This window comes from Crocodylus siamensis, chromosome 5 (genome assembly GCF_052110815.1).
Source record: "Crocodylus siamensis isolate JL-2025a chromosome 5, ASM5211081v1, whole genome shotgun sequence".
Taxonomy (NCBI): Eukaryota; Metazoa; Chordata; order Crocodylia; family Crocodylidae; genus Crocodylus; species Crocodylus siamensis.
The window spans coordinates 136900104-137044282 of record NC_143399.1 but is presented as its reverse complement, the minus strand read 5'-3'; the positions used below and the strand labels follow the sequence as shown (position 1 = coordinate 137044282).

At 40.6% G+C, this 144179-nt stretch overlaps 1 long non-coding RNA gene across 1 annotated transcript; it reads right to left on the bottom strand.

Moving 5' to 3' along the window:
- Nucleotides 1–41031: 41031 nt before the first annotated feature.
- Nucleotides 41032–137890, bottom strand: LOC149864654 (uncharacterized). The gene is made up of 4 exons (XR_016442584.1): nucleotides 137844–137890; nucleotides 134150–134204; nucleotides 86668–86812; nucleotides 41032–42530 (listed from the first exon to the last, which is right to left on the bottom strand). It is a non-coding gene; the product is annotated as an uncharacterized LOC149864654 (long non-coding RNA).
- Between the last annotated feature and the right edge of the window lie 6289 nt (nucleotides 137891–144179).

Below are 144179 nucleotides of genomic sequence, written 5' to 3'. Positions count from 1 at the left end.
TTTCCATACTTCCTTTTTTGTAAGCTGTTTCTGATGTATTTAACTAGAACATGGGTCTTATGGTTACATGAGCGTAAATGAGTGGACAATTTCAGGCACTGTTTTGTTGTCTTTGGAAGAGACAGGTTATAGGTGGACAAGAGCGTATGTTTGGGTTTTCATTGTATGGGGACACCCCGGAAGTCCTTACTGTGTGAATTTTACAAGTAATGATGTCTATTGTTTTCCCCTCTGGGTAGAACTGTCCAAACTAAGGCATATACCAGTGGCAGCAATTGTGTCCTTTGGAGGCACATGCTGCTGAGCACTGAATGGGAGGGGGCAGTGAGAGTGGGAGGACTGGAGTCTTACTTGCTACTGCAGTGTAGTTTGTCCCTGCTCCTCCCTCTCCCTTCCCCCCCACCCCTCCCCCTGGCTCAGGTTATTGCCATGCAATCAGCTGGTGCTATTGCCATGTTGTGGATTCATGGGGGACTACCAATTGGTGGAGGGGGACACCACCCATCCTATGTTATGCTAATTGCATACACTAACTATATGAAGGGTTGTTTCTTTGTACCATCAGTTTAGCAATTTGTTGTGAATTATGGAAAACAGCCAATTTCGTCCATATTAGTTGCAAGTCCAAAAACTGTTTACAGTCCCAGTGTACATAAAGGTGGGCAAGAGAGAAAGAAACCCTCTTGGTTGAGCAGGGAAATCCAGGAGAGTCTGGAGGGGAAAAGAGAGGCCTACAGGCTGTGGAGGCAGGGGGCAGCCACTAGCGAGGAGTATACCTGCTTGGTTCAAGCTTGAGGGGAAGCAGTGAGGAGAGCCAAAGCAGAAATGGAGCTTAGGCTAGCAGCAAAAGTTAAGTGTAACTAAAGTCATTCTTTAAATACATAGGGAGCAAAAAGAAAGTGCAGGGTAACATAGGGCCCCTTCAAGATGGACTAGGGCAACTGGTAATAGATATGGTGGCCAAAGCAGAGCTCCTAAATGATTTCTTTGCATCTGTGTTCCTGGACACGAAAGCAAGCATGCATCCCAATGGGACTTTAGGTAAGCATGAGATAGATACCAACCCACCAACTGTTAGCACTGACCTAGTAAAGGGGCACCTGGAGGGGCTGGATGTATTTAAGTCAACAGGCCCTGATGATGTTCACCCTAGGGTACTTAGGGAATTAGCTGGAGTCATAGCGGATCCATTGGCGCAACTGTTTGAGCACTCGTGGTGCTCATGCCAGGTCCTGGAGGATTGGAAAAGGGCCACTGTAGTCCCTATTTTCAAGAAGGGGAGGAAGGAGGAACCAGGTAACTATAGGTCAGTTAGCCTCAGTTCTATCCTTGGCAAGACCTTTGAAAACATTGTTAAGGATCACATTTGTGGGGGACCAGCAGGTAAAATAATGCTAAGGGGCAACCAGCATGGGTTCATAGCAGGCAGATCCTGCCTGACTAACCTGGTTTCTTTTTACGACGGGGTCACAAAATGCTTGGGTGAAGGAATAGAGAGAGATGTTATTTACTTAGATTTTAAAAATGCCTTTGACACAGTTTTGCACCAAATTCTTATAAATAAACTAAACAGTTGCAATGTAGATTATTACACTGTCTGGTGGGGGGGAAATTGGCTTATGGGATGCACCCAGAGAGTGGTGGTAGATGGGTCAGTTTCTACCTGGAGAAATGTGGGCAGCGGAATCCCCCAAGGCGCTATCCGGGGACTGGTACTGTTCAATATCTTCATTAGTGACTTGGACGAGGGAGTAGAAAGCACCCTGTCCAAGTTTGCAGATGACACCAAACTATGCAGGGAGGTAAACAAACTAGAGGGCAGGGCGTGAATCTAGGCGGATTTGGACAGGCTGGGCAAGTGGGCGGAACAGAGCAGGATGCAGTTTAACAAAGGTAAGTGCCATGTGTTGCACCTAGGGAGGGAGAATAATCAACACTCCTATAGGCTGGGAGGTAGCATTCAAAGTAGCACAACAGCGGAAAGGGATCTAAGAGTCCAAGTCGACTCCAAAATGAACATGAGTCACCAATGTGACGGAGGGAGTAAGCTAACTGCACCCTTTCTTGCATAAGTAGGTGCATCATAGACAGGTCTAGGGAGGTGATACTGCCTCCTCTGTGCAGCATTGGTCAGACCACAGCTGAAGTACTGCATCCAGTTTTGGGTACCGCACTTCAGGAGGGATGTAGATAACCTGGAAAGGGTTCATAGGAGGGCCACCTATCTGGTTAAATGCCTGCAGAAGAAACCCCTACAAGGACTGACTGAGGGACGTGAATCTCTTCAGCCTCCGCAAGAGAAGGCTGAGAGGTAATTTTGTGACCATCTACAAACTCATCAGGAACGGACATCAGGAAATACAGGATATGATGTTTACCATGGTGCCCGTCAGGGTAACTAGAAACAATGGCCACAAACTGAAGGAGAGCAAATTTAGATTGGACATCAGGAAAAAAAATGTTAATGGAGGGTTGTCAAAATATGGAATGTACTTCTAAGGGAGGTGGTGTTATCCCCTTCCTTGGAGGTATTTAAGAGGAGACTGGACAAACACCTGGCTAGAGTTATCTGACCCCAGCGCTGTTTCCTGCCCAGGGCAGGGGGTCGGACTTGATGATCTAATAGGTCACTTCTGACCCTAAAATCTATGAAATCATGGAGCCTGTGAAAAGGCTGTACAAAAACATCTCATTTGACATAAGAGCATAAGATCTGGGACTAATTTGCCCCTGAGCAAAACAGGACCAACATAGTCACTTACATGTTGCCCTTCCAAGCTTCATCTCTGTTCCTTCCAGAAAGGTCTTGGCCTGACCAGCTTGTCCCTGGAATGAATCTCAGCAACCATACAGATGTCATGGGAAAAACAGGTAACACATTTTATCTGGCATACTTCACAGGGACTCAAAGTAAGACAATGAATGTATACATCTTTAGGATTTTGGGACAAAAGGCTTTCTTCCAAGGTAAATGCATTATCTGTTTATAGCCAGAAGTAACCTTCTCAATGGGTTTGTTTTGAGGGATAGAGAATCTAAAACCATTAAAAGCTGAATGAGCCTTTACATTAAAGATAATAATGAAATTTACAGAAATAAAAACAATCTGCTACCTTTTATTTGCTAAGATTAGCACAATGCATTACCAATGACCGTTGACTCCATTTATTTGACTACTGGCAAGTCATGCAATTGCTGACAACAGAACACACTCAGTCTCAATATCTGGAAAGTGAGCATATGATTATCTATGGGTTGTGATGTTGTCATCTAGTGCCTCATTTACTGATAGCAAACTTCTGTGCATGGCAATGTTGCATAACAAGCATGTACTGTCAATAGTCTTACTAGCTTCATGACACTCAGGAATGTCCCTGATGACTCAGGATGTTCGGCAATGTAGAGGTTGATTAATCCTTCTTTGTATACAGTACCCATCACCTTTGTAGCTGAGCGTCTTACAACACCCCAGTGAGGTAAGGCAGTACTATTATTTCCACTTTTGAAGGAAAGAAGTCTGCAATAGAGGAGGAAACTGAACCTCTGTCTTGCATGTTCTCAGCTAGTGTCCTAACCACTGAAGTAACTTTCCTCATTCAAGGATGTCAAAGCCAATGTTCTCACGGTATTCACTGACCAGTGTTGCTAATATATGAATTTGCCCTGGAAAGAATGGATGGCTGGCAATATGTAGTGACTGCAGCAGCCATTTCTTCTATCTACTTGGGGAAATTAATGTGATGGTATGAGAGGACCTGAGGTCACTCTGCTGAGCAACATAAGCAACATGTTAATTAAATTGGGCTGGGTGGAATGTTTAGTATTGTGTGATGGAAAGCATACACTGAGTAGTAGTGACTGCTATGCGGTATTATTTTGGCTGGCTTATAAAAAGAATGACACTATTTATTTGTGGTGGACAGATTTTATTTTAATTTATTAAAATGTTAAACAAGTAGCATATCCATTATGAATACACTAGATTTCAGAAATCTGTAAACTTCTGTCTTAATGATTGCATTGGATGACAGGCATCCCTGTGATAGAAAGTCTGTAATTTCAACAAAGTAATATCTAATTCAATTTAACTCTGCCTTGTTTGTATGTTTTCTGTATGTGTTTTGGAAACGTGAATAATATGAGGCTACAAAATCCCAGGAAATTGTCATTTCATACTGGGAATCTCTGTATAGATGTTGCTCAGTGAACACTATTGTCTAATGCACTTCTCACCAAGAACACATTTCATGTGAGTTGATAAAATAATGATAATCATAAAATACAATTTTAAAAGTTCATAGGAAAGTAGGGGTGGGTGGGACCTCAGGAAGTTATCTAGTTCAGCCGCCTGCTCACGGCAAAATCATTCCTGACTAAACCATTCCAGCCAATTGCCTGCCTAACCTGCCTTTGAACATTTCTGGGGCTGAAGGCTCTACAATTTGTCTAGATAGTGTGTTCCAATGCTTATCCATTCTCATAGAAAGAAAGTTCTTTCTAATCTCCAACCTAAGTTTCTTTTGCTATGTTTTGAGGCCATTGCTCTTACTCCTATCCTCTACTGTCTGTCTGCATCCCTTTATAATTGCCCTTCGGATATTTGAAGACTGTTATTAAATCCCCCTAGATACATAGAATGAATATGTAATTAACATGTGGTTGAGTCAATAGTGTAATACATGTTTTCCAAAGGCAATTTTGCTGATTTTCCAGTTTAACAAAGTATAGTCAAAATGTTTTCAGCTGGTTGCATTACACTTACCAAACAGTGTATTACTTATTATTGTTGATCCCCAGATGGAATGTGAGCACCAAGGGAATTAGAGGCACCGGCCCCAAAGAAAACAACTTTTCCAAAGTAGTGCGAGTATAAAGTGACTTTAGTGTCAACCTTAACAAGGGAATGCTACAAGTAAATACAGAATAATAACACAATACAAATAATGCATAAAAGAGAGTGTGTGAATTGTACACTTCCCCTCCCCCCACATATATCATTGGAACGTGCTACCTAGACAAATCTCTCTCTCTCTATAGATATCCATATATCTGTATATCTATAGGCAGTGAAAAATTCATAAACATAACAGAATTAAATGGAACCTTAAAACCTATGGCTGTTGAAGTCCGCAATGCAAAGAATCACTGCCAGATGGCCAGTCTGTTAAAGACAACCTTGCCTAAGTTTTAGAGAATAACTTCTGAAGGAACAGTGTCTTGTTGCAGATGCAGATGGTATCTCAGGTTGAACAGAAGTCCAGCATTGTAGGAACTCTGACACTGGGTAGAGCCCTACTTTTATCATGTCATAAATAATATAAAGCTAGATTAACACAAATATAGAAAGTAGATATACCCTATGGTCAAACTAGCTTAGAGCTGAAAAATTCTCAACTTTTAAAGTTCTCTTTCCTATGACTATTTCCTTTAATGCTATTTCTCCTTAGCTTTATTTCTTGATTTAACTTACATTCAATCTCTCCTATAAAATACCCTAGGGCCTATTTAAAGGCTAAGACCATGTTAATGTAGATGTGCATGAAACCAATATGGTACAAATGTTCTTATACTGCTTTCAGTGCAGATATTCTGACAGTCAGGAGAGACTGGCTGCAGTGACTGAAAATAGTGCAATGAGTCATAGAAACAATAAAAACCTACAACTCACATGGATGTAGTCACTTTGTCTGTCTGAACATTACTAATGTCTAGTCAGTTTTCCCTTGTGCTATAAAACAGTCTGTCTAGATGTGTCAAGAGTCTATTGGTTCTGCCCATCATTTGTAATGACTTGTTGTCAAGATGTGTGTTTTTGAAAGCTGCCTGCTTTTAATTTTCACAAGATCTATCACTAGCATTGAACCCATAGGTTAGGAAAGCAAGTGATTAGCTTTTTTATATAAATTGCATGCTTTTTTATATAAATTGCATAAATAAATAACGGGTTAATTCCAAACACAAAAGTTAGACTTCTTTCAAATATACCTTGTTTCTACTATTACCCAATTACTCTTCCTAGTAGGTTTCTAAATGCTGCTTCCTAAAATCCAAACTTTTCATTGACTGGGAGTTTGTACCTCCTAGAGCACAGCTATATTGGGAAAGTTTTTTTGTATAACACAGCCATTACTCTTGCATGTACATCCTAGTAACATTAGGTTGCTCTGAAGCAGATGGAGTCACAGCTCAAGGATAGGGTATTAGGGAATGCTGTGGAAGTATTACTGGTTGATTCAACGGATCCATACGAATTGGCCATGTTTCTTCTACTCCAGCAGACCATGCTTTTTGCTAGGTAAATGAGGAAAAGAGAAGCCTATTTCTGATCAGAGGGAATGCTAATGCATTTTACTATCTGTGCAGTGCAACTAGGTGAGGAATTTCCTCCCACTGTTTTTACAGCATGGATAAAATGAGCTGCCATTACCTGTTAAGAGCTGATCACAATTTGTGTAAGCTACTTGTTACTATATCAATACCCTGATTTATGTAAACTCTATCTCTTTGAATTTCTTCTCATCAACTGCCAATCACTGCTGCAAATGTTATCTGCTTATTTTATTATTATTATTCTTTGCATATGGTTACAATCAGCTATCTTACTACCTACATTTTTTTTTAGTATGTTCATGCAAAAATTCTGCTTGTAGATTTCTGCAGGTGAGTACACAGTCAAGTCCACTGGCTCTGTATAGTCCATATTGTGAGTTTGGGTCTTTGAATTGAATGATAGTTCCATTTTTCAGGTATTTTGAGCATCCCTTTCAGACAATTGATTGTTAGCGTAACTGTCGGGGGATGGATCCGATGTCGTTGGTTCTTGCCGTAACCTCCGCCTCCCTGCGTTGGGACCGTCCTCTGGGTAATCCACCAGGAACCGCTCCTTTGTAGGCTGAATGCTTCCGGACCGCCTGTCACGACTTTGATTATCTCCTGGTTCAGTGTTGATAATCCGGCACGTGTCAGTCTGAAGGCGAGACTCCTGGGTCCTAGGGGTCCCATGTTGTCGAGGGCTCCTCCGCCTCTACACCCTCGCCCGTACCTCCATAACATGAGCAACAATCTGGTCAGCCCCCTTATCAGGGTATCCTGCCCGGGGTCCGTAAACCGAAAGATAAGGAAACAACTTAATACTGACAGCCAGGGATTCCCCAGAGCTTGGGGCCGCTTGGGCCTTTTGCGAGCCTCCCCGGTCCTTCCCTGTCCGCTGTGGGGCTACTCCCCTCTTCCGAGCCTCTGTTTAACTCCTCTGCTCCCTCAAGGGGCTTACGGGGTCCACTGGCCCCTCTCAATCTCAGTTGGGGCACTTTTACCCTTTGTAAGTGCCCCTCTATTAGAGCAAGTATGGTCCGCCGGCTCCTGCCGGGTCGAGCCACTCCAACTGGCTCAAAACAGTCAGTGCCCGGGGTGGGCCGGTTCCTTCCCAGATCCCAAACCCCGTTGGGGATTACCCTTACCCCAAAAGGTCCTTCCGCGCCGCCAGGCTACTTGCGTCCGCGCCTGGGTGCTCCCGCCGGCATCTGCTCCACTGCCGCTCCCTTCTGGTTCCTTCTCCTGAGCCGCCGGCGGCGTCTCCTTTATAGTGGGCTGGGCAGCCTCATTGGCTTTCTTCTGTGCGTACCTGTGGACGGTGAGTGTCCCCACCCTAGCATTTTGCCCCGAGGGGCATAAAATAGATTTGTTAGCTCTGGATTGTGGGGTTTTGGGGGCCGCTGGCTCCCCTCCTCCCCCACAGTAACTGAAGTAAGGGTTAGTTTACAGACTCATTTGTGTTATTCTGAGTATGAAAAACAAACACAACACAAAAAAATTAGTGCTGCTTATGTTTCAGTAAATGGATCCTTGTTGTGTATGGATTAGAGATCCAAAACAATATTTATGTTGGAAATAAGGAATACATTGACCAAATCCTTCTGTAAAAGTAAGCAGCATATGGTAGTTTTAACTAACAGTAGAACAAATGCACTCATCATAGTATTAGAATTATATGCACGTAGGAGGGAAATACTTTTTTTTGTTCAGAAAAGACTCGATCATATGCCATTATGCACAGAGTAGCTGAAATCTCTGCAGGGCTTTGCTTTATAATTGTAAAAAAAGTGTTGCTTTTTACCATCATAAGCAGTGATGGTTACAAGTAAATGAAAAATGATGGCTGTGCTTGTGCTGATTACTGCGCTAATCCTGCTTCCAGTGATGTCTGTAACAAAACGGCCACAGACTTCAGTAGGAGTAGGAGTAGGCTTTACAGCTGTGTATAATTGTAGTTGCTTTTATACAGAACTACTTATTCAAATATATCACTAACTAATGAATTCCATATTCATACTGCAATTATATTGTCAGCAACGTCAAGCTAACTGAATCCATTGAAAGGTCCGAGACCTCTCCTGCTTGAATCCTCCTATTTTCTGTTGAAGGTATGACAACCCACTCTTTAAAGTAGGCTTTTATTTTATCAGCACAATGCTTTTTTAACGCCATTTGTGTTCTTTTCCCATAAAAGCAATCCATTTGGTCACCTGTATGGTTCCTCTGACATTATGTCTTTGTGATGAATGTATTGCCCAGTGGCAATTGCTCATTTTGATGCTCTGCATGATGTCTCTGCTTCATGTCTGGCTCCTTATCCAGTTATTTATTTTGTGACCTCTCTTCTGATTCCCATCTTCAGTCACTCCAAAATCCTCTTTGCTGCCTACTTCTGCTGTGTAGTATATGTGCACTTAATGTCCATGTCTGATTTCTAGGTCGGGGCTGAAAGAACACACTGTAGTTGAATGTTGCCTTCTTCAGGCAGAGCAGCATGGTTATACCTTTTCATGTTTTTAAAGCCTTACAGTGTTCTTAAATTCTTTCAGTATCTTTTCATCAGGTCTAGCCCAAATCCAAACTAAGGAGAGACATTCACTCTTACTAATGGGATGTCCTCAGTGGAAACTTTAGCTTAGTAGGTATGAGGGATGGGCAAGAGACCATGGCTTTATATGTATTCTGATTTGTACATGTAAACTAGATTATGGTGTTTAGCCATCAGCTGTATGTGGGGAGCTGACGTGGAGCCTACTTCTCACCAGGACTAGGTACAGAAGTTACAAAAGCCAAAGGCAGAATTGATCTAAGTTGCACAGTTTTCTGTAAGCAGCATAGCTTAGACAGTTTAGCAAACAGAGCACACATTCACCCTTTGGTGGGAGGGGACAAATCTTAGACTGGGTACCACCATTTTTAAACCTGTCTTGTGTGTGCCGAACTTTTGTTCTGTTACAGATATAGACCAGTTTCTGATCAATTATACTAGTAAAAGTGTAATGTTTGTACCTGGCCCAGAGGGAGCAACCTGAAACCTATCCTCATGCTCAGCCAGCCAGCCATTTTGTTTAGCATGTAGAGAAATCACAGGTCAGTCTAGTCCTTGTCTGTTTTTCTCCAGTTAGCTTCCTGCAAGGGAGCATACTGGCAGCAGCCCCTGTATTCCTCAGATCAAAGGGACTTTCTTCTAGCTGTCAGAAAGGAGAGAGCCATTACAGCCTCACTTCTGCAGTCCAGCTGTGTAAGGCAAAGTTAGGATCACAATTTAGCTTCATACAAGTGAGAATTCCTAGGTGTCACTATAATACAGATAATACTCTTTGAATATTAGTATCTTGTAACCAATGTGACACAACAGTCACTTGCTTCCACATATGCTGCATAGTGGCTATCAGACTACAGAGCTTTGCTAAAGAAAAAAAGAGCATTCCCTCATGAATAGCTTGTTTTTCATTTTAAAGAAATCTGTGCTTTAAAATAATTAGGAAGTTTCAACACAGTAGGAAGTTTTGATGACCTATTGAGGTCCCTTCTGACCCTAACATCTATGAATCACACAATCTGCAAATGTTACTATGAAGAATGTTATGTACTGATTAAATACATAAGTAGAGATAGCTAACTGTTAAAAGAAGGCACATTCTAAGATACAGAAATATATCAAATTTTTCTTTTACAATAAATATTTCAACTAATGAAATTTGGTAGCATTTTAAATAACAGAACTTGAACCTGTCACCAGATTTTAAAAATTTCTAGCATAACTACAATATTATTTTTTAAAACCTGTTCTGTTGGGGAGCTCTGTTCAAGGACCACTGATAAAGTTGACTGCTGTTGTGATTCACCAGCTACCTTGTCATTTGCATGAGGTTCTTTAGTTTTGGGCTTCTGGAGTTAGTTTTGATGGCATACTGAGTTCGGAAGAAGTGTACCACAAGTGTTGTCTCACCTCATGCTGTGCAACCGATCCCCTTGTAGTCCAAGTGGTAATCTAGTGATGCTAATCCCCTGGTAGCCATGGTGTACACAGTAATTTGTGAGTGATAGCAAACATCACTGCACTACAAGACTAAGAGTTTCTCTAACTATTGGGGCCAAAGCGACAAAAGAGAGGTGATAACATTTGCACACAGGAGTTGTAAAAATTACATTTGTTGTCTGGATGTCTCAGAGGCAAAAGGCATAGATAGAGGGTAATTTAATTACAGGGGGGTTCGCTACTCCCCACCCCCATAAATAGTAAAAGCACAAGGCATAATTAAATTAACAGTTCTGGTAACAAAAATCAGTTCTGGTAACAAGATTTTGTTCAATGGCTATTGAACAGAACAGTTGAGTTGGAGCGGCTTCTTCTGGTATCTCTAAAGCAATAATGAAGGATGCCAGGGATGGTATTGAATAGGAGATGGATCACTTTAGAAATATCCAGTTTGGTGCTCTTCCTCTAGAGCATCCATTCCTGCCACTATTGGAGACAGAACACTGGGCTTAGATGGACCCAGAATGGCACATCTTATGTTCTTATGACATGGTGCTTTGTTCTATATCTTCCATGTTTCACTAAGCTCGTTGCTTCAATGGAATTGCACCTTTGTGAAAGACAGCCAGGGAGGGAGTTCTGATTATTCTCTGGTATTGCATTTATCTTCAGTTTTGACTGTCAACTTAGTATACTTACTTGCGGAGTGGAACCTTCAACCATGGCACTTGCTGAAGTCTCTAAGGTCCTTCCTTATTCAGGACAACTCTTCCTCCATGGCGGAAGCTTACAGACCAAACTCCAGCTTTGGCCTTCCTTCTCCAGACTGAGCTCTAGGAGTTTCTGTTTCTCTTCACACAAAATGACAACTCCTTCTGGCTGGTCGGAATGGAAAGGGGAAGGGTCATTTTGTACTGGGCTTTTGCATGCAAACAATTGTAGGAAAGATATTCCTCAAAAATATTATCCACATGACCAATTGTTTCCAAGTTCAGTCTGTACAATTACATACACAGAGCAGGGACTTTTATCAAAGTAAGTTCAAAGAATTCTAGATAGGTATCCTATGTTGCTTCGTGCATAGCCTTGTCTCCATACATCCTGGCTTAGTCTTGCAGTGTACTGAGAATTATATATGGGAAACCAGATAGAAATGGTGAGAATTACAGTATAGGGGCTCAAAATCACAAATTTACTATGATTTCTCTTCCACTATCCTGTAATTTTTTTGTTTTGTTTCAGTAAGCCAGCACCATTTTCAAACTATCAACCAACTTGGAGGGAACAGCACTCTGCACCATGATGCGACAGTCATTAATACATGGAGACTGGCTGAGGCCTATTTTCTGCCATGCGGATATACTTTTTTCAAGTTACCCATGACTGTGGTGGGCAGTTGTGGCAGCTCCAACATCAGTAACATGAGGAGGAGGAAGATATAGAGCTGTTGTCTGTAGATTAATTGTTCTTAGAGCAGCTTCACTCAAAGCAATACCATTTTTGAATACACACTGGTGAAAAAGGATTGTGTTGTGAACCTGAAGTGGGCATCTGTGAGGATAACAAAGCCTGTTTGCCTATGTAGCCATACAGAGCTCAACGCACCGCTGTAATGGCAGTGCCACTAATGTGACAGCTTCCAAGGAAGTGTTTGCTACCTTATGTCACTTCTGGTCAGTAGCTAACCAGCTAGCTTGGTAGATCAAATCTTAGAGCTGTTGCCATGGAGGTGTGCTCTAGTTTAGAAAAGGTGGTGATGGGATGACTCAAGGACTGGCAATGCACAGGACTTTATTAGTACATATGTGTTTTTGCACATCCCAAATTGTACCAGGGCCATTGATGCGACCACTTTAAGGGTTGAGTCAAGCAGCCAGCAGATGCTTGATTGCGGTAGCCATTTTAAAACACTGGCTGCCTCTATAAACAGGGCATCCTCAGGAGAGAGCCCTTTGTCACAGGACCCGTATGCCTATTCTCTGCCTGCCATTCCAGGCCCAAGAGTTTATAAATAGAAAACTTTCATCAAGGCTCTACAAAATCTGGTTGCTCCTTGCATGTTTTTCCACAAGGTGAACCTACCTAAATCAATGCTGCCAGGATCTTTTGAAAGTCAGAGTTATTTTTGGTAATGAAAATTGCACATATCCCAGGACATAATGGGCTGTAATGATGTTCAAAGTCCTCCTTTTGTTCTGGGAGATCCAGTTTGCTTTCTATTTTCATGGCTTAAGATGTATGGATATCATCCCAGCAGCTGCAGGATGACAGTGCAATATTTATTGGGAAGAATAAAAGGGAGATGGCTGCTGAGCAACACCTGCCTTATGTTATGTTTGCTTGCTGTATTTTGCATAATAACTGTGAGAACAAGAGAAATATATTAAATAAGTTGTCCTGTAACAAGCTGGCAAAGTAGTTTCCTGTATTCTATTTATGTAAGTAAATGGCGAGTCTTTATGGACAATTTATTGTACAGGAGACCCTTGCCATTTGTGCGGGATACATTCTCATATCCCCAGTGAATGGCAAAATCCATGAGTAAGGCACTGCGTTCATGAATGCAGTCCCCCAGCACCTGGAGGGGAGGTGGGGTGCACGGCTCCGGTGGTGGCAGCAGGAGGCCGGCAGCAGCAAGCGTGGAGCTCCTGAGGAACTCCTAAAGTGTAATTAAAATGCGGGTTTGGCATTCGCGAATATCTGAAACTGCGAATGCTGAACCCATGAATACCAAGGGTCTCCTGTATTTTTAGCATGGGCAATTTGATCTCATGCTAAATGAATCACCTTTTTATCAAAAATAAAAATGGGTAAGTTTAACGTAAATAGAACTGTCTGGGCATTTCAACCGAAAAGATACAGGGGAAAAAATTGTACCACCTTTCTTATGGGGCTCAAAGATAAGATGTGTGCCTACTTTTGAGCTGTACTGGTAATAGTCCTGCAGAGATGCAAGCTTTATGCCTTGTCTATCCTCTTTAGAATGTGTTTGGAAAAGCCCTGGTTGGAGTTGAGTGGTTAAAGGGTGTTTTTCCACAAGCTGCTGCTCCAGCTGTTCTGGGCCATGGCTTGGGGAAGAGCAGAAGGGCCTCTGCTTAGAGGACCCTGCAGAGAACTAATGAACCTAGTAAGCAGTTTTATCGGTAGGCTGAAGTACATGCCAGGGCTCCAGCACTGGGCCAGTACAGTATTCTCTGTGGCCGGGCAAGGATATATTGGGTCACTCTCTGGTCAGCTTCCTGTTTGTTTCTTTTCCTCAAGGATGGCTTTTCTCCAGACATCAGTCCTTTAAAATCTCCTTTGAAATCCTGTTGGGAGGTTTCCAAACACTCCCACCTTTGTCCTGCTTTTCTTCTCCTGTGGGAGTGGGTGGGCATTCAATAGTTGATAGTACTCTGGTCCTTGAGGGACATTAGCACTTCAGATGCATTAATTGTGGAAGATGGAAAAAATGAACTAGTAGTTGTTGTGCTTTGTTCTGTCTCCATGACAGCAGTGCTAAAATATCCCTCTATTTTTACAAGCTACCTTCTAAGTTTCTTCCCAGTTTGGGGAGAATCTTGGAGATAAGTGTCTTCACCCTAGCTGTCCATATGCCTGTCTAGGAAACTTATTGCAGTGAATCATATTTTAGAAGTAGGTTGCTTTGAGCACTGGGTGGGTGACTGTTTTAGCCTGGTGGACAGCGGAGATCTGGCTTTACATGGTGTAGCATGAGCAGGCTGTAAGGCTCATGTGGAGGTGGTGGTGTGGAGTGGGAATTAGGCATCTTCTTAGTAACTGTATTTACACCTCTGTGGATGATTATAACACCAGTTGCTACAAAGCAGGGAAGGGGCTTGTTTTCAAAGCTGTTCACAGACTAGAGAGAAAAGTGCAATCATGTTATTTATCAGGATGGTTCCCTCCTGCCACCCTGTGGTGCTGCTGAACTGGTATGTCCTCATTACACATACAGGGACCTATGAAAAAGCCTTTTTGCTGTCCAGCATGAATCCCAAAATCAAGCTTTTCCTTTGTCTCAAGCATTCATTTGATCTCTTGTGAGGATATATGCAAAGTGTGCTGCAAAATAGATTTGCAGTAATTGCTTTGGAACCTTTATGGGTTCAGGAACAATGAAATGTTAGGCGCTTGTGAACATTAGTTATGCTGTGATACATTCTTCATAATACGTTATGTTAGAACGCTGTGAAATATACCTCCCACAATACACTGATAATATGATGTGAAATATTTCATTAAAGGCTATGATAGCTGTAACAAAATGCAGGGTATTTGATCTAAATGTGAGCTCACTTAGCTTCCTTGGTGCCTTTTTTCTCAAACATATACATTTAATCTACAAAGCCTTGCGCTCTAAGATAGGAGGGGGTAGGAGTTAGAACTGGGTATCACCCTGACTGAAGACAGTTACAATTAATTTTTCTTACTTTAGTTCTCCACAGCTTATTGGGGTGGATATGGCTGGAGCAAAGGATGGTAAAAAAGAAAGGGAAGCTAGGGGTTGTTGATGCCATCCTGATCAAGATACTGAATTTTTCTATATTTGGGGTCTTGCATGCTTTTTTTTTTTCATTTGTAATAACGTTTAATGTAACAGTTCCTTGTTTTTGTTTCTGCATTGGATAGTATCCAGGGGGTAATAAATCTTGGCCATCTGTTTACTGATGGCTTCGTTAGACTTATTTGTTAGACTTTGATGATTTGTTGAATGGGCTGTCTTCAACTCTCTACAAAGGTCAAGAAATCCAGGACTCTTGCACAGCTCCAGGCATGTGTGAGGTCTGATATAACACAGCTATAAACGTGGTTGTATAATGCTAGAGTGTACCTGTCTAGAGGATTGAAATGCAAATGAACCAATCCAGATTGCATACCAGCATTTAGATGATGAGGTGACATTCAGTCAAGATGATTCCAGAGTAGTGGGAGGTGCACAGCTCAATAGACTGACTGGTCTCAGTATGGCACAATACAGTGTGGGGATACCAGTAGGAGGACTGCCAAACTAGCATGAATTACAGATGCATCCACACACTAACTCATTAAGTGATGAACTTGATCTTCTTTCAAAGTGGATTATAGAACTTGTCTTAGCTGACAAATTAATTGACTGTAAGATTTATGTTCTTTGGCCATATGGGTCAATTTAATTTGCAAAACCCAAAATTAAAGTGCACAAACAAGTTTCAGGTTTCCAGTCTTCCCACATGCTCATTTTTGTTGGTGATTGGGAACAGATACCTGGGTGTCTATGAAAATGTTCTCTGAGACCCAAAGCTGCAGCAGCTCAGGCCTGCTGGAAAGACAGAAATGAACTTTTTAGGATTCATTACAGCAGCTAAGGATCCCAGTGCACAGGTTGACACATTTGTGTGATTTGAATTATAGCAAATCTTTTAGTGAGCATTGAACAACTTTTTGTTTTTGAATCTTTTGGGTTTTATTCTGTTGATAAACAGACCTTATTTGAAACTCATTTGCATGGCAAGTATGTATTAAAATGCATGAGACATGTAAAAATGTGATTTGCAGGAGAAAAATGCATACACTTTTGTGGAAATTTAGGTTTGTTATGACCTGTGAATTCACATATTTATATCCCTCATTGCTTTTAGATTTGGCATATAATATTTGATACATTAATTGCATATGTAGACACACCCATAACGTGTCCAAATGTTACTGCAAAGTAAATTAAGGTGCACTAAGCTTGGGCCAGGAACACGTCTACATGTGTGTCCTGTTGAGTGCAGATTTGTGCCCAATGGGAGCAGTCAGGTCTAAGACTTCTCCTACCCTGCACTGGCCCCCTGCAGCAGCCAAGGAGAGCCCCAGGCCCTGGCTGCAGCTTCCTGGGTGCCATCCCTGGGCTGGCAGGGATCTTTCATGGGGGAGAAGGGGGAAGGCACACACTGGCAGGGGATGTTCTCCCAGGAGCTGGTGGCCAGTACATCACTGATGCTCCTTGCCCTCCTCCTGACAGCAGTGGCCAGGGCACTGTGTCCATGAGGCACTCACTGACCACCTCCTCCTTCACCCTCCTGCAGTAGAGCCACCTGGGTGCCTGCCCAAGAACCCTGGGCCCACAGTGCTACCCCAAGAACACTATGGATAGTTTGCAAGAAACACCAAACTTTATTTCCCTCTATCACACAACAACCCACTCTTCCTTCCCCAACAGCACACTCTCTTCTTCCCTCCCTCCCTCCCAACAGCATATCCCTCTCTAACCCCAACATTCACCACCAATAAAGCATCCTCTTTTCTGTTTACAGTGGTGCATGCCAACTGTCTGGGGGAGGCTGTGGGGTGGAGGTACTTATGGTGGTGTGGCTCTCAGGGGGAGGTGGGTTGCACCCCAGCTTCTGCCGACACTGAGAGACCCTCTTTCAATGAGTCCTCCTCGTTGCTGGGTTGTAGCACACGATCCAGCAGCCTACTTGCGCTGGAATACATGTGGCAGGCCTTGCCAGCGTCCTTTGGGCACAGGATCTGGTCCAGTTGCTGTATGAAGGGCATGGATCTGTGGAAAGTCCTGCAGTGATGATTGTGGTCCATCACGTGGACCCACTGGGCCTTTACCTTCACACGGCACTGTTAGCCGGAGCATTGGTGGCCATACTCGTGCATGTGGTCCAACACTGCTGCGTAGATGTGGGTGTTTGCCCTGGTGGTCTGGCCAAAATGGTGCTGGACCTCCACCTCACCCCAGATCGCAATGAGGTCTGTGGTCTCCTACTCCATCCAGTTGTGGCCCCAGGGCACTGTCTCTGGCATTGGGGAGGCCACTATGGCAGCTGCTGTCAGGGTCTCATGGGGCCAGGCCAGGGCTATGGGTGACAGCTTCATATGCCACATGCCTGCTGGGGTGGGGCACAGTGTCCAGGAGACAGACTCTGCACCAGAGTCCTGGGGGGCAGAGCTGTGGTTTATGGTGCTGCAGGCCCCAGCATGTGCCACACTCATGGGGCACAGATCCCATGGGCCAGGCAGCTGCTGGCATCAGCCCTGGCGGGATACAGCTGGGGCCCATGGGGCTGCTGCAGCTGGCACATGCCCACACTGGTGGGGCATGATGCCCAGGAGTCAGGCAAGCCCTGGGGGTCAGGCCAGAGGTCCAGAGGCCATCTTGGGGTAGCCAACAAGCTTCCCCTGCCATGTCACTGGAAAAGCTGCCAGCCACATTAAAGCAGGAGGCTGGCCATCTGCTGGTGTGGCTGCCTGGGTGTAGTCTGTGCCCAACTTTAGCACCTTCACTTTTCCTACGACACATTAGTTAATGCACCGTTTATCTAGTACCTGTATATGTTGGTACTAGCAAACAGCACATTAGACTAATTTAATGTGCAGTAAAGCATTGTGTGATATACACATAATGACCAACTTTTTTTCCATAGGTTGGCTTCCATAGGTTTCAGTTCAGAAAATCACCCTATGATTTTCTGAACTGAAAAATCTTTCAATGCAGCTGATGACATAAGTTTGGAGAAATACTGCTGGGAGATGGACAAGATGACCCACAAGAGGTCCCATTCAGCTTGAGTTGTTATTTACTGAGAACACACATGCCAGCATCAGATATTACTGGAGAATTCATTGCATTATAAATCACAATAAATACATACACTGGATGATGAGTCCAACTGAGATAATGTTTCTGCATCTTATTTATATGTTGCCTACTACAAAATGAAATTGAATAGATTGTCCTGTTATGTAAACAGCTGAAAAAACCCTCAACAAGGAATAATATAGAACAAAAGATCTCAATGAGCACAGTAACAATAAGCATGTTCTACGTGGCACAATTTTGGCATTACTGTAAGCTATCCAGAATATAAAATGTATAAGATATTACATGCCATTGATTGTATGGATTGCATTTCATTTGATATAACATAACATATGATATGCAGCACAGTTAAAAATATAGATGGTATTTCTGTATTAAACATAATGATCAATTCTTTCATGATATAGATATATCAGCTTAGAACATTTGGGTTGTAGCACGAGCCCCAAGCAGCCTCAAGACTGTACCAATAGTAGTCCTTCTTAGGAATCCACTAGTCCAAGATTGCCAGAATTTCCATTCTAGCTTTGACAGGCCTATTATCTCAGGAGAAGGGAGGTGAACAGGAAGGGCTATAAAGCTAGCGTAGCCAATTGTAAAACTACCAGGAATCCCCGCATGCTGGCAGAACCCCCAGCTCACTTTGGCTGTAGGACTTTGGTCTGTCTCTTTTTGCTACTTCTTGTCAATGCAACAAACTTCAGGAAATGTAGTTTATGTAGTTCAGTGTAACAAAGTGTTATTATAATGAATTTTGTCAGTGTTCCCCAAAGGATCTATATGAGTAGAATAGAAGAGGAATATCACATGAAACCAAGTTAGAAATGTAAGCTAGCTATATTTGTTTACCTTAGTATTTGTATAATACAAATTAACATTGCTGTGATGCATATTATTAATGTAGTACTTTAAATTCAAGGTATGAAATATGTATCCTTCTGTACAGTCCTGAGAGTACCTGTGCTCATGCATGTTTTCCTAAGTAATGTTGTAATGTGTCTATCTGATTTAGGATGTTGCCAGTGACATCTTTGAGAGATAAAAAGGTACCTCTTTGTGATGGTAACCAGGACGAGAACAGCAGAAAGTGAACAGGGTAGACATTTCTATATCATTCATTGCCTTTTCCCTCCTCCTTTTCTACCCCATTCTGTGGTTTCACATCTCATTTAATCAAGAATGCCCCTTTGACATCACCAAAATACCACACTGTAGGATCCACTTTTCTGGTATGTCAGGATCCTCATCCTCTTGCTCTGGCAACTGTTGTTTTTGAAGTCCAGTTGGCCATATCTTTGCTTTATGCCATCAGTTGGTGATGACCAGTTGGTTAAAGCATTTATACCTCTACATTACACCTCTGCTGCCACTGGAATGACATGAAGAACACTGATGTTTGGAGATTCATTCATTTGTAAGTTAACTAACATTTTTCAATTGTTTCTGACTTCAACTGTTTGGTAGCATGCATGATTCCTTGGTCTGATGGCTGAAGTGCAGTTGAAAAAGTCCACTTTCATGTTTTCTAATATGTTTAGGACTGAGTTATGGTCCATAGCAGTTATCTACAAGCAAATAAATGTTTCTTTCTGCCTTCTTTCCTAGCATCAGGTGTGAGAACCCATCCTTTGAGTAGCTGTGTGTTTATCTGAGCCTTTGTGTTGAACTGGTAGTCACAAAGCAAACTTAACAGTTTTTCAAGGATTGAGATATTCACCAGTTAATAATGCCCCTATCTTACATGTACCATTGCACTGCTGCATAAAAGTAGTCGGTCTCTATTTTGACTGCTTCCTTCCACCTTCCATTACAGTTATCACCCTTTGTGGCTGTAATTCTGCTGGGAATTACCTAGTACAAAAGACCCATCTCATCTACATTATAAATATAATCTTATTAGCAATTTTTCAAAATTCTTTTCAGTTCACTCTCCCATTATGAATCAAAGGTGTCCAAAGGTACAATGGCTTCCTCATATACCTTATTGCGCCGGACATTATTCTGTACATAATGGCATAATGTTAATGAAAACAATGCATGGATGCAGGAGGAAAACTAGATGACCCATGAAGTCTTTTTTCATGCAGAGTATCTGGGATTCTTTTTAATAAAATTGATGCAAATTGATGCAAATTGCAAATTGATGTCCCCTGCAAACTGATGTCCCCTGACTTGATGAGGAAGGTGATATAAAAACACAACTGTTTTTCATGTGGGATAATAAAAAGCAAGACAGTAAAGCTCTAGGCAAGCACCAGATAATCCTGCCAAAAACAGGGCAAAAGAGTATATTTCTAATGTTTGTATAGCACTTTGAAGATGGAAATTGCTTTAAGTGCTAAATATTGTGTTCCTTAATGTGCAAAATGGTGACTAATACTATTACATACTGTCATACCAAAGCCCTTGGGATGAAAATTCAAGGAGGAACAATAAGTATCCATAAAATAAAAAAGAACAGAACCCCATTTCAGTATGAACACTCTGACTGATAATAGATTTGCACAGAGACATTTATCCTCTTTTTACGCTTTCAGACAACAGTGCCTGGCAGATCCATTGCCAAGGGCCAGATCCAGAGCAAACTGGGTTGCAAACATGCTGCTCTAAGACTTTTAAGTCTTTGGCTTCCTCTGCCCCTGGGGCTGCCCTGGGTGGCCCTGATCCTTTAGCGCATGGGCGCACAAACAGGCCACCATGAAGTAATGCACATCAGCTCCTTCCTAGTAACTGCCTTCAGGGACAACTTTACTGCCTGATAAATGGAAGGAAACCCACGGTAGTTTGCCTTTCTTTCACTGAGGGTTGTAGTGTCAAGGGATTAGCGTTTTATTTACACCCCCTTCCTTCCAGTGGGGTTGCCAATTGCTGGCCACTGCTTTTCACAGGGGCTGATGCAGTAGTATTTTTGCCCCCCAGCTAAGATGCTCATCGGTTCCACCCTTTTGGGGTATTAGAGTCCTAACATAAAAGAGAACAAAGAAATCCAAGCAGAATAATCTGAGACAGGTCATCCCCTCATAGGAAGGCTCATCCAGTCAGGCTCCTGGATGCAACCAGCATTTTCTCAGAGGGAGAAGTGAAACTCTTCTCTTCTTTCCTGCTCAGGTCCTAACTGAGCCAAGTTATTTCCTTTTAGTTTCTCTCTCCATGCCTGGCACCCTTGCAGAGCAAGATTTATGAGCTCTACTGGGGCACATGGGTCTTCCATACTGTGAGTCTTGTAGGCCCCATTGCAGAAATTAAATTATTCAACTTGACACACTCTACTCTTACAAGGCTTGTTTCTGAGTCCTTGCATCCAGATGGTCCAAACCTCTACTTTACATCATATTGAGAATATTCCAGCGTAGGCACTGTATCAAAGGGAAAATGTACTATGCTAGAAAAAAATGCAGAATACAAAAAGGAACTACCCAGCAAAATGAAAAATAGAAATCATGACTATTTCTCTAGATCCAGGTACATCAAGCTGAGCTTCTACTTGATGGAATTTTCTTGGATGAATGCTTCTTTCACGTGGCTGTTCATAGGTATGTTCTTTTTAAAATTGGGTATGCTTAAATTAGCAACATTTTCTGTTAATATTCCTCTGTGAACAGCAAGAACTGTTTCAATCAGGAGGCTTATTAATATGCTAAAAAGTTATTTGTTTTGATTTCGATCTGGAGGACTTGGGGTTTTTTTTGCATGCTTCCATATCAGGATCCTCTGTACTGCATTAGGGTAAAATTATTATTGTAATGCCCATTAAATTAAGTGTGCATTATTTTCCTAAAGAGATTTCCTAAGGAGATTTTCTAAAGAGTTCTCATGAAACAGGTGAGATCTCTATTGGCTCTGTCGTCTTTTTTCTACATGGAAAGACGTACCCTATTAAAAATGTATCCTGCTTCAGTCAATTCTTTGTCTTACTCCTAAACTCTAGCAGGCAGTTTGAAACAACTATTTCATAACTTTCGTATCTTTACCACCTTGCCATTCCAGACGTATAGTAACCACGTAGAATTCAATATCAATTTTATTTATAAAAATATATGAAAAAAATCTGTATCTCTATACTACCCTCAGCCTGCTTTTATGGGACTTTTCCAGAGGGATACAGGGCGAACGGGTAAAACATTCCAACAGTCCAGTCCTTCATATGAACAGGGAGGTAAATCTTCTGCATAAACAATGTTCTGAGGGATCAGCCCTGCAAAGTGTTGAGCCCTCTTTCCTGTGAAGCACTTAGACACAAACTTGAAATGCAGCTAATCACGGTCCCCAGTTTCAAGGTCTTCCCTAAATCATAGCACTCTTGGAGCATCCCATTGATGTGATATCACAAATCAATAGGCTCACACACACACACACACACACACACACACACACACACACACACACACACACACACACACACACACACACACACACACACACACACACACACGTACCCAGCACCTGGGTAATTAGTAGCAGCAGGAATGCTAGGATAGCTAGGAGACCTTTTAAAATGTTGTTAAGGATACTGGGAGCTTTTTGGCAGTGCCATAGACAGCAACTCAAGTATCTCCTTGGATTTTGCAGAAGCTTTCCTTCAAATAGTAATGTTGGGAATGGTACCTGCGTTTCTAAGGTCCCATTTCCCTTAACTAGATTACTCTTGGAACCCGTCACTTCTGGACTGTCTTTGCTAGATTGTGGATTTTCATTAGTTAGGACTCTATACCACTGTAGCTGGTGGTCCTTGTGGTCTTTCTAGGCTGGAGCAAAGCCTGGCTTTATTGTTTTCCTCTTCTACATAGTGCCAGTGCTAGCTGGCAGAAGTCTGGATCTAGACAGTTCCGATACAGTCTGATCCAGGGCTCTCCTCTGAGGTCATCTTTCATATTTTTATAAGGATATTTGTGTGTGACTTCTGCTCTTCACCTTTCCATTATGAAATAGTAGCTGTTTTGGATGACTGATAAACACATCTTTCCTATTGATTTTTCTGCATCTCTGAACCTTTCATTCATCAAAGTCTGCTTTGCAATGGTGAGTGACACTACTGCCCACTGCAGAGGAAAAACTGTCCAGAAAAAGATTTTGTTGTAGTTAAGGCACTTGACTTCAGTTGGATTTAAACACACTTAAGTATTCTCCCTGACAGAATTGTGTGAGTAACATGATTTAAATGCCCTTTGAGCCCAGTTAAGATTACATGAGTTTTAACTGAGGATAGAATTGGAACTCCTATTTCTTTTGAAGAAGGGACACTTAATAATCTGGAGAGTTTTAGTTCTGACAAAGAATTTACCAGAATTCAATGAACTTCTTCCCTTCTTAAGGTCTCCTATTTGGATGACCAAGACAAGGGTGAAGAAGTAATGCCTGGGCTTGGTTATCAGTGTAAAAAATAAACCGCTGGCAGTATAGTTCACAAGCCAGAGAGAACAAAGGAAATGGCTCACATTTTTTTAAAATTGAAAGAGACAATTTAATCATCAGCTCCGGGAAACAAACACTTCTCAGTCAGTTCCACATATTTATTTTTTATGTTTTGTCTTACATCTCCTAGGCTTATCATGCTGCTTTGAAAGTACCGTTGTGCATTCAGCTGACCTTATCTCCCTACCATTTAGAGGTCCAAATAAAAAAAGTGACAGTAGTGTGTTGCCTCTATCTCATACTGACCTCAATTACACATTCTTGGCTGCTCTCTGCCTGTCAGATATGGTACATTCACTATCATGTAATGCACCTGCCTTCTGCTGTCTGAGACTGGGAACAATTTTTGTTGTTTTCTTTGCCTTTTTGACATTGAGCTTAGAGTGTCAAATAGTCCTTGTCATGATGTCTGATGAGTCCGTTGCTGTGTTTGCTGTAGCACTCTGTACTAAAGGACCAAAAAACTAAAATCTTGGTGATCCCAACTCCAGTACCTCCATTGAACATGTGCAGTACATACATGAATTCATTATATATTGTTTATACTGAACTTTTTCTTAATTCTTTTTTCACTAGAGATAAGAACGCCTGGATTTCTAGTGCCCTGTATCCAGGTTGTCGCCGTATTGGTCTAGAGGCAAAATGAAGCAGAACTCCAGGATTCCTAGTGAACCTTGATGTCCTTAAATTACCAAGGTATTTAGACCTACTCTGAGCAGTCTTTGGTGACAGTCCTACCAGTGAGGAAAAAGATGTAGCCATATAGTAGTTATCAGTCTCCGTTTATGCCAGCTAACAATGATAAGCACGTTTAGCACGGTTCTCACCACCTGATGACCAGAACACACATTCATTCTGGTTGGCTATACCTTTGCTGCTGTGTCAGTCATCCTGACTATAGATGACCTTTCTATTTAATCAACACTGTTGCATCAGTATGTAACTGTTAAAAGATAACCTCATTATACTAACACTGTTGGAAAAACTGTTAATAGGTAATTAGTTATTTTTGGTGCCGGCTGAGGCACAGCACGTAGTGCAGCGCCACATGGTACTGCCTGCACGCGCCTGCATGGCAGGGGGATGGCAGCTCACTCACGCTCAGCTGGCTGCTCTGGCGGGACGATGCAGCAGAGGACGAGAGGGAGAAGGAGTGCGGCGGGAAGGGCGATTTCAGCGATACGTGATTTGACTTCAGCATGTAACCCCTGCATAAGATACGACTCCACTGTATGCCTTGTTGTGCACCAGGATTGATTTGTGTAGTTTTAGAAATAAGTTAGAGACTTGTATGGGATGGTTTTCATTGGGATGATTCTGCCTGAAGCAGGGGCTTGGACTAGATGAGCTCTGTAAGTCCCTTCTATATTTCTGTGATTCTATGTCGGGCTTTATTTGGTCACACTGGACATGTCTACACATGCCCTTGGCTGCACATTTGGTACTGTGCAGCCCTGGCGGTACATGGTTATTTTCAGATGCTACATCAGCATCACAGTTTGTGCCCACCGATGCTACGTCACCATAGTGATGTAGTATCTTGTGTAGACATGCCCACTGGGTGCATCTACGTGTGTGTTTTACTGCAGAGTAGACTAATTAGCTCTGCAGTAAAGCATCCTGTCTACATATGTGCATATTAGGGTGCAGTAAACTGATGAACTCTGCCATAAGATAGTACTGTAATGAAATGCATTGCAACACATGTGTAGATGGTGACCAGGCAGGGGCCAGACTTCCAGCTTCTGCCTGGGCACAGGGATTCACAGGTTCTGCACCCTCGTGCCCCAGCCAGCCCCTCTGCCACATGACACTGCCACTGCCACCAGGAGCCTAGGGCTGACCCGCTGTGTCTCCTGCCAGTCTGGGCCTGCTTTGCCCTGGCTCAAACTGCTCCACCTCAAACAACTCGAGTTTATTGCTTCACCTTAATTTCACGTGTTGATGTACTCACTGAGTAAAAAAGTGGGGCCTCCATAATGAATCGCTGCAATTAGTCCTTCAGAAAATTTCCCTGCATTGCAAACTATGATTCCATGACCCCTCGCCTGAAACCCAAACTATTTGCAAGCACCTTCTCTTGCTCTTGGGAGCCTAGATACAAGGGATTCAAAGAGTACACGAATTGTGTATTAAACAAGAAACCTGCATTTGAGTTTCTTTAAGTATAAAAGATCAGTAAAAGTAACAGGATAACAATGACCAAAAACTGTAGCACTTTTCAAACAGCCCAAATAAAATGCCAGAGTTCTGAAAGTCACCAAGAACAGGCATAAATGTTTGTATGTGTTTTTTCAGTCAGGCCCATCTAGCAGGCATGGAAGAATTCGAGCTTCCTGTCTTTGTGTCTTTATATTTTCTTTCTTCTACCTTGAGGTATGTAGAAAAAACATTTAAAGCTGTGTCTCTGGCCAGATTGCTGATTCTCTAAATCAGTATCGAATCTTCAGATTTGGATTCGACCGAATTGAATCGGGACAGCGATCTGAATCAATGAGTCAAATCACTGTCCCCAGGCCAAATCTGAATAAAATATTGGCTCACTTTGCACACCCCTAATGCTTTAGTATCTCTTCTCTGGAGGCTGACCTGGAACCATTTCTGACTGCCAACTCTGACCTACTTAATCTAGTTTCAGTGGTCTGATTTTAAATGGTATCAACTATTTTCATTTTTTCCAGCTTCATTAAGTATTTGTAAAAGTGGTATCACTGCTACTGCAACACAGGATAGGGACCAGAATCAAAAGGGTCAAAACTGAATTATATATTCTGTTTGTCAAATCTGTCTCTTAAGAAGACAATAATGCTATCTATCAGGACTAAGGGGAATTTCTTCTTCCAAAGTACTCTTCCACATGAGCTACCTTGTCCAATAAGAAGAGGACAATCTTGCAGGAGTAACATTGAATTAGACCAACTTCTGTGCTAAACTGTTTTGCTAATTTTGGTATTTCATCAAAAATATTTTGGAAATAGTCCTTCACATGTGAGTGAGGGCTATCTAACTCCTGAGGTGAAAGAACATTTTTCGTTGTCCTTTACAAGGTCAAGTTCTTTGACTTTGTAGCATTTGAGGCAACTGTAGATTCAACATCAAAGGGGAGGAGAGGAAGTAAAATGACACTAGGAAGCAGGTAGCTTCAAAAGAACAGGCAAAGCCTATTTAGGATCCTGCTTTATCAATCTTCTACTTCTTCCAAAGAAGCAGCAATTCCTGGAATGAGGATTTTTATTTGAAGAGAATTTTTTTCACACAGTTGCGCAAATTTCCTTTTTCTGTCAGTCTTTCTTAAATGATGGTCTAGAGCTACATGACTTCTCACTGAGGAGGAAAATTCCTTCACCTTCTTTCATCACAACTTTGCCATTCCTTGCATCAAGAATGGAGTCTGACAAACTTGATGACATTTTTTTATTATTATAGCTGTGGCACTTACCCGCCTGCTTGACATGCTGGCACCACCATCTGTTCTTTATCTGAGAAATCTATGCCACCTTGTCATTTGCACCATTGTCTGTCTTCACTGAGCTTTGGTTCTGCATAGGATTCTTGTAATTTTCTTGAGTAAAACCACTGAAACCAATAAAGTGTTCCCTGGTTGTTTCACCACAAATACATTGACTAATGAGAGCAAGCTGCTTGGTTTTTGAAATCTCCATTTTTGAACGTCACTGTGAAATTGACTTTCAACAGCTCTAATTCATATAGCTTGCAGGATGCATTTGGCCATTTCTTGAATGAATTCATTTTGTGTAGTTTTGTTTATATTGCTTCTATAGTAGCATTACTTGTAGCATACCTGGAAGTCCTCAGAGCTACATTATTTGTTAAAATTTCTAACAGCCTCACTCTTCAAATTTTCTTAAATTGCACCATCACCCTATGGCTACATAGCAGGATGTTCTGGCTTGGCTAGGAAATAAATTGTCCAGATGATTTTACTCAATCTCAGTCTGTTTTCCTGCATCTGAGCTTGCCTATGCTTACCTATTTGGCTGTGGATGATTGAGTTGCTAAAGCATAATCTCCGTGATAACCAGTCTTCTCAAGTTCCCTTTACTCAAAAATAATTTCTTCAAAATTGGTTAAAGCAACAGGGATTGCTTTTATTTTAGTTGAATGGGATCATTCCAACTGACATCACAGAGTGGTATCGAGACACAACAGGACTCCTTTTTGAATATTAGAGTAAGCTGCCCATTTGTACTAAGGTAAGTGATTGTGGCTTAGATAATGTTTCTGTGGTGTTTCTTGTTAAGGAATACAGAAATTTGAAGCCTAGTAGGGCATCTATAGGCTTTGATGTTAATTCCTTCTTTGTATTTCCTATGAGTAGGGACCGCTCCCCTTCCCCCATGGCTTGGAAGTCCATCCACTCCCCAGAGATTGACAGATGGCTATCTGTCAATCTCTGGGGAGGGGTGAGATTTCTGGGACCCTTGGCCAATCAGAAGTGTGTGTGTGAGGGGAGCACCATTCAAATCTCTCCCCCACTCCTCACTTTCCCACCTGGGCTTCCCACCTCTGTTTGCAGCTCCTTTTTTTTCCTCTTGGCTTGCTGGCCATTTTCCCACTTTTTTTGCAGCCCCCACACTTTTTTGCAGGAACTTGGCTTGTTCACAGGGAACCTACCAAATTTGTGGTTTCCATGAAAATCACAAAATTGCAAATTTGGTAGGTCCCTACTTATGTGCAAACTTTTATTAAATGGGTTTTCAGATAAGTCTCTCATGATAAGGTAGGGCTGGATAATTCATGGGATGCCAACGGTGGTTGGGCTCACTTCATAATTTGGCATGATTTCATTTGTAGCTTCTTTTGGTAAGCAGCAGTTTCATAACAATTAGCAACTGGAAGTTTTTCTAAGCAGCAGCAGGTTTAAATTTCTGGCCTGTTGGAATTTTGCTTCTGATTCGCGGGCGGTCTTTTTAAGTGAATCCAAATGAAAATAAATGTTATCTCGTACTTTCTACTTGGTTTTGGTCACAATCAACACATGATACCTGAGCACATGGCAACTAAAATCTCTGCTCACTGCAGGCTACATCTACTTAACCCCCTAGTACTCAGGTATAGAACTAGAAAATTGCACTTTCTGATTAGGGGAGTACTTATGATTTTTTCTCTCTACAATCAAATATTAATGAAGCACTGATTTAATCATGCTTTTAACCAAGCTTTTATAAGTTAATAAACTGACAGGAACATTCCAGGGGGCCACAACCCATATCCACCCCAACTATATTTATAAGGCACTATGTGTGTCCCAGCTACCAGTAAGCAAAGTCTGCACATAGCAACAAAACTGGAAAGTGCTGTCTGCCTTGCAAACTGAATGGTGACACTAAGCAGTGAAACCTCACTGGCAGTGGAAGTGGAGCTCAGCAGTGCTCCTGTTCTCCTCACTCTGCAGCTGCGTGGGTAGATTGATTAAGGAACATCACCCATGCACACATCCACTGAAGGCAATGTTGAGCTAGCTCTCCAATGTAAAATTATCCAGTGGGTGCCTTGGCAGTTGGATGTGGAAAAGTGGTAGTCAGCCAGAGACGGGTCCAAGCTGAAAGTCTGGAGTTTGGTGGTCATCAGGTTAAGCAACCGCTTAAATTTGATCCTCTCTCTCTTTATCAAGCTCCTTTTTTTTCCCCTTTCACTCCTCTTCCTTTCCTTTCTTCTGCATCAGGAACTGGTTCATCCTGTGTCCAAAGACACTGCTTAGGTGTCATTAGCAAGGTCATTAAAAAAAATTCCCTCCTTCCTCTCCCAGGGTAGATCTATGTTTTTCCAAAGAGTGGGGCAGGGGTAACCACCTACACTGTAAAGGTGGCTGCACTCCTAGGTCCCAGCCTCCTCCACCCCCACTGATGCAGGCAGATCACCCTTGGGAATCACTAGGAACTTAAATTTTAAGTCTGGGACTCTTCAGCTTGGAAAAGCGTAGGTTATGGGGGGACTTGGTGGCAGTCTATAAGTATATTGGGGTGTACATCAGGATCTGGGAGAACATCTGTTCACCAGGGCTCCCCCAGCGAAGACAAGGTCCAACGGCCACAAACTACTGGACAATCGTTTTAGACTGGACATAAGGAAAAAATTACCATCTGAGCTTCCAGAGTCTGGAATGGACGCTCCCCAGAAGTGTTGTAAGCACCTACTCTGGACACATTCAAGGTGCATTTGGGTGCTTATCTTGCTGAGGTCATCTGACCCCAGCTGACTTCCTGCCCTTTGGGCAGGGGGCTGGACCTGGTGATCTTGTGAGGTCCCTTCCAGCCCTCATGTCTATGAAATCTATGAAAGTCCCTAGGAAGTAAAAATCCTCTTCCTTTACCCTCCTGCCTCTCACCTCCCCTGCCTGCTGGTGTTGCTTTTCCTGCTGTTCTGGAGGAAGGGGAAACACCAGAGCTGTTTCTGCCCAGCCCAACTAGGCTGGGGATGAAGACAGCAGCAGCAAAGGGGCAGGAGAGTAGTGTCCCCCCCCCCAGCCCCGTTCCTCAGAAACAGGCATGGTGAAGGGAATTAACCCGCCTCCTTCCTGCTGCTCCACACTGCCACTCTCTTTGTAATGCAGTTTGGCTTGGGCAGCCAGGAACCGCTCTGGTGCCAGGAACAGCTCTGGTGTTTTCTGGTGCTTTTCCCTTCTGAGACAGCAGGGAAAACAACAGCAGCAGGTGACAAGGGGAGAGAGGGCAAAAAAAGGGAGGGGGGATTTCACCTCCTTTAAGGGCTTAGAAAAGTCTCTGACGGTTCCCATGTTGCGATCCATCCCAAAAGGGAGGTGCAGCCACGTCACTGCACCTCTTCTGGACCTGTCTCTGCCTTTGCCCACCCCGACACTTCTGGATCATGGTCCTCACACCAATAGGCCTGGATGACTGTCTCAGTCCATATGAACTGGAAGGTTTTAGTAAGGCAATGAAAGTGTGTATGACTGTGTCTGTTCTGCATAAAGCAAGAGATGATACTTCTATCTGCCTGGCACACCTTTATTTCACCTCATTGGATTGCCCACCCATGTTAGTATTTTAGATTTACCTTGGTTAAAATTTTAAATTGTTGGTGTCTGGTTGTGTGGGAAGGTAGCAAAGTCAGTCACACCAAGCTTTGGAGGACATTAAACATCTGAAAACCCCTATTTGTAAGAGGAAAGTAACTTTTCCAGGGAGAAGAAGCTTAATAGGTGGCTGCTAGACCTTTGCCTCTTTCAGGAATCACACCAGCCACCTTGATTTTCTCTTGTACAGACTTTCTCAAGCATTACTGGCTGGGAGCAAGGAAAATTCAGAGAAATTTACAGAAATCTGACCTGGAATGCAGAAGTTTGCTAGTACCAGGATTACCTTTGTGCACACATCGTCCACCCAACCGCCTAACAGCAGGCCAAATCTTGCTCTTGCCAAGGAACTTTTCTAATTACCCGAGTCCCTGTAATTTTTAAGTAGGGCTGGCAAGCCAGTCAATTGACTGGTCAACTGACTGGTCAAATATTGTCAATTGACCAGTCAGTTGACTAAATATTTTTGACTGGCCAAAGATTATAGCAATTTTACAATAAAACCCCCAAACTAAGCATCCCCTCCACCCCAAAAAAACCTCACCCCTACTTTCGTGTAGTTTTCTTAACAGAAATATGATTTTTTGACACATTTCTTAATGGAAATTTGTGCTTTTTCTGTGTATTATTTGGACCCATTGGCAATTTTTTACAAGTTTTGACCAATATTTGACTGGTCAATTGGCCAAACTTTATTTGACTGGTCAAATACTGCATCCTGCTTGTAAGACAGGGTGCCTGAGACAAAACAGTTTTAATGTTAGTACCAATACAGCAGCATACCATTATGACCCAGTTATAAACATAGAGCAGTATATGTTCACTTACAGCTTGCCAAGAGTATCATCCCAGCTTTCAAAAATTATTTTGGCAGTGAGCAGCACAAACATAGCTTATACAAATCACTATTTGGAAGTTCAACGTTTTCCCCTCCTGCTTGGAAATCCATTGTGGGTCACACAGGGTAGGGATTGTGTAGAAGGGTGATCATAGAGACCTCTTCTACTGAAGCCTTCTCATAACAGGCAAAATCCTCCATAACCATTACTTTGTTAACCATAGCCTGAAAAACCCTCTTGCTTATTCTGCATTTTCTCCTTCAGCAGCAATAGAGATGGCAGTAGTCTTTTACACACTCTAATGTCTCTTCTCTGATTTGCTTTCTAGACATCTGAAAAAATGTCTGAAAAAAATTCAGGATATGGGACCTCCCTAGGACATGTGTCCACATGGCATTTTCTGTTCCTGTTCCTCTGTTCCCTCTAGGGCTGGGGGTCTCCTTCCATGCCACCACTGGCCCCACTCTGTCCCAATACCCTTCTGTCTCAAAAATCTGTCATGCAGGATCTGGGCTCTGTATGTGGAGTGGTGCTGTAACCTGGTCAGAGTCTCTGTAGTTAAAGAAAAGGTAAATGTGAGGTTGTTAGACTTGCTCTGGGTGTCCCAATCCTGTTCCTTGATGTATTTCCAGACTGACCAGAACCCCAGTATGAGTCCCTTGCCAGATAGCAGCATGTAGGATCTCCTGGATACTGTCTGGTGATAATTAGCTGAGCTATGCAGAAAGGTATATGGAATGGCAACACAGTGCATAAACCAGAAAGTAGTTTCTAGTGCATAGGAGACCAGTTAGAATTGAATAGGTAGAAGGGTTGGAATCCCAAGGAATTGTCAGATGTTACTGGAGCACTAACACCATAATCTGAATTTCAACTGCCTTCATACAGCAAAGTAGGCAAGTGAGAGCTCACCTTAAAGGAAAACCTTGCTTCCAACCTCTACCCTGATAACCCAGGGGTTAAGGCTAAACTCAGCCAAGAACCCAGGCTGAGTCTACAGCCTTTGTGGGGCAGTAATTTAAAGCAGCTTAAGCCAGGGCAGAAGTATTGAGACTGGTGAACTGCAACCTGGGTTCACGTGGGGAAAAAATAGATCTGCATAATTTTCCTAAGGTTGAAACCTGTCACCTGTCCTCCTTGCAAGGCTGTCAGAGATTGTGAATAGCGTTGGCAGGTAGAGCTGGCATTTTCCATTACCTTTCTATTCAGTAGATGGGATTTTTTTTTTTCAAATAAATACATGTTTTTGTGAAAAACAACCCATTTCTTGTTTAGTTTTCTGCTAAAAATAATAATAAAAACCTGTAGCTTTTCAGTTTTAAATAAAAGGCTTTCAATTGTTGAATGGGCAGCAGCAACTTTTTTTTTTTCTTTGTTAATGAAAATCCACCAAATGTGGAACTCTTTTCCATGGAAATGGAAAAAGATGCCTATTTGTCTAGACATTGCACAGGGAAAAACAATCATTTTCTGATCAGCTTCAGTTGTGAGATGCAAGGGACTCCAAACTTGTGCTCAACCTGGAAGCAAAATTTCATCTCCCTTCATCTCTCACGATCCTTTTTATGCAGAATTAAACTGGTTCATTTCGGGTTTGAAACATGTTTGTTGCGGAAGGTTACCTAGCGTACGTCATATGGCAGGCCCCGAATTGGCTTAGTCCAGCCATGTGATTAGAAAGGACAGCCATGATTCTATTTACAAGTAGATACTCAAAGGGAGAGGCTGCATTTTGCTAAACTCTGTAACTGGTGGAACAAAACTGAACAGACAGTGATGCGTTTGTTTAAGGTGTCGCTCTCTTTCTGTGACAGAGATGGCTGGAGAAAGGGCTTTCTGGGAATTCAGTGAACAACTGGCTTCACATTTTTACCTGTGTCCTAAACATGGAGTATGTTAGGCGAGAGGGTTCACAACCTCCCTTGATGCCAGGTGGCCCCTGCATAAATCTTGAACAGCTTGAAGACTGCATTAACTAGTGCCAGGAAACATTTACCAAGCCTCATACACCAGCTTTTGAGTCACAGTCCTCCTGACAATGGAGAGCCAAGTGGCTACTTACTGGGTGACAATTAGGCCCACAATGTAACTAGCAGCATTTGCCAATATTCCACACATACTGTGTTATCTGAATTACAGGTAAAAGTGCAAGTTGACTACTGATAAAAAAAAAAAAGGCAAAAGGCAGGTCTACAGCCCAACCTTTTATTGCATGCAGCTCAAGACACAGAAACAAACAGTTATTTCCAAGTCTTTTTGGCTACCCATGCCAGCGAAACACAGATTCTTATCTCTATACTGGCTGGGGAGCCTTGAAAGGGAAGGTGGTGCACAAACTTGGCAGCAGGTTTTCTTGAGTTTCCTCAGCTCTCCAAATTTCTCTCCAGCCTGTGCCCTTTATTTCTGATATTCTTATAAACTTAGTCTAATAGAATTATTTTAATATTTTAATAAACAGTCTCTGATTGATTTTATTTAAATATCTTTGTTTCACTGACATATTTGGGACTGGACTGAACCAGATCTCCTGTGGACTTGGAAGGTGCCAGTTAGTTGGGATTTATGTTCTTGGAAAAGTAGATGGGGGAGGGTTTATCTCCTTCCTTCACCCTCCACAGAACGATGCTTGCTACCATCCTGTTTCCTCTTCACCTCAGTTTATGATTTTTATTAGCAAGGCTGCTTTGTTTTACAATACCAGCTGTACCCTTGCCTGAACTAAGCTGACCATAGAGGCAAAAGTCCAGATGTACCGTGTCCCACTAAAAGGGGCAAAGCGAATCCAGTTCAGACAAACTCAGTGGTCTCCCCAGTCATCACCACTGACCAACCCTAGGCTGTGGACCCAAGTAGCTTCCTCTCAGGCTTCAATGTATGCTGTGTTTCCCTCTGTGGAAAGCTGTGAACAGGCTGAGGCAGACATCACTGCTTCATTCACATTTTCCCCTTTCTCAAACTTTTTAAAGGAAGTTTAGTTACAAATCTCATTGAATGACTCCAGGACCTAGGGTCCTGGGCAAGATCTTATTTTAGGTATGCCTTAATTTGGCCAAGCCATCTATACAGCTGAACAAAACTAAGGAGTTAGTCAAGGCTAGTGAGATCTGCAGTACCTGTGTGATGTATCTGCATAGTGTATTGTAAGTGGTATTTCTTGTTAATGCCACAGGGATGGGAAGCCTCATTTTGTAGGTGGAGCTGGAGTGTGAAGACCATTGCTCTTTACACTCCCCCTCTCATCTCTGCCCAGTTTGATCCATCTTGTTTCTCTGTTCAGATCTTAAAGATCTTTTGATATTTCCCCTTTACTCTCTCCACTCTCACTTCTTAGCCAAACAGTCCTTTGTCATTTCCCTCTTTCAACCCTTTCCACAAAACACATTTCCTGCAATTATCACTGCAATCTACCTTACACTTCTTGTCTCATACCAGCTCCCAGAAGACAGGTATTTCTGCCCCCTGCTGTGCTTTATCCATGTCCAAACTAGATGGTCATCTCCTGGGTGCAAGTTCTTAGCTGTTTGTAAAGCTCCTTTGAATATACTAGGAGAGAGGGTGAACTCTCTCTCTCTGTCTCTGTATGCTCTAAAAATAAGGCTTTGGTTTGAGAACATCTTCCTCCTGCTCCTCTGGAACCTATTAATGTAGCTCCACATGTTTAAGGGGATTTCTGAGTTACTTTTTGCTGACAAGATGCTCATCTCCTAGGGAAGATGAAGTAAGCCTGTTACTTCAACATGACTGGCCAATCAGTAGTTTTGCTTCTTTAACCTTGCAGGTAAGGTAACCACTACACTGGAATTCCCAACTCCAAACTTGAACAACATGTAGTTACCCTAGCAATGAAATGAATTGGAAAGTTTTTGCAATAATGTAGCCCTATGAATGTCGTGACACAGACATGCTCCTGGTTTTAGACCAACAAAAAGTGATTGGATGAAAAATAGGCCAGGGGAAAAGATACCTTTTTCTCTCTACTAATGAGCAATTATGAGTTGCAACCAACCAACTAATCATCGTAGCAGCACCCACTGTTTTGGAAGCTAGGCGGAGGCAGAAAAAATTCCTTGCATGGAACAATAAAATAATAAATTAGACCTAATGAATTACAGTAAAGGAGAAAATATAGCAAGCTTATATAAGCCAGTTCCCTCCCCTCCAACCTCCAGAGAAGCATACTGATAAAGTACAAAAGTTCCTGTGACACAATGGTATTTTTATTCCAAGAGAGTTTTCTGTAATACATCTCTAGAGTTAGAATGAGTATCAGCTCATGTGACTGTTACTATGGTAACTAGTATTTTTAAATTAAAAAAAAATAGTCATGTATAACCCTTATAAGTTATCAGTATGCAGGCTCTTTTCCTTTTGCAAGTCTGCTACAAATATGGACACTTGTCATGTGAAGAAGGTCATGTCTTTTCCAAAAGACTTCTTCCCTCTTTTTATTAATTGAGGAGTAAAGCCGTAAAGCAGCACTGTGCTTTACCTGGGGATAGTCCATCTTGCCCTTTATAGTGACTCAGTGAGAAGGTTTGTACCCTGGTGCCTAATGCTTTAGTGGTCAGAATCCCCTACGCATAGGCTTTACTATTTGGCCTCCTAAAATTCACCTCAAAACTGATTTGATTCCCTGTCACTCCGAGAGACCAGCCAGAGGCAGGGAATCCTTCTACCTGCCTACCCACCTGTGTGGTTTTCCTATTGGAAGGTAAGCTTTTCAGGTAAAGGGACTCTGTAAATAGGTAACTCTTCCTACATGTAAACACATTATGGTCACAGTTGATGCTTCTGGGTGATAGGGGTAAGAATGATTAATCATATAGGGGAAGTGTCACATGGAAGCTCTTGTGTTGCCTAGATAAGCTCCATTTTTAATAGACTCTAGTCCAACAGGGGTTATTGCCCCCATTAAGTCTTAAATCGGTTAATGGCTGTTTTACATGAACGATGTCTCATTATTTCCATGTCAGTTTACCGAGGAAAACTGGGGTCAGGAAGGCATTTTGGTCTGGACTTTGCGGGGGGTTGGGGCCTCTTTGGAGCTCTTGACTGTATTTTAACAAACTTGGAGCAGCTGGATATTGGCCACTGTGGTCTCTCTCCTTTACCTTTGTGGAAGGTTAGGATACTGTCTTGTAGCTTCGTCAGGGTTGACTGTATGGTTTTGCTAAGGGGATACAATGGATTTGTATGGGATGGTTTGGATAGGGATCAGGCAGGCAACTGAACTAGATGACCTGTAGAGGTCCCTTCAAGCCCTATTTCTCTGTTTCTAGTAAATGTTTTGCCAATAATAGATATGTGCAAGATCATCTTCTGTATCCATCTCATGCAAATTTTAAAAAATCTTAAGTTTCTCCTGGAAGAGTGTGCAGCACCAGGGAAGGGCAATTGTACCACATATCAGTGTGCCCTAACAATGGCTCTACATATATGCTTTTGTTTTAGGGTGACAAAAAGTGAGCATCCACATGTTCTTGCAGTTTTGTCTTACTAAGAAAATGTGTGAGCTGTCACAAAAATGGTGGATCCACAAGGAAAATGTTGCTGTCATAGGAAGCTTTTCCATGACAAATCTAACAGTGCAGAGGTTTGAGAGAGACCCTTAGCATCCCACAGTATTCTGCTCTCCCTTCTCTCCTCCGGGAGGGAGGGAGGGAGACCAGCTGGCTTTCTGGTAGCCCACTTAGCTGGTAAGCTGTCAGCAAGTCCTGCAGGGACTGGCTTGTACACAACAATGGTGATAGCGCTGCAGTGGCAGCATGGGCCAATCAAGTGGCAGATACACGATGCATGCATGTCTAAGGATCAAAATCTGTGATCAAATGCAGTGTAAGATCTCATTATTGAAACACATGCAGCCAATCATATTAAGAATAGAGGCACCAGCTATTTGACAAATAAGTATTACTGCAACTTCCATCTACTGGGTTTTTATTTATTCCTAAACCTCAATATGTCTTAGCTGAAAAGAAAACCTGTCCTGTGGCTAAATAATTATTGGCCTTTTCAGTGATTTATAATGTAGTTGTATGTTCTCTGGACATTTTTCTGCTTTGATAGCATTGTTGAGATCAACAGTGAAGAGGATGACAACTTGCAATACCTTTGTGATTTTTTTTCTTGCTGCTTAAAATGTGATTGCCCTGCACAGCAGATGAGCGCTAGAGCATGTCTCACTGTACAGTTGAGAACTGGACCTGCAGGGATCATTCATGTACATATATTTATGTATGCTTCTCACCTTGTGTATACATACTGTATATAATTGCTACTGCAGTACATTAATCATGCAAACCAAGTTGTATGGTGATAATCTAGCAGTGAAGTTAGATATAAATTAGAATTGTATGTAAATTATGATCTGACCCGGACATGAATTCTGTCCCCAAAGGATCTCCAGGGATCTGCACCCCCACACCTGTTTCTCCCAAATTGAGATAATTGCTCGTTTTGGGATATTAGCTGTATGAGCACAGAGTTATAGAAAGCACCTGCTTTGCTTGTGAAACGCTTGCTCTCTGGGTTTTTTTTAACATTGCTTTATGCTTTTAATTGATGTGATAGGTTGTTGGCAGGGTCTTTTAGGAAGTGTTGAGTGAAGCAGATGGGCTTCATGGTCAGAGCATCATCCCTAACTTTATTTCCTACCACATGGCCTCCTTTTTTCCCACCGTTCTTTGCCAAAGGTTGTCTTTGTGCTGCGCACTGCACAAAGCAGAAGTCATACAGAAGTGATTTTAAAGTACCACACACTGGGAACATGTGTCAGAATAAATAAATGGGGGTTTCACAGGCTATTTAATCTGATCAGCCTTTCTATCAAAATCCTTCTTTGCCTTTTAAAACTAGTTGTGAACAAAAAGCTGTTTTTCTCAATGTCACCTTTTGCTCACTGTGTTAAGATGACTGAAGATTGTTTCCACATTATTTTTCCTCCTGACAAGATACTTTTCTAGAATTGAAATAAGGACTTGGGCAAGGCTCCTGAGTACAAAATTCTGCTCCTAAATACTGTTTGAAATGTCGTTTTACATTTCATACCATTTTTATTTGCAACAATAGAAATTCAGGTCCACTTAAAGAGAAAAATATCAATTAATGCCACTTTCCATAAGTAACCCCACAACAACAGACTAGGCTGTGCACAAACATATGATGTGAGCTGTGCTTGTGCTTGTTGTCTGCCTGTCAGTTTGGCTCTTGTGTGCTGGGAAAAGCGAGACAATTACAAGAATCCTGCTCTCTGGCATGTTTTATGCACTGATAGCAAACAAGCAAGGAAATGAAGGCATCTATTCAAAGTCACTGAAGAAGAGCAATGATACGTATTGATCCGTGGAGAAAATAAAATGATCAGATTTGCATTTCAAGGATTTAGGAGTGAAAGAAAAAAACTGTTTAAATATAATAAATACCTTTTTATTCAGACCTCTTAAGAAATCATGAGATGATAGTACAATATTTTAGTTCTATATTAAATACTTTGCATTCCTATAGTGCTTTTCCACCACCAATTTTAAGGTGTTTTTGAAGATTAATAAATTAATCCTTTCAATGATTCCGAGAGATTTTAGGAGTAGCTACAATTACCCAGAGAAGAGTACAGGTATGAAAAGCGGTAGGACCCATATTTTCTAACAATCCCAATAATTTGGGGTTCCTCTGCTCCTTGGTGCTGAATCAGGAGAAGAGAGCTTTGGGGAGAGATTTGGATAAGTTGAGCAGGCACAGATCCCCATCAATATTAATAAGAGCTGTAGGTGCTTGTTTAAGAGTAACTGTCGCATGGTTTTAAAATCTGTGTTTAATTGTTTTTCCTGTGTATTCAACTTTTATTTTAGCATACTAACTGATACTTGAAGTACTTGAATAGCTTGATGGGACTAAAAGAACTTCTTTCCATTGTATGCTAAGCAGGACAAGATTGGCAACAGGGGAAACACATACTGAGCACGTTATGTTTCAGCTCTTCAGTGACAAGCTAAGTGTTTGATTTTTCTTCAGTAGCAACCCCCTCCATTATAGTATATAATAATTTCTGAGGCAATCACACTAACCTAGGTAAAAGTGTGACGGATCAAAGTTGGAAATGTGGTACAGTTAAATCTCCAAAGGTCACAGCTGAAGTATGATGCTCCTGATAAGTTCTTTAATACAAAGAACTGAAAAAAAAGGATCATGGAAGCCATTTGCATAACGTATCTGGAGAAATACAGGGATATTAATCTCTCAGTGAATGTTAGTATTACCTGATTTTAAAATTTATAAATGCTTACAGACAGGAATCAAATGGATTAGCCAGGGCTTCAGTTCATAACAGAAGATGCCAGGGTGTTTAAATCTGTGTATTAAGAGCTGGCTGTGGGAATTGTTGCACCAGTGTTTTATAGGGGATTTAAAAATGCGGAAAAAAATTGAGTATTTTGTTCTATGAAACAATCACTGTAATGTCAGACAAAGTGTGGAGCAAGCATATTACTACACAATGATATACAGTGAGAATACTGGTTAGCTTTGTCCTTAATTGGGTGTAAAGTTATAAATGATTGGTTTCTCATGAATCCTCATCTAGTCAATGTGTACGCTGCTACCTGCTCTTGCACTAGCTTTGTCATAGTTTTTGTTCCCTGATCTATTGTAAAGGATGAATTTACTGTATATCTTGGAGTCATCATTTTAATGCCTTTGGTTATAGAAATTTGGCCAGGATGGAAATTTGGGGTTATGTCAATAGGACAAAGTGGGTTGCATTCATATCAAGTGTTGCCTGATTATAAAACAGGGCTTATTTATGGGGTGCAGGGAGCAGAGCTGTGGGAGAAATAGTGGTGATGTTACTGTAGGGTTTTAGGCTATGTCAACTTGTCCATCCTTCCTAAGGCCTTTGGATCTTTGCACTCCCTCTCCCTTGTTGACTTACAGCTGAGACCTGATTTCCACAGGCCACATTCCATTCCTCCTGGATTTGGTTGGCTCCATGTTACTAACCCAGTGGTGTAAGGGGGGCACCAGCCTCCAGTGCCCACTTAGAAAGGGGCATGAGAACAGCAGCTGCTGGTGCAGGCAGCGAGCGAATGTTGCCACCAGAGCACAGACCTGGTAATTTATGCTTCTGTACTAACCCCACTCTTACTCTTCTGGCAGAAGCGTACCCAAGGCAGGATTTCCAGAAGCACTCAGCTTTGGCCTCACTGTTTTTATCTAAGTAATATCTTCACTGGCTTCAACAAGATGAGTTAGGCCAGCACCAACTGCTTCTGAGACTCCTACCTTAGTTTGTTCTATTTTTCTTCACTTACTCTTTGGCTTTATTTTGCTTGTGCAATACAAGCATTCAATATGTAATGATATAATTGATTATGTCAAGTTAAGATTGTGTTCAGAACATAATATGTGTCATTTTAAATACTGATCTGAAAAATAAACTTTTCCCTTGTATTGCTTTTGAAATATTTCAGGTGAACTACAGAGGATTTTCAAAATTTATGGTTGTGTCCTTGAATCTTTTTTTTTGGTGGGGGTGGAGGGAGGTGATGTGAGGTGATTCATTCTTTCTAGCCTGCTACGTATTTGATAGTTTGCTTGTTTTCAAAATTTGTCCTCCTCCTGATGTTTCATTTTAAAATACTAGCAATGTCAAGTCTGGATTTAGTGGAAGAATAATGGAGTTCCTAATAAACTCTTTGGAGCTCTTATACCTCGGAAGAAAAAGACAGGAGTACTGTCCACGCTTTTTAAAAAACACCTATCTTAATGTGCATTCTTTAGGCATTAGAGCTAAACAGGCATGAACAACAAATGACATACACTTTAGATAGGAATTCATAAAAGGCTGAGTAATTAAAACTAATTTCAATAGCACTGAAATCACAAGTGTTTCCCAGGATGGGGAAGGTCTGAATGTTTAATGCAAAGAAAAAAGGCAAACCCCCACTCTTCTTACCCTCAATATTTTTGAGAGAAACCTTTCAGGATTTTTCATCATTCAGAAAGAAACAAACAGGCAAAAAAAACCCTTGTTTTTTTCCTCACAGAGGACACGCAAAGCAGCATGTAAAAGCCAGGCCTCCAGTTCTGTAAACCGAGTTCCACTGACTTCATTGGAACGAGCAGAGAATCTGGGCAATTTTATTACCACGTATGCGCTGGGCTTAGAATACTTTGAGAATCCTGCTTTTTTTTCTAAATTTTAAATTTTCCAAATTTATGCCTTAATATTTTATGTCCAAAAGTCAAAAGCTTCTTTAGTATAGGAGGATTTGAGGCCAGTCTTACTAAGGACAGAGGAAAAAAACAATCACCAATAAAAATTCCCTTTTGAGTCTGAGAGATTGGTTGACAACAGAGCTCCAAACTGATTAAAGAAACAGCATTTAAATTTATAGTAAGAGGAAAAACATGTAGGAAAAATATGGGCCTCAGTGATAACCTGTCCCATGACTTCAAATACATTGCTCTCTAGTGACAAGGCAACTCACAGACTAGCTTGATTGTGTATGCTCTTCATTCACTTATGAACTTGTTATTTGTTTTTTGAAATTCAAAAGTTTTTCTCTACTTTGACTACAACAGTCAGCCCCACATGGTACTTGAATTAGACAATGATCCTGTTATTAAATGGTACTGCTTTTATTCATTCACATCATGCCTTAAATTGCTTTATCATTGTCCAAAAAGTTTGATTTCTTTCACAGTAAATACAGTAAAATTACAGAAAACAGTTGGTTAGATAACTAGATGGAACTGTGCCTATAATTAGGGATAATTCATAAGCAAGGACCACAATTACCACAGTTTATACTGAACAACAGGGCTGGGGGTATTTATCCTCATGTTTTGAATGGTTTAATAAGAACAACATATATCTTAATATTAAAATAACAATTTATTGGCAGTGCATCTTACAGTAGCTCTTACATGCCTGCTGAACAAAGACCCTACACTGCAAGACAGGCTACCTTTAGGGACTTATGGCCAGATCGAAAAAAAATGTACTTCAGTGCCTATCCCCTATTTAGGTACCTAAATCCCACTGATTCCAATGGAAGTTAGGTGTCTAAATACCCTTGTGGATCTGGGCCTCAGGTTAGCACCTAAGGATACATTTGCTGATGTCTGTGCATCGAAAATCTTCTTTTCTCCAGGTTCCCAGTTGACTGTGGTAGGGTGCAACCCTGGTGTTGTGAAGTAGCCGTTCTCTGATCGGTGACGGCCTGATTCACAACACCAGCTGCAGCACTGTACCATCCAGACTGACACAGCTGGGTCTCCACACCACGTCTTCAACAGGATGCTCTTTCCAAGCTGCTCATGTGGTCTGTCTGTGCTCCTCACTGTTACAAGCTGGAAAACAAAGAAATAGTGTTAGATCATCTAATACAGCTAGCTCTATAATCACTGCCTGATTGTTTAAACATTATAAAACGTTAAGAAATATTTTTGTAATAAAAATGAGAAACTAATGCAATGTTCATGTTTTAATACTTATTTTAAAACATAAATTAAATGTAGCACAACACAGGTAATTGTGTAAAGCTGGCTTGTTGTGGTTTGCATGAGACAAGGTTTTTTCTTTCCTTTATTCTTCTCTCAGACAGAAAGCAGCAGGTAGGGGATGTAACCCAGAACAGCCTGCTTAATGTTCACAGAGGGAGTCTTCTCTCTCAGGACAAAGTCTTCTAGGGCTTATCTCTCCTAATACCATGGCTGCTTCAACAGTTACATTACCATTAGTTTTCACTCTTTTCAAGCCAGCATCTTTTAGAGATGCATGTTTAGGACTGCATGTTTCTCCAAGGTGGGTATTATGGAATGGGTATGTTAAACATGATAACAGGGAGGCAGCCTCAAAATTAGGACTCCCTAAGTCTCTAAATGCTGGAAATCATAAGGGGCCAAGTGAGTCTTGCCAAGTTCTGCATAAATCCTCTTCCCCATAGCATCTGCTCTGTGACACTGAGATACAGAATACTGGGCTAGATGAACCTGTGGTATGATCTAGGATAGCAGCTCTTACGTTCTTATGCTACATAAAGCAGTTTTAGTTCCTCTTTGGGTTCACTCCTAGGATTTAGCTGTATATGTTGGTGTAGCATCAAGCAGTACAACTACGCCACAATTCTGCTCCTTCTCCAAATACTGCCCTCCACAGAGAGAGTTGCAGAGAATGAGAAAAGCAGGATGCAGTTCTTCTTCCCTTGCCTGCTCCCTGTTCTATATTTACCTGCAGAAGCTGATGAGCACATTCAACCCTGTGTCAGAAGTGCCAAAATCTTGTTAAAACCCTACTGGACATTATGGCTACAGACTGACATTCAAAAAGCCTGAGCCTGAATTGATTCAATCTTTGCAGGTTAGTCTAACCTGCAAAGCCTGAACTGATTTGAAGGTGGATAAACATTCCCTTTTCATTCCAGAAATGCAGGCACATGCCTGTAGTGGCTCAGGATAGAAGCTGGGGGGGTGGGGGCACTAGAACAGCCCTCCAATCCCATCTATAGTGCTGAGCTGAGGAGGGCGTGGCCAGGCTCCCCACAGGATGCTCTTATTATTCCCCCCCCCCCCCCGCCAAAGCAGCCCAGCCAGGAATGTTTATTACCCCTAACTCAGTGTTTATCAACCCATTAAGAAAACAAGACCTTTCTCCATTAACTTAATGGAGCTCTTCATAAACAGCTTTTCCAAGGAAGCTCATTAAGCTACCTGTTGATTAGCTCCAAAAAGCCTGTCTTCCTTGGTCTTCTCCCACAGCATGAAGTGTAGCTAGCAAGTGGTCTGCTAGCTAATGCTGAGGTGTCTGTATAAGACAGAGGGTGGGGGGAATAATCCCTGCTTGGTGGGGAGAAGCCAGGTAGATGCTCTGTGCCTGCAAATCTCTGCTGGAGCTCTGGCCAGGGAGCATAAGGGAGGGGGCAAGCTCTGCTGTGGGGCAGAAAGCCCCACCCAGCCCAGAGAACATGCCAGGATGTTGGGGATGTAGTTGCAGTGGATGTAGTGTTTCTGGACTTCAGGAAGGCCTTTGACACTGTCTCCCACCCCATTCTCATTAAAAAGTTAGGTGACTGTGGCACTGATGCCTACACAGTCAGACGATTGCAAATTGGCTGAGGGGTTGCACCCAGAGTGGTGGTGGATGGGTCATATTTGACCTGGAGGGAAGTGGGCTGTGGAGTCCCCCAGGGCTCGGTCCCTGGGCCCACACTGTTCGATTTCTTTATTAGTGACTTGGACGATGAGGTGAAAAGCACCCTGTTTAAATTCGTATATGACACCAAGATTTGGGGTGAGGTGGTGGGCACACCAGAAGGGAAGGACAGATTACAATGGGACCTAGACAGGTTACAGGGGTGGGCAAATGAAAACAGGATGGGATTCAATACTGACAAGTGCAGGGTGATGCACTTGGGCAGTAGGAACCAGCAGCATACCTATAGGCTGGGGAACTCCCTTCTCGAAAGCACAGTGGCAGAAAGAGACCTTGGAGTCATTGCTGACTCCAGGATGGACATGGGCCGACAATGCAAGAACACGGTCAATAGGGCTAACCATACTTGGTTGTACATCCACAGATGCATCACAACCAAGGAGGTGATCCTCCTCCTCCGTGCAACACTGGTCAGGCTGCAGTTGGAGTACTGCGTCCAGTTCTAGGCACTGTACTTCAGGAGGGATGTGGACAGCATTGAGAGGGTCCAAAGGAGGGCCATTCGCATGATCCAGGGACAGCAGGGCAGACCCTTTGAGGAGAGGCTATGGGACCTTAACCCGTTCAGCCTTTGCAAGAGAAGACTGAGTGGTGACCTGGTGCCTGTCTGTAAACTTACTAGGTGGGGGACCACCGGGAATTGAGAAAGACCTTGTTCCCCCGAGCACCTCCTGGAGTAACATGGAATAACAGCCATAAGTCATTAAAGAGTACGTTTAGACTAGACATTAGAAGGCACTACTTCACAGTCAGGGTGGCTAGGATCTGGCACCAACTTACAAGGGAAGTGTTGCTGGCTCTTATCTTGGGGGTCTTTAAGAGGAGGCTTGCTGTTTACCTAGCTGGGGTCATTTGAGCCCAGTTTTTCTCCTGCCCAGGCAGGGGGTCAGACTAAAAGATCTACAAGGTCCCTTCTGACCCTACATCTATGAATCTATGAATCTATGGGAGAGTCTGGTTTATCTTAAAACAACAAGGGGTCTGGGACAGACATTGCATAAACCGGTTTGACCCAAATCAGTTAAGTCTGATACTACATTCAACCAGGTTTATCCCAAACAGGTTTCAGCCATTTTCAAACTGGTTTATGTACACTGAACATCTCTTCTGTTACAGGTTTAAATCAGTTTCTGATCACTTAAACTGGTTTATGTGTAATGTCTCCCTAGCCCAAGTGATCCCTACAATACCTGTTATCTGAAAAGAAGTTCTCTTGGCAACTGCATCTACTCAGACAGGTTTGTGATGGGGCTTTTCTGTGGCCAGTGCTGCTCAGCAGTTCATATGTATGCTATTATTGGCATGACGACCTGAGAGCGTAAACTATTCTTCTGGGGGCACCAATTGTAATTCTTGACTTGAGTGTGCAAAGAACAATTTTTCCAACTATTTGGTTGGTTTAATAAAAGATATCACATCTGCCCAAAGAACCTTGTCTGTCTGTGTCCTTAGACCAACACAGCTACAATGAACAATGCTAATTGCTAGCAGACCTCCTGAAATTTTTCAAGTGGGTGGCAAAACGCTTCTTCCATGAAGAGAATAGATCTCCATATTTTAATTACAAAGGAAACACCACAAAATCGCTCAGTCTTCTCCAACACAAATTTTGTTCCTAAGCAGTAAACCTATTACCAAATAAAAGATGGCAGAATACTCCAAAGAGACAAATTATATGGCGTAGTTGCTATAGGAAATCTGAATGTGTGTACAAGTGAGAAATCTCATGCTATATTAACAAAACTTTTATTTAAAGGCAATTTTCTAGAATTTAATAGATTAGGCCACATTGGGGAAAACCCCCCAAAGTATTTATAGTTTACTAATATCTATATTCAAGCTTCACTCACCCAAAATAGGGCCTGAAAGCAGAATTCATATTTCAGGTTGTATTGATTAACAGGTGATCAATAAGTGACATGATGGCACTGGAAGAAGGTGAATAGTTTTCCTGGAGAGATTTTTCACTGCGTGTTGTGGCATTCAGCAGAACCCAACTGATGAAGCACATTGTGTCATACGCAGAATAATGCCAAAGACTTTTTGTATGTTCTCTGTTCCTTGGGAGAACTAAAGTCTCTTGCTGTTATTGCAGGTGGGAAAAGAAATACAAATGCTATGTGTACCTTTTCAAGGTTGTTTATATTCTCCTGAAACCACTCATAAAATTTGCACTAAGTATATTACATTTTTTTTTTCTAAATCAGCCTATTGTACATGTTTTTGCTCTCTGGAACAAGTCCTTTTTGTAGAGAAATAAGTACTGTATCCTACTATGGAGAAATGAATTGCACTTAGTCTAACACTTTCCCTTTACCTAAGGCATGTGAGAAGGGGTGTAATATTCTTAGCTCTTTATCCCCTCACTAGTCAAATCCTAAATCTTCCTATTTTTTTCTCTTCCCACCTTCCTCTGAATTTATTCAGATCTTTACTGCTGGGAGTTATGGCTTTGACTCTCCCCATCCTCAGCACTGTATTCTTTTAAAATTTAAATAAAATTATGATCACAACAGATTTAGGTATATTTAAATGTACAAATAGCATGTACTACATAGCTGAGCTTACACCATTTTTGCTGAGCTTACACCATTCAAAGTATGCATCTGGCCTTTATTGCAGTAGCTCAGCAGAAAAACACTGTGAAGACAGCAGAGTTACTCTGGATTTACACAGGTCTTAATGAGAGGGGGATTGGCCATGTGTAGATGAAACAAGAGGTGTGTGTGCATGACACTTTAAAGTGGGCTAAATGTTTTTGCACTGCTTTAATGGTGTCACTGTTTGCACACCTCAGCAGTGTATTGTGCATTAATTCCAGCTGCTGTAGGAAATTTGGCGGTGTAATCCGCTTTAAATGACTTGGGGCACTCCTCAAAGGAGTTTTAGTTTGCTGCCCCTGTAGGCACAGGGTGAAGCACCGGGCTCTGTGCAGCTCTACAGCTCTGCAGGAAGCCCTGCAGGCAGCCTAGCAGCAGCCCAGGAAAGCAGCTCCATCCAAGAAAAGTGGTGAGCCTGATCTCATCTCCTACCCCCACCCCCCTCTGAAGCCAGCCTGCCTGCCTGAGCTGTGCGGGGACCCAGTGCTTCCCTCTGTGGCTGTGGTGCCCCCCCAGGACCACCTGAGCTGGGTGCCTGCAGGCAGGTACCGCCTGGGGGAGGCCTGCAGTTGCCACAGAAGGAAGTTCCAGCCCTGCCCCCACAATCCCCATTCTGCAGCCCAGGGACAGGTCTGCCCACCAGCAGCTCCCTCTCCCCTCCGTGCCGGAGAGGCACATAAGTCAGTGGGGTGTGTGCATGACACGGGGGTTTAATCAGCCCTAAATTGAAGCAGTGTTTTTTAAAACCCACCGCTTCAATTTGGGGCCCCCGTTTCATCTACACATGCCCCTAGTCTTTAGCAGAAGATGTATGAGTCTCTTCCCACTTTGTAATAAATGTAGAAAACCTGTCCATGATTTAGGAAATTCCTCTCCCACCCTCCCCGCTTAACTCCCCAAATCATGGATAGCCTGAACCCTAAACCATTACATGTTTTTCAACATTAAAGTTACTTGTGATAAAATACGTTATGCAGACTGGATAACTGCAGGACTAAGGATAGCAACTGGATCTCCATTGGCCAAAAGTTTGTTAGTGTTGTTAATATTCCATGCAAATATATTTTCCTGCTTGGTCACGGCAGTCTATTAATTCAGCCCTCTTGTCTGTTACATCTTTATCCCTTGCAGGTTAATCCTGCCAAATTCCTTTGCTGTAGTACATGTCACACAGCATATAATATCCAACAATACAATTTTGCTAATCCTGTTTTATCAGCTTTGTTGCCCTGTCTGGTCAATCCAATAGTAAAAAACCCTCACATAAGGTTTTTGCCAAGATCTTTTTTTTTTATGTGGTTTCAATTAAATGGTTTGAGAGCAGAACATAGTATTTGGACATCTGCCAATGTCCTTCAGACACAGAATGTCAAGGCACTTAATTATATAAGTCTCCAAACTCTTTCAGATGCCCCACCTACTCAGTCAGCTGAATATACTAAATGCAAATGTAAAAAATCAGTTCAAATCTTTTTTTAAAGCACTCTCCACACATTAAGGGCTTGAATATGGCTGAACAGCAATATATTTATCACCCATTATCTTACTAAAAGATTAAACAAATGAGTAAAGGCTGTCTCATTAACAGTTCTTTGTTGTCTTGTTTACTGTTTAGTGGACTCATTAACATTAATTATTAGAAGAGGAACATCAATTCTTGCAATAACCTTTGTCAAGCCTGGTAAACTGATTGCTGAACAGTAAATGAATCCATGTTTATCAGACAGGATTTGTATGTTAAAAAAAAAGAAGAAAAAAAAAAATCTACCCCAATCCTTACAGCTGCTCTAATACAGCCATTATACAATATCATTTGTCAATTCCTGTATCGAGAACACAGACTATTCAATATCTTTAAGAGGGAAGAAAAGAATAGGAAAATTCTGATCTTAACTAACATATGTCACCTAGGTAGCTAGGAATGATCAAAGGCAACTCTATTTCCCCCATCCTGGTCAAATGGTATTTATCATACTAATCATTCTAATTATTCGAATGGAGAGAAAAGCCTTTTTCCTCCTTTAAGCTCAATATACATAGCGTTGCACATACTATGGAATCCTTTCCTACCCTCAGTGCCAGGAGTTTGCACAAACATGCAGAAAGAGCTGAATGCCTGAAATCTCTCAGGTAAGGGATGTTTCTTAAACCATTACAGCGCATGCTCCACTCTCCCTCCTTTTTTCTTATGTTTTTGCTCCTGAGAATGTGGATCCTCAGTGGAGGCTCTGTGCTCTGCCAAGTTAATATAAACAATTTACGTATGTACTTAAAAGACCTTCCCAGATGTGACAGGTGTTAAACAGAGTGCAACACAGTGATGCCTCTCACTTAAAATCCTGGGAAGAAGTGGGCTGAGTCTCTGGCTGGATCTTTCACCTTTGGCACAGTTAATAGCAGTACTGCCATATACCCAGAAATGAAGCGAGCCTGTCTGCATCCAGCCTGATCCAAAACTAATGTTTCCATCCTTTATATATTTTATAGGTGTAGCTATATAGATATATACATACATATCTATCTATCTAGATATAGATATCCATATCTATCTATCTACACACACACACATATGTAATTGTGCACTGTACCTTGTGCAGCTGCTCCCAGAGCCTCAGTCTGCATGAACCTAATTTTAGATAACAGACAATGGATGGCTCCTTAGTGTCACAAAAAGCCCATTTTAAGAAAATGGGATGTTTCGAAATGTTGTATTGCAATGACTGCTTGAAAATGGCATAAGCAATCCCTTTTTCTCTGCCTCTTAGTCCTGATCATAATTAACAAATACAAACCATTTACCAGCCACTTACACTGTATCGGCTTTGCACGCATCTTATTGCTAATTAAAATATGGAATAATTAAGCTATTTGCTAAATTAGCAATTCTGACCCTACAGTCGTGTGGCTGGAGCGAGGTCCACAGAGACAGCTTGGTGTGTTACCTTGGCGTAAATTTGTGCTGACAGAACAGTCCATCCATCTTGGCGTCTTTAGACAGCTGTGCTTACCTAGCAGAATGTAAACATCTCTGAACTTTGCTTACTGGATAAAAGGAAGCATTAGTTTCCTATTGCATTTCCTCCTACAAGATCAATCATACATACAGGCTAGACGACACAGCATCCCTATGTTTGTAATTAATCTCGTAAAGGCAGAACATCTCCTCTCAATCGATTACTATATTTGTATGCAGCCTTTCAGAGGGAGAGGGAGTGGGAGAAGAAAATAAAAGCTGGTATCAGAATAATAATCAGCTGATCCTTTAATAAAGGCCGGCACATACTATGTATATATATATACACACACACAGTGAGATGGTTTTTTTTAGTGAGCACATTCACTCTTGGAAATTTTCTTTTGCAGTAAATGTTGACAGTTAATACAGGATTTTTTTAGATGCAACAATAGAAAAAAGGTCTTAGTCTCCTCAGGGAGAGGGTCAAAGGATTGTTTTGTTTTGTTTGAATCTCTTTCCCTAAAAGAGCCTCTAAACACCATAAACACTCTAATCTTGCAAATGTCTTTAGCTGTAGGAAATGCTTGACTGCGTCTTGCTAAGAAGCACTAAGTTCCAGCAACAAAACTTTGCTTAACTTGGTCCGACTCCGTTGTGCTTACACTCTGTCCAATTTGCCAATGAGAATTTTTTTCCCTTCATATATCACATCATAACTCTTCAGTATAAGGATATTTTCATTGGTCAGATTTTTCTCTACCAATTATAGAAACATCTAAAGTTTGGGGTAGGAAAAATTGATTTTAAAATAACTGGAAGAAAAAGGAAAAGAACTGGTGAATCTTCCATGTAATAAAGGATAGACTTGAGAGAGGAAGTTGACTTTCTACTGACGAAAAGCAATCAAACCAGCAAGCAGACAGAATCAAATGCAGAACACCAAATGAACATTCATTTAATAATGCAAGTAGTGTTAAAAAATTACTAGGATCCAATCTGAACACTACTATTGTTTTAGATCTAGCAGTTTTACTGCACAACGTGTGGTGAGCTCTCTAACATTTATATTGTGGCAGCCTGCTGTTTTCCATGATAGTATAACAGTCCCATAGACATGTTTAACCCAAACATATGCTGGTTACACAGACCATATTTAATCTTGGGTAACACTGTATATCTGAATTTAAAAGAGTACTACAAAGAATTTTACTGCATACAGTAGTGAGAGAAGTCCGATTCTTTTCTTCTGTATGGCAGTAGAAGCAGCAGCAGGAGGAAGACAACAGATTCATTACAGAGCTCACCCACTTTTTCTGTTCCTACAACCTGTTTTACAGGTCTGGAGTTTCCGGTCTAATATTGATAGCATGTAGTATTCAAAAGAAATGAATATTGCTTGTCAGAGAACACCCTGGGTAACTTACTCTTGAGTTTACAACAACAGAGCACAGTAGTAAACCAACAGCTTAAACAATTCTAACTATGGCTTATACAATTTCCATTTTTACCAACATTTGCATGTAGATGAGCAAGGCCTCAGTGCACCTTAGTATCTTGATAACAATTTTTTTTCTGTTCAATAATATCAGACTTTTGTAAAATAAAATTACAATAGGTTATCATTCGGTCTTTGCAAAAGGCTCTAAAATAGTATGATTATAGGCGCACAGTTTCACTTTTCTTTCATTTTTTAAACTTTCAAAAATATTTTAAAAAACCTATTCAACACTTGTTAAGCTTGGAAGAATAAAAGATTTTAAAGAAATAAACTATTAACATGAATAAGCCACTTAGATGCCCCTTTCTGTACCTCTGTTCAGCAAGGCTACTTTCTCTATCCCCCCTAAAAATTAGAAAAATATTTAAAAAAATTTATATATAAAACATTTTAATATAGTTTCCTAATATTTTCTAATCACATCTCTCTTTATATCCATATAATGAATAATTGAATCCTGCCACCTCCATTTTACAGTCTGTCAGAGAACAGTTACACATGCATGTGCATGCACGAACACATGCATGCACGCAAACACATACATACACCCCCCCGCCCCCTGTAACGAGTTGCCTTTCATTTGGCTTTCATCTTAGAAATCTATGGCCCATTACAAGATTGCCTGTTCATTGTTTAGAGAAATTACTAGCAAAATCAAGTGACAAATCACTGGTCTGAATCTTTCTGCATCTATTAATCAGCTCCCTATGCAGCAGGCTCCTTGCAGCCGCATACAATCAGACTACAGTGGCGCTGTCCCTAGGCTGTCGATGCAGGCACATAAACTGAAATGACAGACTGTTCTAGAATATCATTAAGGAGTCTGGTCTATGGCTCTTTCTTCCCTACTTCCCCCCCACCTCAGCAGCTCAGAGAGATGGGTCACTTTGAGCCAATAAATACCTTTAAATCTTTCTCATATATCATGTGAAGAAAATAGTGCAAGTCTTTGTGCAGCCGTCGTGAAGACGCCTTAGCATTCTTGCAGAGGTGTGTCAGCTGTCTCTCTCGCACTCCAGTCCTCCGCTGATTTGGGGGTGGAAGGGGGGGGATGGCGGATGGTCATGGAAAGGTGGGGGAGGGGAGAGAGCCAATGTAACTAACAACCGTTTACAGATTATATACTAGAGTAACATGACCGATGCCTTATAACAGATAAACTGGAATCAATTCAATCAGAAACTGTCAAGTATGAACACACTTCCCAGCCGCATGCAAGACTGTCACAGATGTACAAGCACCTTCTACTACTCCCACAGGCAGCTCTCATTAAGCAAACACCTGTATTGTTCCAAGGGTCCAGAATATCTCATCTCTGCCCTATGCTCTTTCTGGTTCATGAGCTCTACAATAAGAAGCTTTGTTTAAAATTTAAAGGTGTAGCATATTAAACATAATCTTTGCCATTTCTAGCATGGCATCACATGCACCTTCTTCAATCTACTGAAGAAATGGAGTTACGTTCCTTTTTTCTAGTTTTGCTTCCTATTTCATATTTTGAATGTCCATGGTTCAAAAAAACGAAAACAAAACCTGGAAATGATCTTTGCCTGCCATCTCCTTCTGATGCGGGGAATAACACCTTTCCTTTCCAAATCTTAATTGCTAAAAGCAAAATGCTGTTTGAATGATCAATGCTTGACAGGGTCGAGGAAAGAGACTGTTCCTACCCCAAGCACTTAAAAGCTAAGCTGACTTAAAAGATGTATATAGAAAATATTCAACTGAAAAGAAAAAACACACTGAGTCCCAGTGCTGGAGACATAGACATTGGTTTACATCTTTGGTCTGGGATCAGACTTGAATGGTAAAACTTAAAATATCTGGCACACCCTGGTGTCTTGATGATACTCCAAATATTGTATAGCTGGTACATTAAGCTCAAAAGCTCACTAAAAGCTATGGTGTTTTGAAAATTTCTGGCTGGAACCTGCAGGGCAGAGAAGCACAGATCTATATGGGGAAGGGAGCTCAACCCATTTCTAAAAAATGTCCATTGAAGTTCTGAATGAAGGTTTTGTTGGGGGAGCAGGATAAGGGTCTTATTTTATTAAATACCAGTATACTTATTACTAACCTTTTACTCTTTTACTGGGCCTTCCATATCCTTTTATATAATGCACATTTTTCTGAAGTCTGGCAGGCAAATGCAAACACCAGCCATTCCTCAGACTGTAATTAATAATTGTTCCACACACTGAGCGTTGAGAAGTGATCTGTTCTCCCCACCCCCCTGGCCTAATAAACTGAAAACAATATTAATGGTAGTTCCTCCCTCCCTTAGCTGAATATCACACACAGATCCCACTCTCATCCATCACAGAGTTACCAGACAAGTCACAGACCTGTTTTCTATCATGTTAATAAATTTTGTGTCTCGCTATAGCTAATCAAACGAAGGTAGAATTAGATGAACTAAAGATGGTGTTTAAAGCTGTGGGCTTTGTGTGAAAGACCTGAAGGTGAGAGAAAGGAGTGGGCCACAAAGTAGGAGCTTTCACATGAGTGAAATAAGCTATGACTCAATGCTAACTGCACAGTATTTTCTTTCTAATTCTGTGATGGCAACAGAGGGCAATGAATTGACAAGCACAGAACAAAGCACTATATATACTGAGCTTTCGGAGGGGGGTAAACAGGAATAAAAGGGATTTCTAAGGAGTAAGAGCCAAATCACACTACCAGCCAAAATGATATAATTCATAATTTACAACAGGCAACAAAGTCGCACAGTGAGCAACTGCATTAGCCTTCTACCTCTAGAGACCAGAGTTCAAATCCTTTGGATTACTATGCAGTTTTAATAACTTATAAGTGCCCATGTGCATGAGTTTAGTCATCTCCAGCAGGTCACTACTGGATGTTTCTCTGCAGCACCACAAAGCCATCATATAAATGACAGTTTTTGATCATTAAGAAACCTGGTATTTCAAGATGTCTAGCTGCTTTTCTGAGAAACAGCAACCTTCTTCTCTCCCACAGACATGCACAGAAGAGGAGGGCATTCAGCACATTCAGCACTTTGCAGTATCAGGTCCTAGAACTGGTAGGGCTGCAAAAACAGGGTTGTTACAGCAATGAGCCTCACTGGCAGCATTGGAGCAAAGCCTGTATCAGTCCTGCCTCCAGCCTGGTATATCAGTCAGTTACTATCCTGAGCTAGAAAACAAAGCATACACTTAAATATATGTAAACTGGTTGCTTAGGTACAACAATGCACAACATTCGCTTTCAACGTTTTTGGGGCAGAAGAGCCTTATGGGGGTGGAGGGAAGCAGAAAAGCAATGGGTGTGCTATCCGTTACAACAGCTGATAGATATCAGCTAGGACTATGTCACTTGTTAGGTAACTTCTAAAGGTTAAAAAAACACAAAACAAAAACTCCTTCTACTACCTTTCCAAAGCCCCCAAGAACGTCTCTATGGAGCATTAAAAGACACAGGTTTCTCAGGGCAGGCAAGTCAACCATTAGCAGTTTTTCAGTTCTGGTGAATCCAGACACAAGCCATGACCAACATTAGAGGAATAATGGAATGTAATCTTTGTAGTCTTATCTTAAAAAAAAAAAATCCTAAGGAAAAATATGCAAGGTATTTCCTTTGCATTGCAAAGTTTGCAAAGCAACCTGCATGCTAAGATCTTTTTCTTCTTTAAAGTAGAAGGAGTTTTTGTAACCAGGCCTGTGGAAAAACTTACTCAAATAATTCAGAGATCTACTCTTAAAACTGTGGATTGACAGAGGGTCACACAGGCTCAGTTGTACCACAAACAATAGGCTGGAGCCTTAATCCAAAACAGGATGCGAGTGCCTAACTGTAGTCATTCAAAATGCTAAGCAATCTAGTGTCTGGAAGACAAGACTTGGAAGGAGTCATGTTTTGTGCTTTCAGCATAATTAACAATAAAGGGTTATATTATCCTCTGTCTCCAATTTTGCTCTCGATTCTTTGTAAAACTCGTTTACCATTAGTGGACAGAAATATAATCAAGGGAAACTAAGCAATACAAAAACAATGAAGCATTTTTTTAAAGCCTTGTACTTTGGATTCTTTTACATAGTGTTTTTGTGCCCCTAAACTGATATTTATCACCACACTAATCTGCTGGATACAAACAAGTAGAAGTATTCTAAAGATGAAAATTGCTTGGTATTTCATTTTAATCAGCATCCAGGGACACATCTGACAAAACACACCAAAATGTACAAACGGAACGTCCAGGAGAGGAGTGAAGCTCACGCTATTTGTACGAATAGCAATTTTTCAGCAGAAATGACAATAGAACCCCCATCATCATCACAGCTTCCTGAAATGTTAACATTTAATTTTCTTTTGTGCAAGCAGCTTTTGTTAACATTGTCTGTAAAATTATAATAGGCATCTTTGCTTATGCACTGGCTTATGTGATAGAGGTTTAAAAAAAAAATCCCAAACCCTGTCTTTAATATAGTGTTATCACAGGGATCTCCCTTGGGGAGGTGTGTTGTGGCCATCTAGCAGACACCAAGATAGATATGTGCTTCTTTGAAGAGATATTGTCACAAAGCGTTTTTGAGAGAGAATGGATGCCAAGTTAATAGATGCGCATAATTACTAAGCTACAATGTTCCTTGATGGGGAATTTTGACAGCCAGTTTTGAGTGGCATCACAAAGGCATGCAATACCACGTGCTGGGTTCACTACTCATGTTCGTTCCTCAGAATCCTCCAACTTTAACTTTTATCAGCTGTGATTTTTTTTTTTTAAAGATGTACGAAAATATTTTGGGATCTCAGACTAACATTTCTTCCCTCCACCCTTGTTAGAACTACGTAAGCATAACAACAGCATACATTACAGGCCTCTTCATGTTTCCCCATTTAGGCATGAGCTTTGACATATGCAGGAATCAAACTGCATGGGAATGAAGAGGATGTGCAAAATGAAGACAGTCCCTTTAGTGAGGAATCAATGCATAGTTTAATGCATAAAAGGAAACTATAGAAGTGAATCGGGGATGGCCGTGTGAAAGTAACACCTATCCTGGACAGCGAAGCCATGGAGGTGGGTGGCTAAGATGTTGCCCTAGGATTCCAGGCCTGAAGTCCTCAGGTTAGTCGTGGTACATGCTTTGGGGAGAACATCTTTCTCTCAGCAAAATCCTGGGACAGCAAATTGGCTGTGGTAGACAGGAACCTAAACCTGCAGACTCTGGGAGCGTGTAAATGAAACAAGGGGCATGTGTGAATAACACTTTGAAGCAGGTTAAATGCTGTTGCACTGCTTTAATGGTGTTGGCGTTTGCACGTATCAGTGGTGTATTGTGCATTAATTCCAGCCACTTTAGCATATTCGGTGGCATAACATGCTTTAGATGACTTTGGGGCGGAGCAAACTAAAACACATCCGAGGAGTTTTAGTTTGCTGCCCAACAGCTGCGAAGTGAAGCACTGGGCTCTGTGCAGTTCAGGGACTGTATAGGCAGCCTGGCAGCATCCCGGGAAGACAGGCTTCACCAAGGGAAAAAACAAACAAAACGGCGAGCCTGATGATTTTTTGTTCTCCCCTAGAGCCTGCCTGCCTGTATGAGCTGCACGGGGGCCTGGTCCTTTCCTCTGCAACTACGGTGCCACCCAGAACCGCCTAAGTTGGGTGCCTCCTGGGGGGCGGGGGTCACCACTGCTGTGGAGAGAAGCACCAGCATCCCCTACTCCCCCGCAGCCCAGGGACTGCTCTGGCAACTCACTTTCCCCTCCCTGCTGCCGGAGAGGCAGGTGAGACATGGGTATATACGACACAGGGGTTTACTTCACCCTAAATTGAAGTGGTGGTTTAAAAAAAGCACTGTTTCCCCTGTTTTGTCTACACAAGCCTTCTGCCTCCTTAGAGGCATAACATCCTTGCTGATGCGTTAGGAGGGTAAATTTCCTAGCACACACTATACTATGGAGGAGTTCTGCTCTGGTGCCTAAACATGAGTTTAGGTGTTCCTTCCACTTACTTCCCAACCTGGAATGTCAGACAATTAGAATCAGGATGATTATTATTAAAACCAGGGAGGATCAATTTAGATCAAGTAGATTTAAATAACTGCTTTAAATCAGCAAGCCAAAAGCCCAATTTAAATCACTGATATTTATCAACTTTCCCATTGTATATATTTGTTTTTTTTTAAAGAAAGGTGTATTTCATTGGCTGTTATCATTAAAACATGTTGATTTATAACCAAATACAGTTTTTGCAGTAGATTTTGTATGTTTCCTAGATACACAAACTATATCTAAAATACATAGATTAACATATTGTTAGAAACCCTATCTTTTAGTATGCTTTAAAATGTTGAAACATATTTCCTATTCACTAGATGATTAACTTTTTGCTTCTATTTGTACCAAGCTGTATTAAGATGGCAACTTGTATTTAAATTGGATACCCAAAACCAGCACTTAACATTTATTACACAAAACTTCACTGTTTTGGATACTCCTTTTACCTCCCCTCCACATAACAATCCATGATTTCTGCTACTGTAATCCCCTACCCCTGTGTGCTGCAGTATTTTAGTTTAGAGACATGGCTAGAGTTAATGTTTACATCTCTGTAAGTATGCAGAAGAACCAAGGAAAGACCCAGAACAATTTAGTAGCAGGGGGTTAGTAGTTACTGAGCAGATGGTTGTTTTTCCATTAGCTGGAGAATAAGCCTCCCTTACAGGTGCAGAATCCTAAATAGTCGTCATTTGAGAGCTGAGCTATTCAGAGCTCAGGCAGAGGTAATAAAGCAGGAGTTTAATACCATCCATGTGGGCTAAGGGGATAATTCTGATCAAAGAGCACACAAGATGGTGTCTGCTGGAGTCAGGGGCCAGATTCCAACATCCGTATGACTTTGCTCATCCTTAACATCCAGTGGTATAGACCTTGAATCCTTTCAGGGGTCAAGCCCCTAATGCATAAAAATATGGCACAATATTTCAAAGTCTGACCTCAAAAGTTAGATGTTTCCTTCCTCATTCTTATATAGAAGAAAATCAGCCTTTAAGTCTAGAGTTTTTAGTAGAGACTCATTGACCCAATATATTATTTTAATAGATTATATTAAATTTATCCTTTAGCCTATGTTGTATTACATTCAATTTTCTTTTGAATCCAGTTTATTTTTTAAAAGGAAAACACTTATAATTAAAATAAAAAATCCAAATTAAATAAAAAACCTGATTAAAATGTTAAAAAAAATCTGATTTTTTAATTTAAAAAAAAGATTTTTAGGCACCCAGAAATTTAAAGCCCTTGCCACAGACAACATGGGCAAGAGTCACTATTGATCTAATTTCATATTGGTGTTACCACAAGGATTTCAGGGAGGGCCGAGTTAGGTAAAACTGCAGTAGTAAGTCAGCCCCCAGTGCCCATTTCCAAATTTAATATTTAGGTGATATATAACATTAAAAGAAATTGCTAAGACATATTCAACTTTAAAGGCAAGGAACAAAAAAATATTTACTACATTCTAGTTTTGGCATAGCTTTTTTCCCCCTTTTCTCTGTACTGCTACCTTAATTGGCAGCTCAGGTAATGCACATTTATTCTGGTTCTAATATTCTTGACTTGTTGGGATGTTTGATATACTAGGATCAGAAATTCTTGTTTGTCCGAAAAGTGTTAGAGTCAGCTAGCAGACAGCTTCTATCTTAACAGTCCCACAAATTTAAGAGGCACAGTTATGGCAGAAAAGTCAGACAGAGAGCCTTATGTGAGTTACATTTTACAATCAACTATTTTTGAGAGCCAAGTTTAGTCACCAAAATCTCTGATTGCCAAGCAGCATTTTCATTTTATAGTTATTAGGCTCATTTTCAAAATCGTTTAAGAATTCATTATGAACTCCACTGAATATTATGGCAGAGAGGAGAGGCTACAGGACCTGAACCTGTTCATCTTTCACAAGAGAAGGCTGAAAGGGTACCTGGTGGCAGACTATAAACGTACTAGGGGGGACCAGCAGGGAATGGGTGAGACCCTGTTCCCCCAAGCGCCTCCCAGAGTAACAAGGAATAATGGCCATAAGGTGTTTGAGAGTAGGTTCAGGCTGGACATTAGAAGGCGCTACTTCACAGTCAGGGCAGCCAGGATTTGGAACCAACTTCCAAGGGAAGTGGTGCTGGCTCCTACCTTGGGGGTCTTTAAGAGGAGGCTGGATAATTACCTAGCTGGGGTCATATGAGCCCAGTATTCTCTCCTGCCCAGGGCAGGGCGTCGGACTTGAAGATCTACTTAGGTCCCTTCCGACCCTACATCTATGAATCTATGAAGCCCTACCGCTACAAAGCAAAAGTATTGGGATAGGTTTCATAAATAAAGCTTAGAGTTTATTACATCAGCAATTCTCTATAAAGAAGGCACGAAATATTATTGCAAAGTCAAAAACTAAGTAGAAGTCTACTTGCAAATAATACAACTGGATAAATAATATTAGAATGATGGACTAGATTGCTGTACTGAGTGGATTTGAGGCAGGCATGAAACAGGTGGTAATTATTTGCTACAGAATAACTGCAATTTACAAGAATTAACTGCATAATATATTTGACTACAAATCCTTGTATTATGTAATGTTTTCTAAACTTCTATTTTTTTTAAACATACACTATTTCAAGTTATTTTTACTGTGTCATTTTCCTTGTTTATGCTCAGTAAATCATAAACATTCAAGCAGAACCCTGAGGTCAGACCAGCTGTCAGACCTCTTAAGGCCAAACATGTCAGAGAAATTGAGTGTGGGATCTGGGCAACACTGACTACCATTTCTTCTCTGACACAAAAGTGCCAGTACAAGGCCCATATTCCATTTAATAGGTCCAAAGGAGGACCACAGTGGATGCAACTCTGTACAGTAGCACAAGATCTATTCACCACTAAATTATACAACATAGAGCATAAATAAGAGTTACACAACAGCAACCACCAATGGCCAATTCATGGAGTTACACTAGCACTATCTGTTCCTACTCCCAATGGTATAAAGTGTGTCAATTTGAGGGACAGAGGCAGAGGGATTCCCCTGTAAAAAAAATTATGCCCTGCAATCTAAAGCTGGTGGAAAGCTTGAAACCCACATCCTGTTGCGCCCAACAGTGGGATGGGACAGTCTCTTACATAAGCCTCTGTATAACCTGAAAGCAGAAAGTACAATACAATACTTCGATCTTCCTGCCACTTTTATTCTGTGTTGATGTTGTCATTACTGATGTCAGCAAGTATTCTCCATACTCGCATCTTTCCCCACAGTTGCAACACTGATGTATGATTGGATTGTTTCGAGGGATGCTTTTACCTCCTCACAGTCCCACAAAGTCATCACACCTGACAGAGTGTGTGGCCACAGTTTCTCACCTTCATCTTACTCCATGATAAGTAAGAATAATGAGCAGGGGAAGTTGCAACCTCCAATGCTAGCCAGTTCCTATTACCAGGGAGCATGCGCAGGAACATCTGGTAATACATTTTCTGGATGCTGGATAGCTGATGTCAAAACTGCATGGAGTGGTAACAGCAAGGTTTACCGGGGTTTGGAACCAGAAGGGTACGTGAGGCCATGATACGTAAAGAATTTTAAATACCGAATTATAAAACATGGGGGCACTGAAATGTCAACTATAAAACATACAAACAAAAAGAAGTCAATATTTTGACCTCATTAAAACAATGGGCAGCATGAAAAACTTACATAAGTTTTAAACAGCTTGTGGGCTCTTATTTACTTTATCATCCTTCACCACATTCAGCTCCTCCATAAAAGCTAACTTCTAAAGGAGTGATTCTTAACCAGGGTGGAGCAGCACTCTGGGGTGCTGGAAATCCTTTTAAAGTTGCCACAGTCTGCTATGCAATATTAGCTCTGTTAGGTGTGCAGATTACCTATACAAGATAAACCCAGAGATTTCAAATAGGAATCCATAGTGTTACAAGTATTTTGACCTGCTGTGGTCTTTCAGAGTTCTTTGTAACAGAAGAACTGCTTTATCATTTTCCTGTAGTCAAAATATTAGCAAAAGGTAAGAGTTGGCATTTTCTGAGGGTTGCCTCAGGACCAAAAAAGGTTGAGAACCACTGTTTTAGGCACTGCCACCAAAAAGGTGAGTGGAGAAGGAAGAAGAAATCACTAAAAGAAAAGGTGAGGCAGCACTGGATAGATGCTTATAGGTCTTGGTCCAGCTGCCACTGTTACCAGTGGCTCAGCACCAAACCTTTGTTGAGTAGTTAGGTGATATTATTGTACTTTTGTCCCAAACAGTCCCCTGACCTCCTCTCTTGCTCATTTTATGACCTACTTATTGTGCCATATTCCATGTAGGTTATACATTCTTTATTTTCATCTCAATTAGGAAAAGTGTCTGTGTTTAGGTCAGGCTTACCTAACCAGAGATAGCTAAACTTGACTGCTTTTCCTAGTCAAGGCACACATCAGAGGTGAAATCTAAACACTTTGCAAAGTGTTTGGTGCTCAACAAATAAATCATAAGACTACTTGATATAAACTTTTATTTATTACGTGCAGGGCTAGGGCCTAAAAACCTTGCATACCCTTTAAACTTGATCACCATCTGTTACTCAGGTGTACTGTACACTTTGAATGTTTTGGTTTAAAAAAACTGGATAGAAATGAGTCTTTGTATGCATATATAGTCACTGAAATTGATGCAGTGTAAAAGGGTTTGCATCCATCTTACGGGAGGATGGTGTCTTGTTCTGTCTTTTACAGAAACAGGATCATTGACAGAGCTCTGCAAATAATAAAATAATATACTGAAAAACAGAGATTGTATGTTTAAAGGTGACATCTAGCTAACTGGAGTTATTTTAGCGTGATGCAAAAGTTCTCATATTACCACAGTGTCGTACTCAATTCAGAACATTATTCAGATAACTGAAAAGTAATCTCTAGTTTACACTGAAAATGCAGACCCATAGCATGCAGTAATTATCCATTACATAAAATATTCACTTGTAGTTTGGATTTACTCTGAAAACTCTTCAGCTGGAAATCTTTGCTTCCTTAAGAGCTGGACCACATCAAACACTTGCAGAATAACTATAATAACTATTTCTCTCAGCCTCAGATGTGCAAGTCATATTTCTCCTGTTTTCAGACATGCAAACTAATTAAAATGATATTCCAATGGAATTTTTTCGTAGATCTGGCATAATAATTTTTAGTGCAAGATGAAGCTTTTTCAGTGTATTCCATCATTCACTTCAGACAACTCTGAGAATTGCATTTCTAATCTTGCAGCACTAAAAATAAAAATAATGGATTCAGCAGCTCTATTAGTAGCAAGAATGTATTACACAAAACAGTACCAAAACCATTTTCTACCCTACCTACTGAATTTAGAGACTACATATTGTTTGAGAACTTCCCACATACTGTATGTTGCAGGACTGAACATTCAGCCACTATTCAGTTTCCTGCAAGCACACACAAACCTTGTTTGCAAAAGTGACGCTGTATTCACTGTGACGGCCTAACGTTGCCTGATGCTGAATTTAGGGTACAGTATTAGATACCTTTCCTTATAAGAGGCTCAAGACTGATCTTAGTGGTCGTGCTCCTCACACAAGTAAAGATTTGTAGAATTTAACCCTAAAAGGTTGTGTAGGATGAAACTGCCACTATTTCAACTGTGAAACAATTCAAACTCAGACTCTGCTTCTGCGCACGGGACTAATCCCAATGAAGGTAAAGTGCATGGCATGCATGCAAGTGCCTGCAAGATGAGGATCCTATAATAGAGTAATAATTTTTCAATTTTTTCAAATGTATTTTAGAATATAACATGGGTGGTCTACAGAAACTAACATTTGGATTACATGAAAGGATTATATCACACACTCACCAAAGCAGTTATAGCATGCACCGATATACTATCAGTATTTTCACATTGTATCACTGTTGTTTATTTAACAAAATATTTTTCTTCTGAGAAGTTTTACAGTGAGGTATAGAAAAATTAATGTATTAAATAGACATTTATGCTGCTACTCTTGACAATAAAATGTGGTTTACTAAGTTATATTGCAGCCTTTGGTTTTATTAATCAGATGAAAATGGAAAAAAAGCTAGAAATTAAGCCATTCTCTCCTCTTAGTTATATTTATGTTTAGTATTATGAATGAACATTCTTGTACAGAAGTGCAAAAACTAGAAGACCTTATGCCCTGGATGTGTAATTAGTTAGGTATGAAAAAGCAAGTACCGTTTGTCTACATAAAACATATAATCTATTAAAAATATTCATATCATAGATCTGACTGCTGCAAGTGAGAATATTTTGTTTGGCAGTGGACCTAGAGGTTCTAAATTTATGTATTCTATTTTTATTTCCTTCTTGGATTGGATTAGTTACTAGGCAACTAAAGAATTCTGTTTTAGTGGTTAATAGCTATACTGTATTTCATTGAATTGGTTAGTATATAAAGCCAAAGTGTTGAAAGAGAAAGGCAACACAAATGTCAGTAATGTGGTGGCCAACTGTTTCTAACGGTTTTCCATGACCAGCTCTCCCCACTTAAATTTTATCAGCACACAGACCCTGTTCAGTTCAACGTTTTACTTTACCTATTGGTTATATGCATCATGAAAAGGCAAGGGCAAGTCTAAGAAATAATTCTGTACCGAAAAGACAATTTTGTTCATTTTGATGTCCTACGAATGCTAGTCATAGATATAAATTGCATCAGGTAAAGTATGCAGTCCTGTATGTTTTACTGGAAGATGGACTCTCCTCTGTGGCTAGGGAACATGACTAGGAACAATAACTTTGAACTGCAACAGAAGAAATGTAGGTTGAAGATCAGAAAGAACTTTCTGACTTTGACGGTGGTTAAGCATTGGAACAGGCTACCTAGAGAAGTTGTAGAATATCTATCCCTGGAAACTTTCAAGAGAAGGTTGAACAGACCCTTGGCTGGGATGGTTTAGTTGGGGATGATGTTGCCCTGAGCAAGGGGCTGAACTAGACAAACTTATGCGGTCCATTCCACTTCTACTTTCCAATGATTCTAAGCACTTCAAGAACAAAAAAAGTGAAGGGCAGAAAAAGTCACAAGTACAATCAGAAATGACTATCATTGATAGCTGACCTACACTAAAAATGGAGCTTGTAGGTAAGGCAGAATCCCTCTGACTGGTCTATGAGTCTAATGCCATGTCTCTCTGCAATTCTTAAAGCTGAGGAAAGGCATTCTGTCTATAGGACCATAAAGTATACTGTTTACTGTAGTCTAAGACCTAAATAAAAGTCTGCACTAACTGATGTAAGTTTAGAAGGCTATTTGCCATGTCAGTCTTCAATAAAGTATTTGACAAAGCGCTTTTTAAATTACAAGACAGAGAGAAGAGCTGATTTCATGGCTGAAGCTCTGGGCTTGATAATAATTGGCAGCACAGCTTCAGATTATATCATAATCAGCCCTCCTTCCAATGTAGGTACATTGAGCCACATTCATTCCTGGTATCAGAGGGTGGGAGTCCATTCATTTCAATGGAGTTGCACCTTCTTGCAACCTATATAAATTAGGTGCATTGACATCAGTGAAGTGTATTCTGAAATGGTCTTTCAGATAAAAAATATCTTAACAACTGTGGGCCAGACTATTTTGTGCGAATCATTAAATATATCTTGGCGATTTTTGGAGGAGTTTCTCCTAATATCATTTTTGCTGCTCTTGTTTGCTGCCCTTCAGGACCAAAATTTTTATATTCCTCCTAATTCAGGAAAGCACTTCAAGCATGTGCTATACTCCGTTCTAAACTAGGAGCAAGGATTTTTGGGTGACATTTTGTATTTGACCAATTAACTTCTTGCATACATCCTGGACCATTAAACTACAACAACACTCCAATCCTACAAAACTAGAAAGACATTTAAAATGTTTAAGTATGTTCCACTGAACATTGACATTTCCTAAATCAGGGTCTATGAGTTTATAAAAAACCCTGGGGTCCTCTGGGATGAAAGGCATATATATACCTTAAAATAATAAGTGTAAACCTACATGCTCCATTGAATCATAGAAAAACATGGTGGAGGTGACCTCAATAGGTATTCTAGTCCAATCCCAAAAACTGATAAGTCAACAAGATGAAGCTCAGGTTTGAACTATTTCAGAACTAAGGAAAAGGGACATAGTTCTAGGGCAGTAATTCTCAACCAGGCGGTTGTGCCTCCCTTTCAGGGGTACCATGGGGTATCATACAATGTTAGCACAGTTAGATGCACAAACATAGTATCAGAAGAGATTTCAAATAGGAATCTACAGCATTAAAAACATTCTGACCTGTTGCAACCTGAGTTCTTTGCACAAGAAAAAAATGCTTTATTACTTTTTTCTGTAGTGAAAAAATGAGTGAAAACTGAGCTTGCATTTTCTGAGGGGTGCCTTGAGTCTAAAAAGAATGAGAACCACTTTTCTGCAGTAAAGATGCTATGATTAGGTAATACTGTACCTACTATCCTTCTCTTATAGAGAGGGGTTTCTGCGCATCTCATTTGTGCTAGTGTAGTACAGGAAGACAGATCATGTTTCAGACCCAACCAGGATCCAGGACATTTGGGGTTTTATTGGCCACAGCTAATTAAGCTCCACTAGGGATCCAATACAACTCCTACAACATTACTGTAATCAGTGCTTTCTGGAAGCATATAATGTAGGTTGCTCTACTGAACGATTTTAAGGCACAAAGTGTGGCAGCAGCCTTATTCTGAGGCTAAGGTGGCAGGTCCACAGTAGTGAGGTTTGCATCCATAAAGGAAAGGTCCCAACTTCTAATAAGGCTCAAATGAAAAAGTGTGTTTTCCTTGCCACTGGAATAGTACACACGGTCAACAACAGTTAGGAATCTAAGACCATCCCCCAGATGCAAACAGCAAATAACTATTTTAGGGCTATCTAAAGGTGCAGTACACCTTTAGTTTGAAGCTTTTCCCTTTTATTTCTACCCGCTAGTGTATTGCTATTTCAGATGAAGATTCAGTGTCTGCTTATGCAGCATAATCAGTAATAAATATTGATTGGCTGATTAGCTGAGCTGAGGCTGATTAGCTGCACAAGTCACATGGATACAAAATACGTAGTATGTGAAAATCATTTAGGCGAATTTAAAACACTGACCTCCAACTCTGGTATATATGACTTGAAGACAAGTTTCCCACTGAAAAACACTTGTTCCTGAGTTTTGAAAACACAGTATCGTGCAAGCAAACATCTCAATATTACAGGGTCCAGTCCCAGTTTTAGTTTGTTAATGTGGGGGTTCATGTCTATGCTTGTTTCATCAGAACATACTAAATTGCATGCCAGTAGAGTAATTCTATTTAAAGCAAAAAATGTTGATGAAGAGGCATCTGAATCAGACTACAATTTTCTCTTCAGTAATAGCTAAGGCAAGAAAAATATAAAAAAGAATCAACATTTCATTTGCTCAGTGGGATGGTGACACATTGCAAAGAGATGGCTGTTTCTAGGCTTAACTATTTATCATGAAACATGCCAACAACCCAAATTACTGCTTTGTAAACTGACTGACCTGTGGTGAAGCAGGATAATCTACCATACCTCCTCTAGCAAGTTGCTAAGAATTTTGGGAGAGATTAGTTTTTTATTGGGCTTGAACTGGTAAGGTCATTAGCAATACTGACCTTAAACCAGTAAAGTAGCATAGTCAGTTAACTTCAGTAGGATACCTCATACATGAGTTTTAAATGCTTTTCTGGATCAGGTGCACAGACTGCTCAATGCCTGGTGGGATCAAGTCCTTTGCAAGTAGTGCTTTGCAGAAGTACTAAAGAAATGAAGCTCAAAACCTGAACCTTGCAGTCAAATTCTAAAGGAAATGATTCTAATAGAAATAACTTACCAACTATGAACAACACTAGTTCTTCAATTTATTTCCAGTGTGGTTCAAGAAAGCACTTTTATGGTATGGTCAGGAGAGGTGCTGAACACCAACAACTCCCTTTGATTTCAATACTCAGTACGTCCTTATATCAGACTTTCAACAAGTTTAAATTCAGTGCTTAACATTTTCAACTAAAACAATGACTGTTCAACCGTCTCCAAATTTTGCCCCCAACCCTGCATCAATAGGTTACCACCAGCAAAACCAAGTTAGGATGAGATTACATTAGCAAGGAACCAAAAAGCCCCTTTATTCACATGAACTTGCTCATAGATTTGAATGCATCTGCTCATGTGAATAAGTGCTGCAGAATCTGGTCTTGAAACAGAAACATAATTCCTTTTATTTTGTAACATCCAAGGAATTTAAAGGGCTTAAGAAAAGAAAAATTTGGTCAAACCCATGAAAAAGGACAGTTACTAGAAGATAACATCTTGCTTCTGAATTGAGACAAACCACTGTCTTGTAGGCCTGTGCAAAGCGGCTAATTTGCTTTGGATTCAGATTCGGCCAATTCAGGGGACAGTGATTTGATTTGGTGATGCAAATTACTGTCCCAAATAGATTCGGCTGAATCTGATTTGGAGATTTGGCTGCTGCCAAATCTCTGAATCATGCAGGGCCATCCCCCTACCTACTCTCCCAGCCCCGGCAATGGCTGCCCCACCCACTCTTTGAAAGAAAAAACCCCAGACTCACTGGATGCTGCTGGGTGAGCCTTGCTGCCCCACACCATGTGGGGGACTCTGCACAAGCCCCCCAACCCCCACCCCTGCTGCTCTAGCCCCCTCATGGCTGCCCTGCCTGCCCCAGCTCTGGCCCTTTAAGGAAAAAAAAACCCCAAACCCCTCGACTCACCAGTTCCTACCCAGCGAGGGGCAATCCCTGCTGCCACCCACTGCCCACTGCCATGTGAGGGGCTCTTCCATGAGCCCCACGAAGCCCAACGGCTGCTGCAGGAACCACCAAGTCCCTGGGTTTTTATTAGTTTTTTCTTTCTTTTTTTTTAAAGGGCCAGAGCTGGGGTGGGTAGGGCAGCCATGGGGGGGGTTGGGGGGATTGGGGAGCGGGGATCGCCCCCCACCCAGCAGCACCCGGTGAGTCTGGTTTTTTTTTTAAAGCACCGGGAGCTGGGGTGAGCGGGGTAGCCATGGGGGGGGGGGAGTAAGCGGTGTCTGGTGTCTGGCAGGGGTCCCCACAAGGCCTCCCCCACTTCAGCCCCCTCTCTCCCAGCCCCTACTTACCAGCTCTGAGTCTGGCTGCAGCCCCCGCTGCAGCGGGTGGGGACTGCTGAATCACCAAACCTTTCCAAATCTTTTCCAAAGATTCAGAGAGCTTTGAATTGATTTGGACTTTTTTACTGGTCCCCTGATTTGATTGGATTTGGAGATTCAGCTACCGAATCAGGCCGAATCTCCTCCAAAAAGAATCAGCACCCAAAACTTCACACAGCCCTACTGTCTTTATGTGCCTGGCACAAGAAAATTAAAGGTGAAGGCTCTATCAGTGCCTGTGCTTTGCTGAAGGAGACAACTGAAAAGCAGGAATTTAAAGATTTCTGGGATAAGGGGAGTCACAAGAGATCAACATCGTACTATATAATTATCCAACTGGAGGGAGAAATTAAGCTTTTGACTTGGGAGCCGCAAATTAGATTTATTCTCTTTAAAGGAGAAACAATTTTAAAATGTTAGCATTAAAAGGTTATATAAGTAACATATACATGTGTATATGTTTTTATATATTATACATATTTTTGTATTTTATATATTTGAAGTATAACTTTTATTATAAAATATTTTATATACATAAAATAACTATGTGTGTGTGTATTAATATGTAACACATCCATTAAAGAGCCTATATATTACAATTACTGGACTAGATCTACAACTGATGTAAATCAGCATAAATCCAATGAAGTCAGTGGAGTGATTCTGATTTTTTTCCATCAGAGAATCTGGCTTAATGACTTGGTTTTCATAGTGGATGCACCCTTTACACTTAACTGCAGTTTTTTTTATTTCAAAACACACACTCATGCTGTATATCTTGGCTGTGTTTTATTTATAGCTTATTAACGCTTTTTAAATTGGCCTGTGCTGTAAATTTGTAGCTTGGGTTCAAGTTTTCCTACCAGTCTGATACATTACATGACTAGTGCACTCTGATATTGGGTATGCCTTTGCACCTCTTTAAAATTAGTGACTTACTAAAACACATTCACTGAAGCTTCCAGATTCAATGACTTCTCATGAGGTTGCTGTATTAAATTATCTGATGGAGATAAAATGCTAAACTTCTAAGTAAAAATTACAATTTAGATTCTCTGCTTGGGTAAAATTGGTGTAGCTGCACTGACTGAGGGAAGCTATGGCAATTTATACTATCTGAGGATCATGTCCTGTATCTTTAATATAATTAATACAGTAATGATTAAGATTTACACAAAGCAATTTTCCAGTGTAGGAGTCAATAAACTTATTCAGCATCCCATGCAGTACTTTCAGTCAGCTACCTTAATTGTTTGGCAACCTACAAAAATTATTCAGATTTTCATTTTGTGAAAGGGATAGATCTACACTTTACCCTATGCAAATGGATGTGTTGTAACCTACAGAAAATCTCCTTATAGTATCCATTTTTGAACAAGTAACAATTGTAGAGAAAAGTCATTGGTTGGCCTGCTATCATGTTTCTGTATCAGCACTTTCCAGAGGGGAGGGATTGTTCTCTCATCCAGGTAGGAGCACTTGACTTAACCATAAAGTCCCCTGGGGTTTAAAAAAAATCCCAAAACCATTTTTTGAAACCCTATCAAAATCTACACACACATGCACACCAAACTGTCTAGTGCAAAGCCTAACACATTTAAAACTGTAGTGCAGAACAACATGGCAACTCTGAAGGAACAATCTCTCCTTTTTCTGAAAGGAGGGAGCCCATGTGATTGTATAAAAGACTGACCATCCTTACGACAACAGGCTGAGAGCTATGGGGCTCTTCAGCCTAGAAAAGCGCAGGCTCAGGGGTGATCTGATGGCCACCTATAAGTTTATCAGGGGTGACCACCAGGATCTGGGGGAACGTCTGTTCACCAGAGCCCCCCCAAGGGATGATGAAGTCGAACGGTTATAAACTACTGCAAGACCGTTTCAGGCTGGACATAAGGAAGAATTTCTTTACTGTCCGAGCCCCCTAAGGTCTGGAATAACCTGCTATTGGAGGTGGTTCAAGCACCCCTACACTGAACACCTTCAGAGTAAATTGGATGCTTATGTTGCTGGAATCCTATGACCCCAGCTGACATCCTGCCCTTTGGGCGGAGGCCTGGACTCGATGATCTTCTGAGGTCCCTTCCAGCCCTAATGTCTATGAAATCTATGAAATTTTTCATTCATGCTCTTTTGCAGTCCCTTTGAATGGTTGAATACATAACTTCTCTCCTCCAAACTAACTGAAAACCAACTAAAATCATCCAGCACAAGAGCTGATAATTAACGTACCTACTGCTCTAGATTTATTTTCTATTTGACAGAATCATGTGGTTTTATCTGAAGTGCTGAGATCCAAATGCAGTATTAACCAAAAAAACTCTAGCATTATTTTACCTTTACTATTCAGTGATTGCACTGATGGGGAGGACAGCATGTTTCCAGAATTATCAGATTTCTGTATTCCTTACTTTTATTAATGTTTAACATTCATATTAATCCACATGAAAGGACAAACCTACCACTTGTAAGCAATCATGTAGAAGGTGTTCATCATTTTACTCCCTCAGTTCTTTTTACATCAACACACAATTCTAAAACACTGAAAAGGTACTTTAGTTTAATGAGAATCCCAAGGCTGTACACAAAAAAGACCTGAACATCTCTCCAGAGCAACAAACATGACTCTTCTTCTATATATATACACATTCAGAAACCTTGACATGTCCCATTCTGAACATTTATTTGGGAACATTTTCTGCTGTTTGTTGCTTTGTTTCACTTTCTTACAGAGCTGGAATTCTTTAGTTCCAAGCATCCTTTGGGTCCAAAAGGTGTCAAGGGTAAACAGATATTTGACTGTTAGCATGATGTTTGAGAGTTCCGTGAAAAAGCCTTTTGCTAGAAGCTAACAACAATGCGCAATAGAAAATTATCACACTGAAAAGCTGCAGAAAACACACTGAAAGAAATCAGGGCTCTCTACCCTTGCATTCAAAAACTGCAAAATATTTACTAGTCATAGGCAAGTGTGGTTTAACTGAAAGAAAAAAAATAAAATGAGATATATTTCTGCTTAAAGTCATGCATTCTGATCCTTTGTAAAACTGTCTTTCATCAATTTACTTCATGCATGTATTTCTGAACTAGATCCTCAGCTGACATAAACAGGAGCATCTCCATTGACTTAAATCAATCAAACTGCTTTGGTTTACAGCAGAGCTGAGAGCCTCTATCTCCATTCTCAAAAAATGTCATGGGTTAGACAAAGAAGGATCAAATGAAAATCCAAATTGCAGTTGTTCTGAGATAGACATCGACTTGAAAGAAAAAATATTTAAAATTTAAATTTGAATTTTAAAAAGTATTCAATAGCTCACAAATCTTCAGTGGGGATGACATCTGTCTGCATTGTTTTGTTTACCTATGCATTCTGGCCATACTTTCTCAAGGACTGGCTAACAAGTCCCAGTTCCTTATTTATGTACAGGGAGTAAAGCATAGACTACTTTGCTCCCAGTTCACTCTGAGTTGGCAAACCTTGTTAGGTATGTGTGATGACATTAGGTTTTACAGCTCTAAAAGGTAAAGCATTCTACATAAGCAAAATCAGCAACAACAACAAAACCCCAGTAAAACTCTCAGCAGCTGAAGTAATTTGCAAGCAAAGAGTAGACTTCTTGTGCAATTTAAGAAAATTCTGACAGTGGATTGGAGGAACAGTATTGAAACATTTCTCAATGTAGAGAGAGAAAAAACATTTCAGTAAAATTATCTGTAGAAATGCACTAGCAGATTTTTACTACTGAAGGAGAATTTATTCCATACTATTTCTGTACCAGCACTTGCTGCTGAATGATCATCTATGTTTTGTATTAAACATCTGAACTTCTATATGCCTTAAGCAAAACAGCATGTGCAAATTTAGAAAGAACCTTGAAAATGCTGTTTTTTTATACAGAAATGATTTTATTCAGAGCTGCCATCTGGGAGTATGTTTTTGTAACAGCTGACATCATGCCGAGTAAACATTTATTATCTCTCTGCCATTTCAGGTATGTAATTGCCCCTGCCACTCAGGGGTCGCAGTCTATATGGACAGAAGGAGCTCTTCCAAAAAGGCTTCCCTTCAAAATCACACACAACAGATCTGCCAGTCAAGGGGCTGCTCTTTATGTCCTGTTCATGGTCCTAAAGGGGCTGCTCTTTATGTCCTGTTCATGGGCCTATCATCCATGAGCAATGGCAGACAATGAATTCCTGACCTTCTGAACCTTCCTCCCTCTTGGAAAGGTGGAAAGATTACCTATGTCCATAAACATAACTAATCTAGCTGTGCATCAGCAAATAATACAGATATCAAATAATGTTCTCTGCACACACAGAAAGGAGCAAGTCAGAGAACAGTAACTATTATATTAATTTTACAGCTGAGGAACCCGAAGTATGATGAAGTTAAGTGACTTGCCCACGGTTACATGGCAAGCCAGTGATGGAGCCTGAGGTAGAAGTAGGTCTCCTAACTGCCATCCTTGTGCTTCAGTCACTTTGCAAAGATGGGGAGAAATCCTCACGTCAAATGAGCAACAACCTTGTTTTAAAAATGAACTTATGAATCAAAGAGAGAAAATCACTATTGCTGTCCTCACATACTCTTCCCTTCATATACTGAGCTGGAGAGCTTGGTGGCAATGGATCAGGCATGTCACTTTAGCACCTCCAAGACCTCCATGAGAATCGTTTCAAGGAGTGGAAGAAATAAGAGATAAAGTGGAAGTTAGACACGGCAGCAACAGTTGGTCGATTTAGTGAACCCATACAAAATCAAATTTCCGGAAAAAATTACCTTTTTTCTGTTTGAGAAAGTGCCTGAATACACATTATTATGGATAGAACTTGTTAGATAAAATGTATAAACACGTATGGTTTACTGCATTATTTTCATACAAAGAACCAACTTGGGCCAGTGCATTATAACTCCAGTGAATTTTTTGGCGACACAGCACAAATGATTTAGTTGGAATATAGTTCTGTTAATAGTATATGAAGTTTATACGAGGTACGTACATCACACAACACATTCTCTGTAGGATCTGCTTTACAGATGGTGTACTGTTGCTACAGTAGATAGTTTTGTGTAATAATAATTTGGGAATTACATAGGCTCTTGTAAACAGGGGGCATAAATGAGATAAAGCATACATGAAGTGCTGCTATCACTTACATGTGATGTATTAATGCTGTTCTAACACAGAACATACAGGTTTTTATAAACCCATAACTATTCTTCTAAAGAAACTGTCTTAGATAAGGCTACTGCTCATAGTAAGCTCTCTAATCCACTAAAGCCTGATTATGTAACAACAGACCTCACACAATATGCAGAGTATATAGCTACTATTAAGAAATCCTCAAGCCTAATTTATTCCTGGTGCAAGAACAATGAAGTTACACTAGTGGTTTAAATGTATTTCATAATGTTAATAAGTCTGATCCCTGAAAATGAGAGTCTTTCCATTGAATTTTGTGGCCTCTGGATCAGAAGTCCTGTAAGAATTACCAACAATAAAAGCAACTTTCCATGTCCATGGCTGCCCAGTATTAATTTATTCTATTTTAAATAGACTTGCTAAATGAAAAGAAGCACCTATCTTAGAAACTTCACACCTTTGTCACCTAAGTGAATAAGTAGTGAAAGACTGGGGACTCCCAACAGGAATACTTTTGGCTATGAAAATATCCCTGAAGCCGAGTTTTCATTCAGTTTTTAGAGACTAAATTCAGTTGTTATATGTTGGCTCAGGCAAGACCACCTCTTTATCAAACACCTGGCCAGCTTTAGGATCAAACCAAAAAAATAAAAGAACTCCTGACACAAGAGCCTCATCCTCTAGGAGGAAATAAAAATAAAAGATCAAGTGTCCCAATTAAAAAAAAAAGAAATATCATTTTAGTTTAGTTTTCACAAACAAGGAACAGTATCCTATGGTCCCACAAAAAAAATTATAGGGAAGTGAGAATACTTGAGTGTCTTTTTCTAATTCAAAAATAAAAGAATATTGCCAAGTATTTTCAAATTCTGCAATCTGTTGACATTTGCTTCCAATCAAAAGGTCAGTGGCACTAACAACGGCTGAAGAAGAAAAGTTACCTTTTTTTCCTTAAAGTATCGTCTCACCTGTAGAGTTACAGGTTTTGCCAAAGCTGTGCTCCTGCTATCATTAAAGTAAAATATGCTTTAGAGAAGTTAAAAGTTGAAACCAGCAAAGTGGCAACAACTCTTTCACCATTAGTATGTTTGAAATGTGACATATCTGCTCTCTCTTTGTGGATTAAATGGTGCATCGTTAGTCCTGTTTACACAGCCAGAGAGTTAGCTGAAAGTTGCCTGGTTGAACTACAGAAATATATCTTGCTTGAATGACACAAACTTCATTAGAGCAAGCTGTCACTGTTCCCTCCTGATTGGTGAGGCAGCTGAGCCAAATTGATGGAATGTAATCTGCCTGCAATGCTTCCACAGTGTTCAGAGGAGACAGTTATATTCATCTTGAATAAATCCAGAATAATTGCTATTGGCTTTCATTTTGTTTTTCAGTAGATTCCTTTTGTCCTGTTACACTAACCTTTTTGCTAATTACACTAGACCCACTCACTGCAGAGTTAAATACTCTAATTTGCTTCACACAGCCAGAGCAAAAGGAGAAAAATAGAAAACGGAATTGAAAAATGAAAGTGCAAGTGTATAGGAATTTAGAGTATTCTTAACACCAAGCCTCTGTGCTTCAGTTATCTCAAGTCGATTCCATACAGATAATAAAGTCATTTATCATTCCAGAACCTGCACTGATTCAGTATCTGATGTAAAGCAGATGATTACTTTCATTGATTCAGATGAAATATCTGAGCAGAGCTCCAGCCTGTTTTGGCTATGGGGCTTGCACAATTTTTGATTGTTTAATAAATAAACCATTGATTACAAAATGGAGCCTGATACATCCTGACAGAGTAGATTTGCAGTTCTACCTCTCTCTGGCTCATACAGTTAATGCTTTAATACTGTGAGACTATTGACTGAGGTGTAACTCACAGATGATGCACAGAAAGCTATAATGCAAGTTAAGCTACAATATATGTTTTTGAAAATGCATATAATTACTGTTCCCTGTACAGTTGAAAGTGTTATAAATAAAGATCAGCTATTTTCACTCTTTGAAACAGGAATAACTGAAATACCTCACTGTGTTAGCTAGTGTTCATTCTGATGTGGAATATTAAATAGGTACTGCTGACAGTCAGGTGCATCACTATACCATCCTGCCATAAGGGACAAGGGAATGGGTCTTCAATAGACAGAGGTTTCAGGTTATGGGCTGAGCAACCAGAAAGTAGGAATCCAGGGGCAGCCCACATCCTGTGGAAAAGGCTAAACCTGAAATTACACAGTATCACTCTTAATAAAACTATAACCTAGGAAGACAGGAGGTGAGTTTGGATTCTACAAACCACTGTAGATTGTGTCTTTGGGAGCAGGCTGGGAAAAACATCCATTCACTCCTATTTTCAGGGTCAAAAGAACAATAATTCCTTGTAAGATGCAAGTTAGGCCTTGCCTACATGTCAAAGTTCAGCCATCATGGCTATATTACCTAAGGGTATAAAAAGATTGCACCCTGTAGCCAATCTAGCTTGGCTGGCAACACCATGGGTGGGGTCCTCACTTGACTGGCAGAAGGCTGCTGTCAGCAAGACTTAAGTCACTCAGGGGAGCCAGTGTTTATCTGACAGTATTAAACTCTTCTTGCAGCAAAACTGCAGATATACCGGAGGGCCTGGTTGCTGTTGCAATGCTGCTATAATTAAAAGGCTAATAGCCCTGTTGTGTAGACCATACGCGTTTAATTCATTTGGCCCTACAGGCCAGACAACCCACCTTCAAGTGGTAGCGTAGTAGCTTGTCCGTGCATCTCCAGAACCCAGAGGGTGAATGCTATTATGGCAACAAGCCCCACAGGCCTCATTTTTACCATTTGCACGAAACAGGCTCTCAACGTAGGAGAGATTTGGGTATTTTTAGAATGCGAGACTTTCTTAGGTTATGAAGAGATGCAATTAAACTTACATATGCATGCAGCCACTTCCTAGGAAAAGCGTTAGTACTTTTTATCCTGCATACGTCAAAGGGACTTGAAGTAAGACAGTGGACTTGTATGTTTGTAGGATTCTGGGACAAAAGACTTTCTTCTAAGACAACTGCAAATGTCTGTTTACAGCCCTAGTGAGTTATTCTTTAAATCATTAGTCTTTTTCTCTTCTTTCCTTCTTTTTTTTTATTCTTCCAAAAAAACAGCTAGATTCAGAACGCTGCTACTGTTTACAGCAGTGCTCCTCCTGTCTGATGGTCAAATGCCTTTTGATGTCACATAGAAAATGTTTAAAAGTTATGTGGTGGGTCAGATCCTTCTAATGCAACCCATGCAAAATATTTCATAGCAATTCTTTATAGAACCTGAAGTTCAGCAGTACTGCTCTCTGTAGAAGTCCACTGAATGGAACATAATCTGAGAGATTACATAATATTGCTACCATTCTGATTTCCCTGTTTCCATTTTAACTAAGGACCTTCAGGATTTTGTAACAAGCTGAAATATTCCAAAGTTTGGCCTAGCCTTAAGATGGCATACCTAGGCAACAACAATTCCCTGCAACAAAGGTGTTTCACGAGGGATAGGTAGAAGTAGGTAGGAGAAGGAACTGTTGTCCTAGGTTTGAATGTGATTCCCTCCCCTCCATGTGACTGGGGAGTGAAATGCAAGAAACATTTCTGATTTTACATTGGAGGTATTTACCCTTATGGGTATCTGAAATAGCTCATTTAAATTCAAAAGAAACATGGGCCGTCACTGGAAACAATGCCTATACTTATGGAATCTAAATGCAATTAGTGATTCCCCTGGATTTTTGAGAGACACCAGTGTGCAGCATTTCCTTGAGTTCATCTGGCTTCCCAGATGGGATAAAATATGAAAATAAATAATGGCTGATGTGCAATACCATGTAAAGTGAGGCCCAATCCAGTCTTCCATTATACTTGGTATTGTTCATGTTCCATGCATTTAATAGAAGCTTGAGAAGCTGGATACCTTCAAGTCAGCTGGCCCTGACAACCTGCACCCCAGGGTACTCAAGGAGCTGGCGAGTGTCATAGCCCAGCCCCTGGCACGGATCTTTGAAAACTCCTGGCGCTCTGGTGTAGTGCCAGAAGACTGGAAGAAGGCCAATGTGGTGCCGATCTTTAAGAAAGGGAGGAGAGTGGATCTGGCTAACTACAGGCCCATTAGCCTGACTTCTATCCTGGGGAAGATCTTAGAAAAGTTTATTAAGGAGGCCATCCTTGAGGGACTGGCCCAGGCTAACGTTCTAAGGGACAGCCAGCACGGGTTTGTTGCGGGTAGGTCTTGTTTGACCAATCTCATTTCCTTCTATGACCAGGTGACCTATCACCTGGACAAGGGAGAAGAGATCGATGTCATATACTTTGACTTCAAAAAAGCTTTTGATCTGGTATCTCATGATCACCTCTTGGCCAAACTGGCCAGTTGTGGCCTTGGCTCCACCACTATCCGCTGGCTGGGAAATTGGCTTCGTGGTCGGACCCAGAGGGTTATGATTGATGGCAGTCACTCATCATGGTGCCCTGTAACCAGTGGGGTTCCTCAAGGCTCTGTCCTGGGACCCATACTGTTCAACATCTTCATTAACGATGTGGACATTGGAGTCAGGAGTGGACTGGCCAAGTTTGCCGATGACACCAAACTTGGGGCAAAGCATCCACGCCAGAAGATAGGTGGGTGATCCAGGCTGACCTGGACAAGGTCAGCAAATGGGCAGACGAGAACCTCATGGTGTTTAACACCGAAAAATGCAAGGTTCTCCACTTTGGGAGGAAAAACCTGCAGCACCCTTATAGGCTCGGCAGTGCTACGTTGGTTAGCACTACAAAAGAAAAAGACTTAGGGGTCATCATTGACCACAAGATGAACATAAGCCTCCAATGCGATGCTGCGGCTAGTAAAGCGACCAAAATGCTGGTGTGCATCCATAGATGCTTCTCGACCAAATCCCAGGACGTCATTCTCCCCTTGTACTCGGCCTTGGTGAGGCCGCAGCTGGAGTACTGCATCCAGTTTTGGGCTCCACAATTCAAAAAGGATGTGGAGAAGCTTGAGAGAGTCCAGAGGAGAGCCACGCGCATGATCAGAGGTCAGGAAAACAGATCTTACGATGACAGGCTGAGAGCCACGGGACTCTTTAGCCTGGAAAAGCGCAGGCTCAGGGGTGATCTGATGGCCACCTATAAGTTTATCAGGGGTGACCACCAGGATCTGGGGGAACGTCTGTTCACCAGAGCGCCCCAAGGGATGACAAGGTCGAACGGTCACAAACTCCTGCAAGACTGTTTCAGGCTGGACATAAGGAAGAATTTCTTTACTGTCCGAGCCCCCAAGGTCTGGAACAGTCTGCCAGCGGAGGTGGTTCAAGCACCTACATTGAACACCTTCAAGAGTAAATTGGATGCTTATCTTGCTGGGATCCTATGACCCCAGCTGACTTCCTGCCCTTTGGGCAGGGGGCTGGACTCGATGATCTCCCGAGGTCCCTTCCAGCCCTAATGTCTATGAAATCTATGAAATAGCTTTACATAATTTAGGAAAAATAATGCAGATTTAAGATTGACAATAATAGTTTCCAAAAGCAAACAGTCACACCTCCTAATTTTAAGTGAGAAAGAAGTGAGAGGAGATATATAAAGATGTAAATCCGAGATTGAAGAAAAAAATTCTCATTGCTACTCCCGAAGAAAATAAGGATGACATTGCATATAACAAATAATAATTAGCATGTAGCACCTATGAGCACTTGCCATCTATCAGGTGCTATCCAATGCCAGCGCAACTGTAATCCATGCATAGAAACTTCAATTTGCAAAAAAAAAAGGGAAATTCAGTGTTCTCTTTTGCAGCTATATGTCAGGTTTCACTTTTGACAGGCTGTAATAGAAAACGTTTTTTCTGAATCTTTCCATTTTCCTGCTGGATGGTCCTGTAACCAGTTTCTCCTCCTCTCCCTTCCTTGCACAGCTATCACTCTTTTAAGTGAATCTGATGGGTCTGAGAAGCCAGACATGTATGGTGCCAATTACCATTTTCACTGTATTCCATCTGCTTTTCCCTTGTCTTCATGCCTGAAAAGTTTCCCTGCTTCTCACATAATCTTAGGAGAATGCCTATTTACATGAGGACATGTGACACAGATGCATAACTTGACTATATTACTCCATTAACATTTGCCACTATAGGAAGTAAAATGTTCACTACAATGCAGGAAAGACCTTACCAGGGGACTTAGGAAGCCTGAACGAAACTGAAAGTTGAAACTGAGCAACACTGCTTGTGACTGCTGGCTTACAGTCCCCTCACAAGGGTTTTCCTCCCAGATTAGAAAAACACCCCCCCCAAATAAAAAGATACCCCAAACCAACCCTCAAAACTTGACAGAACAGCTGACCATAAAGTGAAAGGAAAAAGAACATCCGTGCTGTCTCTTGTGGGCTTTACTCAAACAAAGAGCCTTGATGACTTATATATTTAGAATCAGATATGTGATCAAATACTTTCTTCCACAGGACTAAAAGAGACTGAGAAAAAGTTATCCAAATATATAAGAACTGAGGCTGGGGCCAGGATAACACCCATCCTTAGAGTTAACTGAATTATTTAATGTCTTGCAAGTAACTTGTTCCAATTCCTTCGTTTACTACCACACAGAAGCAGGACAGGATACAGAGGAAATGTACAAGTGACAAATGAAAGAATGCCTAGGCTACAAATCAGGGAACTCAAGAGCTTTTCCTCAAGCCACAAGAAAAGAGAGAGAGCATGTGGATCAATGGACAGATTCAGAGGTCTACTGACCTGGTTTTATGATTCTGGACAAGTCAGTTTTCCACTCTTGGTCTGGTTCCCCTCCTAGAGCAATGAGGACCTTATTATTTCTGGGGATGCTTGGTGTTTCTATTACACAAATAATACACAGGGATCCAGGTTTTCTATTTCCCATAGTAAAATGTGGCTTTTCCCTTTAAACGAGAAAAACACAGGTTTCTGCCTCTGAAGCGGGTTTCCCCTTTTGCAAACAGCTTCCTGCAGACTGGCATAGCTCCAGCCTGTGACAGCCACTTGCTAAAGGGCAGGAAATCGTAAGCCCTGTCTGGAGCAGGCAGGGCCTGAGAATCTGAGTCTGCCAGGGCTGGTTCAGACTCACTTTCCCTCCTGCACCCATTGGGGTAAGTAGGGCTTTTGAGGGCTGAGCCCCAGGGGTGAGGGGGGGGCAGCTGGGGACCCCCTCCAGAAGGGCTGGTTGTGGGGCAGTGTATCCAGTGAAGGTCATGTGGCCAGGGGGCTGGGACCAGCAGGGAGAGCTGACAGGGTGATGGGGGGGGGATGGGCAGAGGTCTGTGGGTGGCAATCACCTTGTCCTGCTCTGCGGTCCACAGCTGGAGCAGGTGTGGGTTGCCTCATTCTGCTGTGGCTCATCCCAGCTGGGCTGGGGCTCAGGAAGCTGCCCAGCTGGGGTGGCAGTGGCAGCAGCTCAGTGTGGCCTGTGGCTGCTGGCAGGTCTGTTGGGAGGCAGTGGCTGGGGGTGCACTGCACAGCAGGGCACAGTGAGGGGAGAAGAGGACTGGTATGGCTAGCCTGCATTCTGCCATGCCCAACCCAGGGCTTTGTCAGCCTTGCTCACCCCACGGAGATCCTGGTCCCAAGAACCACTTGGGGAGTCAGGGGAAGTGGTGGAGGTGGCAGCAGGATCTATGTGTGTGTGTGACGGGCTGGGGGTGGCAACAGGGGGAGGTGTGTGTATAAGAAAGATGGTGAGAGGGGGGGAACTCCAGGTCCCGAGTGAAGGGCACTGGCAGGGCTGTGGGGACTGTGGGTTGGAAATGAGGGGCAATGACAGGGGCAGGGCACTGGCATGTAAGTGCTGCTCAGTGCCACAAAGCAGCTATGGAAACACCTTCAACTGGATCCACATCCTGGTGAGCTAAGGGGGCAGGGAGAGCTCTGATTTTCTATGATACAAAACCCAAAAATCAAGCACCAAAATATATAGGTATTTAGAATGTATTTTATTATAGTGATTGAGGCACTGATAGGCTTCTAAATTGCTTAAAAACTGTAAATATATCAATAAAACATTGTGTTCATCTGATACCTATATATGTAAAGGCCTTTAAGCCTTGTTGTAATTGCAAAAACCCACATTTTTAAAATCAGAGAATTTTGGGTTTTTAAACAGAAAAACAGGATTCCTGGTAATAAATAATTTCTCATGTCATCTATTGAGAGACAAAACCTAAATAGGGCTAGTAACCCTCAAATTAAGAAGAGGTATGGCTAAGTAAAAGAGAACCCAGATGCCATGGCTCTGGATAGCAGTTGCTTCAAATAAACTGATTTTAATTCTATCCAGCAAACAAGATGCAGTATCCCTACATGAATACACTGTGGGCACTTCTCTACTGCAGAGGTACAGCATCTCCTCACTGGATTGCTAAGGAGAGTGCCACCCCCTCTCTCTTATGTTATATGCAGTTAGTTTACACATTCTGGCCTGCCTCATGCAAACTCCCCGTGTCAAACAATCCACCCGTTCACAAAGACTTTCGGCAGTAACTCACTAAAAGTTAATTATATCTGTTATAAGATTGGGGGAAACATTAGGTTAAGATTATATAGTAACATTGTATCTTGGTGTGCCCACTCAAAATTTCTGCTGGTCCCATGGCTAAGGAGGGAGAAAGAGATCCTTGTTACAGATCTGGTTTCCACTTTTCCTGTTTTTCACTAGAAAGGTGGCAGATCTTACTCTCTTCGCTGCAGGAACAGCATATGTTCTCTCCTCAAAAGTTCCATCTGACATTTATAGGGCCATTCCCCTGGCACACACTGACTAAGACCTTGTAGCTGTGCCACCATGTGTGTTCTCATCAGGTTGGCAATCTACTGACAATTTTGTCCAGCCAACATAAGATTCTGGTTATGTTACAGACTTCTTTCCCCAAAAGGCTAGGTTGACCTAGCCACTTATAACTAGGACACCCATCCCCATGCAACATTTGATTTTACTAAAACTGAGGTACTGAACAGTGGAAAGGGAGCCAAACGCACTGCAGGACTGAGTTCTGCAAAAGCAACTGCAGATTGAAACCGGACCCCCCACACTACAAGCCCGTAAGAAAAAGAGGAAGCATCTCTCAGTCAAGGGGGCTGCAATAACTTCTGAGTTCCTCTGAGCCTATCAATGTTAGCTCACTCTCATGCAAATGGAGTTTCTGTCAACCAGCTGAGTGAACCACATGGGAACCCTGACCTTGCTGGATGGTTATTAGATAGAAACATAAACTGAGGTGTCACTAACACAGCTAGCCATCTTAAAAGCAACAACATCTGTTCACTTGAATCTGCAGGGGGGTCAAAACAGTATGTAAAGTGGTGTCTCATGCAGATGACATCTAAATAATAATAATAATAATAATAATAATAATAATAATAGCTTGAACATAAGTGCAGCCAGAGTTGTTTTACAAATGTAGGAACTCATTGCAAAAAAATGCCAAGTTCAAATATAATCGTGTAGCCAGTATTATGCAGAAAGTTTTTTGGCCTTCACACCTACATATTAGAGAAAACCAAGATATGACTTGACTCAGTGGTTAACTGCTCTAACAAAAATAGTAGAGTGTACTTTGTCTTTGGTAAGTTAGGTATTTTCCCACCAATCAAATAAAGCCATGTGAAAGCTGAGAAGCAGAGAGCTGTTTTTAATGCTCTAAGAAGGAGATCAGAGAATGTTTGATGCATTTAATGGACTTCTAGGCTCCAAAACAAAGTGTACAAACACCTTTTGCATAGCAAATTTATGGTATACAAGGAGAGGAGAGTATATACAATAGAAGAAGCATATTTGGACTTGAGTCCAAATTATTTCTACCAAAGTTTATAAATGTCTAATACACCATAATTCTCAGACTGAAAAACAAATAGAAACTCTGGAGATGATGTAGCATTTTTGATTAAAACAGATCATAGGGTAATTGTCTGAGCAAGCAAAAATAAGTTAAGACACATACTTGTTTCCCACTACCTAGAGAGTTGTCCAATATCCAGACATGAGCAGTTGCTTGTAAAATGGCATTATAGCTGCACTATACACAGATGCTAGTAACATATAGTAAAAAAATCAAGGCAGTGTGAACAGTCTGTAAAGAGAGTAGCTATAGGAAATTTTTTGCAATGAGTGCATAAAACCATCTTATTAACTGTTTCCAGATGAGATTCTATAGTGACAGATAAAGCCATTGCATTTTCAGAAAACCTAGGTACCAATTCCACAAGGTACTTAGGTATATGCCCAGCTTTAAGCAGGCATGCTCATGAGCATACAGTATTTAAGTACCTTGTAGAAGCAAAGCCTGGCAAGGCTTTTGAATTTGCATGTGTGTGTGCATGCTGACACTTAAATGCTGCCGCCTCTTAGAGGAGAATCCAGCAATGGTTTAACAGCACAGAGTGACACTTCATAAGAGGTCACAAGAGGATGTGCATAAAAATACCACACTCATTTGACTCTCCGGTCAGAGAGCAGGTAGGCAAGATAGTTACCTAAACTAAAATGAGGCCAAGAGACCAATTGTTAAGAAACCTGCAAAATGACCATTAATGACCATACATAATTAGGGATTTCATGTTAGCTCCCAACCAAGGTATGGCACTTTCAACAGTACAATGCTCTCTAAGAATGCAGGCTGATGCATTGGTACAGGACTGATTTAGATGGAGGGGTGCCATCTGTAAAATCACAGCCACCACATCATGCAGTTTCATCGGTTTCCATAGCAATTTCATTAATCAGTTTTAGTTTTAGTTTTGCAGTATCTGATGAGATCTCAGCATGAACTAGTATTACTTAGTGCAAGTATTAAATAATCTGTTCAACTGGAAATCCAAGTGCAGACTTATCTATGCATATGTCAGAATCATTATATATGGGCTATCTGCCACCAATGCCCAGATAAGGTCACAAAAAAGTTTCTTTTATAAAAATACTTTTCAAGCATTTCCCATTGGGAATAATTTTCCCTTGCTTAATCTCAGCCATATGCAAGCAGTTTTAGGAAGTTAAAAAGGAATTTTCTTCAGATTTGGAAAGAAAATGCAAACCTTTTTTCACTATTGTGAATGTTTCTTTCTTTTCTGTGATAATAAACGCCTCCATTCCTATTTCCCTCAACTGTCAGGTAACAAACTGCACTTCAGTCCTCATAATCCAGCTATATTCTATTCATTATTTTCTGAGCAGCTGCAACATTTGTCCTTATAAATCAGTCCAGCAGAGGTGTTTTACCCTCTCGGCACCAAACATTCAGTTTTCTCTCTTCCACCAAATTACACGAGTTTTAGGTTTCCTGTGTATGGTGTATACTTGTCCCCAAATCAGTGAAAGATTTAAGGCCCAGCATCTCATGAACATGCTATTCTTGAAACCAAAGTTTTTGTACCATTTAAAATGAACATGAAGGGCACATCTACATATCACCCGACAGTGACATGGCAATTCACAATGTCACCATGCAGTACACTACAGCAATATAGTGATCATGAGGGTCTACATGTGATTGCCAGCTATGTTACCATGGCAGTACACTCCCCAGTTATAGTACAGCACTGTGGCAATGTAGCAGCAAAATCTAAACATACACTATGTGCACGGGGCAGTAACTACCTGTACTGTACCATGCTTTAGTAGAGTGATTCCTAACCCTTTTTTTGCTGTAACCTGCTGCTGGGAGTGGAGTGCAGCAGTGGCCTAGGGGTAAGGGTGGGGGAGCTTCCGGCACACAGCACAGCTCATCCTTTGTGTGTGGCGCCACCAGCATTGCTCCCATGACCCTCATTTGGGTCACAACCCTACATTGGGAACTGCTGCTTTAGTATTTCCAAAAGGTAGCAACTCTAGCAACGTTGCTGTACAGTGACATGTAAACGTGCCCAAAGTTATTGTTTTTCGTCTCAAAAGGGGCCAACAGAGCAGATGCTAAACTGGGGTATCAGGATGTCTCTAAACGCTATTTTAGGTAAGTTCAGAAGTTTTTAATCTCTTGGATATTTCCTGTCTCTTCTGCATCCTAACTCATGATAGCAAAGCAGCTGACTCTGCAGGGGAAAGGATATGCAATTACTTCCAATCAGTAATGGCAAATAATTTTCTCAAACATTTAAAAAAAACACTTTCCTGTAAATTCAGTGGCATGTACACAGTGCATTAGATAATGTAGTACATACAGCCTTCATTTGGAATGACCTGTATAACTCACTCATAGCCTTGCTACTTATGCTAGTAACATTTTATATCACACTACAGCATCTTAAGTACTTTCTCATGCACACATATATATGCGGATACAAGCTGTGTAAATATGTGCGCACACACAGAAGCTCAGTTAGGTATAAACTCTTGATTTTTAAAAGTAATTCAGAACATGCGTCCTAAGAAAAACAAAGAGTATGTTATTGGTATATACAAAGCTCACTAAGTTGGTGAGTATATACTAGTGACAGCAAATGTGGGTCACTGAGTGTGCAGACACAAAAAGTGGCAATTATAGAGTTTAATGTAACAGAAGTTACATAAAGTAACTTAGTCTGTTTAAAGATTTAAATCTGGAGTAAATGAAACTTGTCAAATGTTAATGCAACTGATAAATGTCAAAATCGATGAGGAATTACACATGCTAGTGAATGAACAAAAACTAGCTCAGATTAAGTCGTAGATAAAAAGGAAGTGCCAGATTGCTCATAGCTAATTAGCTGGACCATGAATGGAATGCCTGAGACTTACTTGATTACTAAAAGCACAATCTATCTGAAAAAGAAAAAATACTATTTGCAGAGGTCCATACTGATTCCCCAGGAATATGTTTCTGGCAACAAAATGGAAGATATACTTACCAGGGAAGCACTGAGCCAGCTGCTAGAACATAGGAGTGCCATGTCATCTTAGTACCAAAATCATGCTGATTCCTTCATGCAGCGTCATTTGTTTTTAAAACTCAATGAACATCTTGTACGCCAAGTTGATGATTTGATAGAGAACCTGGGTAAAGAAAAATATGTAAGTACCTTAAACATATACAATGGAAATCTCATCACATAAGCCTGCAGGAGACAAGTAAACCACCTGTTATCAGCTGCTTTGGACCTTAATTTAAATGGAGTTCTCATATTCTTCTAAACGTGGGTGAAAACTAGATACCACAGGCTTGCAAAACTTTCTATGAAAGGCTACTAGATGCACACCCCATGTGGTTACACTTAAAAATTTCATCTGAAGTAGTACACAATAAAGTGTACTACTTCAGATGAAAATATCTAATTGCCCGTCCTTTAACATAAGATAAGACTAAAAAAATCTAAGGACAATATTTTACTTGGCTTTCCAGTTAGCAAATATATATAGTTTTGATGAGTGCCAGTGAAAGGCATCTGAAACTTTGCTGAGTCATTGGGAAAGGATACAAGCAGCTGGAATGAGAACTGATTGTCTCTGAAATGTGTGAGCCTCCTCAGAGGGGAAACACATGGGGTACTGGGTTAGGCTTTGAGCAACATCAGGTGGAGATCAGGAACAGCTCTGAGAGAGCAAAAGGCCAACAGATACACAAGTAACAGATATTATTCTAAGGCAGAAAGGTAATTTCACTTATTTTTATACAACTGCATCTTTGAAAGTATCTCTGCCATTTGCCATTGTCACTGAGTACCACTTCTGTGAGCTGCAAGGCATTTTTCCTGAAAGTAGAAAGTAAAGCACATTTGGTCTCAGGTAAAAGTTCTCTCACAATTCTGAGTAATCAGTTCTGTCAAAAATCAGGATTAAATTATTGCCCTAATTCAATGTTGTCTTGACAGTCTTGAGGAATGTCTTATTCCTCAAATTGGGATCTACTTCAGTGCAGGGATCAAAAAACTTCCTGTTCCTTATATTGAAAATTGCTCCCCTAAGAAATGAATTATACAGTAGAACAGTGTTATTGCACTCCTTGGAGAGAGACCCCGAGTCAAGTCAATACACTGAGATTAGACAGGTTGTGACAATTATTTTTACAAATAGGAACCCTATGACATAAGTTTTTTAATTGCAGTGAAGATGCTTTACTTTGGAGGAAAAATAATGTGTTTTTTGAACCAGGATAAATACGCACAAGGAAGAAATCTGTGTTTTTAAACCTTTTATTCAATCATTTGGATGACAAACATAGGAAGACAGATTGAGGGTGTACTGTGCTGTGTTTTTTGTACCAGGTAGACAGGGAATTCGGAGGTTGTTTTGATGTTAAATACCTAGGCATTAATTTATTAACTCAGAAAATGCCTGTTTTGTAAACAAACTGACTTCACTGAAATGAGTTACCCTGCTGCCACAGCAATCAGCACCCGTATAACTTTTTTAGCAGATATATTTTAATAAAAATCCATTAAAGTTTAAATGCACAAAATGTATCAGTGTTGGTTAGGTAGCAAAAACACAGAAATCTTATGGAGAACCATCTTTATTGGTAAACGCTTAAAGAGTTTTCCAGTGTGTATGTTAAATATTGTAAATGTTCCCATGCATTTTTAGGTACATGCACATTATATCTTATTTTTCCAAAAACAAAAAATTCAGAGCTTATTAGGAAAAGAATTTTCATATCACTTTATATTTCAAAGGGTCCAAACATCTTTTCTCATGTTCTACCTTCTTTTCTACTTGCTCAGAAAGCTGTTAGCACCTAGGACAGAGACCTAAAGCACAGGTGAGTATTTTTAGCAACTAGCTGCATATCAATGCCTAAAAGGCATCCATATGCCACATATAGTTTTTATTGTCCTTTGCCAAAAAATTCCCCAGGAACTACATTTTCTTGCCCCATCAGTTTTCCTATTTTGAAATTTCATGTATTACAAGTTTTTCTTTTTCCTATGAAATGGCACCTCTGATCCTCTGCACTGAAGTCAGTGTAGGAAGCAGTGTGCTAGATGTGCTGCACTACTTCAGAAAAAAAGCTTTGAGGAATGTCACTACTGCTGTGAAAACCATTTTCATAACCTTTGCAGAGAAAAGATGATTTACTGGCTGATAGTTTAGTAACAGTGGCATCTACACATGCACTTTACTGCAGAATAGACTAATTAGCTGTGGAGTAAAGTGTCACTGCCTATACGTGTGATGGTATTAGGCCACAGTAAACCAATTACCACCACCCCAAAGCAATTAACTGACATTAAATGCATGTATAGACACTGACCATGGGCATAAATTGTATCCTGTTAGCCCAAGCAGCAGGGGGGCAGATTCCTGCCTGCCACCTAGCCCTGCTCTTTCATCATCCTTGTGCTCCAGCCAGCCCCTCTGCCACTTGACACTACCACCCACTGCCTGGGGCAGAGCAGAGAAAGTGGCCCTAGTGTAAACTGCTGTGCCCCAGCTCAAATTGCTGCTGTCCCGGGTGCACATGTAGATGCTGTGCCCAGGAGTAGTTTACTCAACCTTAAGCTTCTCCAGAGTTTATTTCTTAGAATTAATTGCATGTGTAGATGCACCTGGTGTGTCAAAATAAGATACAAGGTTTTTTATAATACAGGGGAAACACTGAAATCACAATTCATCACACTGATTTCATTGTCCACCTAATGTCTACTATGCCCACACTTCTATAAATTAAAAATCTGTGTGAAAAATACACTTTTCTAATGGTCTTTTCCCTCTTTTAGTCAATCACTGGTATGCTTTGTAATTTCCTTAGCTCTTCTTTCTATGCTCTAGAGTTTGTTTCCAATGCTGTCTATGCATTTTGCATTAAATGATCATTAGGAGATGTCTCCCAAATAGCACTGGGAAAAAAACCTATTTTTCCTCCCCTTCCAAGCAGGCTTCATTGGGCTTTACAGTCAGGCTCCATCTAGTATGTTTGCCCTTTAATCCCATGACTAGAGTCCCTTCTACCCAGTGGGACAGTTTAGTTCTTTGGTTGGTGGTTAAGTCATTCTCCTGAGAAATGGGAGCTGTGTATTCAATCCCCTCAGCCTGAGCAGAGGCCCAAGACCCAAGTCTTTCACTTCCTGGGTGAGAGCCCCACCCACTAGGCTGCTAGACCAATGATAATTAGGTGGCCCTCCTTCAAACTAGCTTATGTAAATGGATTCCCCTTTTGGGCCATTTGGATCTTGAGATTATGGAATCATGTGATGTCCACCGTAAGTCAGCATTTCCTATTGGCTATATGAAGGTGGCTCCCGTCTCTCGCTTACGTGCTCTGGTAGTTGTATATTGCTTATCAATGAAACAAGAAGAGGGTTGTGCGCCATCCTCAGTGGAACAGGATCGCTGTCCTTAGGCGACATACACATTTTCTGGATGAGCAGCTATGCAAACCAAGGAGTGTCTGGCAGAATCAAGGTTTCAGTATTTTTACAGGAAAACACAATTTCTATATTTTTCCAGTCACTAAATGAAGCTGTGAGGGCTTGGTACTTTTTGAATATTACTTTTGCTTTGTCTTATCTTTTTTGTATATTCTGCAAACAGCAGGCACATCTGTAAGTAATAATTCTTTTCCCATTGCCAATGACTTTTTGTGTTATAAAACTATCCTATACAATCCTGAACCTTAAAGATCTTGAACAGAAAGAGAAAGGAGACAGGAGAGTTCCTCTTCTTCCAAAATTCCACTACAGTTTACTTAGATGCTTTTAGAAAATGCTAGCATTTTAAAAGGCAAGCTTTAAGCCTACAAAATGGAGAAAGAGAAGAAATACACACACCTACACATTTGATTTTAAATGATGAAATCTTACCTATGAAAATAAATAAGGTATATACATCAGGTAGCCTGCACTATATCCCTCTTGTCCCATTAATCATATTTAATGCAAAAGTCTAATAATGTTATCTTTGGTTCCAGCTTCAGCAGCCTATAATTTAATGTAAGTAGTTTTTCAGTGTGTGAATCAGGTACTAGTGCTGTCTCTTTCAACCTCTTTTGTGCTTCTAAATTAGAAAACCCAAATGTCATTTTTTTCAGATATGAAACACACTCAAGGTCACCATAAAATAATACAGCAATTAACTTTTTTAGTAAATTGCTGTATAGTGGTGAAATATAGTATGTGAAGAAGTGGGTAAAACACTTAAAACTGTTCCTACAACTGACAACCCATATCCAGAACAAAATGACAAAACGCAGTTCCAGAGGCTCCCATCCAATGAACATGGAAAAAAAGATTTTCCTTTTACTAATCTGCTAGCTGGTTTAAAAAACATGCTTTACCAATATGTACACAGACTTGTACTTTGATGGCAGTACTAGGAAGCTCTTTCCTGTCTCAAAAAAGGAACCCTATTTACTCAAATAAAATTTCTGAATTTTCAAGGAATCTTTATCAAGTAAATAACAAGAGTTTTACAGATGGTCTAAATTTTCCTAAATGATGTAAACTGTGAACAAAGGAAGGAAACTGTCCTCCATTAAAAAAATTAAAAATGGCAAGGAGGAAGCCAGCATTTTAGGGCTTTAGTTCATTAAGGATTATAAAATATAAAATTATCCCAGTACTGCCCTTCTCTAAATCATCCTAGATTTTTGTAATTTGGTAAAATTAAATATCTTATCAATACAAGTGACTAAACAATCTGGCAAAGATAAATGATCTATTTATCTGCACAGAAATCAGAAGAGATATGCATAGTAAGTGACACAGTAGGTACAATTATAAAACCATATTAAAATAATGTTAGTGTCCTGATATATGACAAAAACAAGGAATGAAGAACTGAAGCTGGAAATTATATCAATATTATTTCTGTACAGTCTACATCAGTCACACAAATGCTACTTACCTAGCTCTACACACGTATGCTACAATCAAAGGCAATGATGGCAGGATTTAAAAAAAAAAAAGGTTTAAATGGAGAGAGACAAAAATCTTGTTCCCTTGAAAATGAAGGCATCTGAATATGCTAATATAGTTCTCTGCAAGTGCTGCATCATGGTGAGTGGGCCAAAAGAACTGTCTTATTGCATTGCTCTCTGTTGGCCCCTTTGGGTATTAAAGGGCCATCAACTGCCACAAATGTAAGCATTTTTTCAGTTTTTATACCTGCAGCAACAATGTTCCTCTCCTGGGCACCATGCCATCTTGAATAAGCAATCTACAGAGGCAGACTGGATATATGGCAATGGGCCATGCAAATAACTTCACTCCTGCAGTCACCAAGGATAAAACTACCATCAAGGCTGGAACAAGTAGCTGGCAACAACTTGCTCGTTTATGTCCAAGAGTCCAGCAGCACTGCATGTGTGCAGGACAGAGGTTACCTCCTTACCGCATTTGCTCAGGAGTGGTAGAGAGTGGGAAGATAGTGCCTTCATTATATAAATACATGCTTATGGGCACAAGAGGATAACCACAGCTCCTACTGTATTAAGTAGAGTCAGGTACCAGTACTATGGAGATCAGCCAGTACGACAGCAGGCTCCTGACAGAATAAAGCAACTGACTGTAGAGGATTACTAAAACAATAGAAGTCAATGAGAGCAGCATTTCTGTTGAAATGGTGAGTACTCATTTCCACAGAAAGATCCCAGTGAGACTGATTTTCATGCACAAGAGACTGCTTCATATATCAGACATCTTCCCTACCCTCAATGGTGTATGAGTTAGTGAGAGGAACACTAAATATTGGGCCTTTGGGTGTGCATTGCACAATTAACATCATTAGACTTCTCCATATCCAATGTAATCTAACCCTTGCTATTGTCACATGTCAATATTCTATTATCTGAGCCTGAGAAGGGGTCATTGTGGTGTACACAACAGGGCTGACTACACTTGTCTCGACTGCATTCACTGCCTAACATCTAACACCTATTTCAAGACAAGGGATCAGCAGTACGTAAGTACCTCAAAAGTACACTTGCACAGATGATGCTCTGGAGGATAGATCAGACATGCTCCATATGAATTATCAGGTCTGATTTAGAAGTACAAAGGGAGGGGAATGGGAGATTTAGTGTCCAGCTGTCATGTTTGTGGAAGCAAAGCTAGAGATCCTGTGGGTTAAGAAAACCTGCATGAAATCTCAGTCCTGGGTCAGGAATCAGAAGACAGGAGCCTTAACTTGCTAGTGTTGTCCAGAGTCTGTGCAGACTGGTTAGGGACAACTTTCCCCACAATAAGGCCTGAAAGGTTGAAGACCAGAAGAATCATAATCTGCATACAGGTCTAAGGAATTATTTTGGCTTACACATTGTGCAGTAATGAAAGGGAATAACTGCCTTTCCAGGCCCTCCCACTGAGTTCTTCTCCTACATGTTATGTGTGTACTGTCACAGATAACAGGCACTGCTCAATACTCATTGTCCTTTGATCTAAGAAGTAACATTGCTGAACAGGACTTTGTCTAAGATTCAACTATATTAAAGTTTTACTAGCGCAATGAAGTCATATATAATTGCTACACACTTCAATGGCTCCCCCCAGTTCTCAAGCTATTTGTCAAGAAGTAACAAAATGTTTCCAAACTACATTTTCATACAGAGTCAGCAAATGTTCCTAACATCTGTGACAAGCCAAATAATCTGCAGTCGCTGCTATAGCATTCTCTGGTATCTTACTCCCTTGCTGAAACCAGGTCACGTAAAACAAGCAGCTGGGAAAAAAACTGCACACCAGCTCTGCACTGGTAGTTAAAGAAAGAACAGAAGACATGATTCTTCTGCATGCTGTTATCAAAGGTGCCAGTGTTTTTGTTCACTTACTGAAATGAGTCAGCTTGAACTGCTTTCATTTTTTAATGTGACTTTTATCTGTCATAAATGTTCTTGTCAGTACACTGGTAGGTGTTAGATGTTCAAGCTGCACTGCCAAAGAGCTGATCACATTGTCTCACTCTGCAATAAAGTAAGTTACATAATTTTCAAGACTATTACTCTTTACTGACAACTCAGCAAGACAGACCAGTTCCATTTCAGTTTCTTGTCCATCTGGCCACTGGTTCAGTTCTGTTCTCCTTTGACTTAAGAGTCATAAGACAATAGACTGAGTCCCCAGCAAACAGACATAGGTTGTAGCATTCTGTATTGGGAAATACTGCATTTACTCAAAACCAATCAGCATGGGGGAAAAAAGCCTTGCTTTGGATTTAAGTACCAGCCTGGGGCAGATGGCAGATCAGCTCTGGGCTAGGGGCTACTAGGAGTTGAAGAGAGAGCTGAGCCACTGCCTGTCCCAAGCCAGAATGGCTTGTTTAGCAAGGGAGGGGATGTGCAGCTGGAGGGAGCATGTGGGAGACCACTGGTTGGGGGGGGAACCTGCAGCCTGCTGCACTACCCCTTGCTCCCCTATGTCTGTACCTGTCCTCCCTCCCTGCTGTACTGTGAAGCCTGCCCTCACCTCCTGCTCCCCTTCCCCCATACTTTCTGCTCCAATTCCTGTCCATCCAGCCCCAATGTGGACCAATTGGGAGCTGCCACTGCTTCTCCATGGCCAGGCTGGGGCTGGACCAGGGGTGCTATGGCTCCTGACTGCCCCAGAGGAGCAGAGCTGCAGCAAAAGTTAGAGAGTTGGGGGTGGTAAGGGAATGGGATGGGGCAAGCACAGGGGGGAGCACAAGGTGAGGGGGGCAGGGAGTGAGGGCAGGCTCAGGCACAAATGGGCATGTGGTGGGTGGTAGGCAGTGGGGGACAGGCACAGACATGGGGCAACAAGGGGCAGGAGAGCAAGTGGCAGGGGTGTGGCCCTTTCTCTCTGCTGTTGCTTTCCCCTACACAGCAATGGCGGGAGGGGGGTATTGGATGAATTTAAGACAACCTTCCATTAACCAGAGTCTATACAATAGAAAATTATAACAAAATTATAATTTTCCATGTATAGAATCCAGTTATTGTGGGAGTCGTCTTAAATTCAAAGTTGTCTTGGATTTGGGTAAATAAGCTATATTGTCAGGGGTTATCCCCCCTAGTTTTAACTATTTGTTTTAACCATCAGGTCAATTACTCTACCTCATTGTTACTAATGAACTGAAATAATGAAAATAGATTTGTACTTTTCTTTAGCATGTATTATTACATGAAAATATATGCAGTGGAAACATTAGAGCACACATTTGCCTGTATATACAAACTGGCTAATTCTTCACTCTTTACTACTGTAGGATACAAAGTCTGATTGGTTTAATTTTGTTGTTTATTTAAAATACTTAAATAGGGATGTTCTGAGCTGTATCCCTGATTTATGAAGGTATCTAGTTATGGTGACAATGTGTATTGTTATTCCTAAAATTGAGGCATATATACCTATAGGCAGAATTACAAAAGAAGAAAGTTACATGTCCTGGGGCTCCATGCCTTAAGTGTCTCCATTCAAGTGCAATTTGGTCCAGATTTACAGTAGCCTATCTGATACGGAGGGAGGTGCATAATCCAGGTAATGGGTAGTGTGTCTGGGACCCTGACCTTCTCTAGCAGTTAGACAGCATTTATCCAGTCCCTTGCATTCCTGACTTGTATGATGTTTATAGTCGGGTATTCAGTGGCATAAAGCTCTATGTAGCCACAGACACAAACCCACTCCTAGTTCAGCTGGCATAAAGGTCTACTGACCCCATGTAATTTTCTGTATTGTTTACACACCACCTTCATTAGAGGCACGGCTGAGCCTCAGCCATTAGCTCTCCCTCTCTTCCTGCTGAAGATTGTTGAAAGCCTTTTTATTAGCTTCTTTGTTGCTGCATTTTACTCATTTAGCAAAACTGACATATTTTGCCTGTTCTTATTGTGTTATACATTTTTGTCCCATCCTCATCTGAAATGAAGTATTATGCCATGAAAAGTCAACTGTCTATATTTATTATAAAATGAAGAGTGTCTTACATACAGCATCATAATGTTCTAAAACAGGGGCGGTAAGGTGTCTTAGACAAGGACCAAAAAGTTATCTAACTATACCACCTCTGACCAGAGTCCTAACTTGGTGTGAAAGAACAGAATCCCATTGTCAAAAAAACCAAATTACCTTTAGAATAATTTGACCTTCAGATATTTAAAGATCACCACAAGACCTAAAATAATGTTTGCTGGAGCAAAATAGAGCATGTGAATACTTACAGACAGAACAACTGAAGGGCTGAAGACAGGCAGGGAACTCGATGAAATTGTCTTGACCACATGTTTCCCACAAATTGACCAAGCAGGCTTTATTAACTTGCACACTGAAAAATGAGCCAGTCAGATGCCTTATACAAGGAAGTATTCTGATACTGAATATCAAAGAATAACTCAAGCTTACCTTATATATATTCCTGTTGATCTCTTATTAAAATGCAGATGTTATGGGCGCAAGCAGTAGTTAAGGGTTCGAGGGCCTTGCTGTGTTCTAGCCCAGGTGCTAAAAGTCATAGCTTGACACACAAACATCTAGAACATCACATGCACATATTCATTTGGTCAGACCAATACTGAACCACATACTACAGATCAAAACGAATTATGAGGTGACTAGAGTGTATAAATGCCTGTTCAAATTTGTTCTATGACAACTAGTCTTTCCAAACTGTCCAGGGTCCAAGCCAATAAAACCAGGGTGAGGATTTTTGTATTGGCTTATATTTCTGCTGGCAGAAAAGGCCAAAGGCAATTGGAATTTGAGTGAAAACCTGTGATCTTGAAGATTTTTCCTTAGGAAAGTCTTTATTTTACACTATTATGCATAATGTGACTTGGAAACAATAGAGAGGGTCCAAAGGTGGCTGGCAAAAATAATAAAGGGCTTGGATGACAAACCACATGAGGAGAGGTTGAAAGAAAAAGAAGCATGTTCAGTTTGTGGCAAAGGAGTTTAAGAGAGAGGTGTTTCCCCTCTTTTCAAGGAGTAGGACATGGAGTAGCAGCTTGAAATTGTGGCAAAGTTGGTTTAGATTAGATACGAAAAAAACCCAAAACTTCTTACTGTTAGAGCAGTGAGGCAGTGGAGTTAACTGCTTAGGGAAGTTGGGGAATCTTCTTCATTGGAGATTTTCAAGAAAAAGTTGGATTATCATTGCACAGGGATGTTCAACGAGTAGCAATGCTTGGAGTTTGCCATGAAGAGCCACAGTTGGAAGCCCCCCCACTACATGCATTGATTGGAGATCCAAAGAACAGTTCTGCAATGCAGAGTGGGTGGAAATTAGAGAAGATCTTGCTCAGCATCAGAAGATGTTGAACAAAGTGCTTGGTTATGAAAGAACATTAAGGAGCTGAGACAGTTTATAGAGAGTCTAGGGGACAGAAAGGGAAGTTTTGGCTCTCTAGTTACAGGGCTTGCAGTTCTAAGGTTGCAGTGCAGAGTGAATGGTGTTTTAATTTTCCCCTGCTTCTGGGCTTTACTGGTTGCCACACAGTGCTAGGAAGGATCTTTCCCCTCTACTTTTGCTACAGGCACTAGGGTTCTTCTCCCCACCACACAGACTTCTTCCTCAGCTTTAGGTGTTTGTTGCAGTCAAGGCTGGGGATATTGACTGGTGTGTGCCAATGGTCCTGCTGGAATTAGAAAACCTGGATGTTCCTGGTTAAGAGCATTTTGCTTCTTTGCTGGAGGTCAGTCTCACCACTGTGTTTGGGATCTGAAAGCAATTTTACCCCATGGTCAGATTGGCATGACTATGGGGTTTTTTTTTTCTTCCTTTGTAGTGTTGAGGAATAGTCATCTTCCTAGGATCTTTCAAGTTATTTTAACAAGTAACAGTGACATAAGACTGTGCCATCATCATCCTGTAGCAAGTTAAGATATTGTTGGTGTTTGGAGGCATTGTGCTTAGTAGTTGTGCAAAGGGTTTGTTCATGCAGTTTTAAGAATAGGTTAGAAAAATGTGTGCATAGAATGGTTTTAGGTAAGCATGATCCTACTTGGAGCAAGGGGTTAGACTAATGCTCCTGAGGTTCTTTCCGGGCCTACTTATCTATGATTCTATAACAAGGAGTTGCACTTAACAAGATAAAGAAAAGGAAAAGGTCAATGATGGTTTTCTGTACCAAAAGAGAAATCTGATTCAGCACAGTTGTCCCTAGATGGAAGATACCAAATTTACTGTGTTCCAAATACCACACAACATTATTTTGCCATCCCTGAATACTTTCACTCACCACCTTGATTGTAAGAACCACTTTGGGATGGCTTGTGGGGAGAGGGAGAGGGAGAGAGAGAAAAATACTATAAAGATCCAAACACACTCTTTTCAGAGCTTTTAGTCACCAGCTACATACAACCCACCTTGAGCTATCAGAATTAAAAATAAGTTGTATGTTAGATTATTTTAGCAGGACTCTAAGTCCTTAGATTCTATATTTAAAAAAGAAAAAGGCATTTAATTGAAGTTTTACCTTCATGTGACCCAGTCATTCTCATGCTCCTCAGGCTACCATTCTCATGCACCCATAGACAGAATTCAGAATTTGGCAGAATACAAGAACCAGCCAAATCCTTTCTCCTGCAAAATCCCTTTTGCTAGCTAATGCTCTTTTTCTTTCATACATATCTCAGCATCTTGTTCTTTGAAACTCATTTCAAGTTGCTTCTCAAATGACAACTGAATCTGCTTTATCAAAGACTTATCTCCCAAGCTTTTTGTTCTTTCCATTATACAATCCCTATATGCACTGGCTGTATATGTTTCAGAACCAGATGACTTCCATCCTTGCAAACAAACCCAACAACCAGTTGCTTCCACATCCTGTGAAAACTTTATTCCATACCATGCACATATGCATTCTCCAATTCAGTTCTTCAGATATTCCAAATATCCTACATTTTTCCTCAGTACAAGTTCATATACTCTTCACTCTCAATTTTTTCCCCACTGACTCCGTTTTAGGCTATGATTTTAGTTTCCATTTTCCCTAGCAGAGTTCCCTAGTGCTACAGAACTGGTTAGTACTTGGTATGATTTTTCATGTAGTTGCCCTATGAACTCCTTCAGATCTGACTGCTTGCCTACAGAGCCTTATGTTTTGGGAAAATAACTCAGGAACACCACATTTACACACTGGGAGAGAGCACCCCAAATCACCTTCTGCAGGTCATGGGGAGAGGAGTTTTAGCTTCTATATTACTATTTCCTTTTCTTTCATATTGTGTATGTTTCAATTACAGAAGTACAATCCCCAGCATATCTTAAGAGCAACCAAAATTTTAAACACTGAAATTAAAGGTCCACTTAATCGTCTCCTTTAATCAAAGACGGTAGAAGATGAACCAGATTTGGATAGAGAGCAAATCAAGCCTTTATCTCTGCAGCTGGTGAACCGGTGTGATTATTATGCCCTTTCTAGCTATGTGTGGCTAAACAAAAAGAAGCACAGATACTGGTTTGAAGTGGCTGTTCAGTTCTTATTATCTTTTTCTTTTGGAAGTGCCTACCGGGTAGAAGAGCTGTTAGTACTAAAAACTCATCCACAGCATCTCTAAGTTAGCACTGATTTTAACAAGTACTTTCTTGAAAAGAGCAGTAAATAGCATCCTATAATATTTTGAGCAGGACCAAACTTTTTCATCCTGTCCATCAAAGGCAGAGTTGATCCAGCACCTACTACTATGAGAGGATGCTGAACTTCATATGTTTGATATATGACTACATTTTGCCCTCCGTATTTCTACTGCTCTTTAATATTACAATGAATACAGTATTTAAATTTTTAATTTGTTAATCTCTGAAATGTAAATCAAACTATCTACAATAGGTTGGTTTTCTGACTAACTAAGGGTGGTTCTTTAATTAGACTGAAGTATTACAACACTTGAAGTTAACTCATGCTTAAAAACATGAAAATTGAAAAATGATAACTAATGGGATTCACAGATTATTTCCTTTAAAAGTATGAAGTATTATTATGCACATATACCCCAAGGAACTTTTCATAACCACATTAAAATATCCCTCTTAACAGCATAAAATGAGAACAAATTCTCTTGAACTGAAAGACGAATTGTGAAGCTTTGTTTAAAACATGTAGTAAAGATCTCTGATGTTTACAGAACAGATCTTCAAAAAAGTGATTCCAGTTTTAATGACTAAAACAAAATATTTTAATTTTATTTCCTCCTCCTGACTCACAAATTTAAGATGTTGTGTTTCTCCTGCAATGTTAAATCTGCCTATGGAAAACTTAGAGGGTATACTGCTGTTACCTTAAATGAGACAATTAATAGCAATGCAAAGAAATTAAGCTCTGCACTCACATCTTGACATAAATAACAATGAAACAAGTTTTCAAATATCTGTCCTAATGTAAAGATGTTACGAATATATTTAAGCGAATAGTGAGATTCTCAACCATAGTGCTATGGCACCCAAGGATGCCATGCAACATTAGCATTGCTAGATGTGCAAACATGATTAACAGGATAAACTCAGATTTCAAATAGGAATCCAGGGCATCTAAAACATTCTGACCTGTTGCGGTCTTTCCGAGTTCTTTGCAATAGAAGAATTGCTCTATTATTTTTATGGAGTTAAAAAGTAAGTGAAAACTAAGAGCTGGAACTTTGAGGAGTGCTTTCAGTCTGAAAACATTGAAAATTACCTGTTTAGAAACTTAAACAGATATTACAGATGCTTACAATTTCTTTTATATGCTTCTTACTGCACAACATAAAAGAGCATTTAAAAAAAATTAGAAAGATTTCTGGAAGTTTCTATACTTTTTTGCATGTACATAACCTGTAGCGTCGTATGTGTGTGTGTACACACTAGATATTTTAGGCAGACGTGGGTGTTTCAAGGCTTCACGGCTTGATTTGCCATGAAGCTGTGACAATTACCAATGCAAATACACACATACAGAACATGCAGAGCTTGGGCCTTACTTCATGAAAGGCCACCTCCTAAAGGCTGTTTAATTTTTACTGTTTTTAACTTGGTCATGTACATTTTTAACATATCCCTAATTATATTTTTACATAACATGCAAAACTCCCTCTCTTGATATATTTTGCCAATATCTTAATTGGAAGAATTCCAGGTGTTGTGTGTAAGCTCTTTTGGATCTGATGAAAACATATATGGATTGTTCATCAGTATACTTGATTAAAAATGTAATAACTTTAATGGAATTTTACACACACACAAAAGGGAAGATTCCTGAAACCCTGAAAAGACTCAAGAATTTCACTGAGAGCATCGATTTTTCAACTTCCCTTTAAATCCTCACAGATGCCAAAATGTACTCAAAATCCTGAAAACTATACTTAATTATATCGAGAGTGCTACTTATTCAATAGAAGAGACCTCATCTTTTAAACTTTCAGTCCCGAGTATAACGGACCCAATTCTGAGATTCTGGGAATCTGAAGTAGAATGAAGTGCATTTCTTCAATGTGGGTATAAAACAATATAAAAATAACTCATTTTGGGAAGTGGTAGAGAGAGATTGATTCCTTCTTTGGAAAGATTGCTAGGTAATAGGCTATCTTGCCTTAAGACATGTGATACAGGAAATGGCATGGCCCAAAGACCTAATAAAAGAGAGAGAGAGCCCTTTCCCTAAGTGACCTGCTGAAGAGTTACTTAGGTTGTTAAAGGCCTTAATGCCCAACAGCTGCTTCATGGTCTTAGTTCACTCTCTGGTGGTGGACAGATGACCCAATCATCAACCGCATTCATCTGCTTTTTTGATGGATATTGCACTACCATTTCTTTGCTTCAGAGCAGTTCATTCAGAGCTAGACTGAGACAATACTAGATTAGAAAACATGAAGGAAGCTTGAACTGCTGTTTTTTTCCCTTTATGACATCAAGAACATCTTCCAGTTGCTATGAGGCACACCCATTTCATTAGCAATGCTCTTTTCAAAGGCATTGACTCTACTAGGAATCATTCGTCATATCAGTACAGCACCAAGAATGAATCCAGCCCATTGTGCTAGAATTTGCTGGGTGGAAGAGGTTAACTGTGCTTTTCCAGACAAGAGTTCTTATACCAGTTGATATCCTGCTCATGATCTGCAAAGCCCTAAAGCAGTTTTGCTTTTCATATTTTCTGCTGCTGAAATTTTGTTTAAAGCTCTTGATTACGCCATCAAAAACTGATGTAGTTGATCTTTGAACTCTCTGCAAGATTGGGGTCAGTTAGTTCATTAAGGAAACGAGAACTTTTTATGGCCTTACTGAGAGTTTTTCATGTCTCAGTATCAGCAACATTAGTTTTAAATCACTTATAACAGGGCATATACTATGTTACCCTCAATAATTTTTGCATGCTTATACAAAATTATTTTTAAAAAATAGTTAAAGTTACACAAGTTCTCATTCCAGCTGATTTGTTAGTTTTATCATTTGGATATTGTACCATTTGTTTGTTTTTACAGATCCATGCACGGATAATTGCTTTACTTATTTTCAGTTTGTTAAGTTATACTCAAACTCTCTTGTCTGAGGATAACAATGCATTATACTAGTAACTGCATTAATAGGGAGCTCAGACAAGAAAATGCAATATTATGAAATGAATGCACTTTTAAAACAGAAATCCTGCAAAAAGGGCATGGTCTTTGGGAGAACTGATAGACAGATTCTGCACCTGGAAGCTAATAAAAAGATATATTGTGCTATAATTATACACTGTTTATTCAGTTTGGATGAAATTCTTATACTAAACTTGATTTTTAAACAGGATTTTAAATCCAAACAGTGCTGTACAACTTTTCCAACATCTTTAAGATTTTCCAAATAATGCCCAAAGTTGGAATCTGGCTGTGGGAGAGGCTTGCCAATTCATCACCCAGAAACACAAGTTCACTGTTTAACCAATTGTTTAATCTATATCTGGTGCTACACTTGTGTGTTTGGTTTATTTTGGCTTCTATGTTTTGCCAAGGGATGCTTTTGTCATTCTGTTACCCCAAATTATGATAGTTTCCTTAATGACTTCAAATGAAGCATGTTGGCTTCTGCTAAAAGAGCAGGGCCCCAATGGGTAATCAGAAAGTTTATTCCACGAATGAAATTTAACAGATATAAGAACATTTAAATAACTATTAATTCATATTTTAAGTCAGTCAGAGGTTGCAGGACAAGGGAGCAGCAGATGCTGCAGAATATATGGCTTGTATATGCCTTGGCCCCTTGTCAATACCTTGGATTAACAATTTGCACTAAATGTTAACGAGATACCAAATTATCCTTCACATTTCCAAAACATGTTTAGACTAAGATTTTATCATTTAAAATTTAAGTGTTAATCTAAGGCAATAGGTACTGTTTCATTTGAATTAATATGAAAAAGGTAGGACTATGTGAGCCATTAATTAACATGTTTTTTTCTTTTTATTTTCACAGAAACAATATTCTCTGGAGACTCTTCTCAAGAATATGTTTGCACTGTGACCTTTATCAGATATAGTATCCATATTGTCCTCATAAATATTGATAACCAGTCACTATAATGGTTTGAGGTCAAAGAACAGATTTTTTTTCTGCGATCTGGAACTACTTTTGCCTTTTAACAGCATACTTTAGTTGAATGATTTACAAAGCAAAAGAAATGGAATATCTGGAGTGTGGTTACAAACGAATACTCTGGTCCAGCCTCTGAACATATGGTATGATGACAGGTACAGAGCTAAGTTATGGTCCTGGAGAATCCTTCATGCAACTAAACTTGTTGAAGTATGTCAATCAAAAACAGATTTCCAGTTACATAAGAGAGCTGTATGGGAGACACTGGACCATTTTGTACACAGTATACTGATTACATACTGAACTCCCCAAAAAGATGATACAGCGCCAATCTAGTTAACTATAACTGCAAAACTGGTCACTAAATGTAGAATTATATAATCATCATTTTCTCATGTCTCCTAATCAATTGTGATATTATTATTGATAAGATCTATTACTGATGGGATCAACAAGATGGTAGAGTACTTCAGAAGATGCAGGTTCAGGCCTCACCAAATGTCTCCAGGTACAGGACCCTACTGAGATCAAATGTGTTACTGATTTGAGGCACATAGGGTTCCACTGGATTTATGCTACTGTGAATGAGGTAAGAATTTGGCCTTTCAATTCCAGTGGCAAGAGTAGTAGCACATTTTTAATGGTGACAATTCTTCAATGGCAAAGGTTGTTCTCCTGTTCCCAGACATCCAGTGAAGCACTGGGTTCATGGTTGTCTTAGAAAGAAGTAAGGAGGGTTATATAGGAGAAAGAATGCAAGAGCATGGAGAGAAAAAAAGTTAAGTCCCAGAATAGGAAGAACAGGAAACATCAGGATCAACAACTTGTGAGGGTTGATGAATCAAGAGATGCTTTGATACTCCGGAATATGAGGAAGTTCACCTCCACCACAAAATATAATGTGGAATAAAGCTAACTCACTCAACAGAAGTGAAACAATCACTTTAAAAGTTAGTTTTAATTACAGGGATACTGTTATACAAATTTAAAGGACCTACATTCTCCTCTTTCTATGCCTCAAAAAAGCGTGCCCTTCTAGAAGTCTGCAGCCAAAACAAACCATGGTTGAAGCTTTCTGGGTGACACTTACTTTCCCTGAAAATGTAGGCACAAACAAGCAAACGTTGTACAAAGTACACTGCAACTTTCCTAGTGAGCAGCAACCAATCATTTAAAAGCACAAAAGGAAGTTATTTGAATGTTTTTAAAGTATATCTGTAATTTTCCCTTGAAGAGTACAATAATATTTCATATGTATTAAGTTAACTGAGCCTTAGCAGAAGTATAATTAATATATTTAATGAAACTAACAAAAGAAAAGTCTTTTTAAAATAGAAATGCAGAAAATGGATCTACCAAAATGAGTGGAGAGAAGAACAAAGTGCAAAAAGCAACTCCAAGAGTTATTGCAACCTACACACACTGTCTCTAGATAAGCCTCTTGCTAGGAAGCGTAGTTATGTAGACAATTATCTTCACATGATACATGTGCATTTCAGAATCATTCAGTGACCACATTATGCATGGCTCAGTAAATCACTTATGTGGGTGGCTTTAAAGAATACTGAAATTATATAAACAAGAGTGGGAAATTGGGCTTCCTGTCTGCAAAGAGAAAGACAGAATAGAATAGAAGTGCACACAGAGAACTGGGTTTGTCACTCTTTTTTCCCCCCAGTAAAACATGCAGATGAAGCAAAAATAGAATTTTAAATAAATGGGACAAATGTTCAAAATATCAGCCCAGCCTCTAAAATGGCATGTGATAGCTACATAGATAGAAAGCAAAACTATTCTGTGCTAGTTGGTTCTTGCACACAAACTCAAGGAGAACTAAGCATGTAAAGCAGAAAAGGGGAAGGAGGAGAAACTGCAGGAGCAAAATTTGGAAGAACAATAAGGAAATAGTGTAGAACTGTAGTGTGTTGAATAACAAAGTATGTAAGACAGAGAGACACGTACAGCATTCCTTCCTCTTCTGCTGGAAGATGACCCCCCCATCCCAATACTTTGATCCTATATACAACAAATGTATTCATTTTTACATAATTTTCTAGATACAGAATTTAATTATTGGAGGTTTGCTTTAAATTTGTCCCCCTCCCGCTGCTACAGCAGGGAAAATAGCCCCCACACAAGACTGGAACCAAGTGTTCTTGTCACTAGTCCTGAGATCCTCCAAAAACACATATGCAGATGAGGTACAGGGCAATTTGGTCCAGCTCTGCCTCATGAATGGCAGGGCACCACTATTCATATAACAGGCCACGAAAGGGCACGATAGAGGGATTCCGAGTGAACTGTTCAGGGCCCCATTTGGTGATGTTTGCCAGAAAATGGAAAGCAAGTCACAGCTCAGCTATGGGAGTGAGGAGGAAGTCAAAATGTATTCACTGTAGTGGCTCAAAATGACTTGGAAAAGAGTTGTTGCTGAAGCAGACTGAGTGCAATGGGAACTAGCATATAATTTTATTCAGATAGGCTGCACTAACCTATCTTTGTGGCAGATTTCTATCAATATGTTTGCCATGTATTTTACAGTTATGCTCAATGTTGGCTGTATTTTATTAACTTCATAGGTGGTTTCCATTACTGAGCACATGTTGCTTTTGCCAGCAGTATAATGATAAGTAATGTATTTAATGAGATTTCCTTGTATGTAAATATTAGAGGAAGGGCGTTTCCCCCCTATGCTGATTGGGTGAGAATACCTCAACTTGTATTTGAGTAAATAGGGTATGTTTTACCACATTTATCCTCACAATATCCTGTGAGAGAGAGTACTATTCTACAGAAAGGAACTGGAGGCATGGACTTAGGGACAGATCTTCAAAAGGCATTTAGGTATGTCAAGATGCTGAATGGGATTTTTAATGGGATGCTGAATGGGATCAATCAAACTGGCATCCAGGCATTTTTGAAAATCCCACCGAGTGCCAAATACCTTTGGAAACCTAACCATGTCCAAGGTCACAGAGGACATCTAAAACAGGACAGGGATGGCTCTTTATTTATATAAGCAAGCATCTTTTAAGCTACATAACATGCTAACATTTTAGAACTTTAATTGCTAAGAAAAACCCAAGAAAACATCCAAGAAATATTACCTTACATTGCCAGTTATTGCACAGAGTATTTTTCCATCCCATGTAATTTAAGTTCTTTTGTGATACTTTCCCTAACTACAAATGAATACCTACATTGCACATTTCCAGGGATAGTGACAGGCCCCACTGTGTCCCAAGACATTTCTTTCTGCTCCCTACTTATAAGGAAACCTACTATACAGTGGTGACATGTAAGGGGTACATGCGCAGCCCCTGAGAGTGCCAGTGCACCCCATGACTGGCTGCGCTCGCTACTTAAGCGATGGCTGGGGGGCCAGGCAGGACTGCAGGTGTCCACCCCTGCAAGTGCTGCGTGATCCCTGCAGCTGCTTCTGTGATTAGCGGGTACTTGCTCCCAGAAACAGCTGCAGCCACTCCTGGAAGCGGTTGCAGCAATTGGCCACCACGAGATCACCAGGGGGAGACCCCCCCCCCCACTGGTCTGCAGGATCTTGCATGGCCTTCCCCCCCACTCTGCACCCCCCCAGTCAGCAGGACTGGTTGCAGGGGGGGCACCAGTTGCCCATGGTACTATATATTAATTATTCTTTACAGTATAATGTAAAGCCTTAATTACAACCTCACGTTTCCACCACAAAACACACCATACACACCTAAGTAATGCACATACATCAATTCTGAATGTTTGTTAATATTGCCAAGTTTGTAATTTAGTCTTTGCATGATAGCACAAGTAGAACATTAAAACGTGCCCAGAGTGCACAGCACGGTGGCTATTTACTGTTTTCCCCAAGGTCCACAGAATTCTTTCACATCTAGGCAAGATTATAATGCTTGAACAACTTAAGGAGTCCATCTGCACAATCATACCCTTTATGGAACTACCAAATAGAGAAATAGAGAAAGTTTGGACTGGGTTGAGTAGTTACTTTTGTTTACTTGCCTAAGCACTTACAGATTTGACTCTAAACTTCAGGAAGGAGTTCTACTCATCTATGGAAACATGTTCATATGCATATGAATATATACATTTGCATATACACACATATGTGTATATATAGAGAGTGATATAGATGGCTAGAATTTTACAAAATGGAACCATTACTGGATGCACACTTTGGAAGAACTGAACAAGGTAACATTTTTGCTCTAACAGTTGAACCCCTGGAAATCTGAGTATGTAATAAATGCAGCAGGATTTATCATCTAACAGTACAAAATCATACTGTATGCTGCTGACACATTACAATATTCAAGTATGCTGAAAACATCTTCCCCTTTTGTTATTTCAGCCTTAAATTACTTTCACTTGGCTTTAGGGTATCAAGTAAGTTTCCAGGAATCAAAAATCCTGCCAGTAGCAGTAATATTCCAAACTTTAAAACAATGTACCCTTTCACACAGGCCAAAAATGAAGCCAGATACCTGGGATCCTAGTAACCAACAATCCAACAAGTTTTTATACAAAATGAAACCTTGAACTTTTGTTGCAAAGAATGCATGCAAAGGCCTTGGCTAGAATGAGCTATAATTTTACTGGTTAGACAGGAAAAGTAATATTCAAATGAATAGTCTATATAGAATATATTGGTACTACTGTGTTGCTCATGCATACCTATGAAATAATTTTTATACACTGAGAAAATCATCATAATTTTGATGGTCCTTTCAGAGACCACATCTAGCTTCAGACAAAAGGTGGATTAAACCATGTTTAACTAGCATTGGAATGTTATACCATGGAAAGGAAGAGAGAAAACAGTATCTAAGTAAACTTTTTTGTAAAGAAAAAATGCCAAGTGAGAAAAGGTATGTAACAGACAATTCCTAGACATATATGCATATGAGAAGTGCTACTGCCAATTACCTTGTGGAAATGTTGTCTATAGATATTTACATCCCTTCAAATTACTTGAAATGTGTCTGATAAAAATCTAAATCATTCATGGACAAGAATATAAGCAAAAGAGAAATGAAGAACAGGTTAATTTAATTCTTACTTAAGCTGCACGCTTTCAGGAAAAGAGTTATTTAATGAATGCATCACGCTACTATCTAGTGCCAAAATTGGTCAAACTGCCATTGTGTTAGATGGTGGAAAAAGTGTACAGAAAAATCAGTTATTATCCCAAAGACCTTCAAGTCTGCAAGACAAGACATAACAGGTGGAGAAACTGGAATATAAATGTATGCATGCAATTTCTAGGCTATCAGGAACAATCAGAACTCTCTATCTGATATCATACTGTAGTTTCTACATTATATTACAGTGGTCCAGACAATAACAAACAGAGATTCTGTTTCAGCTACATCAAATCATCTGGAGCATAGGCAACACTATCTTTATTAACTACCAAAAAGAATTGGTAAAATTGCCTCCTCCCCTTCCTTTTTTTTGTTAGAAAATACGCTGTAACCATGACTTGGAAAAGGCTGAGGCAGCTTCCATCTTTTTCTGTTTAGTCAGAATATATATGGATCATTATACTAAAATGGATAAGTAGATGGATTTTCCACACCGAAAACTTAGTCATCTGCTCTTGATTAAGTGAAGCAAGTTTTTTTGGTGACAGCTTTTACTGGACTTTGTGCCTGAAAGCTTGTCTATCATCTCTTCTAAGTGCCCTTCCTCAGGTCTTGTTAGGGAGACATTTTTGAAAGTTGCTTTAATGGCCTGTTTTTAGTCAGATGAGGGAGTTTTTATCCTTTTTTTCTCCTGATGCTTCTTCTATAATTGGCTACTGCATTCAGGAAAAGCAACAGTATCATCTTAAAGGCCTTTAATATTTTCACCTTCCCTAATTACTTTACAAAGGTGAAAGTGACCTGGTTTGTGTATTACAGATTTTGCCAACATAATACATAAACTGCAGTCTTGGTCATGGATAGGTAGCTGGCAAGATGTGATTGTGGTTTCTATGTGATAAGACTAGATAAGACTCATACTTTGAATAAGGGTGCATGCATACTTAATCAAGTTAGTAGGTAAATTAGAAGTGTCTGTATTTGCACATTTATAGGACAGTCCCAATGTTATAAATATGATCAATCATTTTTATTATCACATTTCAGCCCAAGAATGATTGGTGCAAGCAGAAGTTTGAGGAATCAATAAATTCTGGAGTTACAGGGCTGATCAGTCATTAAATTGCCCAGGCATACTAAAGAAAATTTCTCCATTTTGCCATTGGACAAATGGAGATTAAAATACATTAAAGGTTTGAAGTAGGGGTCAGTTAAAGTTTGTACAGAACTCTAGAGAGAAAACCACTAAATAGTATTAGCTTCATGTTGATAAAGCAGTTGCTGTGTGTGGCTTTATGTACTGATAAATGAGAGCTGCTTTTCTTAATAGGTAAAACTGGCTCGACAGCTATTGAACATACAGAGAGGTTACTTGACAGTTAAACTGTATAGAAAACATTTAATCCCCTATTACTGAATTTTTTATCTCATCGTATTTGTTTCCTAGACACGTTTTCTCAGTCAAGCTACTTGCTTACCTCCTTTGTCTTCAACATTACATTTTTCTTCTCAGTAAATATCTTCACCGGTAACTAATTTAGGGCATCTTTAAACATACTCTTTTAATCAGGGTACTGCTATTGACAGGAAAGCCATCACTGTTGTATTGTTTGTCTAAGAGCTCCTATGCTTTACAGGAAATCTAACAATCCACATAAATGAGAAAATGGAAAAGGAATGCATATTGTGTGCCAGAAATGTGACACCCTCTCTGTGGTATTTTACACAGCCTGCAGGATAAGCAAATATTGATATGCTTCCTGAAAATAGGAGCAATTCAAAAATGTCACTTCCGTTGTCACAATCGACGTCACTGAAGTGTTGCTGGGAGCTAATATTAGCCTAATCAAGCCAATTACCAAGCACTTACAGTACTTAATAGGCCGCTGACTCCACTTTTGATATGGAAATCTGTGTGCTCCAGTCTTCCTACTACAAAATTAAAATGGTGTTAAGTTTAACTTCATGAGACAGCAAGGAGCCTTCAACATATATTTCAAAAAACTTCACAGATGAAGTAAGACTATCAATCACTTCACCAGTCTGCATGGGTCTTAGCATTTTTCCAATTATTCCATTTTATATTCAATTTGACGTCAGAAACATGAAACCAGAGCCCACTCCCAATACCTTTGGACCCAGAAGTTGCTCAGTGCTTTATAGGATTGGGACAGAATTAAGTACTTAAAGCCAAATCCTCTGCTAGGATAAACTAAGCCAAGCAACAGCAATTTACATAGTAAGGATCTGGTCCTTTGGACCCAAACACCAAGTAAACTAATAATATGACTACAAAACAAAATAATTTGGTCCACAAGTTCTTTTCTAGGATGAGAATACACTCCCAGAAGTCCCTGCTTTTCCATTTCTACCCTCTTTTCCCACAACACTTCCAAACAAAATAAGGCAGAAATTTATTGTCTCCTTTCTCTTATTCCATTTTTTATCTACAAGATGTTTTGGTGAAGAACTGCAGGTATACTTAAAATCTATCTCTTGTACTTCATTGTGCCATGAACTGTCTAAAATATGCACATATAATCCCATGTATTTATATATAGCAAGATATGTAGGCATCCATATACAGAAAGATGTGGTATGGCATAAAGGTTTAAACAGCAAGGGCCTGAGATGGACACATTTGAAAGCACGCCTGTGTGAGGTGTAATGTTCCCAAGTGAGTGGCAGACCAAATCAGCATAATCTGTATGTATCATATATGGTTAGAAAAAAATCTACTTTAAGTATATGTTTATATATTAATAAAAATGGTTGTAAAATCCTGTTTTTTGAATTTTTCTTGTGGGAAGGCTAGACCCCTGAGATATTACTATCATGTGACATACCAAGCACAGAGGTCTCAGAAAGAAAAAAATTCTAAGAATTACCTAAAAAAAATTTCTCACCCATTCCTGTGAAGTCTTGAAGGGTACGGGTCAGGATAGCTCTTTTGGGATTTACAAAGGCCAGGGGAAAAAGATCTTCTCTTCACCATTTGTGTAATGCTCCCTTATCAGTTATAATGGTTTAAATAAGAGTTGGCAAACTTTAAGCAGTGGCAGGCTAGGTTGGAAGGCAAGCTGATGTTTGAGACCCAGCACTGCTCCAAGTCACTTGTTGCCATCCCAGCTCCCCACCCCACCTCGAGCTGATGCTGTTACTGCCCCTTACCACTGATTCCCACTGGCTTTCACTAGAGATGGGCAGTGAGAGAAGTGATGGCTGCAGTAAGGGCCTTGTTAGTGGTAAATCTGGGTGGCTCCTGGAGTTCTTAACACCTGGATTGTCTACATATTAACACCTGAAACCTGTTTCAAGCACTCGTTAGGTGTTCACAGTTACACCACTCTGGGTCAGGATTATCTTTGATCCAAGTTAAACTAATGTGTAACCTAGGGTCACCATATTTCCAGCTTCAAAAAAAGGACACCTGTCCGGGGGTGGGGGAGGGGGGGCAGTGATATGCCCACGCCCTGACCCTCGCTCCCAAGCCATAGCCCCGCAGCCCTGCTGTTGCTCCTCACTCCTGATCCACAGCCTCTGACACTGCCTGTGTCCCATGCTCTGGACCCACACTCCTCCGCCTCCCCTGGTGCCCTTAACTCCCAAGCCACAGCTGCCCCAGCCCTGGCGGTGCCCCTCACTCCCAACGTGCAGCCCCCTGTTCACCTCAGCCCTGCAGTATCTCTCTGCTGCTCCGCCCCTGTGAGCACATGCACTAGCCCTTGTGCTGCTGGCCTGGCCATGCAGCTCCCTGCTGCCCCCAAAGGGACCCCCATGCCCCTTTTCCCTGCTGCAGGGGCAGGCACCTCCCCTGCCCTACTTCAGTCCCAGTGCCTGGGCAGCTTCCCCAAGTGCCTCAGGCACCCACCCCACTTCACACATGCATCCCATCCACACATCCCTGCCACACACACACACAGAACACCCCCCCAAACAGTCCCCAAGCCCTGGCCCTCCAACTCCCACCCTCCATAGACTTACCTGCATTCAGTTGCCAGGGCTGCTCCCACCACCCTAGCTGGCTATGTGCGTGTGTGCACATCCCGGTGATGCCCTCTGCTTCCTATCGCCCTCCTTCCACCCCAAGCAGCTCCTTGCTAGGGCAAGCCAGGAAGTGCCAGGAAAAACTCTGATGCTTAGCAGAGAAAATTCCCGAACATTTCTAAAAACCACTAGGATGGAGATCTCTGCTCACTGCCACCCTGTCTCCTTCCCCTCTTCCCTCTCCCTCCCCACAGCTTATTTGTGGCTGCCTGCACTGTCTTTCCCAGGGGAGCAGGCAGAGAAGATTTAACTTGCCTGTCTGGCTGCTGCAGCAGCCCAGTGGCAAGTGGCTGGGCAGGCAGGTTAACCATTCCCTGCCTGCTCCTTTGGGATAGACAGTGCAATCAGCCAGAAATAAGGGAGGGAGAGGGGGGTGGGGACTCAAGGGGCAGGGGGACTCTTACCTTTCAGCTCTCCAGGCTCCTGTTGGCCTGAATGTGTGACTGCTCCAAAAGTGCGACCTAGCACTAACACCGATCAACATTTGAGCAGCTCACAGTGTAAATGTGTAATGAGGCCCCTAATATGTGAACAAAGCCAGGAGGGAGGCAGCAAGCAACACTGCAGAAAAGCTGTTCAGGGGCACAGGGACAGTAAATGTACCAGAGGAACACTAACATGACACTTGCCCCTGCTGCACAATTGCAGCCACTGTTCCAGCTTTGTAGGCTTAGGTGCAATCACTTGGTGGGCTGGATCCCATTCACAGGCCATAGATTGCTGACCTCTGATTTAAAACACACCATCACTGGAGCCTGTTACTGGCATCAGGTCAACATGACTTAGAGGAAAAGTCATTATTTTTAGAAAGAGGAGAAAAAATTTCCTTGACTTGATTAATTTTGTATAAATGGTTGGTGTATGAAAAGTTTGTAGTGGTCTTTACATAGATGAATGAACAGACAGGTCACAAGTAAAATGATCAAGGGTATATAACAAATGCATGTATATGGTTAATAACACTATGTAGATATGTAGTTTACAATCAGAATTCATCATCTGTTGTCTCTACTATTGTGTATATGCACACCCCCACATGCCACCTCCTGTCTGTCTATGCATATTTAATAACCAGAGATATTTGCACCCCTCTACGAATCTACATAATGCTCTCTGATTGTGGGGGTGGAAGTACCAAAGTTGAAATTCCAAGATACCAAGAATACTTTATAGCTACATAAAGTATATACAAATGTATTTTCACTCTGAATTCAGACAGACACCAACTTCTATCCCCACCCACTCCCCCATATATAATTTACTTAAACACAGAGATGGGCACAAATTCCATCCTCAAAGTGTGCTGTTTTCCTTAGAGTTCCCAGTAGTCAAGCACTCTCCCAAGGACATGATTTAAACCCTTAACCATACCTTCAGCACAATCCCCAAGAGAAACACAAGAAAATAATTTGTTATTATGGGTATCAGTGAATAGTAGACGTAATGGTGACAAAATGAGTATAAATAAGCAATTTATAGAGGTGTTTCTTTCCTGAAACTCTTCCATTTTCTATGCATAGTACAGTTAAGAAGGATCCCTGGTAAAAACTCTCTCTCACTGTAATGGCATCAGCGCAGCTTGTAAGTTCTTTAATAGTTAATGTTCCAGTTTATTCTCTACAAGGAGTGGTAAGTGACATTAATATTTAGAGATGAATCTATTTGAGTTTTCCCTCAGCATGCCTATATCGAAACTGTAGGTTAGTATCAGCAAATTATAGTAAGCAATCAGTTCATATTAGTAAACACACAGGAAAAGCTACAGACAAATCCTATACAGTTCATTTTCAATTTTTTTCCTATTTACTAGAAACAACATATGAAAAATATTTTAAGCAAGGCACATGTTCTCATTATTATTTTGTACGCCTCTAAAAATTATGGATTTTTTGTAGCCACTAAATAAAACACTATATTGAAATATTCCTTGAAACAGTTCTTTAAAGTTAAATTAAGGGGACAGAATGCTTTAAATCCTTAATTTGCTGATATTCACTAGATTTGCAGATAATAAGCAAAACTAATCAAGCAAGAGTTTTATAATGTTAAGAAGGGTAAAATCTATCCCAAAATGTTACATGTACAACTTTTCATTTAGCAGAAAAATCATTTTTAAAAAAGGCACATATACCAACAGATGCCAAAAAGGAGGGAATTTTAATAATTTATATTTCCAACATGAATGTTTGTAAAGGATAGAGGAACAATCACTTACAGGCTTTTGTTGACTTAAGAAAAAACAGGGTATTTTATAAAAGGAAAAGATGTAACCAGGTAATTTACAGTACTTTATAATGCTAAAAACAATTAAAACTGAAACACGGCATACTGATTTCAGTCCCTTAATGCCATAACATATTCCTTTTTTTTGCTATTCTCCCTTATACATCTCATGAAGCATTTATATTTTATACAGGGGTTTTGCTAAAGATAAGGACTGTCTCTCTAGATGTTTAGGAATGCCATGACGATTCTTCCTCAATACAAAGGCATTAACAAAAAAAAAATTACATAGAAAAAAATTCTATGTTTTTCTGACACAAGGTTAAGTGGAGCTATTCCCATGGACTATATACTTTGTGTCTATGTAAGTACAATAATATAATAAAATATTCACTATACAACAAATTTTATGGAGAATGTGTGTGGTTTGTCAACAGAAGGTACACAATCTGTAAACCTTTCAATGTTTTAGCTCCATCCTCAGCAGCTAATGAGTTAGGGCTAATATATACCATTAACAAAGGAAAGAGGATTTTTCCTTTGTTCCCTAAAAGGATGCAGAAACAAGATTTCTAGTAGTGTATTTCTTAAAAATCAATATGCTTTTCATATAGACATTTATACTTTTAGCAATTTTTCTCTCTTTAAATTTGTTTCTATTAAATTGAAAATAGAAGTATACATGTATTACTAACTTTATTGTTTTTTATAATTTCCAGTACCTTTAAACATCATTCATATTTTACAATACATATACAAATAATTATATACACCTATTTCATAAGCCTCATCATATCACAAAAAATACTCCTCATATGAGGATAGTATACAAGGCAGATTTTTTCCAAACAATTAGGTTAGAACTGAAATATTAAATAAAAAATTAAAAATATTTAAATGACATATCTTTAGTTTTCACATCTATCTTATCTGGATATAATATTTGCCATTAATAATTCAAACAAAGTTCAGATAAACCACTTTCCTCACACCAGATAAAACAAAGACTTGATTTCTTCTTTTAATGTATATTTGGTAATCAATAATTGACAAGCCAGTTCTACCCTAGTTACTCATACTGATTATCCAAAGATAATCCTATTGGAATGAATAGGACAGAACCAGGAGGTAAGATATCGCTCCACCTGGCAAAGGCTGTAGAATCAGGCCCTAAGTATTTCCATTAAAAGATCTGGCAACATGGATATTACATGAATGTATATAATTTAAAAAATATTTGAGATTTTGAAACTTGCAAAATACTGATTTTTATCATCTAATTAAAGCAAGATAATTTTATCTTTCTTTTGAATCTGGCACCTAATCATGTTATTGATCTCTCCCACAATGACTGGGACAAATGTTCTATATTTATTTTCCTCCTAGCAGTGTTATTCCCCAAATATGTTACCTTTATTTTAGTAAATTTAATTTTATAAATGAATCAATGCAATTAGTTTTTTTCAGCAAAAAACTCTTTATTAACTCTGGTTAAATCAATGTCGAAATTTAGCTAGAAATAAAAAGTTAATTTGAATGTATCATTTTTTTTAAGTGCATATTTTATTGTTTAATCTATTCAGCTGTCATTGGTTTTTAGTACATTCTAGCATGTTAGATTTCAGCAGTGTCCTGCAATTGTAGCAGAACGAGATAAGGAAAATAACAATCAATATATTGAAAAAAACTAAACTGAAAAACAAAACATGCAACTAATCTGGAAATGTATTTTTTTTAAAAGCAAAGCAAAACAAACTATATGTTCGTTTCTACCTAACCAAAGATACAGATTTTTAATACAAGTCAGGTTTTTTCATTACTGATTTACATTCAAAATTATTGGAATTTAAAGACTATGAGAACATTAAGGTGGGAGGCATATACACTGTACATGAGGGGTTTTTTATACAAAAGAAATTGAATTATTAACATTTATTTGGTCTTCCACTATGATGGTACAGTAGTATTTTTAGGGGGGAGCCGGCTTGGATTGGCAGGGACAGGCAAGCTAATACACAGTAGCTAGATGCATGGGACAGAGGGAGGACTTCACACATTTACTCAGTATCCAACAAAATTTTTACTTTGAATTCAATTCAACTTTTTTCAACATTTAGAAATTTAAGGGCAAAAAACTTATTTCAAAGATGGTTTTATGTGATTATAGAATTGGATTTCACCTCACTATAAAAAATTCTAATCAAGTTCCCCACCATTTCCGAAAACCTTATTTATCTTGTATTTCCCTGAAAATGTAAGTGTAGTTGGCTTTAAGAAGGGGAGAAAATAAATCAATACTGTTGGAAATGTAGCAGAAATAATGCCTCCCTATACAATGAAGTATCCTTTGTAACAAAAGACTAACATTTATTTGCATATATAATAACAGGGGATGCTATCTTATACGATCGTTTCAGAGAAGTTGCTATTACTCCACACATTTCTGAACTTTCAACAATAACATTTGGTTATTCAGAAACTGAAAAGGAGATAAAGATATTAACAGGATTTATTTTAGGTCTGTGACAATCTAGCCAAAAGTGCATACCTCTGTATTATAAATGCATACAGGCTATACTGCAATCTAACCGCACATGAGTAACAGACATTTATGTTGGATTTTTGTCTAAAGTCCATCTGAAACCTGGGAGATCAGATATATGAATCTCACATTTGTGTGTGTGACAAAATAAAAAAATGTTCATTGTTCACTGATGCTCTATAATTGTGTGAAATGCAAATTATATGGAAGAATTTAATATATTTTTTTACATTTTCTGTTCTCAAAGCCTACCATTTGAAACTCAGACATGAACCACTGTAGAAATACTATAATTTTCTCTATGCAGTTCTGTATTCAGAACATCCACCATGAACATACTCAATTAAAACTGAAAAGCATAATCTTAAAAAAGGGAATAAGGCAATTACATTTTCAGCCACCAAGCAGACCTGATGTCAAATGATATAGTACATGCTCCTTTGCTAGCTGAATTATTTCCTCTCCAAAGCAAAGAAAATTAGTGACTCTATGAGAAGGAAGAAACACTTACCTTTTTTCACAACAACAACAAAAGAAACCAGCTCCACCATCTCACCAGCAAATGCATCTGAGAAGAAAATGCTTAAGAGTAAGACAAGTAGTAAGCAGCACTGAGGCACTAACGATTATGCCAGTGCCCTTTTTCAGGCACCAGGCATGACAATGCCTGTACACCCCCCTCCACATCACAGCAGGCTACTGTAGCCAAGAGACAGAGGTGCTTAAATTAGAAAACCGCTGCCAGAGGAAATAAACGGGAACCACAGCGACCCCCTCGACCCCAGCAGCTATCAGATCCGGGAAGATATAGTGCACATCTGTTTTACGAGGCCCCCAGGGAGCTCCAACTCCAGCTACTTACCCTGTCTGCATTATTAATAGATGTTAATGGCTCCATTATATTGAAAAGAAGCCTCTTCCTTTTTATAATATGGAAATTCCTGGTCAAAAATCATGAGGCAGCAATCGGCTTCTTGGTCTTTCTAACTGCAGAATGCGCCCCCATCTCCCCTTCCCCATCATTTTCAATATACTGATTTGGTAGCCAAAAATCGATTCAAGGCAGCAAACAACTGCAATAAAGCAAACGGGCAGACAAAGACTTCCTGCCATAAGGCGGTTCCCGAATATATGATTTTCTTTTTAATGAGGTTCTGAAAAAAATTTCAGCTAGAGCATTTTTCTATACAAATGATGCACAATAAAGAACAGAATTAACCCCCGATGTGCATACATTACTTAAATGCTTAACTAAGTCTGTTTATTTCTACAGCAGAACTTATCCTGATCTCAACACTAAAAGTATTTAGATTAACTCAGTGACAACATATTCCACATCAGGACTTTGATTTAGCTGATGAATAAAAGAATGTGATCCTAAAGTATCCCTAGGCTGTATTTTTGTTAATGTAAGGATTTCCTAAGGGTCTATTCACCCTCGAGGTAGGTGTAGTGCAATCATGCACCAAAGTGTCAAAAGACCCACCACAAAAGATATTGACCTATTTTTATCTGATCCGTGTATGAATGCTATGGAGCTACCACTGGGAATAAAATGAACTAAAGGCTTTTTTTTTAACCCTTTGACAGCAACATATGTAGGAGGAATGGTGAACATCAATAACATACATATTCTGAAAGGTTTTGCATCAGCGTAGTTTGTTTTCTTTAGCATTTGTATGAGAGAGCGACTTACATTTATATAAAATTTTTCTTCTGGCAATAAGACAGGCATACATACACACATATACATACATATATACACACACACATATTTAACTCCATGTTGACATCCATATAACTTATTATTAAATTATTAATCAAATTTACCTTCATACCTTAACAAGCCAGACAGTAAACTTAAGCATTTCAGCTTTTGCTATGCTCAAAAGAGACCAAATATTTATTTTTACCCAACTTAAAATACCAGGAGCTCCCACAAACTAAGGAAGTGGTATTTTTAAAGGTAACAATACACCAGAATGAACTGCATTAGGAATTTTTGTGTGTATATGGGTGGGGAGGAGGATGTGTCAAGAGTCACCTTCTTATGTTGCAGATGCATGCTGCAGCTGTTTGCTTGCTTTCGATAAATGAATGAAAAGTGTCATTAATTCTTTCAAGACAAATGTAACCGATTGGCTTTGTTACTGCTTGCCTCTGCAGCTTTTGAGACCCTGCAAGCATGCCGCAGAAACGAAATCACAGGGTCTGGTTATATTAACTGAATTACAGACAGCACTGATGTGATAGTCTTCATCTCTCCCTCTCTAATTATTTATCCAGATCAAGCCTGACTGCTGGAAAATTAGCTCTCTACGGGAGGTAACCGAGCTGAAAGGTTCTTTTTACTGAGAAATGATGGGCTGGTCACTAGTAGTGCACAGGCCAGCATACAGTTATGGGGAATGTCATGATATACATTTGAAATAGATTTTCCCCCCTTAATAGAAAAGAAATGGCCTGTTTTAGAAAATAAGATAGGAAAATGTAGATGGACAAAACAAAAATTCATAAACCTTAAAACCTTTATACCTAAAATGAATTTACATCGTTCTGCTCATTTTCTGTATCACTTGCTTGCGTATTTGTTCAAACTTGCTGTACACAAGCAACGCAGAAGATTCTTCCTTTCCATTTATACTTATTAATTTTTTTCCTGAAAATTAATGTCTTGCCACAATGTTCTATTCACAATGCTTTTTCTTTTAAAAGGGAATGGACTAACGTGTTGACCTCTTAACCAAAAGCTCTGGACAGACATGGAGGGGGAAAAAAAGGATAAAAAAAAACATAGTAAAGAATTACATTAGTTATAATGTCTGTTTCTTTAGCCTTTCAAAATTTCAAAATTAGCTTGAATATATTTTAATTTTTTTCTTTCTGATTAAAGAATAAAAATAAATGTGCTAATGGCACCTTTTTAAAAGTGCAATCTTCAAATTTATTTTATTTTTAACTGCTTCAGGAGGAGTGCCATGTCTAACAAGCCCTTCTTGTAAGCTTTACTTACAAGAAATAGCCACACACTTTGGTCCAATGCTCTCATATACAACCATGGAAATTGCAGTACAACTGAGTTTAGCATTAATGTAGCAGTAGGCCATTAAAAGAGAGAGAGAGAGAAATTGTATCAAAACAATATAATTAGAATGCAAAATAAAAATGCTGGGTTCAATAGGGTATGTTTTGAGACTTAACCTTGTTTTAACAATCAGAATAAAAATGGCGATTACAGTACAGTATATCGATTTCAGGATGACTCTGCTCACTGTATTTGCAGCGGTTCTGTCATATTAGTCTTTCTAGATCTTTAAATGCATTTGATATTATGTATGCCAGGAATGGAGTGAAAATAGTTGCCAACCCACCTGACTGCAGAACAAAGAGCATTTTTTCTTTCAGCATTTGTTACTGATGCCTGAGCCACGCCCTTCAGTCCTTACAAAGCATTAGATCTCTTATCTTTTTCTGGCCATAAGGGCAAGCTTTTTTTACAGCACTGGCATAAGATTAAACATTTTCATTTTATGAAGATATTAAATGAGGATTTGTTTTCTAAGAAACAGAATCTGAGTTTTGTATCATTATTTTTCCTGCAATATCTGGGGTTTCTAAACATGTACTCTACTTCTCAGCTCAGAAGCTGTTGAATCTTATGTATAAATTGTCCTAAATGCCCTACAAAAAAAGCCTGGGTGGGAGGGGAAAGAAAGTAGCATAACTGCCATACAACCCCCTCCCCCCCACCCTCCAAAAAACAAACCTCTGTAAAATGACCTCTATAGATAGGGTTGGGATTTTACAGCCTTGAGGGAACTTCCTTTAGGGTCTATCAAAAGACTCTGGAAGTCAACTGGTTTGGGATCATGCCTACAAAGTCCAAAGAATCCAAAGGAAAAAAAGAAGGAATATCCCACTCCTTCCTCGCCTCCCCCCACATACTTCAGGATAAAGAACAGCCTGATCTTCCATACTTCCTTCTAAGAAGGAAGCTTCTGCTTTTCTCTCCCCAAAGGTGTATGCATACAGGATGCAAAGGAGGAGATAAGATAAAAGTTAGAGAAACTTTAGCTCCCACTCAAAATTCTGCTGTGTCATAGACTCCCCAAATTGCCCCTTTAAAGCCTTTGACAGTTTCACATTTCCAAAGAGAGGTTTGCTCAGATTTGGGAAAGATGGTGTCGATAGAAGGAAGTATGCCCCAGATAGGTTATTCCTCTATGGTGCTGTTTCAGGACATTTTGGCTCCTATTTCCTGTCCTGTAAACCAGTGCTTTGCAAACTATCTGATGTGGCACACCGGCAAATTTTTTCCAGTGGGCCAGGGACTGATGCCCGGTTCAGCCGGTGGCAGCAACTGTGTGCAACAGCGCTACACAAATGCACAACCAGCTGTTTCTTTCTCTTTCCTCACCTCGCACGATGTGACGTCACCTGGAGTGTTGGAATGTACGAACTGTGGCGTTATGACATATCAATGCTATACTTCTGAAAATATATTTCTTTCTTTCCTGGCAACTCGCTGTGGACCAGCAAATATATTTCTTTCTTTCCTGGCAACTTGCTGCGGACCGGCGGCCGGTCCGCAGACCACCACTTTGAGAAACACTGCTGTAAACGACTTAGCACTGCATATAACAGAGGGAGCATTTCTCCCCGTTAAGAATAGATGCAGTGGGACCTATGATTAGTTATCTGTATAACATCTAAAGGGTGCTAAATGCTTTAAGATGCAAACAAAAAAGGTATATCTTTGACATGAACAATTTACAATTTAAACAGACAATGTAAAAGAAGAATCAGACAGACAATAGGGAAATAAGGGAAATGATACCTGTAAAGCATTTGGCAGCAGAAAGGACACAGCCAGAAACGTTTCTGTATGATACTGTTTTCTATTCTCCAGAGATTTGGTCAGTCTAACTTTCAGTCAGCAAGTAACATGGCTTTTGTCACTTCCCTTAAGAAGTTCTTCACAAGGTGATGGCAATGGCAGCTTAGCAGGTTGTTTTTTTTCCTTTTGCTGTAGTTCAGTAATAGCAGGCCAGCCTTAGGCACCTTAACACCATCTGCTACCAACCTCCCTTTCCCAGTTCCCAGATGTGTCAAGTACAACAAAGTCTTATGATCTAGTAGAAGATGTGAAATTCCATTTCAAATGCATTTTGGGGGAGGTTACTTCTACAGTCTAAATTTCCAGCTAAGATTTGGTTTACCTTCATAGTTTTGTATTTCTTTTGTTTTTTAGACAGACATGTGGATAGAAGTTTAGTCTGGAACTCCATTGCTTCCCTGTTAAAGTACACATTTTCTCACTGCTCTACTGTCCCTTCACTCACTGAGCCTGTGTCAAGACACCACCTTTCTGGAAAACTGAACTTTATGTGGAACCTCAGTAAGCCTGCTTCATATATTAAGCAGCAGCCAATCATCTTTTTTTCATCTTTCCAAATTTAGCACTTGTGTCTTAGTTTTAAACATGTTTAGTATAGCTTAGAGGGACAGTTTCTCTCCTAGGAAAAATATTCTTTTTTATTATTCATACAGCAATAGTGGTAGGAGCTCAGAACCTCATTGTACTGGGTGCTGATTCAGAACTAAAAGGTTGTCACCATCCTAAAGTTAAAGTGATATGTAAATTAAAAAGGGAGGGGAAAAAAACACTTCTTGGCTTTATCACTTTTTTCTTTGCTATAGCTTTTGTTTTCCAATGACCAGAAGCTCTTCCAACCATGGGTGGTCCTAAAATCTCCGAGAACCAATAGTCTCCTCATTTTCAGTTGCTCCAGTTAGTGTTTTTTATGATTCAACACAATGGGGCAAAACACATGGTTGTACAAGAGGGGGAGGGATGATAGGCATGCATACACGTGCACACATTTAGAAATCCTTATTCTTAAAAACAAAAAAAAAGAGCCTGAAAAAAAACTTTAAAAGTCTGTGCTTTGTCTGCTGCATGAAACCTTTTGTGCAATCTGTTGATGCTAGTGTAATGGGATTACAATTGTGAGATGCAGCACTGAAGTAATATCAGCAGTGTGTACAGCAGTGGAGGACAGAAGACTGACAAAATGAGTAGGGAAAGGAAATATCAAGAGGTGCTGATTAAAGGCCAGACAGCGTAGCCAGCAGATTAAGCAAAACTTATATTATTAAGTAGTGGCCTCCAGCCATAAAAGGTAGAGAGTTCAACAAACTAGAAAGAGAGATTGATACTCTACTATGACATCTGGATGAATAAGAAACAGAGTTTGATACACGAGGAATGTGCGAGTCATACACAGCCTTTCTTGTCCGATGTGAGTTATGTACATATTTTAGCAGACTGCTGCAGAGGATAAAATGAAGACAGTCAAGAGAGCACCAGAAAGATACCATGTTGAACTATTTCTGCTCTGTCACACTTCTGCAACTACTGGTAGAGTCCAGAGATTTCATTACAGTGATACCAGGAGAGATTTTTCACTTTACTCCCAGATTTGTCACGTTTGAAGTCTTCATTGCATTTTTGCATTGATCTTTGCAGCTGTCATGCCTCCCTTATTCTGCAGTAGGTGCATTTGGATGCCTTTCTTAAAAGGTCTCATTGGATTTCTCACTGCAGCCTTCAGCATCTTCTCCTGGGTACTGTTACATTAAAGAATGGAATGCAGGATAATTTTTAACCATGCATCCACAACCCAAGGTTTAGAATTTAGAATATACAGCTCACAGGCAACAGCTCAGTAACAATGATATTTCTAAAACTGCCAAAAGAAGTCAGATGCTTTTTAAGCACGACTGCTGCAGGATTAGGCAACAAGAGCTTGATCCGGGGGCGGGGCAGTGGTACTGAGCACCCACAACTGTCACTCTACAGCAGTGGTTCTCAATCTTTTTTGTAGCAGGACCCACTTATAAACACTGATGGTCAGTCTTGACCCAGTGCCCCTCACTCCAAACCCACTGCCCCTCACCCCCAGGCTCCAGCCCCACAGTGTGTGGAAAAAGGGAGGGGGGGCACGGTGAGCCCCAAGCAGCCCCTTGCAGACTGGCACTCTGACAGCCTGCAAGGGAAGAGCCATGGTTTCCCACATTTTTCTCCTTTAAAGGAGAATTTATTTTTAAGGTTTGTTGATGACCCTTTCATATATTCTTGCAATCCACTTTTGGGTTGAGAACCACTGGACAGGAATTAAGAGTGCTCAGAATCTCCAATAAATGCTGTTTCTGAATTTGTGAAGCTGTTAATTCATTGCAATGTGCTCTTCATTTCAGAGGGGGCCTGATTTGTTTCCTTTGAAGGAAAATGATAAAACACCAAGAGATCACAGTGTAAGCAGTACTAGGATTTGCTTATTTTCATTGTCAGGTATTTCTGTGTTCATTGCTTACCCCAATTTAATTATAAATTGGTCCCCTTTCCTATGACACTGATAATTAAGAGATTGGATACCAAGCTAAGGCTATGAATAGATGTTGTCTTTGGAGCAGGATGTATCCTGGCACAGCTGATCTGCTCCAGTGACATCTACTGATATTGTCAGGGTTACTGTCCTGCAGTGCACCTGTCATTCCCAGGGCAGAGGGGATCCTGTGGGACAATGACCCCAGGTACCATGTCATGTCTCAGGCATTACCTACTTGCAGAGAAACAATCTCCTCTGCAGGAGGACTGCTGGGACCTGCAGTAAAGCAAACATTTAAGGCATCACAAACTATGACTACCTTTGGTCACAGAAACATTTTGGGGCACTTGGAGAGCAACAAGGAGCTAGAATATCTGTTTGCTCGCAACTTGAACCATCATAGAAATGTTTATGGAAGCACAAGGGCAATTTGTGTTTGCACCCTAGTATTCACTCTGTTCATTCCAATGTTCTTTTTTGGAATTCCTTCATGTATGGTAGAACCAAGTCCTTTAATTTTCTGATGCACACAATTTTTTCCCCCCAGTCTACTGTGAAGGAACTCGGGTCACTCTCCTTCAGTCTTCTCTGACAGTCACTTTGATCCCGCTGACCTTTCAACTTGTAGCTTTTCTAGTCTTGTAAGCTTTGTATATAGCTGTAATCAAAATCACTTTTTCAACAGCACCTGCAGTTCTGTATGTAAACGTTCATTTTATATACAAGGGAAAGGTTACGTTCTTTTTGCTCCCTGTGTGTCCTGATGGTTTCTGGCAAGAGAAACACCAATGGGCTTTTTAAGCTACCCTTTTTTTATTACTTGTGCTTTTACATATACATATATAAAATTAAACTCCTTACAACAGCCAATGTTCCTGTCTCTTCACTAGCATAACAATAATCTTTTAAAGGGAAAGACTGTTGTTAGTAGTAACAACCTCCATAAACCAGTGAATGACGTTGACTGGGAGCTAAAACCACCAAAGGCCTCGGGGGGCTTTTAAAAACCTAACTACCCCAAAAGGCACCCAAATCCAAAATGTAGATGCTTAAAAAAGCCCCTTCTGCATGCCATCTGACCCCCTTTTGCACTTCAAACCTGCAGAACTACCCCAGTTTGTAATGCTGAGTGGCTTGATACCTACATTATGCTTAAGACTCTCCAGACAAAATGGAGCAAGAGAAGTTGCCCCCTGTATCCTTTAATTCAGTGGCTTTCAACCTTTTCTCATTTGCAGGGGTCAGCAGACCACAGGCTGAAAACTACTGCTTTAATTCAATTGTTCAGTGGTTAGAGCATCCATCCAGGATCTGAAAGTGTGGGGTTCCACACCCTCTTCTTCTGAGGGGGATCTAAAGGCATTGTTCCAAGGCCACTGCTGTAACTACTAGACTACAGAGTCTCATTCATTCTCTCACTAGCCCACTGAACAATTATTTGCAAAACAGAACAGCTTCAAAAGAAGCAAATGTGAACACCACAGTCCAGAACACCCTATACTTGGAAGGTTGAGAGCTGCTGGATTAAAGTCTTCTCAAGCAACGGAGAAAACTGAAACCTAATATGCCAGTCTTGGTTGAGTGTGCTCACCCCTGCTCTACAGGGAAAAAAAAGAAGGAAGAAAAGAGCAGCAGCACCACTACCACCACCACCTCAGCCTCCTTTAGCAGTATTCTGCAAATAGTTTAGGCACTTAACTCCAGCAGAAGATTCAGGGTAATGAATCTCAGACGGATGGAGGCTCTCCCTGTAATCCAGAGTAAGAAGACATCTATCTACAAACTTCTCTCCTTACCATTCCTACAGGCTACCTACGGTTTCCTGTTGTGCAGGCTTATTTTTTTGCAGATTTAGTTCTTAGGTACCTAACTCTCCAAAAATATTGTGTACAGGGCTTGAAACTCTTAGCTTAGGAAGATGGGATTCTACTAGGCAGCTGGATACCTAAAAGAAGTTAGGTGCTAAAGGTGAAGCCTAAGCCTGCTTCATAGATCAACAAGTGCTGTTCCCCAATGATTATCCAACTCTTGTTCCTCACCTCCCCAATAATTTTTGCCAGATCTTTTTCAATTTTGATGGTCTCCACCAGCAGATGGCCTCATTTAGGCAACTGTTTCTTGTTTCTTTAGGGCTTTAACTAAAACCTATTATTTTAATAGGCTTTGGGGTCAAGAAGTAGCTGCACACTATAAATAAAAACAACTAGCTCTTTTATCAAAGCAGGCTGCTGTCATCTTTGAAGATGGTGGCTGTGAAAAGCAGTGTTTCAAGGACTGAACCCATCCTGAGCTCCATGGGGCATGTATACTAATATGGCAGCTTCAACCCATGCTCCGTCTCTCTCCTTTCAGATGTGAATGAGCAGGAATACGGAGAGGATAGAAATAGTACTTGTACACATCCATCCAAAGGCACATTATGTAGTTTAATCATTACAATAACCCTGTTGTAATGAATGTATGGTGCCCACAAGTATAATTCCCCACTTCACAGATGGAGCAACTAAGCCATGGACAAGTAAAGTAGCTTCTCTAAGATCACACTTCAAACCGGTGTCAGGTACATCTCCCTCAGCAACTTCCAGTCACAAGGTTTAACCACTAGGCCCGTCTTCACTCTCAGAGAAAAATGAATTTACAGAATATTTGAAAAAAAAAACAGTAGGGTATTTTGTAATCAAGTTAATTATAGGTAAACAGTGAACAGAACTGAAGGACTGTGCCATGGTTTCTGGAATAAGAAAACATTGCGTACAACACTGCACGCCCCAGTAGTAAGGTGATATACCAAACTGCCGTTATTCCCATCAACATGGACATTAGAGGTCTTTGACAGAAAGACGGGTGGTCAAATTGTGAGAGCAGCCAAAGGTAATTCAGACTAAAAGCTCCTATGTTCTTCTCAGTATTCTTCCTCCATCCTCTCCTGGCGCAGCCATCAGGCTGAAACTGGCTACAGACAGCTTTTAAAACAAAATAAAAAACCACAAATGGTTACATGGATTTTTTTTCCTTTCTTCTCTGGGCTTCAATTTTTTGGCAGGGAGGGAGGGGGTTGGTGCAGGTCTAATGGAAACTCCCTGACAAGTGGAGCTTTATTTTTGTATTGTGGTTAAACATGGATCAAAGTTTCCAACAAGCAATCTTTTCTTCAGCCCTTTTTGACAAGGGTCAGGTATTTACACATTATCTCTATAGTTCATCTTCCCAGTGTACAATTTATAGCTTTAAGCTCCACATCTTCACCCTCATCTGCTCAAATGGTTGCAGGGGTTCATCTTTAGATATGTGATTGTCTCCACTTTCTGGGGACAGCATTATCTTTGCTCATGAACCTTGATTTAGAAACATACAGATGTCTCCCAACCATGTTCATCTGGAATTCTCTCAGTTCTGATTCAGCACCACACTCCTGATATTGAAGTCTGAATAATGTATCTGGGATAAAAGAGGTGTTAATCGCTGTTCCTCGCACAGGTCTCACTGCTCTCACTAGCATCTTCCCATGATGGGAATTCCATTATTTCTGCCTCTTAATTCTGAAGACTTTTTTTCCCCCCCTTCCTTTTTCTGGGAACAGATCTGTGTTTTATGGCACTTCAGCAATATCCCCATTACCTCATCCCAATTTGCTAGTTTACAAAGACTCCTTATCATGTCTGGTTACTTACATGGACACCTTATTGTAACACACGAGCACATTACTTTTATGTCCCAGTCACCCTACACAAATACTTTAGCATATCTGATACAATACTTCCCACCTACACTTCAGTGAGATAAGAGACTCCTACTGGCTTCTGGTAAAAGTTCTCTGCTGTGACATATGAACTTGTGAACACTCTTACCTCCAACATTTTCTCCAAATTTGTATTTTATAGGTCTCCTGGTACAGTTTCTCATCTACCATGATGGATTGGTGATAGTCTCAAATTAATCCTTTAAAAGCAGTTGAAGCCAGGTCTGCTGCTTGCCCCGTCCCCTGCTCCCCAGTACAGACACTCTTAATTTAATTTTCTTCCTTCTAAAACTCTGAAAATGCATTTATTCTGCGTAATCTTTTACCAAGCCCCTTTATGCACACATGAAGTATGAACAAGCTTACACTCCCATTATATTAACCATCAATAGCCTCTCATTGATTCCAGTGGGGCCAAGATTTCCCCAAGACCCATGTGAGCACTAATTTCTAAGCCAGTAGTTTTCCACCTGTGGTCTGTGGACCCCTGGGGTTCTGCAGACTATGTCTAAGGGGCCCACAAAAGATGACTATGATCCATTAAAAGTAAATGAATACCCACACTTAAAATTCAAAGGAATCTACATCTCCATTTGAAATTTTTAAGAGTCTGCAAATGAAAAAGGTTGAAAACCACCATTCTAAGGGACTTTGATGGCTCACATATCTAAAGATGAAGGTCTAAAAACACAGCCTTATATTATTATAAAAGTCACTTCATTTAAGACTTTTTTCATAGCCAATGCATGGGGAGGCACAGGGGGGCACATACCCACCCAGGTTTGTGCTGATGCTGGGGTGCTGGGCTGCAGCCCAACCAGAACCAGCACCTGGGAGCAGTGGTGGCAGTAGCGAGTTGTGCCTACCTACTGTTAACACTTCTGCATTGTCTATGCTTTTTTTTTTAAATAGATAGGTAAGTTGTGCTTTTTCCTCAGCACTATGAGTTCAGGATAGTAAAATCCTGGTATGAATGAAGTACGAAATACTTGAAAACAAAGGGCCAATTGCTGCTCTCAGTTCTACCAGGAATAATCTGGATTTACATTACAGATTTACACTGAGACAACAGACACGAAGTTTGGTCGATAGCTTTTTGCTACCATAAATAAGTATTTCTGAGACTACAATATGCAGCCATTTTGCTTCAAAATTTGTGATGCTAAATGAAACAATAGTGTCAGGTAAAATTGTTAAAACAACTTCCAATTTACTGCACTGCCTGTACGTCTGAGACAAGGGCAATTCTTTAAGTAAAAAGTGATTGGATCAATTTAGAAGACCCTTAAAATATATTATTGACAAGATAAGAGATCTTAAAATTAGAATTAGTCAAAAGACTAGACTAATTTTGTGAAGCCCTCATTCCAAAAAGCTTAAATTTGAACTAGTACTAGCTTTACTAACAAGGTGAAAATGGTAAAGTGGTTTGGCATAGTACAGGTATAACAGGATGAGGAAACCAGTTACCAGGTTCCCTTCCTGTTTTAATACTGGTTGAACCATCTTTTAAAATATTTTTAATGATATCATCTCCACTAAAAATCAATAAGCATGTTGATAAAGACAGAAGGATATAGATTCTGTATTCATTTTACAAATTTCAGTATTGAAAGTCAAGCCTCTTTAATGGAAAATTAGATCGCTCATTGTAGAACATAAATTGTTCTATTTTCTCATTCTTAGAGAAGTGGTCTTCATATCTACATGGACGGGATATGCTGGATGTTGCCACAGTGTTGTGGCACAGATCTTCTGCTGTAAAATGGTACTGCTACCTTAGGAAAAAGTGCCTTTTTAGAGCTGCTAAGTATCTCCAGCCTTTTTTTCAAAGCAAAGTTGTTGAGGCTGCATTAAATTCAATGGTAAGAGGATTTGGCCCTTAGTCTGATATAAGTAAACACAAACACAATCTTTGTTTAGCTAGAGAAGCCAACCTTTCAAATAAGCTTTAATTACTTTTTGGACAAGTCTAACAAGGAGGAAAAAAACCCCACCACAACAAAAAACCCATAGCCTCTTCCTATTGCACAGTAAATTCCACTGGCAGAAAATGTGAGCAAATACTAACTTTTTTGATTCATGGTTTGTGCTGCAGCGGTGCCCAGCATCCTTAATCAGGATTAAGGACCCCCACTGTATGAATATCTAATTTAGTTGAAACATGGTGCACGTTGATGCTAATCCAAATAGTTTCAATCCCTTCTTCCAATGAAGGGAGAAACTCTGTAGCATAATCTGCCACTTTCTGTAAATACTGCCATTTGTCTTTTCTTTAGATGCACTGCAGAAATGTTTCCAAATAAACCCTATTATAATAAAATGACAATGTGACAAACAGCTTGGCAAATAGATCTGCGACTCAAACAAAAAACAGATGCAGCACTTTGATCTTCAGAAGGAAAAAAAGCCGCCTTGTAATTCAGAAATGCTAATGTTTGATATAAAGTAAAGTAAATTTAGGTGGTCACTATTTTCTCCACCTTGTTTTAAAATATGAAGCTCTGCCACAAAGCTCTTATGCTCTGACCTTTCAAAGTTTTCCAAATTCAGTCTAGTCTTTTTTCTTTTTTTTTTTTTACAATTTATGCTGATTGAAGGCTTATACGTCTCAGTTTCATATAATTTTTTTAAATTTCTGTTTAAAATGCTGATTTTTACTTGTTTGCTTTCCATCTAGATCAAAATTACACAGATTATAAATATGTATCATTTATCATTTTATTTGTTTTTCATCATAATGTTGAATACTTCAAAGTGAGCCTAAATGCCATCTAAGAGCTAAGTATTCTAACATTTTTCTCTTTTGCCCCATCCAATTTAGTCTGATGTACAACAAAATACACAAGAATGCGTTCCTATAACATGGTCACATATTACAAATGTCATAAATTAAAATCCATAGATACATCTCAAAAATATATTGTTTGCTTTGACAACTGTCAAATTCTCTAACAACACTTTGTAGTACATAATATTTTGCAAGACTAATGGAATCTTAGTAATGAGAGACCTCATCACAGCACTTTTCTATTCAATCTTTGCTGATACATGGTGAAGGATGACAAATTTTGGCATGTGAAAATTCTAAGATACATGGATTATTTACATTCTACTGCTCATACTTGTTGTAGAGTCTAGCGAACACTTTGTTACTTTCCTTGACACCTTCACTGACCATTCATTTACACTATAACAGTTGTTCTTTTCCTGTACTTTTTAAAAGTGGGCAACTGAACAGCAGACATTCTATAAAAGATTTATTAAAAAATTTATAAAATGTAATGCTTTGTAGAATGTGTGTTGTTAATAATAAACCATTGTATATTATATAATGCATTTTCCCAATTCTACCTAGCTCCCACCCATTACAAAATTTTTTCCTGTGAATAGTAGAAGCTCTGGGTAAGACAAAGTTTTCAGTTAACTTCATTATATAGAATCTGCTATGAGCCATGATAATTTCATACTAAAAATCTTGTAAATATAAACAACTTCTTATGTTGTTTTAGCTATAGTTTTATTTTAGATCAGTCATGGCCCTACATTTAGGAACTTGCTTACACACACACATACACCCCCCCCTCACTCCCACAACCCTCCCAATAGTAGTAACATAGCTTAAATACTGTGCTTGCAAAAATGTTTTATTTTAGCTTGCTAAAATAAATAATTACAAAACCTCAAATACATGTTTCTGTTGAGTATATTTAATAATATTGTACTTAGAACTTTGTATTCTCTCATTAAACTAAAATTTAGTGTGATCTACATTTAATTTTGATACAGCAGTATGTTCCATATAATTGTCTAGCAACAATACCAATTATGTCAGTGCTACCGGGTCCTTCACAAGCCACATTTAAAAAAGGCAGTATTTGTACCCTCCCTACTCCTCTTACCATATTGACACCATTTGTTTCATTTATAAGTAAGAATGAAAACACTCTGGAGAAAAAATTAAAAAAAAAAAACCCTGCATGCACAGATTCTCTTGAGGACAAACTTTTAATAATGATTTCAACACAAATTGTTTGAAAGACAATTTGTTCAATCCTGACTAGTCACGCTGTGATATGAACTAAAGCAGCAAGAGTTAAGACTCCCTAGTAATGCACAAAAATCCCAGCATATTGCATGGCAACTGAACGATACATTCATTAACTTTGTTTTTGTGCCTTGAAAAAGGTCAAGTGGAATGCTGATTGTTAGACAATCACTTTGTTTCAGACATTTTTTATTAGACAAAAGGCTTACAGTTGAATGCTGCATTGTGCCCCACCCATCCAACTATGAGAATGACTATGTTTTTTACTTCATTACATTATAACACTGTATTACAATTTTCTAATTAAATGCTGCAGGTAGTAAGCATGTGTCCATGCTATGAAGGTATTCTCACAAAAAAATACCCCCCAATCCCCCCCCCAACATATCTTAGCAACCAAGTCATACAAATGAAAAGACATACCCCAAAGAAGGAAAGAAACAATATGGAGACAGAATATTACAAACCTTTTTCTGTAATTACATGTTCCACCCCAAACTAGGAAATGTTTTTAATGTGAAAATTGAGTGTGTAAAGCACTTGTCTAAAATGAATTGCAGGCAGCTGCGATTTTCTTAAAACACAGAAGGCCTATGTACTTTACTCGATAGTAAACTATTAAAATTGCATGATGCTGAATTCTTTCATCTGTAATAAAATGATTAATACAAGGGATCAAAACAGAAATGTTATCAGTCTTACTTTTGTTCAGAGCATAATGAAGAATACTGAAAGCATATTTTGTTAACCTACAGCAACTATATACTTTTCTCTGCTGCCAAAGAAATTTCTCATGAATAAATATACCGTAGAGATCTTTTTTTCCACAGAAGCCTTAATATGTACATTCAATCAAGCTAAAATGAAGTATCTTGGGATCAGCATACTCCTTAAGATGAAGGACTGGATAATAGCATTAGATAACAGTAAAATGTATACAGAAGTCAAAATGAAGCGGCCTTTGGTCTGATGAACTAAAGAGAAAGCAGTCAGCAGGGCAAAGGCTTTCTAAAGTAGGTCTGATTTTTCCTATACTGGATGCAAGTTTGTCACTTTCCCTTCCCCACTCCAGTAATTTTTTTAAAAAAATTCCTAGACACTTCATGGAAAGCTCTGAATGATTGTAGCAGGTGTATATGTTTATGCAACATTTAAGTTCTAGAAAACCAGAAACATGGGCCTTTCCTCCATATACTAATTATATGAACAGTGGAAGACAACAGGCATTCCTTATACTTACATATATTCCAACAGATAAGTTACAAGTCAAATGGTATAGACCTCTATTAGTCATCATTGGCTAGTCTCCACAAAGAAGTGGTAGACTTTCCTACCTGTAACTCAGGATTTAATAGTAAGGTGCATTTGAGAATTTTATCATTTTTGTAAAGATAAAGTGCATTTTGGTAAGTAGTATTAGTAAACAAATACTAAAATACCATCAAAATAAGTGGGCAGTGAACACTGTTACATGCTGTTACATACTGTGTTTCTCCACTTACCCATTCACTGTCAACTATCAGTCATTAATGAGGTTTTGTTACCTACCTTTATGCTTATGAACCCATAAGGGTCCTAACATCTCAATGGTTAACAGGTACACATTCTAGTTAAGTTATTCACTTATAAAAAAATGGTTATCAGAGGAACGAAGGTTTGATCAGACAAGTGCTTTGCAAGTCAAATGAAAAAGAGCTGATCCACTAACTGGAATTGACTTCTAGGTATTACCCATAATGCTTTACAGCTTATGATAGCTAAAGGTATCTGCAATATGCTGTTTCAGGATTCTGATGCAATCAATTGGTCTATTTAGAAAAAAAATTAATAATCTACTGAAATCCACAAAAATGTACAGCAACGTTGCTTGTACTTACATGTTGCATTGACTTGAATACAGGGAAGAGTAGCAGTGTCGACTCTATTGGAGATCTGCAAGATTTAGGTATTTGTAAGAGAGTTATTCGTTTCTGCTAATTTTAAGTATAAAAATAAAGCTTCTTGTAATTCTGCATCTGACACCCTAACATTAACTCAGGGAATGTAAAACACAGATGAGGTAGCTACAGAAGTGAAAAAATAGGCATTTGAACCTCTTAAATGATCACTGTGATTTGAGGACATGTTAGAAAATAATGTGGGTAGCATATTTCTAAGTAATAGAACACTATTATTTATAGCCAATCCTCAGCAATATAGAAAGGCCATTGAACGAGGAGTTCCCCTTCCAACTCTCCACCTCACACCATTAACAGAAATACTTATTCCTGGCTGGAATGGACAGAAATGCATTTAAGTTGATATTTGAAATCCAAGGCCTCCTTTTCAAAAATCAACTTAAAAAAGAGAAGTGTTCAGAATTAAATAGCTGTTATTTATTATATGATATGTATTCTTCTCTACTATTCCAATTGCAAATTATTCTGCGGTAAAAAAAAAGTGTTGTATTTTCAGTCTTACTGTAAGAAGAGATTTACTCAGAGCAGCAGAAAAAAGGACCTGTTAAAAAAAGGGGAATCAGTAAACAAAGTATGATTCTTTATATCTTTCAGGACATGGCAACTTCATTTCATATTTCTAGATAACCACTTGCATTAAAAGCTGCTTTGCAAGGTTTTTTGGTTTGTTTTTTTTTGGCAGATTCCTTATTAAACGTGAATACAATGAATGAGCAATAATGTTTTGGTCATTCTATAATGGATTGCACAAAGAAAAATAAAAGCTCCTGTCCTGTTGAGATTCCTCTGTATACAACTAGCCCTCCCTGAATTATAGTGAAATACACGGCATCAATATTAAAAACGGATTGCTTATTCAGTTTGTCCGGCCATCTAGCAGTAAGTGGGTGTTGTGGAATGGTCTGACATACACATTTAAGGAGAGAACTCGAGGAGGTGCTATTCTGGAACATTCTCACACGGCAATTACTGTGCAAATTACCATACCCCAGATCATAAAAATACCGAACTTCCAAAGGCAGATACTTTTCTTCCAAAGACACCGACAGGGAGTATGTGTATATAGCAGCTTTCCACATTTTTGATTGCACGCACAACATTTTTTTTGAGGTGTGGCTTTGTTTAATATTTAAAGAAAAGCTGGAATTAGATGGCCACGTAACTGCCCTTAGAAGATTTTCTGTAATACTAAGATTACAGTCTCCACTTATTTTTTGAGTATCTCTCCACATTTTGCCAGGTATATTTTAAGGCAATGCCCTACACAAGGGCAGGACAGAGTGCCCACTGCATATTATTGTTGTTGTCGTTGGGTAGAGACTGCTAGGTAAAACAATAGGCATCCACTGATGACTGCGCTTATATGCAGAGGAAACCCCTACTTCATGTAACGAAGTTAAAAGGAAGAATTTTGAAGAGTCCTTTTATACAAATGTGACTTTAAATTAAATGACAACAATCAAGACGGGCCTTTTGTCTTTCTATGGTTCCAGTTGAAGACTGTACGCTTTCTGGGAATGGCAAAGATTTAGGGCTCTTTCTAAAGACAGCCATAATGCAGGTAAAAAGGCAGGCCTTCTCTCTCCCCCACCCACCTCTGCTAATGCGCCTCAATCTCGTACACGCCCAGCATTCCTTGCCTTTTGGAGTCTCACGCATGCAGAGCCTTGTGATTTTTATACATGTATTATCTTGAGAGACACAAATGCCTAATGAGGAGCAGGCTCAAACCATCACACTCATTTGAATGGTGACCTATTCCAAATTTTGATCAGAAGTCACTATAAATGAGTGATGGCTTGAGCCACCTCATGAGGCATTTGTGTATCTCAAGATTATATATATAAGCTAGTACAGGTCACCTGCTCCACCGCAAGCGCTGCCACTCCCCACAACTGGATTTCAGAAGCATTTTTACAGTTTTGAAGTTAACACTGGAAGTGTTGCAGTTCCTACTTTTTCACTAATGCAGTTATAGAGCTGCATTGCTCTTATTCCTCAGTGACTGAAAACTCTAGATTACTGACTCGTTTTCGTCTCAAAAAAATGTGAATGTGACTAAAATCATTAGTTTAAAAGATATGCAAAAGCCTATCTAATCTTATTTCTTTAATAGCCAGCATCCAATTCAGTGCCCCATTGTTAAATGTCACTTTCTGAGGATGCTAGTCATTATTAAGTAACCCCGACATAAAAACCTGTAAGCTCTTTTGCACCGCATCACTGGACGCATTTAAATTTCTCCCTTGTTTTGCTTTTCCACAGATTTGCAAGATTTATGGTTGTGACTGCAGAAGTTAAACTCTCCTGTTTCCTCAGATTTTAAGACACTTCTATTTCCAGGGAAATTAACTCATGAAGCATTTGTTGTCCCATTTTCTATCCCATTTTCTTTGCTTAGCTTTAACTACCTGCCACTGTTTCTCATGTGGGGTCACAATGCCATCTTCTTGATAACAGACCAAATGAAATTATTCAGAAGCAACCCAAGTGCCTAGCTATAGGGAGAGATTCTTCTATACGGTTATCTTGTTCTGAGAAACCATAATGCCTCTCTCTCACAGGTATCAGGACCTCTGCAGAAGTCAACTGCCCTGGCTACGCCCATCTTCATTTCAGAGTCAGCCAGCGTTCAGTCCAGACAGCGCTGCTATACCAGAAAAAAATCTTGACAGAAGTCTAGGGCTGACACACCCATTTTTACTAATTGCTGTTTCTGTGTATGTCAGTCGCTCTTGCTGCAAAATAAGGAAGTCAGTCTATGCCTGGCTATACGAGACATTTCAAACAACCTGCCTAAAGCATGCTGATATTAAATGCCATGATCTTAGAGCAGGTGGAGTTAGTAGCTGGACTAGCTATGTGAGTCATTTCAGACAAACTGCCTCAAGCATGCTATATTAAGTGCCAGGATCTTAGAGCAGGTGGAGTTAGCAGCTTCTGCTCACAATTCAGTCCGATTATGTCTCATTTCTTCCTCTATGGAGACCTCCTATGACTTCATTCTCTGCAGACTGCATTTTAGCAACTCGCTGTGCCCTTCTGTGGCACATGACACTTCACACTGACCGGCACCAGGGCTCCTTATTACCTAGGCTTGCTTCCTCCATTGCTTCCAGGCACCTCTAAAACCAAACGCGGGGGGGCTCCATTCCCTGGCCGCGGGAGGCAGATGACAGCTAACCATGCACCGAAAGGAAAAGGAAAAGCCGGTGAGGAAGCGAGAAGATGCGATGCGGGCAAGGAAGATGTCGCTGCCAGGCTGGGCCAGCTGGAGGGTTTAGTTTGATACCGGCACGTTAATCCCTGCCTAAGCTGGAACAGGCATAGGAAGTGCAACCCCCACACCCCTTAAAAATCCCTTCCTGCCCTTCACATACTTCAATACCTCCTTTCAGGGAAGATACCCGGAGGGGGATGGAGCCAGAGGGGTCTTTTCTCCGCCTCCCCCCATGGTGTGCTTGTGTCAGATGCCCGGTGCTGCTCGAGTGCCTTGCGAGCGAGCTCCCCCCCTCCAGCCACATCCACCAGGGGCAGAGGCCCCCGCGCTGCCCGGGCGCCTGCCTCGCGGGGGCTCCGCAGCGCTCTCCCACGGACGGACTCACTCGCTCACCTGTAGGAAGAAGCCGCTAAGCACCCGGCGGCGGCCGCCGCCGCCGCCACCTTCTCCTCCTCCTCCTCCTGCGCCGCTGCAGCAGCGCAGAGCTCGCAGAAGGCAGCAGGGGAGGGGGCTGCGGTGTCATATACCAGACACTACCATTCCCCCCCTTACTTATGGGGGCGGGGGGGGCGGTGCGCCCGGCGGTCAGGTGACAGCGCAGCCCCCCGCGCCGCAGCGCCGGGTGGTTGCAGCCGGGGGGAGGGCACAGAACGCCCCTTCCCTCAGCGCTCCGCCGCGGAGCCCCGCGCGCTCCGGAGCAGAAAGCTGCGGCGGCGCCACGTGACGCCGCGCCCGGCAGCCTCCGCCGGCGCCGGCTTCTGCAGTCTCATCCCCCTCCCGCAGCGGCGAGGGAAGCCCCGGGGTCCTCCGGCACAGAGCTCCCCAGCAGCTGCACAAAGAGGGGCCCGTGCCCCCGCCGGGGCACGTGGGTGCTGCAGTGCTGCCCCAGGAAGAGGTGCAGGGCGTGGCGCGTGTCCCCGCTCCTCTCTGCCTCCCTGCCCGCTCCCCCTCCTCTGCTTGGCTGGCCCTCACGTACGCCCCCAGCCGGAGGAAGTCGCCTCTCGAGGGGCCTCCGCATGGTCCCGAGGGAGCGCTGAAGGGAGCCGATGAACCCTGAGGGGGGTGGGAAAGGAGAAGCCCGAGAGACAAGAGCAGGAGCCCCGCACAGGGGCACCCTTAGCTGCGGGGGAGCGGGAGGGGTCACTTGACTGCGGGGTCCAGAGAGCCGCTTGCCCCTGTGCCAGAAGCGCCTAGGCGGAAGGCAGCCCCGCCGCCCACCGGCTGCCCCTGGTGCCGCCCTGAGGAAAAATGAAAAAAATCTGCTGAGGAAAAACTAAGGAATGAAACGAGCCGCCGCCAGGCACAACGCCTCCGCCGCACGCCCGGGCCCGCCGCGCGCTCCAGACGCCTCCATGCAGCCAGCGGGCAACGCCCAGGCCGGCGCTCCTCACCGCGGCAGCGGGGCCTGGGCCTGCCCGTGGCGTGCGCGGGGTGAGGGCAAGCAAGTAGGAAAGGTCAGATTAAAACAATTAAAGCTAGTGGTGCGAGAAGGGACACACGCTGGAAGGCGGGATTGGACGGAGCGATTCATCATCCATAAAGATAATTGCTTCTCCTAGCGGGAGAGAAGAGAGCTGTGGCGTCGCCTCTGAGCTCCCTGACGGTACAAACCCTCGCAGAGACGGGGTGGGTTCAGCGGCTTTCCCCCTGGCTCCCACCCATCCTCTCCTTCAGAAACTGCCTCCTCAAAGCAAACCCACCCCTGAGGCTTCCTCAGCCGGGCAGAGACGGGGAAAACTTTCAAAGAAGTCTTCCAGATATTTGACTTGGTCGAATAAAAGATGCCGGATTTCCCCCAAGCCCCTTGCCAACCTCTCCCAGGAACACCCTCGGCTGATGCCCATCTGGGGGAATCCTTCTCTAGTCAAAGGAGGTGATGAAAAGCATCAGTGGGTAGTGCTTTCTCACCAGTTGGGAAAAGCCCAGCACCTTCAGTCCAGTGCTAGAGAAGGGTTACCTAGAAGGGGAAGGCTTAATATTGAAGTGCTTCAACAAACATCCCACAGGTTTCCAGTATTAAAAAATAACAATGGTATAATGAGTTTCCCAGTTGCCTGGAATAGTTAATCCTGCTGTTGCCACAGGTTAAAAGGAAATAGAAATATCTTGTCACTGAGGAACATGGGTTCCAAATGACATTGTCACCATGGTTTGAATTCCACCTTCAGCTCCCTCTCTGCAAAAATGAAGTTGATTTTTACCCAGGGGGACTTTTTACCATGTTTCATTTTCCCTGAGCCTGAGGAAGGGCAGGGCACAAAAGCTTGCATGAAAAGATCTTTGTTGTTAGTTGTTGTTGTGATTTCTTAGTTGAGCTAATAAAAGGTATCATCTCTGAACCAAGAGTTTGAGAGGCTTGCATTTCTGAAACAAATATACATCCTTTGTCTGGCTCAGGGACAGTGTGCAGATTCTGCCCTTCGGAAGGATGCCTGCAGTTGATGTGTTTGAACAGAGGCCAGAAAGATCCTGTCTAATTTTCACAAGCATGTTTTAATTTATTTCTTTATTTTTACTAAGGTGGGCAAGGTTGTTATAGCGCACAACCATGAAAGAAGGAATTTAATTCAACCTCTTGACCCCTTAGTGATCTCTCTCTTTCTCTCTCAAAAAAAAAAAGGCTGGGATTTTCAAAATCACATTAAAACCATTGGAAGTCCATTGAAATATTGAGCCATTTTAAAAACTAATTTTGATAGAGGAAGGCTGGTGGCACCTTTGTTTCTAAAGATCAGTGATGACTATGAGTGCTTGGTGCAAGCTTGCAGAGAATAATGTTTCCAACTATGTGAGTTGGTCTAATAAAAGATATCAGATTTACCCCAAGAACCTTGTCTGATAGGAGGAGCACTCCACAACATGTCAATAGGAGACGCTGGCCGACTTGCAAAACAGTTTATGATCTGAAGATGATCTTCCCTATCCATCTCTCCCAAGTATGTTCAGGACAAATGCAGTTTAAATTCTGAAATATAATCCACAATCCTCGTGTTACACAGCAGCCAGGAAAGCAGGGTCATTACACCTTGCATAATAAAGTCAAGTTAAAATATAGTTGGATAACCTGGGTGAATGTGTCTTCCCTCTTCGGTGTAAGAGATGGGGATTTGTGATTGCCTGTGCAGGCAGCCGATACACGATGAGTCTTATAAAGCACCTGGCGTATGCTGAAGCATTGCATTAATGCTAGAACCCGCAATGATCTGAAACTTTGGTCGGGGGGGAAGAACCATAGAGCAAAGAGAAGATCCCGCCTTTAAGTATGGAAAGTTGCGAAGAAATGTTGCTATTACAGAGCGAAGCTGTGGTCCCCGATCACTCAGAAAAGACTGCTCCTGCGCTGACGACCCTCTTTGAGCACGGAGGACCGGTCCCTCATCAGCTTTCCCCCCGCCCCCGCATTGGAAAGTTAGAGAAAGTTTGGTGCGGGGAACAGCCCAGACTCGGCGATCGCCGCGGGACTCTGTGAGGACACGCCGCATCGGGAGGGCAGCCGTGGGGCCCGATCCCGCCCACTCGTGTCAGGTTCTCTCTGGGCTGCAATGGAAGCAGGGCGCTGCTCGGGCTCGCGACAGCAACCGGATGGTTTCCTACGTTGATCGTCTCTTTAGAAGACACTTTTAGAAATAGGAATATTGCCCAGCTTTTAAAATCTCGGACCCTTCAAGTCTAGAGTGAAGGGACTGGAATTCGCTCAGTTATTTGGTTCTTTTACTCATTTCATGGGTCGGTTTATTGATTCAAGTCATCTTTCCACTAATCCTTCCCAGGTTGTTAGGCTAGGTTGCAGAAAAACCCACAATATAACACAATTCCCAAAAAGCGAACCGTGAGGTACTATTTTTAAGCCATCAATCTCCTGCCCAGTTTTTGGTAACTGCCCCTGAAAGGGAAAGTCGGCGCAATCCCAGTTTGGCTTAACAAGGGTAGGAAAGATCATATGAACGGGGTAATATGATGAACAGGATGAAGACAAAAAAACCCAAACAACCCTCTGAACATCTAGATTTCTTGTCCCAAGGTGAAAACCTGTGAGCACACCCGCATACAGACGCCAGCCCTTCCCTGCTCTGCGATCAAACTAGTTTAGATAGCAATAATGAAGGTGAGGGTTTTGGTTTCCTTTTTTTTTTCCCTTCAAGGGGAAGTCAGAAGAGCAGCAGACCTAAACCAGGTCTGTATAATTAGATTTTCTGGTGGGTTATCCCTAAAAGGTCTGGCAGGGCGGTTGGAGCGCACCATGACATTGCATCTCCGGCTGCATCAACTATAAAGATCCTCGGGTAAGCTTTCTAGGAAATTCCCAGTGCGGTCTGCAGACATAGCTTTGCCACTGTTGCAAGTGTATCTGTGCCGTTTGCTTTGGTCTCGGACGCGATTTTGTTTTGAATGGATCGCAGTCCGCGCGGAGCAGCACTGTGCAGCCACAGTTTTCTTGTAGGGGAGCTCGTGCCGGGCGGAGAGGCTCCACCTCCTCCCTCTGCCTTCTGCAGTCAATGCACACCAAGCCCCTGCCAAGCCGCCTGCAAGACTCCAGCCCCTGGCGCCTCGCCCCCTGTTTCTCCCCCAGCAGATACACACCCCAGAAAATTCCCCCCTCCCTTCCCTTTCCCTTTCCCTTTCCCAGGGTTAAGTGTTTCGTATTTAGTCCAGTCCACTTCCTACTCTGAAATATGAATGCAGTACCTTGGGTGGCTCTAACATTTCCTTCCTTTTCTGGTTACTAGAAGTTGCTCCCTTTAGGCTAGTGATTCTCAACAAGGGTGGGTGCCTTGAGATTTTTTTAAGGGTGCCATGAGGTGCCATACTGTTAGGTGTGCAAACAAGATTTCAAATAGGAATCCACAGTGTCAAGAGCATTCTGACCTGTTGTCTTTCTGGGAGCTTTGTAACAGAAGAAGCAATCAGAACTTCTAGTAGAGATGATATCTTGTATTAGACCAACAAGCTTTTTGAAAAAAAAAAATCCTTAATTGCAAGCTTTCGGGCACAACCACCCTTCAGCAGGCATTGGAGAAAAAAATTGTAAAAGTTCCCCTGGGTAGAAATGAAGTTCATATTTCACAGGATTTCACAGAGGAGCCAATAGATAGAAAACTTCTCTGGGCAGTCAGTTCATAGCTGGTATAGAGTCTTTCACCTCTGTGAGGCTCTGTGATGATGCAAATTGCCTTGAAACAAAGCCTCAGGTTTCAGGTGGTCACAGTTGTAACACCTTGTAACAGAAGAACTGCTCTATTATTTTTCCATAGTGAAAACTAAAAGCTGGCAAGCGTCTAAAAAGGTTGAGAGCGCCTTAAGTATTGATATCCTTTCCTATCTTTATGTCCCCTCACGCTACACAGGTCAGGGGAATCTGGACCTGTCGGAGAAAAGCAGGTTCTCCAGCCTCAGCAGGTGGAGTGTGTGGGGTCTGGGCTGCACACCTAGCATCGCCCACCAAGGAGGGAAGTTCTCCAGGTGTCTGCTACAGTGCACAGGGACATGAGGAAAGCCCTTGGAGCCAGATTTCAGCTTCCCTACCAACATCTCCCATGCGCTTGTCATAGGTCAGAGAGCCCAAACTGACTTTCCACAAAAGCTGGGTGTTGTTTGCAGAATTTGAGCTGGGTAAATAAAATTCCTCCTCTTATAGGATGGATGCTTTGTTTGTCCTGCAATTAAATCCCTCTGTGTCCTCCTTCCCCAGCCTCCTGGCCTCCATGATGCAGGTTGTTCCAGTTGGAACCTTGCTTGCTCTAAGCCAGCAGCACAGTAAACTAGGTTGTTCACTGAGAATAATATAAGAACCCCACATCTTATTTTTCAAGGAAAGCTTCTGATCCATCCTTCTCGAGCTGGCTGAAGGTGGGAGGGCAAAGCCTCAGCAGCCCCTGGTACCTATTCTGAACAACCCCTTTTTGTGAACATGATTATTGTTACTATTGACTTGCAGATCTTTTCTTCGCATCAGCTTTACACCTGGATTATCATATATATTGTTTTAGGCACCTATTTATATGGTTCAAAGCACTGTAGAATTTGGGTGCTGTTCTGTGATGTGTTTTTAATAGTAACTGATCTTATGCAGTAAAGCCATCTTGCCAGTATAATGAATAGGAAAATAATATGGGCTCAGTACTGTGACCCATACTCAGGCGTACAGTGCCATTTAAATAAATGGCAATTTTGGCTGCACAAAAAATAATTATAATAGTACACTGTACTTTATTCTTAAACATAGCAGACTGGGTCTAACCACTATTAACTGTATGCAGTTTAAATAAGAGAATTTTTAAAATTTCTCTTAAATATTTCATTCTTCCTCTAATCACAGGATTCAGCTCTGCAACTCTTATTAGGATTCAAGTAGTTCAACTTGATTTTTGAGTAGTGTACAAGACTCCTTTCAACAGAAGGCTCTGTTTTCTAATGATTTGTTGGAATTTTGTTTTTTACCTTTGAAAATTTCTTATTCTGGTTGAAATGGCTTCTGATAGTGAAGAACACATAACTTGAACCCTCTGCTCATAATTTATCCCTTTGTAATTGTAAAGCTTTATGTGTTGGGTGAGCACTTTCACTCTTCAGAATTTGTCTTTCCAACACAATTTAATTGATTTGCTTTCTTTACAAATGGAGACCTATTTCCCAATACAGTAAAAGAAAAGGACTAATTCTAGAGTCTTCTTAATGAGACAACACTTGTCAAGTTCAGTAGGATTTTTGTCTATGCATAAAGACTGCAGG